General features: G+C 48.7%; 2 protein-coding genes across 2 annotated transcripts; one reads left to right on the top strand and one right to left on the bottom strand.

Annotated features, from left to right (window-relative positions):
• The first annotated feature begins 32,366 nt into the window (after positions 1-32,366).
• On the top strand, positions 32,367-60,791 carry LOC142302019 (vascular cell adhesion protein 1-like). The gene is made up of 5 exons (XM_075343092.1): positions 32,367-32,443; positions 43,207-43,473; positions 48,817-49,125; positions 52,779-53,048; positions 59,990-60,791. The coding sequence occupies exons 1-5, from the start codon at positions 32,377-32,379 to the stop codon at positions 60,100-60,102; spliced, it is 1,026 nt and encodes a 341-aa protein (XP_075199207.1). The 5' UTR covers positions 32,367-32,376; the 3' UTR covers positions 60,103-60,791.
• A 3,443-nt stretch (positions 60,792-64,234) lies between these two features.
• On the bottom strand, positions 64,235-86,753 carry MRPL4 (mitochondrial ribosomal protein L4). The gene is made up of 9 exons (XM_075343090.1): positions 86,636-86,753; positions 85,174-85,255; positions 84,774-84,942; positions 84,425-84,476; positions 83,039-83,156; positions 82,833-82,939; positions 82,394-82,503; positions 67,591-67,664; positions 64,235-64,440 (listed from the first exon to the last, which is right to left on the bottom strand). The coding sequence occupies exons 1-9, from the start codon at positions 86,687-86,689 to the stop codon at positions 64,295-64,297; spliced, it is 912 nt and encodes a 303-aa protein (XP_075199205.1). The 5' UTR covers positions 86,690-86,753; the 3' UTR covers positions 64,235-64,294.
• Positions 86,754-144,179: the final 57,426 nt, after the last annotated feature.

The following is a 144,179-nucleotide window of genomic DNA, read 5'->3' as shown; positions in this document are numbered from 1 at the left end:
GGGGAAAACGGATGAAAGGTGTTAATAAACGGTATACGGTCACTGGTATCACTTGGTCTAGTTGTTCTGGGCTGAGTGGCTGAAGCCACCCCAGGGGGATAACCCCTTTCAAGGAATTTATTACTCATTTCCTGGTGGCGTTTCGTCCTGGTGTCACTGTTCGAGACTAATCTATCGACACGTATGTGCTGTGAACGTGGTAACGATCTCTTCATATGCTTTGGATGATTACTGGTATACATCAACAGACTATTCCTATCCGTTGGTTTGGAATAAATATCCGTGGCCAGTGTCCCATCTTCTTGTTTGATGATCATACAATCAAGGAAATTGATCTGGATTGGGTCTTGATGTATTGTGAACGTGAGCCCTGCCATACACGAATTAATATGATTAAAGAACTCCATCAAAGAGTCCAGATCCCCATCCCAGATAAGAAAAATGTCGTCAATATATCTACGCCAAACTAAGGCGTGTTTGATGACTAAGGGGTGGGGGTGGACGAATTTTTCCTCAAAAAAAGCCATAAAAACATTCGCGTAGGGGGGTGCCATGTTAGAACCCATGGCAGTCCCCCTGCGTTGGAGATAGAACTTATCTTGAAATAGGAAGTAGTTCCTATCCAAGATGATTCTGAGTAAATCAATACAAAATTTCCTATTGTTTTCAGGTAGTGAGGTGTAATTTTCAAGGAACCAATTAGTAGCTTGTATACCGTCCTCATGATTAATACTAGTATAGAGGCTATTGACATCTAGACTCGCTAGAATGGATGTCGACGGAATATGATGCAATTCAGAAATAATCTCAAGGAAATGAGACGTGTCCTTGATGTATGACTGTGTTAATGGTACAAACGGGGACAGGATCCTCTCGACTGTTTTTGCCAGTGGGGACAATATAGAGTCGGTCGAGGCCACAATAGGCCTCCCCGGTGGATGGGAGGGATTCTTGTGTATCTGGGGCAAAGTGTAGAATACAGGAATAACGGGATGTGCGTTATTGAGAAAACCATGCAATTTCTGATCTATAATGCCCAAATCCAGATATCTTCTAGTCAAATCTCTGATTATCTTGGCAACTTGTGAAGTGGGATCTTGCACCAGTAATTCATATGTGTCACGATCTGATAATTGACCCAATATCTCGGAAACATAGTACTGCTTATCCATGATGACTACCGCCCCACCTTTATCTGCTGGCTTAATGACAATAGAAGAGTTATTTCTAAGGCTGGCTATAGCTCTGCTCTCTTCCACAGATAAATTATTTCTGACATGAAAATCACCTGCCGTGATTCTTCTGTTTAATTCCCTGACTTCATTGGAAACCAGTTCAACATACGTCTCTATAGGATGGTAGGACCTTGGGGGTACATAGGAACTGGGGACCTGTAAATTGAGTTTTTTCAAAGAGAAACACAACTCTTCTGTAATAGGCATAATATTAATGCCTTGTGCACCCGACAGCTCATTCTGTGCAAAATGATCAGCCTCATCAGTTGCACTCCGTAGACTGTTATCTTCACCATACGGGCACTTGCTAATTTGAATCAGGGTGTTGGTGTCATGGTTAATATATACCTCCTATGTACTACCAACAGTGATCACAATTCCTAATGGATCTCTCCTTTCCCTACCCCACTCTAATCTGAACTCTTATATTGATAGTATGTGATTTTTTTGTTCATCTGCTGTTTGTTTATTTATGTATTCATTTGTATCCACATTTGTATTTAGATGGTCCTTTTGATGAAGACCATAATATGGTTGAAACGTTAAATTTTGGACATCATATGCATGAATTCCTTTTTTCAAAAATAAAAATAAATATAAAAAGAAACCTTTTGTGTCTGACTACATTGAGGTAGTGTGCCGGAGCTCTCCTTTTATTATTGCTCCCCTGCATACACTATTGGATGGAGTATGCTGAGCCTTGTAGTTCTGCAGCTGTCTGCTCTCCTGCATACACTATTGGATGGAGGATGCTGAGCCTCGTAGGTCTGCTCCCCCTGACTTTCCCTCCAGCATACAGTCCTGGATGGAGCATGCTGAGCCTTGTAGTTCTGCAGCTGCTGTCTGCTCCCCTGCATACACTATTGGATGGAGTATGCTGAGCCTTGTAGTTCTGCAGCTGTCTGCTCTCCTGCATACACTAGTGGAGAATGAAGAACATATTGAAGAAGGAAATGACATCAGACCTTTTTTTTTTTTTGTTCACTGATAAAAAACGCATAAAGACGCAGTGACCGGTGTGCGTTTTTGTGCGGTTTTTGCCGCAAAAAAACGCACAAAAACGCAGTGTGTGAACCTAGCCTAAAGGCCCCGTCACACTAAGCAACATCGCTAGCAACATCGCTGCTAACGAATAACTTTTGTGACGTTGCTAGCGATGTTGCTGTGTGTGACATCCAGCAACAACCTGGCCCCTGCTGTGAGGTCGTTGGTTGTTGCTGAATGTCCTGGGCCATTTTTTAGTTGTTGCTGTCCCGCTGTGAAGCACAGATCGCTGTGTGTGACAGCGAGACAGCAACAACTAAATGTGCAGGCAGCAGGAGCCGGCTTCTGCGGAGGCTGGTAACCAATGTAAACATCGGGTAACCAAGAAGCCCTGTCCTTGGTTACCCGATATTTACCTTTGATACCAGCCTCCCCCGCTCTCACTGCCTGTGCTGCCGGCTCCTGCTCTGTGCACATGTAGCTAGCTGCAGGACACATCGGGTTAATTAACCTGATGTGTGCTGTAAGTAGGAGAGCAGGGAGCCAGCGCTAAGCAGTGTGCGCTGCTCCCTGCTCTGTGCACATGTAGCTGCAGCACACATCGGGTAATTAACCCGATGTGTGCTGTAGCTAGGAGAGCAGGGAGCCAGCGCTAAGCATTGTGCGCTGCTCCCTGCTCTGTGCACATGTAGCTGCAGCACACATCGGGTAATTAACCCGATGTGTGCTGTACTAGGAGAGCAGGGAGCCAGCGCTCAGTGTGCGCTGCTCCCTGCTCTCTGCACGTGTAGCTCCGTGCAGTGGTAACCAAGGTAAATATCGGGTTGGTTACCGATATTTACCTTAGTTACCAAGCGCAGCATCTTCCACGCGGCGCTGGGGGCTGGTCACTGGTTGCTGGTGAGCTCACCAGCAACTCGTGTAGCCACGCTCCAGCGATCCCTGCCAGGTCAGGTTGCTGGTGGGATCGCTGGAGCGTCGCAGTGTGACAGCTCACCAGCAACCTCCTAGCAACTTACCAGCGATCCCTATCGTTGTTGGAATCGCTGGTAAGTTGCTTAGTGTGACTGGACCTTTATACAGTTGAGTGTCACAATCTTTCTCTGCTTTGTTAGTGCTATAATCCTGTTTATCTAGTCTCCAGCAGCATAATCAGCAGCATGCCTGTTTCTTCTATGCCATATAATACAGCTGAGTGTCCATCTACTCTCTTCCTCTGCTTTGTCAGTGATATAATCCTGCCTATCAGGTCTCCAGCAGCATAATCACCAACATGCCCCTTATTTTTGCTATGCCATATAATGCCTAGAGGTCATGGGTATAATTTGAATAAAATTCAGTCGGTACAGCATAGCTGGAAAGAAAAATGTTTATAAATCATATTTATTGTTCACATTTTTTAAGGCTTTTTTTTAATTTTAAATACATAGGAAAAAATTGCTCTAAATAATAATCTTTTCTCTCATTTAATTATTGAAATATAAAGACTCATGTGAAAGTCTCATGAGCTGATATGTGGTATACAGCCTGAATGTGACACTTTATACTTACTAAGCTTTTATGTGGTTTCCTGTAGCTTTCACATTAGATTAAATTTAGATATTCACTCTCTGCTCTAGATAAAATTCTCAGGCGGGTGACATTGATAAAGGTAATGCCCTGTCTGGTGAGATGGAGGCTCTGAGTCACCACAGTGTATATATACTGTCCTGGTATATTTATCACCATCCTGGGCCCCTCCTGGTATGCATGTCCCCCTCCTGGTATTTATGTCCTCCTCCTGGGCCCACCCTAATATATATGTCCCCATCCTTGTTTATTTGTCCCTTTCCTGGTATATATGTTCTCCTCCTGATATATATGTCCCGTTCCTGGGCCCATCATGGTATATATGTCCCCATCCTTGTTTGTGTGTCTCTTTACTGGTATTTATGTCTTCTCCTGGTATATATGTCCCCTTCTTGGGCCACACCTGATATATATATATCTACATCCTGGTATATTTGTCCCCATACTGGTATATATGTCCCATCCTTGGAGCCTCCTGGTATATACAGTGCCTACAAGTAGTATTCAACCCCCTGCAGATTTAGCAGGTTTACACATTCGGAATTAACTTGGCATTGTGACATTTGGACTGTAGATCAGCCTGGAAGTGTGAAATGCACTGCAGCAAAAAAGAATGTTATTTTTTTTTTAATTTTTTTTTTTAATGGTGAAAAGTTTATTCAGAGGGTCATTTATTATTCAACCACTCAAACCACAAGAATTCTGTTTGGTTCCCCTAAAGTATTAAGAAGTATTTCAGGCACAAAGAACAATGAGCTTCATATGTTTGGATTAATTATCTCTTTTTCCAGCCTTTTCTGACTAATTAAGACCCTCCCCAAACTTGTGAACAGCACTCATACTTGCTCAACATGGGAAAGACAAAGGAGCATTCCAAGGCCATCAGAGACAAGATCGTGGAGGGTCACAAGGCTGGCAAGGGGTACAAAACCCTTTCCAAGGAGTTGGGCCTACCTGTCTCCACTGTTGGGAGCATCATCCGAAAGTGGAAGGCTTATGGAACTACTGTTAGCCTTCCACGGCCTGGACAGCCTTTGAAAGTTTCCACCCGTGCCGAGGCCAGGCTTGTCCGAAGAGGCAAGGCTAACCCAAGGACAACAAGGAAGGAGCTCCGGGAAGATCTCATGGCAGTGGGGACATTGGTTTCAGTCAATACCATAAGTAACGTACTCCACCGCAATGGTCTCCGTTCCAGACGAGCCCGTAAGGTACCTTTACTTTCAAAGCGTCATGTCAAGGCTCGTCTACAGTTTGCTCATGATCACTTGGAGGACTCTGAGACAGACTGGTTCAAGGTTCTCTGGTCTGATGAGACCAAGATCGAGATTTTTAGTGCCAACCACACACGTGACGTTTGGAGACTGGATGGCACTGCATACGACCCCAAGAATACCATCCCTACAGTCAAGCATGGTGGTGGCAGCATCATGCTGTGGGGCTGTTTCTCAGCGAAGGGGCCTGGCCATCTGGTCCGCATCCATGGGAAGATGGATAGCACGGCCTACCTGGAGATTTTGGCCAAGAACCTCCGCTCCTCCATCAAGGATCTTAAGATGGGTCGTCATTTCATCTTCCAACAAGACAACGACCCAAAGCACACAGCCAAGAAAACCAAGGCCTGGTTCAAGAGGGAAAAAATCAAGGTGTTGCAGTGGCCTAGTCAGTCTCCTGACCTTAACCCAATTGAAAACTTGTGGAAGTAGCTCAAGATTAAAGTCCACATGAGACACCCAAAGAACCTAGATAACTTGGAGAAGATCTGCATGGAGGAGTGGGCCAAGATAACTCCAGAGACCTGTGCCGGCCTGATCAGGTCTTATAAAAGACGATTATTAGCCGTAATTGCAAACAAGGGTTATTCCACAAAATATTAAACCTAGGGGTTGAATAATAATTGACCCACACTTTTGTTTAAAATTTATTAAAATTTAACTGAGCAACATAACTTGTTGGTTTGTAAGATTTATGCATCTGTTAATAAATCCTGCTCTTGTTTGAAGTTTGCAGGCTCTAACTTATTTGCATCTTATCAAACCTGCTAAATCTGCAGGGGGTTGAATACTACTTGTAGGCACTGTATATTCCTGTCTTGGGAACATTCTGCTACATATGTTCCCATCCTGGTTTCTTTCCGCTTCTTGATATATATATGCCCTCCTCCTGGTATATATGCCCCTTTCTTGGACCCTAATTGGCATATTTGTGTGCTGCAAAAAATAAAAAAAAAACATTTTACTCACCCTCCCTGGTTCCCACGTCGTGCGGCATCTTCTCTGAGCTGTGATGCATTTCAGCTGGATGTGTGCCCTCCGATGCACATCCAGCTGAAGAAAGGCAGGGACTGGACTCAGCCCCACCCCAGAGATCGTCCGGTCCGTCTTCAGTTCACCGAGCGCTTACCTGTCCCCATTGGCTGCTGCGTCCTTGCCACCTCCGTGGCTCTGTTACCTGCAGCAGTGTGATGAGGTCGCAGGGTGATGAATTTATCACGCTGCTGCACGCAGGGCCATGGGATTACGTGTCGGCGCTCTGCTCCACTGACCTTCCCTCCAGCAAATGGCTAATTTGCATGCGATGGCCCTTGGCATGCAAATTAGTCATGTATAGTGGCCGAACCGACACGGCTGGATCCCTCTGCTGCAGCTGTGACTGGGGTCCGGTAAAGAGGGAGGGCCGGCCCAAGACCGGGGTTTAAAAAAGCGAAGTAATTACCCCAAGCCCCCCCTCTTCACTGGGCCCCATACACCAGTTATGATTGTCATGCCTTCATGGCGACCCTGTGTAGCGGCCATTGTTGTGGTGGTTTTGTATCAGTGCGGCGGTGTGGTCTGGAGTCATGGGGACTCAGCTTTGCAGCATGGTTGATGTGAGGGGCCAGGTCACCTGTCCTGCTTGTGCACTGTCGCTATGGTAGTGGTTGGCTTGCAGCGCCACACCTTTAAAACTTCAGGTAAGTTAGAGACCCACTCAGAGGTTCGACGTGACATGGCAGTGGGCATCAGTCAGTCTGATCAGAATGTTAAACCAAGACCCTCATGTTCAGGTATATACATTCTTGCCTAGCAACATTAGATCAACTTATGATTTTTGGATGTGCTTTTCATGTCTTTTTTCCTCAGCTATGTTGCATTGCAGGTAAAGTAGAAGGCTGTGGGCTTCAGCCTCCAGCTGTGTGCTTTATCTTGGCTGGTTATAAAAAAAAAAAATTAATTAAATTCATTATTTAAATAAAGAATAAACAAACAACATGGCCCATTTTTGATAATCAGCGCAGATAAAGCAGACAGCTGGGGATTGTTAATCTGAGGCTGGGGAGACCCCTGGTTATTGGACTCGCATGCCTAAAATTAGCAGCCCGCAGCCAGTTCATAATTGGCGCATCCATTAGATGAGCCAATTTTGGTGCTTTACCCAGCTCATCCCAATTTCCCTGAAGCGGTGGCTATACACGTAATATATGGTGTTGATGTCAAGTGTGATTTGTCAAAAAGCACAGCTGTCATCAATCCTGAGTTAATGATTAAAAGTGTTATGAGACCCCACCAACTCTAAGTAAAAAGAAAAAAAACTACAAACACAAAAATAATTTATTTTAAATAATGATTTAAAAAAACACCCTCTTTCACCAATTTATTAACCCCCAAAACACCCCCACAGGTCTGATGTAATACTTACTAGGTCCCATGATGATCCTGGCTCTGCTGCATCCAGAAGCTTCAGTGATGGAAAAGGCGACCGATAACTGCAGCACCTGGGACACAGTGAGGGCAGTGAGCTGTGAAAAGTGATGATGTCAGTCAGGTCACCGGCATTCAAATCCGGGTTCACATGGTACCAAGTGTGACCACCAGTGAACCCGCTGTTGGATTGTGGGATATGGCAAAGCAGTTCAACAATCCGGCAGTCAGGTCACCGGAGTTCACACTCAGGGCCTCCCCACCTCCTCTCAGTGAACTCAGTTGAATCCGCTGCCGCATTACCAGACTGCTGTGCGGCCATGTCCTGAAATCCCACAGTCCGGCAATCCGGCAGCAGGTTTATCTGAGTTCACTGAGAGCAACGAGTGTGAACTCTGGTGACCTGACTGCCGGCTTCCTGGACTGTAGGATTGCGGGACACGACGGCACATCAGTCTGATACTAGAGTAGCTGTGAGGCCCGAAAACCTTAAAGAAGTCTTTAAGGGAGACTTTAAGGTTCTTAAGGTTCTTAAGGTTTTTCTTCAAGGTTCTTAAGGTTTCTTCAGGTTCTTTAATGTTCTTGAAGTTCCCAGATGCTGGTTCATCTGGAGGCTGGGAACTCTAGTAAGAGTTCACAGCCTCCAGATGTCCCATTAGCTGGAAACTCCAGGAACCTTAAAGACTCCCTGAAAGTTACTGGGTTGACAGCTGTCTCGACATCTGGTGGCTGTAGGCTCTTGTAACCTAAAATGTTACATCCTTATAATCCTGATGATAAGGAGCCTGCTGTAAACTCTGCCCGAAAAAGCAGTAAGTATGAGTTTAAAAAGAAGCCCTTAGTGGCCAGCATGAAGGTTACAAGATTGCTAGTTTTTATTTTTTTTTTTTAATAATGATTGTAATGTGTAAAAAATAACATTGCCAAAATATTTTTTAAAAAATCCATATAACCCAAAACCAAAAGAAGAGCAGATCCCTTTCTGATGATGTTTGCCCTTTAAGGACAGTCTGAGTTTGGTGATAATGTTTTCCACTTCCCTACCATGTGAGGCACACGTGGGGAGCGCGTTACGATTTCTCAGAGCGTTTCGTGATCACGTAGCTTGGAAACTGCTGACACACTTGGGCTGCCACCTTCTCATTTTCTCCTGGCCCTCAGCCCTACGACACCATCACCTCTGCTTTCTGGATGTTGCAAAACACATTTGTCACTTTCACAAGTAAAAAAAAGATGATGACTCAGAGTCGTGTAGCCACAAGTGGTTCCATGATTGACTTTTTCCTCATCACAGCCACCCATTAGATTTCTGCACTCCTCATTTTAGGCGGATACCCAGGAGTCACTGAGAGGACAGAAACCCGTGATCTGTGATCTCCAGATCATCTAGATACATTCATAGCACTTTGTAAAAAACTACTAAGCAAAATTATGTTTTTTAAGGTGATTTACAGTTTTATGTTGACTGCCCCTAGTGGTTTAAAGTGACCTGGTGTTAAAGCGTGACCATTGTTTTCAATTTTAATTCATAAATCAATAGTACACATGAAAATATGGAACTTTTTATCCTCCTGGACTGATCGTTCACACTCAAAATACTCAATTCATCGATAAAATCATCTGTCTACGGGGAATACAGATTTTCCCTGAGATAGATGACACTAGGTGCTCATAAAGTTTTATGTAGAACTTGCAGCAGAATGCCAATTTCAGGAGAACTTGCAGTAGAATGTCTGTGTCTGCCTCTAGCTCCTCCCTCTTCTATGTCTGTGTTGGCTTCTATCTCCTTCATCCTCCTCCCCTCTTTGTTTGTGTCTGCCTCTAGCTCCTCCCCTCTCTAGCTGTGACTGCCTCTAGCTCCTCCCTCCTCTGTCTGTGTCTGATTCTAGCTCCTCCCTCCTGTTTGTGTCTGCCTCTAGCTCCTCCCCTCTCTGTCTGTGTCTGCCTGTAGCTCCTCCCTCCTCTGTTTGCGTCTGCCTCTAGCTCCTCTCCTCTCTGCCTGTGTCTGCCTCTAGCTCCTCCCTCCTCTGTCTGCCTCTAGTTCCTCCCCTCTGTTTGTGTCTGCTTCTAGCTCTTACGCTGTTTGTGTCTGCCTCTAGCTCCTCCCCTCTGTTTGTGTCTGTCTCTAGCACCTTCCCTCTCTGTTTGTGTCTGCCTCTAGCTCCTCCCCTCTCTGTCTGTGTCTGCCTCTAGTGCCTCCTCTATTCCCTCCTCTATGTCTGTGCGCGGTCATTAAAGCAGGAGAGTTATACTTACTGAGTTTCCCTCTGCTGTCACACTGCTTCCTGGTCCGATCCTTAAAGTTCATGAATATGCACTGCTTCCCCTGCCCACCCTCTGTGCTGGTAGCTGTGATTAGTTGCCCTCACACTAGCTGTCTGGGTCCCTGGAGTGGAGTGGAAAAAAATGGTGCAAGGTCCTCTGTATTTTGATACCCAGTGCAGATTAATAAATATCCGGAGGAAAAAGTTATTGCTTGAAAAAATGTATTTCATATACACAAAAAAAACTTGAAAGTGCCAAGTGCTTACATCCCTGTCTCCCGTGCATCAGCGGTTGCACCCTGGTGGCTGAGGTTACGCCTGGGGACGGCAGGCGCATGCACCACATACACCCAACGGGTGTACAAAGATTGCGGCCGCACTTCTGGGCCAGGGGTCCATTTAAGGACACACACAGGATCTGTGCATCATACTCTCTACTCCCCCTGAAGAAGCAGGTAACTAGACCGTAAAACCCTCGAAACGTACGTTGGGAACCCATCCTGTGTGGAGGGTTTACCCTGTGGAGACTCCTGGGATGTCCTTCCATTCATTTGGTATGTGATTTCATTGTTTATACTCTCTCTCCTGCAGCCTTTATAGTAATTATACAGATATATTGCCACTTTTGGCTTCATGCTATTATTGAGTGCTGGAGTGTGTGTAATTTCACATAGGACTGTTAGCACACTTACTCCCAGGTGTCTTCCAGGGAATTTACATCTTTACTCTGTTCTTCTTTTTGTCTTTTTGTATGTGATTTTTTTTGCACTTGGCACTTTCCTCATGTATGTGTATATCAAATAACTTTATTCAAGCAATAGCTCTTTTTCCTCTGGATATTTATGCATTCTTTGAGATGCATGTTGTCAGAGATGGGCGTTACTTACACTATCCTTGACCTTTATTAACATGGATAAGCTAGATTTACCAGTGCAGATAAAGCAAAAATCTACAGGCTGCAGCCACCAGCTGTGTGCTCATCTTGGCTGTGTATCAAAATACAAGGGACCACATGCTTTTTTTCTATTTAAATAAATAATTAAAAAAAAACCATTGTGCAGTTCCCACCCCCTCCACCTAATTTTGATACCTAGCCAAAATAAAGTGGACAGCTGGGGGCTAGTATTCTCAGGCTGGGAAGGCCAATGGTTATTGGCTCCCCCAGCCTAAAAATAGCAGCCTGCAGCTACCCCAAAATTGCTGCATCCATTAGTTGCGCCAATTCCGGTTCTTTAGCCTGCTCATCCCGATTGCCCTGGTGCGGTAGCAATCAGAGTAATTAAAATAAGGGGTTAATGACAGCTGTTAATTGTCAAAAAGTTACAGTGGACATCAAGCCAGAGGTTAGTAATGGGAAGGGATCTATGAGGACCCCGTTAATAACCCTGTAAGTCAAAAGAAATAAACACAGAAATCCTTTATTTAAACAAAGAAACATCCTCTTTCTCCAATTTATTAACCTCCAAAACACCCCTGCAGGTCCGATGTATTCCACAGATACGGCGTCCTACCATGGTCCCAGCACTGCTTCATCTGAGGTCGCAGTGTGCTGTCACATTAGAAAACATGACCACGCACTACGGCGTCAGGAATACACTGACAGAGCCGCAGCTGTGAGCAATGATGTCAATGAGTTCACCTGAGGTCACAGCTGGTGGTTCCCACAGGACCCCAGCTGTGACCTTAGGTCAAGTCATTGAACTTAATGCTGGATTACCAGATTAAGCAATGTGTGCACATTCAGTATTTGGCTGCAGAAATTTCTGCACCAAAACTGCAGCTCCTGGCAAAAAAAATGCACCGAAAAAGCATCAAAACCCATGTAGTATCGGTGTGTTTTTTTTGGCCAGGAGAAGCAGTTTGGGTGAAGAAATGTCTGCAACCAAATGAACATGAGAACATAGCCTAATGCGGTAATCCTGCATTGAGTTCAATGAATTCACCTGAGGTGAGGTCACTGAGTTTACCTCAGGTCAGTTCACCTGAGGTCACAGCTGAGGTACACTGGGAACCCCAGCTGTGACCTCAGGTGAAGTCATTGAGCTCAATGCCGGATTACCGGATTAGGGTATGTGCAGACATTCAGTGTTTAGTTGCAGACATTTCTGCACCAAATCTGCATCTCCTGGCAACAATAATGCACGGATACCGCATGCATTTTGATGCACTTTCAGTCCGACATTCAAAATATCAATTTCTCTTTTTTACAGCCAAGCACTCTATATAATTATTTTTATTAAAACTTTATTGCAAAAATGAACATCTATTTGTCCAAATAAATGTCTGCATCGCTTAACTCTTTTATTGCCCACAGTCCTCTGCTCTGTATTTCCGCCATGATGATTTGAGATATAAATGTGTAGCTGTCAGATAACAGATGCACAAGCCGACTCCCCGGGTTCAGAGATGATTATTTTATAAGGATCCCTTTAAAATTTGACTTTATGTAAGCACATCAAATTTAAGGAAAACAATTCCAGGAAGGGCTGTGTACGAGGGGGTGAAGTTGTGTAGTGTGAGGCCAGTGGCGTAGTGCCAATGGTGGCAAACCACGCCACTGCTATGGGGCCCGTGAGTCAATAAGAGGCAGATGTGCAGTACCCCGCCGCAGCCACAATCAGAAGATAGAGCAGCTCCGGAACTGAGCGTTTCCGGTCACTTGCTGCCGCCGCTGGCACAGAAAACAGCTGTTCGGCGGGGGGGAGGGTACGAGGAGTCAGACCCGGTCGATCAGACGTTGATGACCTATACTGTTTGCAACCAATATACATTATCGGTACTATACTGGCAAAATGCAGTAATAGTGGATGAGCAGGAACTGTGGAGAGTGGACGTTGTTTGGTGCCAAACAGTATTCTCCATCATGTGTCTCTCCATCTGTTGAAACATTACAACGCTCTATAAAGCCTCTTTCACATATCCATTTTTCAGGCCTCCTTAACACATCTGTGTTTTCGGTACGTGTCACGTCCGTTTTCACAAGTATTGGAGACACGGACACATGGAGACCCATTAAAATCAATGGGCTTGCTGAAACGTCCATGCTTCCACACAGTGACATGTCCATTTTTTGCCCGCAGCACGGGTGTCACACGGGCTGCATACTGATGTGATCTGTGTGACATCAGAGTGACACGTACTAGAGGACATCTCACTTCAATTAAAAGGATTTTTATACTTACCTCTCTCTGGCGCTGCTGTTGCTTCCAGGCCCGCTCATTATGCTGATGAATATTCACTGCACTGACTGTGGACCCGGAAGTAACAGCAGCGAAGGGAGACAGGTAAGTATACAAGTTCATGCTGTATGTGTGCTATATCTGGATATCACACAGATAGCACAGGGGCAACATACTGATGACACACACATTGAGACATAAATGGCCCAGGGAACTCCACAATGGACCTTACAAAGCATTTGTTTTTTGCACGGACATGTGAAGGGGCCTCATGTCGTTTTTTGGGGGGGGGGGGTTGGCAGCACGGATGACAAGGGAAAATAGAGGTCTATGGGTAAGTGAAAAACACATACAGCACATAGATAGTTTCCATCTGCCGTCTGTGTGCCATCCATGTACTGTCCGTGTGCCGTTTGTGTGGCATCTATGTGCCATCCGTGTGCTGTCTGTGTGGTATCCATGTGGCATCCTTGTGCCGTCCATGTGGCGTCTGTGTTACATCCATGTACCATCTGTGTGCCGTCTGTGTGACATCCATGTATCATTTGTGTGCCATCCATGTCCCGTCCGTGTGCCGTCTGTGTGGCATCCATGTGGCATCTGTGAGGTAAATCCGGAGATATGACGATAAATCATGACATTCAAGTCATGTCAGGAAGCCCTCTCCTGGTGTCACTACCCCCTTCCCTTCACACAACTGGTTTAGCAACAAATCCATGGCCATGTCCTGTGATATGGAAATTAGGTGGCTTTAGGACAATGGACACAGGATGACTCCCTGCCGTCACCCTGTAGTAGGAGCTGCTAGCTAGTTAGCAAGGCTATGGAAATAGCCAGACAGAACGACTCCAGTAAAAAATGGTTCATATCTCGCAAGCCATATTTCCGATAAATATGGCAACCATAAAAATGGTGTCTCCGCATGTGGACGATGCCGGCACCCCCTTTTTATGGGAACAGGACATTGGGAAATGCCCCAGGCGTGATATCAGCCAATGGGGAACTGGCAGACAGGTCATGAGTCCCCTCGTTCTGTAGCTAAATTCATAACTGTCACAATGAGAGCATTGGCGTCTGCCTACGACGCTCCCAGGCAAAGTTATAGCCAAAATCCCCTTTGCTGGATAATTCTGATCCATGCAGGGGGAGTGGCAGTGCTCCCTGTGAGGTCACTAAGGTAGGAGGGGACCTGGATCTGCCCAGGTTGATAACCCTACTTCGGCCATTTTCCAGCGTTCTTCTGCTCGGGGGCCTGGTTGGGACAGACCTGTGAGAGAGTTCCTGGAAACCTGGTCTACAGCGCCCCCCTGTGGCCAGACGCACAAGGTAACTGATTGAATTGCATACCTGTTTGTAAAACATGCTTTATCTGTAACTGTACTCTGACATAACTGTATATTCTGTAGATTCCCTATTGTATATATTGTAGTTTCTAGTGTGCTTTAGGCGATTAAATTATATAATTAATCTTGGGCTGTTCTGTTATCTCGATCTTGAATCCCACGTCTGTGTGTTCGGCTAATAGTTACCGTGAAGCGGTTGGTGGCAGCGAGTTGTGCCAAGGATTATTGTGGGGAGGCCAGTGAGATTCGGGAAGATATTATATATTCCGCCCGCGGAGGTCGGGGGAATATATACCTGACTCTCACCGGGGACCCTTCAATAATCGGCATAAGTAGTATAGCGGCCTCCTTGCTTATTGTCGGGCAATTCCATAATTGGCCTGACTATAAGAGGGGCGCTAGAGAGCGCGTCACGTGCTCTGTCTGTCGGTCGGGAGGTATAAAGTAGGGGTGACCCCCACTTGTTACCCCCCGATTGTGACGTACTGGTAGCCAGCGCGGGGGATTTCTGAGTGACCCCCCCGGTGGTTTGTGACATATTGGTGGCAAGCGGTGGGATCGAGATAATAGTGTGTGTGAGTGTGAGACCCATACTCCCAGACACTAAAGACTGCCTGCAGCAGCTGTGGCTGCTGGAGTCTTCAGACTAGCTCAACACTAGAGTGTCAGAGTGCAGATACTGTAAGGTGTGTGGAGGCATCAGGTGTCAGTTCTGTGTCAGTGACCAAAAGTCTGCAAGAATGGCTGAGAGCACCAGGAGCAAAGCCAAAGGAATGGCCGATGCTCAGGCCAGAGACGATGAGGAGGTTGTCCACGAGTACTCCAGGAGCTCGACGCCAGAAAACAGCTCTGCAGAGGACATTGCACAACCGGGCACTGCTGGACAAGATGAGGAGCAGCTCGCCCAAGGGTCCTCAACGAGCCAGACGCCAGCCCTCCGCTCTGCAATGGACAGTGAAGCACCAGGCTCCGCAGCGGGCCGCAGATCACCACGTGCCATTCCACCGAGCCTGGGAGGCTCGGATAGCCTTCTTCAAATGGCTATGGCCCTACGCCAGGCTGGAGACCGGGAGGGCTACAAGGAACTCATGGCCGAGCGTGAGCGGCAAGCAGCGCGTGAAGAGCGCCAGGCAGAGCGTAACTACCAGCTGCAGCTAGCTCAGCTCCGGCCCTCATCAGCCACCCGTGACCTTCCAGACACCAAACTTCCAAAGGTCCGTGTTGAGGACTTCCCAGTGCTGGAGAAGGATGGAGACTTGGACTCTTTCTTGACTGCTTTTGAACGGACTTGCTTGCAGCATCATCTGAACAAGGACCAGTGGGCCAAATACCTGACCCCCCGTTTAAGGGGTAAGGCCCTGGATATCCTTGGGGACTTGCCTGCTGAGGCGGATCAGGGCTACGACACCATCAAGCGGGCCCTGATCCAACAGTACAACCTCACCCCGGAGTCCTACCGCAAGAAGTTCCGGACGCTACAGAAGGGACCAAAGGACTCCTGGGCTGACCACCGGCGGGCACTTGCCCGAGCTGCCGACCACTGGACCCAAGGCCTGCAGCTTTCCACCGGACCGGAGATCCTGGACTTGTTCATCACGGAGCAACTCTTGTGGAACTGCCCTGAGGATCTCCGCCAGTTCATCCGAGACCAGAAGCCAAAGGGATCCACGGCTACAGCTGCCCTGGCAGATGACTACACCAACAATCGGGCTCCTGAAGCCAGGAGAGCAGCCACCAGCAGCACCTGGAGAGGGGGTAAGATGAACTCTGCGACTGCCCCACCTGCCCCTAGACTGCAGGGGGTGTCCCCCTCAACTCCCCTCTCCAGGCCCGTGGCAGAACCAAGACGGTGCCACCAGTGCAACCTACCTGGACACTTCAAGGCCATGTGCCCTCAGCGTCCCAAGGCCCCGGCTCCGTCCCCGTCCCAAGGGCCGCCCAAGGTGTATTGTGTGGGTGGGGGTGGTGGTAGGTCCCTGGACAGCTTCCAACCTGTCACCGTCGGCCAGTCTGCGACCATAGGACTGCGAGACAGCGCCTCGGAGGTGACTCTGGTGCGGCCTGAGATGGTGTCCCCCCAAGACTTGATCCCTGGAAAAACCCTCGCTGTCTCCGGGATTGGAGGCATTGACCCGGCGCTGCCTGTTGCTGACATTTATGTGGACTGGGGCGCAGGGCGAGGGGTGAGGGAGGTGGGGGTAACTGATCGGATCCCTGCAAACGTGCTACTTGGGACAGATTTGGGGCAAATAACCTCCCAGTTTGGCCCCGCCCCAAAGGCTGAACCTTCAGCCAGTGCTGACATGACTCCTGACAATGTTAATGTGTTATCTATGAATGATGTAAGGGAGGAGGGAGTGAACTCTGATATTTCTGCTTGCACAGACACCATAGACACACACGCAGCTGCAGCTGTGACAGGAGGGGAGGGGGTCAGAGAAAGGTGTGACAATGCCTCTACAAGTAATCAGCCTGTGAGCTGGGATCTGTTGCCCTCTGCAGGGATAAGCAGAGAGCAGGGTGCTGCAGGGGGAGGACCAGTGTGTGGGGTGGGGGCTACCACAGCAAATGTGGGGTCCCCAGAGATTTCACAGCGGGGTTCTGTTGCTGCAGGAGGGGAACAGGCAGGTGAGATTGGGGCCGGTCCAGGAGCGGAAGTGCTCCCAGGTAAGATCTCGGTGCATGGTTCCCCCACAACCGGGGTGTCAGGAAGCCAGGTAGGTCTGCCTGAACCGGCGACTTGGTCAGGAACGGAGGAGGAGCAGGCACGACCCACGGTCGCAGCGGCTGTGGCCGCTGTCACCCGCAGTGGGAGTGCTGGAAGCCAAGGGGCCTCCCGGAGGTCCGATAGCTCTTCCCCTTCTGACCAAGTGGCAGCCGAGTCAGGTGGAGGCCAGGACACAGGTCCCGGGGTACTGACTGAAGATGTGACAGTCTCGTCGATTCTGGCCACATCTAGTCAGGAGTTTCAGGCAGCGTTAGAAGCTGACGACAGCCTGAAAGCTCTAAAGGAGCAGGCGGCACAGCCTCCCTCGGACTCGGACCCGGAGCGAGTGGTCTGGGACCAAGGACGGCTGTACCGGGCCACGGTCCAGCAGGGTTCACCGGAGGCGTGGCCCAGGGACCGACAGTTGGTGGTACCCTATCCGTTCCGGACGGAGTTGTTGCGGATCGCACATGAGATTCCGATGGCCGGACACCTAGGGATCGCTAAGACCAAGGCCAGGTTAAACCAGCATTTCTACTGGCCAAAAATGGGGGCCGATGTGGCTGCCTACTGCCGTTCGTGTGAAACCTGTCAGAGAGTGGGGAAGGCGGGGCCACGCCCCAAAGCCCCACTGGTATCTCTGCCAATCATCGATGAGCCTTTCAGGAGGGTGGCTGTGGATCTGGTCGGCCCGCTGGCCATCCCCAGCAGCTCCGGGAAACGCTTCATACTGACGGTAGTGGACTATGCCACCCGGTACCCAGAAGCAGTGGCCTTGTCGTCCATTCGGGCTGACAAGGTGGCCACCGCATTGCTGGAGATTTTCTCCCGAGTGGGTTTTCCCCAGGAAATGCTCACCGACCGGGGGACCCAATTCATGTCCCAGCTGATGGAGACCCTCTGTAAGCAAGTCCAGGTGCGACATCTGGTGGCCAGCCCGTACCATCCACAGACTAATGGCCTGTGCGAGCGGTTCAATGGCACCTTAAAGCAGATGCTTAAGATGTTGGTCGACTCCCACGGGCGTGACTGGGAGCGGTATCTCCCACACCTGTTATTTGCTTACCGGGAGGTTCCACAGGCCTCAACAGGATTCTCACCGTTTGAGCTCCTGTACGGGCGACGTGTGCGGGGCCCCCTGGCTCTGGTGAAAGAGGCTTGGGAAGGGGATTTGGCCACCCCTGGAGTGTCGGTTATCGAGTATGTCATGCGCTTCCGGGACAAAATGCAGGCCTTGACGCAACTGGTACACGACAATATGGCTCAAGCCCAGGCCGATCAGAAGCGTTGGTACGACCAGAACGCTTGTGAGAGGACCTACCAAGTGGGTCAAGAGGTGTGGGTACTGGTCCCCGTACCACAGGACAAGCTTCAGGCAGCCTGGGAAGGCCCATACCTCGTGTACCAGCAGCTCAACCCTGTGACGTACCTGGTCACCCTGGACCCTGCCCGTGGAAGGCGGAAGCCCTTCCATGTGAACATGATGAAGGCACATCATGAGCGGGAGGCATGTGCGCTCCCCGTGTGCAACCTGCCCGAGGAGGGAGAAGCGGAAACCCTCTTGGATATGCTAGCCCAGGTTAGGGCAGGCGGATCCATTGAGGATGTGGGGGTTGGCCACCAGCTCTTGGAGGACCAACGGTCCCAGCTGTGGGGCACCCTACACCCCTTCCGGGGGTTGTTTACCAACCAGCCCGGAAGGACTGACTTGGCTGTCCATCACGTGGACACTGGGGATCATCCCCCGATCCGGCGTTCAGCATATCGGGTCTCCCTGGAGGTGCAGCAACACATGCGCCAGGAGATTGACGAGATGCTGAACCTGGGGGTGATCCAGGCATCCAACAGCGTTTGGGCCTCGCCTGTAGTCCTCGTCCCTAAGAAGGACCGAACCACTCGGTTCTGCGTGGACTACAGGGGGCTCAATGCTGTCACGGTCGCCGATGCGTACCCAATGCCACGCATCGATGACCTGCTCGATCAGTTGGCCGGGGCTCAGTACCTGACCATCATGGACCTGAGCCGGGGATATTGGCAGATCCCCCTGACTCGCAAGGCCAGGGAACGCTCTGCCTTTATTACCCCATTTGGACTGTACGAGTCCACGGTGATGCCATTCGGGATGAGGAATGCCCCTGCCACTTTCCAGCGGATGGTCAACACCCTGCTCAAGGGACTTGAAGGGTACGCGGCCGCGTACCTAGATGACATTGCCGTCTTCAGTCCCACCTGGGAGGACCACCTAGAGCATCTAGCACAGGTGCTCAGGCGGATCCACCGGGCAGGTTTGACCATCAAGCCGGGAAAGTGTCAGCTGGCCATGAGCGAGGTCCAGTACCTCGGTCACCGGGTAGGTGGGGGAACGCTGAAGCCCGAGCCTGAGAAAGTGGAGGCCATCGCATCCTGGCCCACCCCCAGGACCAAGAAGCAGGTGATGTCCTTCTTGGGGACCGCTGGGTACTATAGGAGGTTTGTTCCATGCTATAGTAGCCTGGCAAAGCCCCTGACGGACCTCACCAAGAAGAAGCTGCCCTCTGCAGTCGATTGGACAATGGACTGCGAGACAGCCTTCCGGGCCCTAAAGGACGCCCTGTCCAGCCCGCCCGTGCTACAGGCAGCCGACTTCACGCGGCCGTTTGTAGTACAGACCGACGCCAGTGACTTCGGCCTCGGTGCGGTGCTCAGCCAGGTGGACTCTGCGAGCCAAGAGCACCCAGTCTTGTACCTGAGCAGGAAGCTGTTACCAAGGGAAGTTGCCTATTCCACGATGGAGAAGGAGTGCCTGGCCATAGTGTGGGCCCTGCAGCGTCTGCAACCCTATCTATACGGGCGCCACTTCATCGTGGAGACGGACCACAATCCCCTCAGCTGGTTGCACACCGTCTCTGGGACGAATGGGCGATTGTTGCGATGGAGCCTTGCGCTCCAGCAATACAACTTCACCATTCGCCACAAAAGGGGCCGTGACCACGGTAACGCAGACGGGCTGTCCCGACAAGGAGAGGTCGCGGACGGGCGCACGGGGGAACACCGGAGTGTGCTGCCCCCTAGCGCCCTCAAAAGGGGGGAGGTGTGAGGTAAATCCGGAGATATGACGATAAATCATGACATTCAAGTCATGTCAGGAAGCCCTCTCCTGGTGTCACCCCCCCTTTCCTTCACACAACTGGTTTAGCAACAAATCCATGGCCATGTCCTGTGATATGGAAATTAGGTGGCTTTAGGACAATGGACACAGGATGACTCCCTGCCGTCACCCTGTAGTAGGAGCTGCTAGCTAGTTAGCAAGGCTATGGAAATAGCCAGACAGAACGACTCCAGTAAAAAATGGTTCATATCTCGCAAGCCATATTTCCGATAAATATGGCAACCATAAAAATGGTGTCTCCGCATGTGGACGATGCCGGCACCCCCTTTTTATGGGAACAGGACATTGGGAAATGCCCCAGGCGTGATATCAGCCAATGGGGAACTGGCAGACAGGTCATGAGTCCCCTCGTTCTGTAGCTAAATTCATAACTGTCACAATGAGAGCATTGGCGTCTGCCTACGACGCTCCCAGGCAAAGTTATAGCCAAAATCCCCTTTGCTGGATAATTCTGATCCATGCAGGGGGAGTGGCAGTGCTTCCCTGTGAGGTCACTAAGGTAGGAGGGGACCTGGATCTGCCCAGGTTGATAACCCTACTTCGGCCATTTTCCAGCGTTCTTCTGCTCGGGGGCCTGGTTGGGACAGACCTGTGAGAGAGTTCCTGGAAACCTGGTCTACAGCGCCCCCCTGTGGCCAGACGCACAAGGTAACTGATTGAATTGCATACCTGTTTGTAAAACATGCTTTATCTGTAACTGTACTCTGACATAACTGTATATTCTGTAGATTCCCTATTGTATATATTGTAGTTTCTAGTGTGCTTTAGGCGATTAAATTATATAATTAATCTTGGGCTGTTCTGTTATCTCGATCTTGAATCCCACGTCTGTGTGTTCGGCTAATAGTTACCGTGAAGCGGTTGGTGGCAGCGAGTTGTGCCAAGGATTATTGTGGGGAGGCCAGTGAGATTCGGGAAGATATTATATATTCCGCCCGCGGAGGTCGGGGGAATATATACCTGACTCTCACCGGGGACCCTTCAATAATCGGCATAAGTAGTATAGCGGCCTCCTTGCTTATTGTCGGGCAATTCCATAATTGGCCTGACTATAAGAGGGGCGCTAGAGAGCGCGTCACGTGCTCTGTCTGTCGGTCGGGAGGTATAAAGTAGGGGTGACCCCCACTTGTTACCCCCCGATTGTGACGTACTGGTAGCCAGCGCGGGGGATTTCTGAGTGACCCCCCCGGTGGTTTGTGACAGCATCCATGGACCATTCATGTGCCGTCTGTGTGGCATCCATGTACCATCCGTGTAGCATCCATGTACCATCCGTGTGCCGTCTTTGTGGCATCCATGTATCATTTGTGTGCCGTCTGTGTGCCATCCATGTACAATCCGTGTGCCGTCTTTGTGGTATCCATGTGCCGTCTGTGTGCCGTCTTTGTGGCATCCATGTGCCATCTGTGTGGCATCCATGCACCATTCATGTGCCGTCTGTGTGGCATCCACGTACCATCCGTGTAGCATCCACGTACCATCCGTGTGTTGTCTGTGGGATATCCATGTGCCGTCTGTGTGGCATCCATGTACAGTACCATCTGTGTGCTGTCTGTGTGGCATTTATGTACAATTCGTATAGCATCCATGTACCATTCGTGTGGCATTCATGTGCGGTACATGTTTAGCATTGAATGTGGAGAAGTTTTGTAATATCTTTGGCTCTTTAGCCATACTGGAAAAACACGGATGGCTCACAGATTACACATGGATGGCACACTGATGGGAAACACTAATGGAAAACACTGACACCAGCACTGATGTTTCTTGTACGTATTTCATTCATACGCACATGTGAAGAGGGCCTAACCCTGGCAGCTAATAGCAAATCTTACATTTCATTGGAAATGAGAGGTTATGGCGCCACCTATTGGCATGGAGGTTAATTACCGGCATTGAATAATAGACAATCAGCCCTCCACACTGTAACTTTATCCGTAATTGAAACTCCATAAAAATATATTGAGAGCGTAAGACGCATAATAATTGTAGCCCCCGCGGGATCTTGATGGCAGCTTTTGGCAGTACCGCAACACACAATATTTTTAATACACTGGACCTCTCCCAATTCTAGAAACTCTCTAGAAACTCTCCCAGTCTCTGTCTCTCTGTGTCTGTCTATTTCTGTATGTCTCTGTGTGTCTGTCTCTTTCCCTGCCAGTCTCTGTCTGTGCCATGGTGTCTATGGCTTATCTGAGACCCTGGTTAGCCTCAAAGCGAGATGCTGCAACGGAGTAACGAGTTCACCTGGCCCCTGTAAATAGTTAAATTATATTTCTTAGTATTTGATAAGTGTTGTGGTTGGAAATGGACATCTGGGCCACTGGACTAGGTGTAGCCAGGACTGCCTTGTAAATAATTAGCACCCTTTGTGCTCCCTACCAGAATTAATATCACCACAGGACCCCAAAACCTGTCGCGCGTGCAGAAGTAATGAAGAGTGGTCTGGAACGCTCTGAAGCACGCCCCGAGCCTACGTTGGGGGTTTGAGGCAGGTCCCCCATATTGCTGCTGTTTTCTTCCACAATTGTGCACCTGATTGACAAAATGTAAGGTGAAAAAGTGAATGTTTTATCGAATTTTATGATACCAAAGGTTTTATATGTCTTAATGTAGAAAAGTATAAGAGTTTGTAAAGTTCAAGAAAACCATTCCTCCCATAAAGGGAAGAAATGTTAATGTTTGCAGCATCACAAAACTTTACAGTTGTACCATTGTATTGTTTTTTTTTTTTCCAGCCCGCGGACGTGTTGGGATTCACTGTGGGGGAGTGTGGTGTCGCGGGCAGAGGGGCCGCGCTCGCTACGCTCGGGTCCGGGGCTGCTGCTGCTCGGTGGCTCAAGCGGTGGGCCGGACCCGGGGACTCGAGCAGTGCTCCTCGCCCACGAGTGAAAAGGGGGTGGTTTGTTTGGGGAGATAGTTCGTGACGCCACCCACGGGTCGTGGTGATGATGGGCACCACCGCTGCTGGTGACGGGGATCCCGGGAGCGATGGCAGGGAGCAGCTAGGATGTTGGTTCCCCCTCCGTGGGTAGGGGTTGGTGATCCCGGGGCCCGGTTGCAATACGGGGAGGCAGGGTAGCTGGGGTGCAGGGTTGCGGAGGCAGCGCGGCGCAGTGCCGGATGGCACTGTTGTACTCACTCAGGCACAGATTCACAGAGTCTCTGGTAAACCAAACGGCCGGATGGACGGGTCCCGCAGCCGGCTGCAGTGTCTTTGCTCTCCCCGGACAGGTTGATGGTGGCTGTCTTTCCCTGCACCTTTGTAGAATGTATTGACTCCGATGGTTTCCCAACAGTAGTCCGCTCCCTGGCGTGTATGTACCGAAGGAGCCCGTTTTGCCCGCAGGCACTGGCCCTTGGATCTCTAGCCTATGGCGGTGGCTTTTTATCCTCACTGTGTGGACGGTTGCCTTCTGTCGGGTCTTGGGTGTTAGGGAACCCCTGGGGTTCCGGTCACTCTCGGATTTGACCATTGTCGGCGGCTCCTAGCCTGGTCGGGGTTCGATGGCCCTGCCTTTGTGCTTGGTACAGATCTGCTCCCCGGCTCGGTACCGGCGGGCCACCGCCCATCCCCGGTCCTACGGTTCCGCTGACCTGCACCCACTCCTGCAGACGGCCACCACCGTCTGCCGACCTTGCTGACAGTGCCTGGGCCCCTACCCTGACACTAACAGTTTCTGTCCTCTCACTTTCAACTCCAACTTGAATCTGCCTACTTTTCCCGCCTCCAAGCCTGTGAACTCCTCAGTGGGTGGGGCCAACCGCCTGGCTCCGCCCCACCTGGTGTGGACATCAGACCCTGGAGGGTGGCAACAAGGATTTTGTTTGACTGTTGTTGACTATCCAGGGGAGGAGGTGTGTGTGATGTTGTGCTTGTGACTACCTGGCTAGTCCAGGGCGTCACAGTGGCACCCGAGGCTTCAGTCGCCACAGGGTACTGCACCTCACCAGAGGTGCAGTATTCATTCTGGGTAAGGAGGAGGTCATTGCCGGTACCACAACCCACCAAAACACACAGTTAGTTGCCCTCTCACCGGGACTGGGTTAGGGTAGGGTCATTTAGGACGGTCACCACAAGTCTTCTGGCCCACACACAGATCCCGGGGCACAATAGCATATGGAGCCAGGAATCGTAACCAAAAGGGCAGCACCATTAACACTAGAAGTCCCAGAGAGGGGTCATTTAACATTTCTACCTTTGGAACCCAGAGACGGGTCGAATGACCTGAAGGATTTTAGCTAACATCCTATAATCACCGTCCTTTGTTCTGTAATTAAGGCCATTACTGTCGCACCATAGGAGGTTGTTGTTTTCCATTGAGTTTAGCCATTTAGTTTCTAGTTAGTTCTATTCAGTTTCGACTAAGGGTCATTTGACCCTCTTTCGGGACTTCAGGGGGGAGCTCGAAATTTCTGGGACTTCTAGTGTTATCGGACTCACGCTGCCTACTATACGAGATGGGAACAGAACCAATCCTATATATATATATATATATAATATATATATATATATATATACATATATATATCTATATATATATATATATTTATATACTCAGCTGAACAACTCTTTGCGTATAATATCTGGTGCTATTAGACCTGTACCTGGTCACTGGTTACCTGTGCTGAGTCATATCGCACCCGCAAATCTAAGAAGACAAAAGCTCCTACTTAAAGAATACACTAAAGTAGTGAATAATGGAAAAACTTCCAATACACCAAAATATCAGAGATGTTACAATACAACGATTGAAATCAAGACACCCGCCCATCCGAACTGCAATCAGCTTGCATGAACAAGACCTCAATTTAGAGGAGAAATGGCGAGAACTTTGGGTCAGTGTAGTAGACGGTGATCCCCAAATGTTCCCTAATTTACAAAACCCTCCACCAGGCTTCAATCTACCAAGGGAAACATGGGTTACTCTAAATCGTATCAGAACAAACTTTGGCGTCTGTGCAGATTTTATGTATAAGTGGGGAAAATCTAACTCTCCGACCTGTGACAGTGGAGCAGATCGTCAAACTATCCAGCACATTGTTGAGGAGCCCCCTGAGATCCTACCATGGTGACAAGAAGGATTTCTATACTGTAAATGATAACGCTATTGCATATATAGAAAATCTTGATATTCAAATTTGATTTTTATCCTTTTGATATTTTTCAATCACTGTCTATTGTCTGGTGTTTATTTTTATATGATGGTAAGGTATACATTCATACGATTAAATTAATAAATATATATATATATATATATACAATATAATATATCACCGGTTGGTTACACCAGGATGAGGACTATATCACTGGTAGGTTACTCTAGGCTGAGTACTATATCACTGGTAGGTTACATGAGGATGAGCACTATATCACCGGTAGAGTACATCAGGATGAGGACTATATCACCGGTTTGTTACACCAAGATGAGCACTATACCACCGGTAGGTTACACCAGGATAATGACTATATCACTGGTAGGTTACATCAGGATGAGGACTATGTGTCGCCCTGGACAAGCCAGGGGCCACAGGTAACAACACACACACACCCCACCCCCAGCAGTTCACAGCAGACACCCCCAGTGAAACCTGATTCCTTCCCTCGGGTTCAGACAGACACACTAGGTGGGCAGAGTCAAGCAGATAGGCACGCCCACCGAAGAGTCTAGCTGGCCTGAGGCAGGAAGCAGGTCCATACAAGTCCAGGAGAGGAGGAGAGAGGAGGTCTGCAGGGAGACAGAAGAAGCCAGGGGCCTAGGTTGGAGCCTAGGGTCCTCGAGTAGAGAGTCAGGCAGACGGTAGTGGCCGTCTGCAGGGAGCCGGGCAGACAGTTGGTGGAACCGTAGGTAGCCGGGGCTGGGCGGTGGCCCACCGGTACCGAACCGGGGAGCCAGCTGGAAACCGGAGCGCAGGAGGAGTGTACGGAAGGTGCCGGAAAGGACTTACACTACCAACCTGGGGTCAGGGGAAAACAACAGCAGCTGTCTGTGGGACCCGTCCATCCAGCCGTTTGTTTGACCAGAGAATCTGTGTGAATTACTGGCTGAGTGAGTACCACCGTGCCGTGCGGCACAGCGCTGCCCCCGCGACCCTGCACCTCCCCAGGCCCCGTAACCTACCTGCCATCCATCCCTACCCCATCACCGGGCCCCGGGGCAACCAACCCCCTACCCACGGAGGGGAGAACTAACAACAAAGCTGCTCCCTGTCACCGCTCCCGGGATCCCCGTCCAGAGCAGCGGTGGTGTCACCAAAATCACCACAACCGTGGGTGGCGTCACGGACAATATCCATAATCAAAACCCCCACAACCAATCACCCCCCTTTTCACTCACGGGCGAGGAGCGCCGCTCGAGTCCCCGGGATCCGTCCCCACCGCTCGAGCCACCACCGAGCAGCAGCAGCAGCCGCAGCAGCAGCGGCAGCCGGACCCGAGCAGTGGGAGAGCGCAGCGTCCCCTCCTCCGCCCGCGACAACTATATAACCAGTAGTTTACACCAGGATGAGGATTATATCACTAATAGTTTAAACCAAAATGAGCACTTTATCACTAGTAGGTAACCGCAGGATGAGGACTATATCGCCAGTACAGTACACCAAGATGAGGACTATACCACTGGTAGAGTACACCAGAATGAGGATTATATCACTGGTAGAGTACAACAGGATAAGATTATATCACCAGTAGAGTACACCAGGATGAGGACTATATCATTGGTAGGTTACACCAGGATGAAAACTATATCATTGGTAGGTTACACCAGGATGAGGACTACTGTATATCACTGGTAGAGTACACCAGGGTGAGGATTATATCACTGGTAGAGTACAACAGGATGAGGATTATATCACTGGTAGAGTACAACAGGATGAGGATTATATCACTGGTAGTTTACACCAGAATGAGCACTTTATCAATGGTAGGTTACACTAGGATGAGGACTATATCACCAGTAGAGTACACCAGGATAAGATTATATCACCAGTAGAGTACACCAGGATGAGGACTATATCATTGGTAGGTTACACCAGGATGAAAACTATATCATTGGTAGGTTACACCAGGATGAGGACTACTGTATATCACTGGTAGAGTACACCAGGGTGAGGATTATATCACTGGTAGAGACAGTGATCTCCCATCGTGGTAAGTGTTAGTGGGGCCCAAGAAAACCTGGAGCCAGCACTGCTTGATCATTTATAATGAAGGGAGTGGATGCATGTGTACCGCCCCGCGGGCTCGGCTGCGACCGCCGAGCCGCTCGGATCCGTGCTCGTACTGTGGGTGGTGGCTCGAGCCTCTCACGGACCCGGGGGTTACATCGCTCTGCAAGGGAGTTGGCGCTACACGCAGGGATTTGAGTGTTTGGTTTGGGATGATCGTTCGTGACGCCACCCACGGGTTGTGGTGATTATGGACACCACCGCTACAGTGAAGGTATGGGGCTCCCGGGAGCGATGTAATGGCGCAGCTAGGTGTTGACCCCTCCGTGGGCAGGGGGGTTGGTCCCGGGGCCCGGTAGGCGAGGGCCCGGGTGCAGGGTGAAGTGTTGCGGTGCAGTGCGGTGCGGTGCCTGATGGCACTGGTGTACTCACTCTGACACAAGACACTGGAGTCTCTGGTAAACCAAACGGAGTGATGAACGAGGCCCGCAGCCGGCTGCAGCGTCTTCCAGAGTAGGTTGGTGATTTCCACCTTTCTCCTGCACCTCTGTGTGTAAAATGTTTTGACTCATATGCCTCGACACCGGTAGTCCACTCCCCGACTTGTATATGCCGGAGGAGCCCGTTTGCCCGCAGACGATGGCCCTTTGGGTATCTATGCCTTGGCGGTGGCTTTACCCTGTATGGTTGGGCTGTTGTCTTCTAAAGGGACTTGTGTGGGGTAGGTCCTTAAATCCAGTCTGCAATCAGTTGATTCGACTCGGCCCTGTTGGTTCAGGGCTTTGTACGGGGTCTGAGTACCCTGCCTGGTGCTCTGGTGTCCAGTTGGCTCCCCGGTTCGGTTCCGGCGGGCCACTACCCTGTCCCGGTCCCTTACGGTTCCACTGGTCATATTCCCGGTCTCCTGCAGGCGGCCACCACCATCTGCCTCCTTGCCAATGGACTGGGCTCCGACCCAGCCACCGGGTAGTCTCTTATCAGGGCACGGACACAGGACTGCCCATGACCTTGACTGCTCTCGACTTGCACTTGAACTAGTGTCTCTCAGACTAACTGTTTTCCCGCCTCCAGGCCTGTGAACTCCTCGTTGGGTGGAGCCAACCGCCTGGCTCCGCCCCCCTGGTGTGGACATCAAACCTGGAGGGTGGTGACAAGGTTTTTAGGTTCTATATGAAGTGAAAGCTGCACACCAAATTCAGAGTAATATGAACAAGCATAACTGCTTTATGATACATAAAGAATGAAAAATACAACTAGCCATATGAAAAATGAAAAAAAAAAATTGGGTGATATTGCATAACTGCTGAGGATTATTTTGAAAAAAAGAGATATTTAGCTAATGTATTGATCAATTCATTACTGCCCCATAACCACTTCACGGTAATCAAAGCAGTTATGCTTGTTCATATTACTCTGAATTTGGTGTGCAGCTTTCACTTCATATAGATTATGTATTTTTTGGCTAGCACCCTGTTCACATTTACTATGGTGTTCTAGCAGTCATTTTGATTGTTATGAAGGTTGTTAGGTTGACTGGTGTTACCTAATCGGGAGGGGGGTGTGGTGTTGTGTGTGACTACCTGGGATGACCTGGATAGTCCAGGGCGTCACATTCCCCATTGGTTTAATGCAGACCGTCCGCGGGCTGCCCGTCCATCACCGGTTTATTTTTGCTTCTGAAAAATAGAAAACTAGACAAACAATACAAGCATAATAACATTTCAACATTTTTATCTTTTTGGATCTTCCCATGCGGGAGGCACATACTTTAACGTTAAGGTAACATTTTTAATAATACGGGAACCGGGTCCTCAGTCACCCACCCAAACAACCTAGACCTTGATGCTGCCCCTAAGAAGTGGGCAGCACCCCTTTTCCCCAGTCCAGGAACGGGCCCAGGTGTTTCAACGGGACGAGTGCGGGTTTCACCGTCTTTTCAGAGGCCCCACGTCCAGGGGACCCCTGACTCGGAGGATGGCCACCGGTTGTAGTGGTGGCGGGCCTCGGCCATCAGCTTCCCGCAGGCCCATCCTCCAGTCTGCCTCTCCGGAGGCGGTGAAACCGGACGGCCAGTTAAGGGAGGGGATTATTTACATGTCCAAAAGTTTTTGGGTTGACCTGCAAGTTCTCGGACTTGTCTTTTTGTAAAACGTGGCAACAAAAGTCCCAACAGGGACGGGCAGTCAGGGTCCCAACAGGGACTTTAACATGGTAGCCGGGAACCGCTACCGAACTTAAACTTTCTTCTGGGGAGCTGTATGGCGGGGGAGGGGACTGGGGCCGCCTAGGAACACTGTGGCTCGCCCTCCTCTTTATATCCAGGGCGAACCAGCCCCTCTACCCGCAGTGCCGGGTGTAGGTGACAAGCTCCCCGGGCTTCAGGTCATGATCCGGGTGACCCAGGGGGAGATGAGGGTTGATGTCCCACTGGGAAAAGAAAACTTAGGCCTCCAGGCCCGGTTCAAAGATGAACCCCCATCCACGCCGGGGATCATATTGCCGGACCTGGCCCTCGTAGGTTGGGCCACGTATCCTGTAGGTTGCTCTCCGGAGATGCTCCTTCTCTCGGATGGTACGGGCCAACACCTCGGCCTTCTGCCTTTTCCCGGGCCTCGATCTCCCGGCCCAGTGGGTTCTGCTGCCGCTCCCAATATGGAGCGTCTGCCTGCTCCTCTTTCGTGGGGGTCGGGCCCAGCCGGAGCTCCCCCACGGCAGCTACGACCGGCATTATCTGAGCTGGGGAACCCCGCTGTGTCGCGGCCTGCCGTGCTGCCTTACAGCGACAACCCTCTGCTGCCTTAGCCGAGGCCTGGGGCCTGGGATCGGCCAGCTTTACCCTCCGGGCCTCCTTCCGGTCAGCATCCTTCATTTTCCTTGCCGGGCGGACTGCCAGGGCCGGGACTTCTCCGAGCGCGGTCACTTCCTGGGCCGGCTGCTCTCCTTGAGGAACGGGCACCTTCCATGGAAGCGGGATCGGTGCCGACCGGACAAGCGGTCGTCCGCGGGCTGCCTCCCCAGGTGAGTCCTCACAGGCGGGCGGGACGGGCTCTGCTGCCGATGGCGGGGGCAGCGGACCGAGTGGGGGAGCAGCGGCAACCGGCACGAGCGATGAGGGAAGCAGCATGGAGAGTGGCAGCAGACCGGGTCCCTCAACCGCGATGACCGGTCCCTCAAGGACACAGGGGCGTGGGTTGCTTACCCGCTCTCCAAACTCTGCCTCCACTTCATGTGCTCGCACGGCCGCCGCGATCTCCCTCATCTCGGCCACCCAGCGCTCCATGAGGCATCGCACCTGGGCCGGCAAGCGGCAACACATTAAGGTGGTCCGGGCTTCCACCCACGCCGCTGTTCCAGGCGCGGGCTCCGGGGTTGCGGGCTTGCCAGACGGGGCGGATATGTTGCTTGCCAGATGTCCAGGAACCAGACGGGTAGCAGAGTCCTGGCGTTCCTGCCTTTTATCTCCTCAGTCACATGAGGCCAAATCTTCACCCGCCCCCCCTTGGTGTTTTCCGAGCACTTCACTTGTTTTTTGCTCCGCTCCGCTCTAGGGGGGCGGGGCTTCGCCTTCGCGCCCTTTCTGTTCATGGAAGACGGCTTGGGCGGGAACTTTTTGCGGCCAAGATGGCGGATTCTCCAATTTTTCAGCGGGATGCCGCTGGCGTTGATCTCAAGGCACACTTCCACAGGTAAGTGGACAGATCTATCCTGTGCGCAGATGCCAGAAGAGTCGATGTGTACCGCCCCGCGGGCTCGGCTGTGACCGCCGAGCCGCTCGGATCCGTGCTTGTACTGCGGGTGGTGGCTCGAGCTTCTCACGGACCCGGGGGTCACGTCGCTCTGCAAGGGAGCTGGCGCTACACGCGGGGATTTGAGTGTTTGGTTTGGGATTATTGTTCGTGACGCCACCCACAGGTTGTGGTGATTATGGACACCACCGCTGCGGTGAAGTTATGGGGCTCCCGGGAGTGATGTAATGGCGCAGCTAGGTGTTGACCCCTCCGTGGGCAGGGGGTGTTGGTCCCGGGGCCCGGTAGGCGAGGGCCGGGGTGCAGGGTGAAGTGTTGCAGTGCAGTGCGGTGCGGTGCCTGATGGCACTGGTGTACTCACTCTGACACAAGACATTGGAGTCTCTGGTAAACCAAACGGAGTGATGAACGGGACCCGCAGCCGGCTGCAGCTTCTTCCAGACTAGGTTGGTGATTTCCGCCTTTCTCCTGCACCTCTGTGTGTAAAATGTTTTGACTCCTGTGCCTCGACACTGGTAGTCCGCTCCCCGACTTGTATATGCCGTAGGAGCCCGTGTGCCCGCAGACGCTGGCCCTTTGGGTCTCTATGCCTTGGCGGTGGCTTTACCCTGTGTGGTTGGGCTGTTGTCTTCTAAAGGGACTTGTGTGGGATAGGTCCTTAAGTCCAGCCCGCAATCAGTTGATTATACTCGGCCCTGTCGGTTCAGGGCTTTGTACGGGGTCTGAGTACCCTGCCTGGTGCTCCGGTATCCAGTTGGCTCCCCAGTTCGGTTCCGGCGGGCCACTACCCTGTCCCAATCCCTTATGGTTCCACCGGTCGTATTCCCGGTCTCCTGCAGGTGGCCACTACCGTCTGTCTCCTTGCCAATGGTGACTGGGCTCCGACCCAGCCACTGGGCAGTCTCTTATCAGGGCATGGACACAGGACTGCCCGTGACCTTGACTGCTCTCGATTTGCACTTGAACTAGTGTCTCTCAGACTAACTGTTTTTCCGCCTCCAGGCCTGTGAACTCCTCGGTTTGGTGGAGCCAACCACCTGGCTCCGCCCCCTGGTGTGGACATCAAACCTGGAGGGTGGTGACAAGGTTTTTAGGTTGACTGGCGTTACCTAATCGGGAGGGGGGTGTGGTGTTGTGTGTGACTACCTGGGACGACCTGGATAGTCCAGGGCGTCACACATCTTGCTGAGCTTCTGGTGATACTGTCACATATAAGCAGCAGAGGAGTTTCGGGGTGGGCTGGCTCAGGGCTGGAAATATTTAGGATTTTTTCTTTGGTTATTCAGGAAGGAAGCATGAAAACTACTGCAAAGCCCTGCAGCTTGTGTAACCACCCCATCCGATATCACCACTAGAAATGGGACAGGCGATGTCGTGCCTTTACCTGATAGTGCTGCCCGTCTTTGGGGTCTTTATCCTTTCAGGTAAGCAGGGATGGCAGTAATACTTCCTGGGGTACTAATGTTCGTTCCCACTAGCCTGCCCGGGAATTTCCTTTATAAAAGATTACTAATACTTAAGCGAGGCAATATCTTATCCAGACTTCTCATAGATACAGGTGGGGCTTATGATTTCTGAAATTTTGGACCACCACTGAGAGATGAGACCCCTTAAGTAGATAATTATGATTTTTGAAGGGGTAGTAGTGAGCGTATTGTGGTGAGGACCAATTTTACACTTCTGCTATACAAGGACCAATAATACCGCCATGTCATCAGTTCTGCCAAAATAGTGCCGTATTCAGTTCCGCTGATATTTCCGCACACCAGGCCCCCAAAATCAAAGTGTCACACACCTATCGCCCCTAAAATAATAACAGCACCCTTACTGAATTCCTCTTAAAATGATAGTGCCGTATTTAGAGCTGAAGAAAAAGACATTGCCAAACCCAATCTGCCCACGATAGGGCTATAAAAGTAAGGTTAAAAAAAACCATGTCACACATAAAGCGCCCCACAAAATAATAGTGCCGTACTGAGAGGATGTCCCCACTCAGTGTGCCTGGGATGCTGCCAGGGCCGGACTGAGACTAAAATTCAGCCCTGGCATTTGGGGGTACACAGGCCCACTTTTCGCGTGGTGAATGTGTAATATATTTCTGCACTTGTATATGTGAGCACTGTATGGCACTATGTGACACTGTATGGCACTATGTGACACTGTATGGCACTATGTGACACTGTATGGCACTATGTGAGTACTATATGGCATTATGTTAGTACTGCATGGCACTATGTGAGTACTGTATGGCATTATGTGACGCTGTATGGCATTATGTTAGTACTGTATTTCACTATGTGAGTACTGTATGGCACTATGTGAGTACTGTATGGCATTATGTGAGTACTGTATGGCATTATGTGACGCTGTATGGCATTATGTTAGTACTGTATTTCACTATGTGAGTACTGTATGGCACTATGTGAGTACTGTATGGCATTATGTGACGCTGTATGCCATACAGCGTCACATAATGCCATACAGTACTCACATAGTGCCATACAGTACTAACATAATGCCATACAGTGTATGGCATTATGTTAGTACTGTATGGCACTATGTGAGTACTGTATGGCATTATGAGTACTGTATGGAACTATGTGAGTACTGTATGGCACTATGTGAGTACTGTATGGCATTATCTGACGCTGTATGGCATTATGTTAGTACTGTATGGCACTATGTGAGTACTGTATGGCATTATGAGTACTGTATGGCACTATGTGAGTACTGTAGGGCACTATGTGAGTACTGTAGGGCACTATGTGAGTACTGAATGGCACTATGTGAGTACTGTATGGCACTATGTGAGTACTGTATGGCACTATGTGAGTACTGTATGGCACTATGTGAGTACTGTATGGCACTATGTGAGTACTGTATGGAACTATGTGAGTACTGTATGGCACTATGTGAGTACTGTATGGCATTATCTGACGCTGTATGGCATTATGTTAGTACTGTATGGCACTATGTGAGTACTGTATGGCATTATGAGTACTGTATGGCACTATGTGAGTACTGTAGGGCACTATGTGAGTACTGTAGGGCACTATGTGAGTACTGAACGGCACTATGTGAGTACTGTATGGCACTATGTGAGTACTGTATGGCACTATGTGAGTACTGTATGGCACTATGTGAGTACTGTATGGCACTATGTGAGTACTGAATGGCACTATGTGAGTACTGTATGGCACTATGTGAGTACTGTATGGCACTATGTGAGTACTGTATGGCACTATGTGAGTACTGTATGGCACTATGTGAGTACTGTATGGCACTATGTGAGTACTGTATGGCACTATGTGAGTACTGAATGGCACTATGTGAGTACTGTATGGCACTATGTGAGTACTGTATGGCACTATGTGAGTACTGTATGGCACTATGTGAGTACTGTATGGCACTATGTGAGTATTTTATGGCACTATGTGAGTACTGTATGGCACTATGTGAGTACTGTATGGCACTATGTGAGTACTGTATGGCACTATGTGAGTATTTTATGGCATTATGTGACACTGTATGGCACTATGTGACACTGTATGGCACTATGTGAGTACTGTATGGCACTATGTGAGTATTTTATGGCATTATGTGACACTGTATGGCACTATGTGAGTACTGTATGGCACTATGTGAGTACTGTATGGCACTATGTGAGTATTTTATGGCATTATGTGACACTGTATGGCACTATGTGAGTACTGTATGGCACTATGTGAGTACTGTATGGCACTATGTGACACATTTTTGCAGTGTGTAGCAGACCTTGATGTATTTTCTGCTCTTTGCTTCCCTGATTTGTGGATTGTTCCGCCACATACCTGTGTCCGAATCACTTTACAAGCGCTGCAGTCACTACAGGGGATTGTACCTGTGCGGACAGGTCCAGGACTAATATCACTGATATCACACTAATCAGTCCTCGATTAATGACTCCGCGCCCCTCCCCCCACACACACACAATACAATGCACCCCCATTACCCCTCCCCCCCCCACACACACACACACAATAAAATGCACCCCCATTACTCCTCTCCACACACACACAGAATACAATGCACCCCCATTATCCCTCCCAACACACACACACACACACACACACACACACACAATACAATGCACCCCCATTACCCCTCTCCACACACACACACACACACACACACACACACAATACAATGCACCCTCATTACACACACACACACACAATACAATGCACCCCCATTACGTACACACACACACACACACACAATGCACCCCCATTACCTACACACACACAAACACACACACACAATGCACCCCCATTACCTACACACACACACACACACACTCACACACAATACAATGCACCCCCCATCACCTCTCCTCCCACACACAATACAATGCACCCTCCATTACCCCCTCCTCAGACATAATACAATGCACCCCCCCATCACCCCCTACCCACACAAATTGCACTACCCCATCCCTACACACTCCTGCCTCCCCCCTCCCTCGGAATACAGTGCTCCCCCTCTGCCTGTCACAAAGCTGTTTTCCTTCACAAATGTTCCCCGTTATGTGTCCTCAGCCCCTCCCACACATCTCCATTAATTAAACCTGCCATCTTCGGCTCCTTCATGGAGCGCTTACCACTGCCTGATGCATCCCGTGTGGCACCCGCAGCACTGTGATGACGTCAGCAAGGTGCTGATCTCATCACGTTGGTGCACGTCAGAGGCGGGGCCCAGTCCCGGCGCATTGTTCAAATGTATTTACGTCTGAAAGACGCAAATACATTTGCATAGGAAGGAGGAAGCTGCGGTCACTGGCATTGCCACCACCGCGCTCCTCAGCAGTGTGTGCATGCTGGGAACACTATCACACAGCAGGGCCGGCACAACACAGCGCTGCCTCCTGGTCCTGCTGCAGCTAGTGTGCCCACCATGCACTCACTGCTGAGGAGCACAGCGGTGACTGCAGATACAGCGGCCCAATACAGGCACGGCCCACTACAGGCACCGACCCACTACAGGGACCGGCCCATCTGGCATTTGCCATAATTGCCCTATGGTCAGTCCAGGCCTGGATGTCAGGGGCGTGATGGGCGGTCAGTATGGGGAGTGACAGCCCAACTGCCCAGTCTGCCCAGGTCTGCTGGGTTCCTCCAGGTGTCGCCTGTTTAGGAAAATTATCTATTTATCTGCTGACTACGCTCAGCCTTTTGCAGTCTTAGCTACTGTTACGCCCTGGCAAAACCAGGTTGTCACAGAGCCTGCACAAATCCACCAAAGTGCAGGCCATTCTTCTCCTTGGCACCAACACAGTCCCCACACTGGTATACACCAGCCAATCAGGCCCTAGTCACCCCCCCAGGACAATGGGAGGGATCGAGAAGAGCTTAGGCAGGGACAGAGAAGAGTTTAGTTCCAGTTTGAGCTGTAGTCATTAGAGAGCTGACAGGAGGGAGTTGGAACTCTCTGGAGAGGGTGGTAGTCGGGGTTGGAGCCCCGGACCACCGGACGACTGGACTAGCTAATACTGACTGTGTGGCAGTGAGGGCCACAGGCGACGGAGATCCGGTCTTGGGGAACCTGAGGTAGACTGGGGCAGGGCTGTAGCCCGCCGTTGCCGAGAGAGGGGATCCGGTCCGGAGGCCGTTTCAAGCGGACTAGCCCAAACAAGAGAGAGACAGACAGAAAGTGCAGAAGAAAGGGCCCCTGGCTGTGCGATCCGAATGCAACCGCCGGAGGCTACCGGTCACTGACAACTTGGTTTACAATACAAACTATGTGTGTTTACTGACAGGGCAAAACAGCACCAGCTCATCCAGCACCACGACAACAAACTGTAAGTTGCCTGCTCCCTGCAATCCCTCACTATCCTCTGGGCCCCGGGACTACACTTCCCATACCCGTGGAGGGGATCCCACCTTGCTGCCCCGCTCCATCAGCCCCGGGCACCCACATACAAGGCAGCGGCGGTGTCACCATCCCTCACCGCAACCCACGGGTGACGTCATTGACAAAGACTTGTCCCCTGTAAATAACCCCTTTTCACTCGTGGGCGATGGACAGCTGCACAAGCCCCAGATCCGGCTGCCACTTGAGCCACAGTCACCACTCGGATCCGAGCGTCTCGAGCGGCCCCCCCGGTTGTGGTCTGTCCCCCGCCCACGACACTACAACTCTGAAGTGTGAACTCAGGACTGCTGTTCTGATCCTTTGCTGACCTGACCTTGGAACTGTCTTCTGCCTAATCTCTTGTATTGTCTCTTTTGTCTGTTACGCACTCTGACCTGGAATCTTGACCCTAGACTGTTACCTGACTGTGTCTCAGTTTACTCCCTGTATCCACGACATGCCCTCCTAGTATCCTGACCCCGGACGATTATCTGCCTACGTCTCAGTTTACTCCCTGCATCCATAACGCCCCAGCAGCGGTCAAACCGCTCAGATCCGGATGTCACTGCTCGTGGCTCGAGGTTCTCCGGACCCGGGGGCTAAGGGTCACACCTGAATGAAGAAGGGGGGGTATTTACAGGAGAGATATAGTTCGTGACACCACCCGTAGTGTGCGGTAAGGTAATAGAGAGTACCGCCGCTGCCATTGGGAGTAGCCGGGATGATGAAGTGGGGCAGCTAGATGACGTTACCCTCCACGGGTAGGGAAGGCCCCGGATGGTGGGAGGGGATGCAGGGGGAGCGCAGGGTCGCTGGTTGCAGGGGTTAATCAGCTACTCAGCAAGAAAGCAGACGCTGACATCGTAGTAAACCAAGTCTCTGGGTGCCACTGCCCTCTTGGGGAGCTCGTCCGGGGCCCGTCCCCTGCAGCACTGCCTGGTGGTCCGTGGCCTGCCTCCGTGCACAGAATTTAGAAGTGTCCAAGTGGCCCGTAAGCTTGGAGCTGTCCGGGTCCCGCTCCCTACTATGGGTAGTAGAGAAGCTTACTCTCAGGAGCTCACGCTTGGGATTTCAGTGGGCTGCTTTTCTTGGAAAGCCCTATCCCCCTCGTTGCACTAGTGCCCCCGATCTCTGAGCTTCGTGGGAACAGTCCATATAGGCCCTGCTCTCCGCAGGTTAATTGTCGGGTTGCTTGAAGCTTCTCCCCGACCTAGGGTCCATGTACCCCGGCGTGCCTTCGGTCCCAGCCCGGCTATTGAACTGCGACTGCTGGCTATCCTTCAAGACTAGCCAAGCACCAAGTCCCAATCTCCCGCGACCGAGTCTCCGACTCCTCCTGGTCCAGACCACCGTCTGCGACCTAGTCTGCTTTTCCCTGGGAGCTCCAACTCCCAGCTTCCTCGAGCTCCTCACTGCTCGAGGGCTACCAATGAACTCTTTGCTCCCCTGGAGCCGCCTGTTCTCAGCTCCTCACTGCTTGAGAGCTACTCCTGTTCTCTGGGGAGCTGCTACTCCCAGCTCCTCACTCACTGGGAGGTACTTCTGTTCTGCCTGTCAGCTCTGCTCTGCTCTCCACTTCCTCCCTCGCTGACTTCCCCCCCCTCCCACCAATCTGTCTGACCCCTAGGCGGACTGCCCTATTCCAGCTTAGCAGCCCACTGGTGTGCCTGACAGGGTGAGATGCAAGGTGTAACTAGGATTTGTGGATGCTGGTGGAGGCAGTACCGCAAGATGGGGACCGAGAACCATGGGGGGTTGAGCCCTGCATGGGGAGAGAAAGATTCTGCAGAACCCTGTGATGACCTGACTAGTCCAGGGCGTCACATATCCATGACATGATGACATGCCCTCCTAGTATATTGACACCGGACCATTACCTGACTACGTCCCAGTTTACTCATTGTATTCATGATGACCTCTCCTGGTGTATGACCTCGGAACATCTGACTATCCTGCCTCTAATCTTGTCCCAATCCCTAATTATGCCGGCGTACCAGTGCTTGGCTGTACAGATACTCTAGTGCTCCCCTCTTCCCCCACCCGGCAGGGCCACAAACGGCACTACTTCTTTGGTGCCCTCTTATCCTTGTGCTCGTGCTACAGGGTCCCGTTTTCCTGAACGGCCGCCCATGGGCGTCTCGGTCTCCTGATCTTCTGCATGGCTGACCATGGGCGTCTCGGTTGCCTGCTCTTCTGCGTGGCCGCCCATGGGCGTCTCGGTCCCCTGCATGGCCACCCATTGGCGTCTCGGTCCCCTGCTCTACTGCATGGCCACCCATGAGCATCTCAGTCCCCAGCTCTCCTGCATTGCCGCCCATGGGCTTCTCACTCGCCTGCTATTTTGTGTTGCCACTCATGTATAGTGCGGTGCCCGACTCTGCTCCATGGCAGCTCAAGTATGTTTCGGACCCCAGCTCCCGCTGAGGTCCCCAAACCCCAGGGCTTGTGGGACATGTAACTCTGTGACTCTTCTGATCTTTGTCCCCGCTGTTGTACCTCTGCAGCTCGATGCACACTTCTGCAGTCACGTAATTGCATAGAGCCAGCATCTGCCATGGACCAAGATCTCAGGGTCATGGTAAGAGTAAGGAGAAAAAAACGGCTTGTTGTTACAGCTCTTGCCAAGGCTTTCAATTTGTTAGGTTGTGGGAGAAGATTGAGCGTCACATTCTGGACCCTGTTGGAAAATGTCTATGGGCACTGGCAGACTTTTCACCAAGGTATAGAGAAAACTAGGTGCTAACAGTATGTGTACCGCCCCGCGGGCTCGGTTGCGACCGCCGAGCCGCTCAAATCCGTGCTCGTACGGTGGGTGATGGCTCGAGCTTCTCACGGACCCGGGGGTCACGTCGCTCTGCAAGGGGGTTGGCGCTACACGCAGTCTGTAGGGGTGTAAGTTCGTGACGCCACCCACGGGTTGTGGTGAATAGATGGACACCACCGCTGCCGTTAACTAGGCCTCCCAGGGACGGTGTTGCGCAGCTCGGTTTTGACCCCTCCGTGGGTAGGGGAGTGATGGTCCCGGGGGCCCGAGGGAGGAGCGGAGGCGTGGGAGCGGGCGCAGGCTGGTGCGGTGCGGCGCGGTGCGCGGCCTGAAGGCACTGGTGTACTCACTATGACACAATACACTGGAGTCTCTGGTAAACCAAACAGGATGATGAACGGGGCCCGCAGCCGGCTGCAGTTTCTCCCTGAATGGGTTGGTGGTTTCTGCCTTTCTCCTGCACCTTTTTATATGATGTCCACTCCCCGGCTTCCTGGTTGTCGGAAGAGCCCTGTTTGCCCACAGACGCTGGCCCTTTGGGTCTATATGCCTTGGCGGTGGCTTTACCCTGTATGGTTGGGCTGTTGTCTTTTAACGGGTCTTGTGTGGGATAGGTCCGATAGGTCCTTAAGTCCAGTCCTCAATCAGTTGATTTGACTCAGCCCTGTCGGTTCGGGGCTTTGTACTGGGTCTCAGTACCCCTCCTGGTGCTCCGGTTTCTAATCGGCTCCCCGGTTCGGTACCGGCCCTATGGTTCCACCGGCTGTAATCCCAGCTCCTGCAGGCGGCCACCACCGTCTGCCAGAGTTGACTGGGCTCCGACCCAGCCACCTAAGTAGACTATTGGCAGGCCTGGTCACAGGTCTGCCCTTGAACTCGACCTCTCTCCTTCACTGTCAAGACAAAAACTTCTGTGTCTTTCTCGCCTCCAGGCCTGTGAACTCCTCGGTGGGCGCAGCCAACTGCCTGGCTCCGCCCCTCTGGTGTGGACATCAAACCTAGAGAGTGGTGACAAGGGTTTCTTGGTTGGCTGCTGTCACCTTTTCAGGGTGGGGGGTGTGTGCATGGGACTACCTGGGACGACCTGACTAGTCCAGGGCATCACATATGGACTTGTCCTAGTTGATCCATTATGGTCCCCCTAGTGATAAAGACCACCACAAGTGTAGGATCATTAGTGGGAGTGAATGTTGACATTTCCTCCATGAAGTCTGATCTCATCCTTTCAATTCTCACCCAAGGAAGTTTTTGTCTATCTCTATTTTTTTTTAAACAATAAATTTTTATTAGTTTTCAAATTATCAATATACAAAATGGAAAGTAATAGGAGGAATATATTATTGGTTCACAAACAAAATAATGTCTATCATAGTATTTCAGGGTAAATTTGATTCAATTAGCAATAATACTAGCAATCAAGCAAAATGCATGACAAGGGTTTCCTGGTAGTGATAATTCCTATATTAAACGAATCAACAACCTAGACTCCCAAGCTAGGGAGACTCTTAACTATGAGAAAAGAAATACGAACAATAAGGATGGAGAGAGAAAAAGAATAGAATATAAAGTTAGAGAAGAGAAGAAAGACAAGCGAAGCAGCACACTGCACATTATTTCAGGATATGGCGATAGCGGGCAGAAGAGAAGAACGCCTCCCAATGAAACCACGCCTTAGCGACAATGTCCCTTTCCCGCTGGGAACCTGCGATCAGAGACTCTATACGGTGTGTCAAGGACACCTCTGTAAACAACTCCTCTAGGGACGGGGGATCCATGTGTGACGCCCTGGGCAAGCCAGGGGTCACAGGTCACAACAACACATGCACCCCACATTCCCTGCAGGAACATCAAAGTCAGAACACAAACCCTTGTTGCCTTCCTCCAGGGGCTGATGATCACACCAGGGGGTGGAGCCAGGCGGTTGGTCTCCACCCACCGAGGAGTTCACAGTCCTGGAGGCGGGAAAAGTAAGGAGTTGAGTTTGAGTAGTGAAAGTGGAAGGAGTGGAGTAGTAGTAGAGCAAGGAAAACTGACAGAGCGTCCGGGTGTGTGCCCTGGACAGAGACAGCAAGGTTGGCAGACGGCGGTGACCGTCTGCAGGAGTGGTCAATTGGAGTTACCGAAAGGACCATGGATGGGTGGTGGCCCGGCGGTACCGGACCGGTACACGAAGAGAGGCCAGCACCAGTGGCAGGGGCCTTTCGGATCCCGGCAAGGCTTGGAGTCGCCGTACATTTGCCAAATCTGTTAGTGAGGGGGACCTCCTGGGTCTCTAAACAGCAAAGTCCCGATAGAAGGCAAAGGTCCAACCGTGAGAGGGACACCGCCACCGCCAAGGCACCAGTACCTCAGGGCCAGCGCCTGCGGGCAAAGTGGGGCTCCTCCGGCCCATATCCAAGCCGGGGAGTGGGTTACCGGTGGGAACCCATCGATACCAACAACCGTACATAGGTGCAGGGAAGAGACCGTCACCGTTAACTGCAGGGAACATCAGCACTGCAGCCGTCCGAGGGACCCGTCCAACCAGCCGCTTGTTTACCGTGAACTGTGTCATCATCTGTGGGCTGAGTGAGTACCTCCGTGCCGTGCGGCACAGCGCTGCCCCTGCGTCCCTGCACCTCAACAGGCCCCATAACCCGCCTGTCCAGCATCCCCAACCCCATCACCGGGGCCCCGGGACAATCAACCCCCTGCCCACGGAGGGGAGAATCACCAACTCAGCTGCTCCCTGTCACCGCTCCCGGGATCCCCGTTCAGAGCAGCGGTGGTATCACTAAGATCACCACAACCGTGGGTGGCGTCACGGACATTAACCAAATTCCCCCCACCAACAATCTACCCCCTTTCACTCACGGGCGAGGAGCACCGCTCGAGTCCCCGGGACCCGGCCCATCGCTTGAGCCACCGAGCAGCAGCAGCCACAGAGCAGCAGCGGCCGGGCCCGAGCTGTGGGAGAGCGCAGCGTTGTCACCCTCCTCCCCGCCCGCGACACATGGATCTCCAGTGTCTGGGGATCACTGTTTTTGCGGCCTGCAATAGGTGTCTGAGAAGAGATTTTTTGTATTTAGATGTGGACATGGGAAACATATAAAGCAAGATTGCTTCAGAGGATGGGGGGACTGCGATCCCTGTCACCTCCAGAACTACCCTGAGGACCCCCTTCCAAAAAGCATTCAAGGTCGGGCAGGACCACCATATGTGTGACGTCGTTCCTGATTCCGTTCCACATCGCCAGCACATGTCCGAAACCCCTGGAAAGCATTTATTAAGTGTGACAGGAACCCTATACCACCTCGATATTATCTTATAGCTTGTCTCTTGTAATTTAGACGCTATAACTGATCTATCTGAGAGGGAGAAACATTTGTCCCATTGGGTTTTCGTGAAGGTTTTGTGTAGTTCTGTTTGTCTATCTCTTTTGACCTGTGGGCCATGTGGACACTGTGGATTGGAAATGATCCATAACATTTAAGTCATATCTATCTTGAAAGTTGTCATGGATCTTACCGACTAATGGCTCTTCTATGATTTCAGGACAAGCTGAGGAGCCGTGTGAACTGAGAACTCATCGATCTGAGTTGTTTGTCCCACTAGGAGAACGGGTTGTCCTTAACTGCACCTTCACCTGCTCTAATAAGCCCCAATGGGAAAGCCGGTTACAGAAGAGAAATCCTCAGTGGGGGCCAAACTGGGCTTCGGTTGAAGTTCTTGTTGACGACTGGGAGAAATCTGAACTGTTTTGCTTCCAGATATTAAGTGACGGAAGGGAAAAAAAGGACGTGACGGTCGTCATGGCGTATGGTAAGTGGTGCCAGTAGTCAACATTATGAAGAGACCGAATATTATGGCTATTTGCTTTCCGAAATTGACAGTCCTGCAGCCACACTTCAGTGCCCCTGTGATGCAATTGCGGTGTGCCGATGGGTAGCCTTGATGGCACGGTGTCTGCTTAAGATCCTTATACCTGTCTTGACAGTTCTCCAGTAAATGCCAGCTTCTGTCCAGCATTCATAGGAGACCGTGATTTGTGTTATATACACCAGTACTATAGTAGTGTCATGATGTGACTGCAGGATATCAAGGGACATGGGGCAATGCTGTCCTTCACGCTAGGGGACCCTAGGCTATTCTTAAACTCAGAGTTACCCCTAAAAGGGGGAGATGCCTGAGTCCCGTACCTGGCTTTTTTCCTGATCAGAACTAATCTGTCCCCCCTCTCTCCCCAGTGTGATGGAAAAAGAGATAAAGACAGACAGTGGAAAACCAAAACTCCGACACACTGCAAACTGACAGGAACAAACAGTAAGAGACTAAGGAGAAAAGCAAGGGCAGGAAGGTAGCAACAAAAAGACAACAAGGGTTAACACCCCAAGAGCTTACAGCAGTGATGCACAACAACCACCTGTATGTCTGGATCACAACACCTCACCACACCAGTATAGAGAAGCTATGGTAGGCATTAATGGAATAGTACAGCCTACATTTATAGGAGTGGAGCGAACGTGACTGGCTCCCCCACAGCATGTGATCAAAGAGACTAACAAGCATCCCAACATAGATTAACTCTTGCTAGCCTGCCTAAGCCTGTGGGTCAACGCACCATCTCCCTGCCCTTGATGACTTACCTTGGAGAAGTCAGCAGGCAGAGTCCAAGAATTTGTAGTCTCCATAGATCCTGCTTCTGCCATGACAGTTAGCGATGCCTATAAAAATCTCCTTGTGACTGGTATTGCTGTACAAGCAATGGGACGATTGAAGGTTCAAGTCCTCTGAGGGGATTAACAAGCACAGTGAAAAACAAAAATGTTTTCAAAAATTAAAAAACGTAGAAAATGTAATAAGAGGCAAGGCAATCAAAACATTGGATCTACCCCAAAATGATATTAATTAAAGGGAACCTGTCAGCAGAAATTTCGCAATAAACCTAAAAGATTCCCCTTCTGCAGCTCCTGTGCTGCATTGTACAAAGGTTGCTGTTGCTATTGTGCCCCCCTTGAGACCTAAATAAATACTTTATAAAGTCTTACCTTTTTGTATGCAAATTTTTTTTATGGTCATGGGGGCGTCCGTTATTCGCCTCCTGGCGCTTTACGCCGTCCCCCAATGCTCATTTACATACCATGAGGACGCCGCCCAGTGCTCCCGAGGTCTCGCGCATGCCCAATGGCACTATCGCGGGACAGCACTGTGTAAAGCGTGACCGCTGGTGAGGTGATTGCGCAGGCGCGAGATTATGGGCGACGCTGTGATTGTGCCCATAATCTCGTGCCCGCGCTTTTCCCTCTGCCTCCACCGTTATGCGCAGGCACTGGCCATATGAACCCACGTCACCTATTAACGCAGACGCGAGATTATGGGCGATGCTGTGATTGTCATCAGCAGCATCATCCAAGTACCCGCCCATAATCTCGTGCCCGCGCTTTTCCCTCCGCCTCCACCGTTATGCGCAAGCGCTGGCCATATGAACCCACGTCACCTATTAACGCAGGCGCGAGATAATGGGCGGGTACTTGGATGACGCTGCTGATGACAATCACAGCGCCGCCCATAATCTCGCGCCTGCGTTAATAGGTGACGTGGGTTCATATGGCCAGCGCTTGCGCATAATGGTGGAGGCAGAGGGAAAAGCGCGGGCACGAGATTATGGGCACAATCACAGTGTCGCCCATAATCTCACGCCTGCGCAATCGCCTCACCAGCAGTCACGCTTTACACAGTGCTGTCACTGCCACTATCGCGGGGATAGTGCCACTGGGCATGCGCGAGACCTCGGGAGCACTGGGAGGCGTCCTCATGGTATGGAAAAGAGCAATGGGTAACGGCGTAAAAAGGCAGGAGGCGAATAACGGACGCAAGACAGCCCGCCTCTGTGACCATAAAAAAACATTTGCATACAAAAAGGTAAGACTTTATAAAGTATTTATTTAGGTCTCAAAGGGGGCACAATAACAGGAACCTTTCTAGAATGCAGCCCAGGAGCTGCAGAGGGGAATCTTTTAGGTTTATTGCGAAATTTCTGCTGACAGGTTCCCTTTAAAATGTAGGGTCAGGGCGCAAACAACAAGCCCTGGACACAGCTCCATTGACTGAAAATGTAAAACGTTCTGAGTCTCTTCAGTATCCACGTGTTATAAAAATATCTATATGGGGTAAGTGATCACACCTGTGATGTAAATATAAAAACTTATTGAGTTCACAGATAGGGGACAAATCTGAGACACCAAATACCGGTCACTAGTGAAACCAGAGTAGAATAAAGGTTTAGGTTTTCTGTAGCTCATTTGTCAGCTTTGCTGTATAGACTAGGACAGAATGAGCAGAGTCATATAAACACTCTAATGTAATTCTATATAGTACACACAGAAATAAGACTCTGTGGGCAGCTCCTCTGTCCTCCAGAGTCCCCGAGGAAGAGAGTACACTCTGACAACTGACTCCCATTCATTTCAGTGGTTTTCGGACTTAAAATAACAATTAAAAAATAACTAATAACAATAATAGTAATAATACAAATACTGTGCATACCCCTGATCTAACTCTAACACCTGCGGCTCCAGGGCAAGCTCCTTTGGGGATTGGGGGGCTCCATTGTGAAAGGAAGCAATAGCTGTTACATAGTTTTGCACAAAACTTGCCAATTGTCAAAGCAGCATCAGACACTGTTCACACTACAGATTCTGACACTCCACTCTATGGTTTCCCTAGTGTTTCAGAGCTATACAGGCAGGCTCGCACATTGACCAGCTGTGGGCTCATTAATGATCAGGCTAGCAAGAGTTTTCCTCTGCAAGCCTGCTTGTTACCTCTGAGATAATGTTGTTGGAAATCTATCACATTTGCTCCACGCCTTTTTAAGATAGTGAAATATGTCTTTTCACGCCGACTATAGTTAATTGCTGTGTTGATCTGTGTGCGGTTGTGTCCCAGTCCTGCTGGTGAGTGTTTTGTTTTGTGCTTGGGTTGTTGTGGAGTTCACCAGTCGTCTTGTTGTTTCCTCCCTGCTCTTATTTTCCTCCTTATCACTTTTTGTCTTATACCTCTGTGTGTGCATGTAGTGAGATGGAGTTTTGTTTTCTCCTGTTTGTTTATTTTTGTGGGTTTAATCACACTCCTGTCCCACCCCTGGGGTAAGTAGGGAGGGGTTATAAGGTCAGGGCTGGTCAGGAGCAGGGCCAGGAAGGTGGCACAGACATCCTCACCTTCAGAGGTATCTCTAAGATCAGGGATAGCTAGGGCCCTCCTAGCCTGAAGGCCAGTCTAGGAGCCCCTGTCCCTTGCTTTCTCCATAACCACTGTGACAATAGCCTGCATTTTTTTTGCTCACCTGATTACTGATTGCAATAATCAGGTGAGTGGAATTGGACATAATCAGAGGGAGCTGCCATCACCAGTGGTAAGAGCAGTTATATTTAGGCAAGTATTGTCTCAATGGCAACTATCATACTGGTCATTTAACCCCTAAGAATCAGCATTTAAACAGTGACCAAGGCATCTACAGTGCAGGAGCCATCCAAGCACTATGATCGCAGAGCCTGATTTCACAAGATGCATTTTTTACCGCGATTTTCCAAAAAATGTGGTAAAAATACGCCAATTTTGCATTATTTTTCGAAAATCATGGCAAATAAAAACAGATCAGAAATTCATTGTGGGAACATAGCTTTATAGTTACAGCTCAGGGCCTAGAAAATCAACCTCAGAGCTGTCCTGAAAGAATACCAGAAATGGATATTAATTTTTAAAGGATGAAGCAATGACTGTCATGGATGTATCACGGCTGGCTCACAGTCCAGTGGCATCGAGTGCTAGAAGATCACAGAGATTGCCAGTACGTGTTGTTATCTTATAGTTCCCTGTTTCTGCAGCAGGCCGGCTCTGTGACCCATGAGAACTGTCCTCCTGCCTCTCAGTTGCTATCCTCTGACTTCCTTTATTAACCTCACCCTGGGGTGGGTTGGGTGCTGTTTATATAAACATAAAAGGGCCACATAAAAATGTGTTAAGGCAACAACTCAAAATAGCAATAAACCAAGGCAGAAGAGTCTTTATATTTGCCCAGTGACAGCGACACCCATACACGTCACAATTATAAATGTATAAAACATTTTATTTATAATGCTGTAGGGTATATCAAAAAATGTAACAAAGACATAAGAAAGGACCAAGGGGAAAAGGTGCTAGAGGGGAGACACCCCACGTGTCCCGGAGACAAATAAGGGAGAACAAGTCTCCAAGGAATCTGATAGACTTTCCCAGGTCAACATAATCACCAAGTGGATAGTGGCCCCGAGATGTAAAGTATAGCCTAGTAAACCAGAGTGGTTTCAAGTATGGCCCAGGGGGGAAAAATTCACTTACCAGGGAAAGAGATCAACCAGAAGGCCGGGGTAACACGTGGGGACCGGCGTCCCAACACGTGTTTCGCTAGATGTGCTTCGTCGGGGGACAGATGGATAATTTATAGTTTGTTCCTTGCTGAGGTCTGGACAGATCATTTCCTGTTGCTCCAGAGACTACCATGGTGGCTATATACCTCAGATAACTGTTATAACTGTTTGTCTTTTGCCATATACCAGGACTCTGGTCTTTGCAGTCGTGTTTCCCCTGTATTGTTTCCTTGTGTCTTCCTATTAAATTGGTGATGTTGACTAGCGCTCATGCTTGCCATCCCTACTTAGGGCCCATTTTCCAGGGAAAAAACAGGCCTCAGGTATCCAGCTCGGTGACAGGTGCAGAACTTTTAGAGGGTCGGTCATAGCAGTGAGGGTGAGCTGCAGGTTATTGTGAGGGGTCACCACTTCCCCTAGCTATAAGGCATTCCTTCCCCCTTCCTGTGTGCTGTCCTCTATGGCTGGTATAGCCTCTCTCCCCTGCCATGACAATGATAGAATTTTCTTTGCCAAAGATTATAATTCGGTCTTGTGTACATGTGTTTAATATCAGCACAGATATTCCAGTTTCCTGACTTTGAACATGAGTGATCTCATTCTTCGGATTGTGGACGTCCCTTCAAATGACTTAACTAGAACCTATAACAATTTATGATGCCTCCTAAATATGTGTTTCAACCATAAATGGTGACTTTACAGGTCACTGGCACACGCATATTTTATCCACAAGTCATTTTTGTTTTTATCTATCCAGCCTTGCCCAGCAATGTGACAATAGACTTGGATCAGGAGATGGAGGAAGGAAAATCCCACAGTGTCATCTGTACTGTCTATGATGTGGCTCCTGTGAAGATTCTCCAAATCCAACTTCTCAGAGCCAACACGGTCATCCAAAGTAAAAGCTTCAAAGACAAAGGACAAAAAGGCAAACAGACAGTGAACGTCACGTATGACATTACAGCAAGTCGCATGGACAATCTCCAGAACTTCTCTTGCCAGGCCACCTTAGATGTGGCCACAAACATTTCTATCACTTCTTCCAGTGTGACTGTAACGACTTATGGTAAGGTCCACCACAATCTGGAATAAGGCTGGGTTCACAATACGTTTTGTTGCCGTTCATGACTATCAGGGCTTCCATCTAGATTACCAAATAATGGGAATAGGTCATGCATCCAACTGAGCTTTTGACTTTGGTCAATGCTTTTTTGTTGGAACCATTGAAAAAAATGTCAAATTGTCAAATTTTTCACACGTTGGACTCGTTTCATTCATAGAGGCCAATCGCTGCTCCTCAATGGCACATCTGAATCCCATTATTCAGGTATTCTAATTCAAGCCTTCGATAGAGTCATTCACTGGCAGCCAACCATGGTGTGAACCTGTCCTTCATGACCAACTCCTCAGTAACCCTTGGTGGTGAAAAGCAACTTTATTAATTCTGCAGTTAAATCCACAGATTATTACATTAGTCCCCCGTCCCTTGGTCCTATCTTGGCCAAGGAGAACATGGAAACTCCAAGTAAACATTCGGTAAAACTCACATATGTACCGTACATTACATACAATAGACACAGACCATATGACTTCTACTGGGCCCATAGAACAAGACAATCAGTCTTGGCTTGTCCTATCAGCTTTGCTACTAGGTCTGAGAACTTGTCCAGGACACACTTTCTAGAAGAATGTATTGATACTAGGCACAATTATGGCTTGGCCAAGGAGAACATGGAAACTCTATGCAAACATTCAGTAGAATTTATGGATGTACATACAATAAACACAGACCATATGACTTCTTCCAAGCCCATCAAACAAGACAATCCAGTCTTGGTTCGTCCCATCGGATTTGCTACTAGGTTTGAGAACATGCCGAGGACATCCTTTCCAGAAGAATGTATTGATACTAGACAAAGGTATGGCTGAAGGGTCCATGGAAAAGCCATTGGGACCTCTCTATCCATGCATTATATTGGGGTCCAAATTGATCTTTGATATTCCGCCCTCTCTTTTTTTGTACATCATTACAAATCATGAGCCAATGAACACGTTCCTTTTTTTCCTACTAATCATTTATAGATTTATAAATTCACAAAGCTGATTTGTTTAACCTCCTTTAAAAGCACCAGGTTGATTGACTTAAGGCATAGTTCCATATACTAAGACAAAAAGAGGGCCACTTAGCAATTATAATGGCAACAACTCAGATAATCATGAAACCAAAAGAAGAGAGTCTTTAAACTTGCCAATTGGCAAATATACCCAAGCAAGCCATAATTATGAATATACAAAATTTTATTTATGCTGCAGGGAAATCAGATTAAGGCAATACATAACATAGGACCAAGGGAATTAGTGCTAGAGGGGAAAACCCCACGTGTCCCAGGCATTTATTCAGGAGACCAAGTCTCTATTGAATTACGGCAGACTTATCAGGATTATAATAGCCTACAGGTAGGAAAGAGCTCAAAGGTATAAGTGTGGCCAAAAAGACCAAAGTAATATAAAATATAGCCAGAGAGGCAGAGCACCTACCAGGAAGATGAGTCGCCGGGGGCCGGGATAGCACGTGGGGACCAGCGTCCCAACACGTGTTTCGCTCCGTGTGCTTCGTCGGGGGACTGATAAAATAGTGGAGAGTGTGGATCGTATAAAGGGGGTCCAACCCCAATGAAAACCGCCCCCTCATTGATGCGTCCGGATGGGTAGAATACACGACCGCGCCGCAGTGGAGCCTCAGCAGCGGAAGCGAGGGGGAAGAAAACTTCCTGTGACGTCACAGCACTTCCGGTATTCCGCTGCTAAGGACGCCTGCCGCGGCCGCGCCAGAGAGGCGGGGATCTCCCTCTAGTACGTCATCGAGCGGACCCGCCCAGGTAAGAGACAGGAACCCGTCCATTAATAAACTGGGCGGCAATGCCCACACTTATAACAAGAACGGAAGACGTATTACAGGGACGTGCCGCAAAATACCCATGTACAACCATTAAGGATGTTTACAAACAGGGCATAAGGAGAAGAAGGAAGAAGAAATAATGAAGAGAGAGGAGAAAATAATATCGAACCACATATTCATAATAAAAATGCATATAGTACGGTATATAACATACACATATGTACATAAATACAGGTCCATCAATTACATAGTTATAGCAAAAATGCATATGATTAGTAGATCCGACATCAAGAACTCCATATTCCAAGTGGCTTGTGAAAAGAAAAATAGCCGTCTTCCATGATATATACCCCAGTGGTGTGAGGGTTAAAGCATGATAGGGGTAGGACCCAAACTAAAAAGAACAAAAAGGACACTGTTAAAATTGAGAACCAGAACCACTCATTGAAGACAAAACAACCTACTAAAAGTTAATAATGAATAGTCAAAGCTTAATAAACCAAACTGCCAGATGGACAGTAGGTACTTCATGTTAAAAATTAAAAGTAACTCGTTTAAGCCCGAAAAAAACGGGCATACAATGGACAAGGAATTGTCATGGTCACAACTAGCCTAAGTAACCATGAGGACTACAGAAAAGGAGCAAAGGTAAGTCGTTCATTAAGTCCCCGTGGGGACATAGTACCGAGGGTGAAAATCCACCGGCACTCCACCTGTGCCAGGCGTTTTTTTAAAACCCCCCCACGGATACCAAGATGCACTCGGTCGAGCCCACGGACCCTCAGGGAGGTTGGATCACAATTGTGAACCTCCCTAAAGTGACGGGGAATCGTCTTAAGAGCATCTGGATTGGTGGCTTCCTTAGCGGCCAGAATGTAACGTACATGTTCCCTTGTACGGATGCGGAGTTCCCGAGAGGTCAATCCGATATATATTTTGTCACACCCACATGTGGCGTAATAACAGATGTGTTGCAAGAAACATATACCCGGATCGAAAATTCTCTCAGGCCATCAGCAGAGCAGAATGTGGTAGCCCTGATGATATTTTTACATCCCCGACAACTGCCGCATGGATAGCAACCAACTCGCTGTGGGCCACAGCCAAAGAGAGGAGGTGTCTTCACAACATGGTGGCTATGCACCAACATGTCTTTGAGACTCCTGCTACTAGGTTTGAGAACATGCCGAGGACATCCTTTCCAGAAGAATGTATTAATACTAGACAAAGGTATGGCTGAAGGGTCCATGGAAAAGCCATTGGGACCTCTCTATCCATGCATTATATTGGGGTCCAAATTGATCTTTGATATTCCGCCCTCTCTTTTTTTGTACATCATTGCAAATCATGAGCCAATGAACACGTTCCTTTTTTTCCTACTAATCATTTATAGATTTCTAAATTCACAAAGCTGATTTGTTTAACCTCCTTTAAAAGCACCAGGTTGATTGACTTAAGGCATAGTTCCATATACGTAAGGCTCAAGTGATCGGCTCATCAACAGCAGGGTGAGACAAAAGGGAGAGGAGGGGGATGCAGCTGCAGCTTCCATATCTGAGTGCCTGGCAGCTCATGTGCAGTGAGAGAAATGGGGAGAAAAGGAAATAAGACATTTCTGCTAACAATGCGGAAATGTCTACCCACATACCCCAGTGGATGAGATTTGGAAGCCAATAACAAATTTCCTATCAAGAAAAGTAGGTATAATCAGAATACAAAAAAGGTAATAAAAAAAATAAGCAGATCAGATACAAAACATTTTTCTTCGCAAAAAGAATATGCTTAAAATTTCACAGTTTTCTTTTACATATAATCCTTAGGTCAACCAGATGTTCCTGTCGTCACCGTTACACCTGGACCAAATATCCAAGAAGGAGATTCCTTCAATGTAACCTGCAGTTCGAATGGGTCTCCTAAGCCCGAGTATGAGTGGAAAGTCCCTACTGGTGCTGATGTGACCTACACACCGAATAAGTCAGCAGTATTGGTTACGAGGGCTGGTCAAGTTCATAATGGAGTCTACACTTGTGAGGCCAAGAATGTACATGGACTGGTCAACGGTTCCAGGACTGTACAGGTTACAACAAAAGGTATCTGCCTTTATCAATCTATTTGGATTACCAAGGACACAACCTTCTAGCTCAGAAGGCCCACTACCCTTGGGTGGCACAAAAGTATTTATGGTGACCCAACTGAACATTAATATGTGCCATCCTCATCAAGCCTTGGGTAATGTTGCAATATTTGTAGGATCTGTTTTTTAGGGTTGGTGGATGCCTCCAATGTAGGACCCCCCCAGTGATCTGCCTGATGTCATGTTAGACAAATCAGGAAGAGCCATTGTTCCCTTCGCTTTAGTTTATAGGCACAGAATGCTTGCCCATCCCCCACAAAGCCCACGCAGCTGTACCCTTAAAACAGTAATCACAGAGATATCCGTCCTTTTCCTCATTGTACGACCCCCTATAGCAGTCCATGCAGGCACTCCGACTTTCAGAAGTCACGGAGGTTCTCGCAAAATCAGGCAATATGGTTACTGCATTGTCTTCCATGTCCCTGCAGTAATATCAGCAATGTGCCTCCTACCTCAGAATTGTCCTATTACCTTCTAAGTGGATCCATAACAGCTTTTCTTTTCCTAGTAGTCACAGCAGTGCTCTTCCTTTCCCCTGTAGTCACAGCAGTGCTCCTCTTCCTTTCCCCTGTAGTCACAGCAGTGCTCCTCTTCCTTTCCCCTGTAGACACAGCAGTGCTCCTCTTCCTTTCCCCTGTAGACACAGCAGTGCTCCTATTCCCTTCCCCTGTAGTCACAGCAGTGCTCCTCTTCCTTTCCTTGTAGTCACAGCAGTGCTCCTCTTCCTTTCCCTGTAGTCACAGCAGTGCGCCTCTTCCTTTCCTTGTAGTCACAGCAGTGCTCCTCTTCCTTTCCCCTGTAGACACAGCAGTGCTCCTCTTCCTTTCCTTGTAATCACAGCAGTGCTCCTCTTCCTTTCCCTGTAGTCACAGCAGTGCGCCTCTTCCTTTCCTTGTAGTCACAGCAGTGCTCCTCTTCCTTTCCCCTGTAGACACAGCAGTGCTCCTCTTCCTTTCCCTGTAGTCACAGCAGCGCTCCTCTTCCTTTCCTTGTAGTCACAGCAGTGCTCCTCTTCCTTCCCCTGTAGTCACAACAGTGCTCCCCCTTTTCCTTTCCCCTGTAGTCACAGCAGTGCTCCTCTTCCTTTCCCCTGTAGTCACAGCAGTGCTCCCCCTTTTCCTTTCCCTGTAGTCACAGCAGTGCTCCTCTTCCTTTCCTTGTAGTCACAGCAGTGCTCCTCTTCCTTTCCCCTGTAGTCACAACAGTGCTCCCCCTTTTCCCTTCCCCTGTAGTCACAGCAGTGCTCCTCTTCCTTTCCTTGTAGTCACAGCAGTGCTCCTCTTCCTTTCCCCTGTAGACACAGCAGTGCTCCTCTTCCTTTCCCTGTAGTCACAGCAGCGCTCCTCTTCCTTTCCTTGTAGTCACAGCAGTGCTCCTCTTCCTTCCCCTGTAGTCACAACAGTGCTCCCCCTTTTCCTTTCCCCTGTAGTCACAGCAGTGCTCCTCTTCCTTTCCCCTGTAGTCACAGCAGTGCTCCCCCTTTTCCTTTCCCTGTAATCACAGCAGTGCTCCTCTTCCTTTCCTTGTAGTCACAGCAGTGCTCCTCTTCCTTTCCCCTGTAGTCACAACAGTGCTCCCCCTTTTCCTTTCCCCTGTAGTCACAGCAGTGCTCCTCTTCCTTTCCCCTGTAGTCACAGCAGTGCTCCCCCTTTTCCTTTCCCTTGTAGTCACAGCAGTGCTCCTCTTCCTTTCCTTGTAGTTACAGCAGTGCTCCTCTTCCCTTCCCCTGTAGTCACAGCAGTGCTCCTCTTCCCTTCCCCTGTAGTCACAGCAGTGCTCCTCTTCCCTTCCCCTGTAGTCACAGCAGTGCTCCTCTTCCTTTCCCCTGTAGTCACAGCAGTGCTGCTCTTCCTTTCTCCTGTAGTCACAGCAGTGCTCCTCTTCCTTTCCCCTGTAGTCACAGCAGTGCTCCCCCTTTTCCTTTCCCTTGTAGTCACAGCAGTGCTCCTCTTCCTTTCCTTGTAGTTACAGCAGTGCTCCTCTTCCCTTCCCCTGTAGTCACAGCAGTGCTCCTCTTCCTTTCCCCTGTAGTCACAGCAGTGCTCTTCTTCCTTTCCCCTGAAGTCACAGCAGTGCTCTTTCTTTCCCCTGTAGTCACAGCAGTGCTCCTCTTCCTTTCCCCTGTAGTCACAGCAGTGCTCCTCTTCCTTTCCCCTGTAGTCACAGCAGTGCTCCTCTTACTTTCCTTGTAGTCACAGCAGTGCTCCTCTTCCTTTCCCCTGTAGTCACAGCAGTGCTCTTCCTTTCCCCTGTAGTCACAGCAGTGCTCCTCTTCCTTTCCCTGTAGTCACAGCAGCGCTCCTCTTCCTTTCCTTGTAGTCACAGCAGTGCTCCTCTTCCTTTCCTTGTAGTCACAGCAGTGCTCCTCTTCCTTTCCTTGTAGTCACAGCAGTGCTCCTCTTCCTTTCCTTGTAGTCACAGCAGTGCTCCTCTTCCTTTCCTTGCAGTCACAGCAGTGCTCCTCTTCCTTTCCTTGCAGTCACAGCACTGCTCCTCTTCCTTTCCTTGTAGTCACAGCAGTGCTCCTCTTCCTTTCCTTGCAGTCACAGCAGTGCTCCTCTTCCTTTCCTTGTAGTCACAGCAGTGCTCCGCTTCCTTTCTCCTGTAATCACAGCAGTGCTCCTCTTCCTTTCCTTGTAGTCACAGCAGTGCTCCTCTTCCTTTCCTTGTAGTCACAGCAGTGCGCCTCTTCCTTTCCTTGTAGTCACAGCAGTGCGCCTCTTCCTTTCCTTGTAGTCACAGCAGTGCTCCTCTTCCCTTCCCCTGTAGTCACAGCAGTGCTCCTCTTCCCTTCCCCTGTAGTCACAGCAGTGCTCCTCTTCCTTTCCCCTGTAGTCACAGCAGTGCTCCTCTTCCTTTCCCCTGAAGTCACAGCAGTGCTCTTTCTTTCCCCTGTAGTCACAGCAGTGCTCCTCTTCCTTTCCCCTGTAGTCACAGCAGTGCTCCTCTTCCTTTCCCCTGTAGTCACAGCAGTGCTCCTCTTCCTTTCCTTGTAGTCACAGCAGTGCTCCTCTTCCTTTCCCCTGTAGTCACAGCAGTGCTCTTCCTTTCCCCTGTAGTCACAGCAGTGCTCCTCTTCCTTTCCCCTGTAGTCACAGCAGTGCTCCTCTTCCTTTCCCTGTAGTCACAGCAGCGCTCCTCTTCCTTTCCTTGTAGTCACAGCAGTGCTCCTCTTCCTTTCCTTGTAGTCACAGCAGTGCTCCTCTTCCTTTCCTTGTAGTCACAGCAGTGCTCCTCTTCCTTTCCTTGTAGTCACAGCAGTGCTCCTCTTCCTTTCCTTGCAGTCACAGCAGTGCTCCTCTTCCTTTCCTTGCAGTCACAGCACTGCTCCTCTTCCTTTCCTTGTAGTCACAGCAGTGCTCCTCTTCCTTTCCTTGCAGTCACAGCAGTGCTCCTCTTCCTTTCCTTGTAGTCACAGCAGTGCTCCGCTTCCTTTCTCCTGTAATCACAGCAGTGCTCCTCTTCCTTTCCTTGTAGTCACAGCAGTGCTCCTCTTCCTTTCCTTGTAGTCACAGCAGTGCGCCTCTTCCTTTCCTTGTAGTCACAGCAGTGCTCCTCTTCCTTTCCTTGTAATCACAGCTCTTCCTTTCCTTGTAGTCACAGCAGTGCTCCTCTTCCTTTCCCCTGTAGTCACAGCAGTGCTCCTCTTCCTTTCCCCTGTAGTCACAGCAGTGCTCCTCTTCCTTTCCTTGTAGTCACAGCAGTGCTCCTCTTCCTTTCCCCTGTAGTCACAGCAGTGCTCCTCTTCCTTTCCTTGTAATCACAGCTCTTCCTTTCCTTGTAGTCACAGCAGTGCGCCTCTTCCTTTCCTTGTAGTCACAGCAGTGCTCCTCTTCCTTTCCTTGTAATCACAGCTCTTCCTTTCCTTGTAGTCACAGCAGTGCTCCTCTTCCTTTCCCCTGTAGTCACAGCAGTGCTCCTCTTCCTTTCTCCTGTAGTCACAGCAGTGCTCCTCTTCCTTTCCTTGTAGTCACAGCAGTGCTCCTCTTCCTTTCCTTGTAGTCACAGCAGTGCTCCTCTTCCTTTCCTCTGTAGTCACAGCAGTGCTCCTCTTCTGTAGTCACAGCAGTGCTCCTCTTCCTTTTCTTGTAGTCACAGCAGTGCTCCTCTTCCTTTCCTTGTAGTCACAGCAGTGCTCCTCTTCCTTTCCTTGTAGTCACAGCAGTGCTCCTCTTCCTTTTCTTGTAGTCACAGCAGTGCTTCTCTTCCTTTCCTCTGTAGTCACAGCAGTGCTCCTCTTCCTTTCCTTGTAGTCACAGCAGTGCTCCTCTTCCTTTCCTTGTAGTCACAGCAGTGCTCCTCTTCCTCTCCTTGTAGTCACAGCAGTGCTCCTCTTCCTTTCCTCTGTAGTCACAGCAGTGCTCCTCTTCCTTTCCTTGTAGTCACAGCAGTGCTCCTCTTCCTTTCCTTGTAATCACAGCAGTGCTCCTCTTCCTTTCCTTGTAGTCACAGCAGTGCTCCTCTTCCTTTCCTTGTAGTCACAGCAGTGCTCCTCTTCCTTTCTCCTGTAGTCACAGCAGTGCTCCTCTTCCTTTCCTTGTAGTCACAGCAGTGCTCCTCTTCCTTTCTCCTGTAATCACAGCAGTGCTCCTCTTCCTTTCCTTGTAGTCACAGCAGTGCTCCTCTTCCTTTCCTTGTAGTCACAGCAGTGCTCCTCTTCCTTTCCTTGTAGTCACAGCAGTGCTCCTCTTCCTTTCCTTGTAGTCACAGCAGTGCTCCTCTTCCTTTCCCCTGTAGTCACAGCAGTGCTCCTCTTCCTTTCCCCTGTAATCACAGCAGTGCTCCTCTTCCTTTCCCCTGTAGTCACAGCAGTGCTCCTCTTCCTTTCCCCTGTAATCACAGCAGTGCTCCTCTTCCTTTCTCCTGTAGTCACAGCAGTGCTCCTCTTCCTTTCCCCTGTAGTCACAGCAGTGCTCCTCTTCCTTTCCCCTGTAGTCACAGCAGTGCTCCTCTTCCTTTCTCCTGTAGTCACAGCAGTGCTCCTCTTCCTTTCCTTGTAGTCACAGCAGTGCTCCTCTTCCTTTCTCCTGTAGTCACAGCAGTGCTCCTCTTCCTTTCCCCTGTAGTCACAGCAGTGCTCCTCTTCCTTTCCCCTGTAATCACAGCAGTGCTCCTCTTCCTTCCCCCTGTAGTCACAGCAGTGCTCCTCTTCCTTTCCCCTGTAGTCACAGCAGTGCTCCTCTTCCTTTCCCCTGTAATCACAGCAGTGCTCCTCTTCCTTTCCCTTGTAATCACAGCAGTGCTCCTCTTCCTTTCCCCTGTAGTCACAGCAGTGCTCCTCTTCCTTTCCTTGTAGTCACAGCAGTGCTTCTCTTCCTTTCCTCTGTAGTCACAGCAGTGCTCCTCTTCCTTTCCCCTGTAGTCACAGCAGTGCTCCTCTTCCTTTCCCCTGTAGTCACAGCAGTGCTCCTCTTCCTTTCCCCTGTAGTCACAGCAGTGCTCCTCTTCCTTTCCCCTGTAGTCACAGCAGTGCTCCTCTTCCTTTCCTTGTAGTCACAGCAGTGCTTTTCTTCCTTTCCTCTGTAGTCACAGCAGTGCTCCTCTTCCTTTCCCCTGTAGTCACAGCAGTGCTCCTCTTCCTTTCCCCTGTAGTCACAGCAGTGCTCCTCTTCCTTTCCCCTGTAGTCACAGCAGTGCTCCTCTTCCTTTCTCCTGTAGTCACAGCAGTGCTCCTCTTCCTTTCTCCTGTAGTCACAGCAGTGCTCCTCTTCCTTTCCCCTGTAGTCACAGCAGTGCTCCTCTTCCTTTCCCCTGTAATCACAGCAGTGCTCCTCTTCCTTTCCCCTGTAGTCACAGCAGTGCTCCTCTTCCTTTCCTTGTAGTCACAGCAGTGCTCCTCTTCCTTTCTCCTGTAGTCACAGCAGTGCTCCTCTTCCTTTCCCCTGTAGTCACAGCAGTGCTCCTCTTCCTTTCCCCTGTAATCACAGCAGTGCTCCTCTTCCTTCCCCCTGTAGTCACAGCAGTGCTCCTCTTCCTTTCCCCTGTAGTCACAGCAGTGCTCCTCTTCCTTTCCCCTGTAATCACAGCAGTGCTCCTCTTCCTTTCCCTTGTAATCACAGCAGTGCTCCTCTTCCTTTCCCCTGTAGTCACAGCAGTGCTCCTCTTCCTTTCCTTGTAGTCACAGCAGTGCTTCTCTTCCTTTCCCCTGTAGTCACAGCAGTGCTCCTCTTCCTTTCCTTGTAGTCACAGCAGTGCTTCTCTTCCTTTCCTCTGTAGTCACAGCAGTGCTCCTCTTCCTTTCCCCTGTAGTCACAGCAGTGCTTCTCTTCCTTTCCTCTGTAGTCACAGCAGTGCTCCTCTTCCTTTCCTTGTAGTCACAGCAGTGCTCCTCTTCCTTTCCCCTGTAGTCACAGCAGTGCTCCTCTTCCTTTCCCCTGTAGTCACAGCAGTGCTCCTCTTCCTTTCTCCTGTAGTCACAGCAGTGCTCCTCTTCCTTTCTCCTGTAGTCACAGCAGTGCTCCTCTTCCTTTCTCCTGTAGTCACAGCAGTGCTCCTCTTCCTTTCCCCTGTAGTCACAGCAGTGCTCCTCTTCCTTTCCCCTGTAGTCACAGCAGTGCTCCTCTTCCTTTCCCCTGTAGTCACAGCAGTGCTCCTCTTCCTTTCTCTATTGGCTATAGCAGGCTCCTTTCCGTCATCCTTGAGCACAGTACCACGTTTCCATATTTCTTCACAGATTATAACAAAGTTGTTCATTTTGTGCTTTGTCACAATGAGGCTCCCCCTTTCTCTTATCATTTCTTTGTTTTCCCACTCTTTCCTCGATAGTCTCTTCAGTACTCTCCACTTTTCCCCAGTGGTCACAGCAAAGCAATAATTATTTGATATGACCTTTATGTGTATTTTTTCCCCACTTGATGTCTAATTATTGTCTTTGTGTCCATATTTCGTGTTTTGCAGGACAACCCCACAATCATATAGGAGCGATAGTATCCCCATCACTTGTCTTCTTCATCATTACTCCGCTCATCTTATGGAAGACAAGAAGTCAGACGTCAGCCCCGAGAGACTGAGAATAGCAGTTTACGTCTTGTACAACCTAGAAAGTGGGGTGTGTAACTAAGGGGGTACATTCCAAACCCCAATATTTCACCGGTGAGAGTTTGTTACATACATATCCAGGATAGACAACACTTTGGACCTGATTCTTGCCTTTGTTCCTTTTTTTTTTTGTCTAATTGCAATTTTTTTTGCACAATTGTGCTCTATTACTCTCCAGAGGGATTTGTCAGCTAGAAATTTTTGTGCAAATTTTTGCAACATTTTGTGAAATTAACTCTAAAAAGTTGCTCAAAGGGTTAAAGAAAAAGTACTTCCAGTTTTTGACCTTGTTGAATATTCATGAACGGGGTGTGCCATTGTGAAGAATTAGGGGCAAAAAACAGCAACAAATACTGCAAGAAAAAATAAATAAAAAAAGAACAAAAAAGCAACTTAAAAACCCCTGCAAATGATGAAATGGGGCCTTTGTGTTCTGAATACAACAGCAGTGTAATGGCAGTTTCATCATTTTAGCTTTGTTTTGTTTTTTTATCCCTAGCGGCATCAGATCCATGTATGATTTTTGGATGTCCCTTTTTCTACAGTTCTAGCATATTACAATTACTAACACACTAAATTACTGAATCAGATCATAAAATGTACTGACATCATTGTTTGATTTCTTTGCCTGTGTGGATTGGATGGGTTGTTACCGACATCTGGTGAGAAATTCATGTCAATAGCACCTTTAGAAATATATTTACTTAGAAAATTGGTGGTGTTCAATACTTATTTCACCTGCTGTATGTGTCGGCTGGTAAGATGCACAGGAGCGAAATCTATGGTTCATGCATGCTTCATTCTCACTCAGTAGATATAGGCAATGTTATAAATGAGTGTGCATACTGTGAGATAGTGACCACAAATGATGTAAATGGTCGCTATGTGTTGCAGTGGAGAAGGTTCCCTTCAAAAGGAACCTGAAAATGTTACTATGGGACCTGTAGTTCCACAAGTCTTGGTATTGTATTTAAGGGTCAGGTTCCCTTTAAGAATAGCCAGTGTGCTGGACAGGTCTGGATAATCACATACCCCCGCCCATGGGTGTGTTTTACATGTGTCTGACAGGCCACATGGTTCTTGAATGGAGTCTGTTGTTTGGCACATGGCAGACAGTGTGGAGTCTGTGAGCAGTGTGAGGAGCAACACTGCAAGAGAAGCAGCCGGAGAGAGGTTGCTAATCTCTGAGAGGCAGGAGCCAGTGTATGGAACACAGCTGAGGGATGTCAGCCTGTGTTGAGAGGTGTGTGGGTGTGTGTGTATGTGTGGGTGTGTGTGTGTGTGTGTATGTGTGTGTGTGCGCTGGCTGCCGGGCTTCCTTGAAGAAACCTCATGGAGAGGTGTGTGGACTCACTTTAGAGAATGTGTGCAGAAACTGCTAAATCTCCTGAGAGGAACGGACCGAGAATCTGTGCATTAATCTTGACCGGGGTCAGTGTGATCACTGGGTGAGTCCACAGTTAAACACAAAAGCCTCTTCCAGCTTAAAGGAATATACACTGTATTACAGTCAGTTTAAGTTGCAAGTGTGGTTTATGCGGTTTTAAATAAACCAACTGGACTTTTAAATGGAAAAGTGTTCCTGTGGGCCTCAGTTATAGCAGCCAAGTGAGTGTCCCCCAATACATTCAGTCAGCGCAGCCTCACAATACATATACCCAGATTTAATGTATATTTACGGTTGCTGCAGGGAGATCAATGGGCCAGAGTTGATGCATGCGCAGAGAGCACAGAGATCTTGAGCGGAGAGCTCTATCTGCGCACGCACAGGCTCTGGGTGCCATTATTTGAAGCCCACACTGCCGACATTTTCAGAATGGCAGCCTCTGCCTCACCGCCCACAGCATCTCCTGTGACCCCGCTCCACGTCCCCCGGTAAGCTACATTCGGATTATAAGACGCACCCTCATTTTCCTCCCAAATTTTGGGAAGAAAAAGTGCTTCTTATAATCAAAAAAAAAATATACGGTAAATAGATGACATGCCTGGCAGGAAAAGGGGAGCTAAGCCCCTATTTACACAAGAAACTACAGAAAACAAAGAAAATAATGAGCCGATGCATAAGATGGAATATATACAGCGCATAGGATCATGTTCACACTGTGACCATTCAACAGACAAAACATAATATAAAAACAAAATGAACATAAACCCTGCAGGAAGTAAATAGTAATAGTACATGGAAATAACGGGGTAATTAACAACACTGATTATGATAAAAGAAGCGTAAGGGCCATCCCACCGCAAACAGGTGTACACTAAGGTGGTCTGCGTGAGGCAGTTCGGGGGTCTGAACCGTCGGCCCCTGCTCTGCCCCCACATACACTGAGGTCGTCTGACACAAGGTGAGGTTTTAATACTAGAGGTAAGGACTATTGTGATTTGGGTACACCTCGTCTCGGTGGGACGGGTTTTACACTTTATTACATACTGTAGGCTTTATGCTCATTTTGTTCCTTAGGAGGTTTTATTTTTGGCCACAGTGTGAACATGCTCCTACATATACCAACTTTTATCCGGCTCCTTTGATTTTACTTGAATGGAGGGTTATGCAGCAATTCTGAGGGATGGGAGCTAGCTATAGAGCCCGCTCCATTCACCTGTACTTTCCCTGGGATATATTATTACATCCGAGGATCTAAGCGGGTAAAAACATTGTCCAGGTATGAGAAGCCATTTTCATATCCCCTATAAGTTAATAGAATTGGCTTTCTGGAGGACCCGTCCTGTCCTCTATTATTATTATTATACAACCACTGGTTTGAATGGACATGGTGTAATACTTCATTTATCCTGTGGGGGTGCTGTGGGAAAACTGAACAGTTTCTGACAGGTTTTCCCCACAGATCACAATTGATCGCCGAAAGTTCAGACAAGAGGATTTTTCTTGATTTCAATCGTAAAAAATAGAGAACCCACAAACAAATCAGCAGTCGGCACAGTACCTTCCAATTCATAGGTAGAGAGATCCAAGGACCATCCATCCATGACTAACAAGAACACCTTCCCTTGTATCCAGCAGTCAGCACAGTACCCTCCCATACATAGGTATAGAGATCTAGGGACCACCCCTCCTTGCATCCAGCACAGTACCCTTGGAAGAGATTCAGGGACCACCCTAGAGTAACAAGACCACCCCCTCCTTGTGTCCAGCAGTCAGCCCAGTACCCTCTCATACATAGGTATAGAGATGCAGGCACACCCCTGACTAACAAGACCACCTCCCCTTGTACCCAGCAGTCGGCACAGTACCCTCCCATACATACCGTGTTTTTCCAAAAATAAGAGACAGTCAAACTTTTTTTTGTGCCCCAAAAAACGCTAGGGCTGAGGTCTTGTTCTTGGAGAAACACGGTTGGGGGCGCCCCCCCCTTCACAGGAGACTCATACTTACCAGACCCCGGATGTCTGAGTAACTCCGAAGTCCTCCCTCTGATCTCCGGCAGCCGCTGCCAGCAAGTATGCTTCACGGACACACACACACACACACACACCATCCAGCGGTACAGAGTGCGTACGTTAGGTTATACCTGTCAGGAGCCCGTACAGTCTAACATCTACCCCGGCCGCAGGGATGGGAGGAAGTCACGTGTCCCAGGTCCTTGCGCTCCACCGCACGGCCTCTCAGGATCGGTATCGCTGGATGCGGTGAATGTGTGTGGGTGTGCGATTGCTACAGGTCCTGCCGATCAGGGTGCAGGGTGTCCCGCTCTCTATAATGAAGTGTCTTGCAGTATCTTTAACTTTTTATCTGCACGGACATTTCATTATTGAACCGAGACGAGGGCTTATTTTCGTGGGAGGGCTTATAGTTAAGCCTTGCTCCAAAAATGCTTAAAATCCCTGCTAGGGCTTATTTTCGGAAAAACACGGTAGGTATAGAGATCCAGAGACCACCCCTGTAACAAGACCACCGCCCCTTGCATCCAACAGTCGACACAATATCCTCCCATACATAGCATTAGAGATGCAGGGACCACCATTGAGTAACAAGACCACCTGCCCTTGTATCCATCAGGCGGCACAGTACCCACCCATGAGGGCCTGTCCTCAGACAAGCGGTGCTGATTAGCCGGTATGTGGATGATAAACTAATGGAAAATGTGGTTTTCTTTACTTTTATTGAAATGTAATAATATATACAAAAGAAGGAGTCGGCGGAGTTCAGGGGAAGTCGCTGTAGGGTAAACTGAACGGGTACAGAGCCGAGTAGCGGACGTCTTGCCACAGTAATTTTTCTTCTAGGAAATCCACGGCTGCGATTGTCAGCAGGATGGTGTCGTGCTTCAGCATGCTGTAGACGTTCATACCTGGTGCAGGCGAAGAGAAGAAAGGGTTAACAGGCAAAGACGAGCCAGGCTGGGTGTGTGGGAAACAGGCGGTTCATTATAAAAGTATGGATCGTCCCTACTGGAAATTACTACCGATTCGTATGGCGGTAATACCAGCATCGCAGGCTCCGGCACAAGAGTTATATATTCTCCATCGCTAGATTATTTATACTCCACAATGTCATTTGTTCTGAGAAAAGCCTCCAATCGGCCATTACTACCTCTTGTGGTCGGCATTCCACAGTCTGACTGCTCTAACTGTAAAGAACCCTTTCCTATTTAGCTGTCGGAATCGCTTTTCTTCCACTCGCAGTGAGTGCCCCCTGGTCCTTAGTACTGTCTTTGGAAGAAATAAGTCATGTGCCAGTCCTTTATATTGACCACACATGTATTTATACATATAAATGAGATCTCCTCCGAGACGTCTTTTTATCTAAGCTAAACAACTTTTTCAACATCTCCACAGAATCTAGTTGCCGCCTTTGAACTGACTCCAAGGGTGGCTTTACACGCTTCGATATTTGTCCCGATATCGCTAGCATGCGACCCGTAGCGTGTAAAGCCCGCCTAACTTAACGTGGAGCCCAAACCTGGATCCCATATTCCAGATGTGGCCTTACAAGTGATTTATAGAGGGGTAACAATACGTTGGGATCACGGGATCTAATCTCTCTTTTTATACACCCTAGAATCTTGTTTGCTTTAGCAGCTGCTGTCTGACATTGAGTGCTGCTGCTCAGCTTATTTGTAATGAGGATACCCAAGTCCTTCTCCTGTTCTGTAGTCCCGAGTTTCCTTCCATTTAATGTATACGCAGCTATAGGATTACTCCGTCCTAGGTGCATTACTTTACATTTATCAACATTAAATCTCATTTGCAGAGTATCTGCCCATTCTGACATCTTATCCAGATCATTCTGTAATAATAGACCATCAAGCTCAGCTTTTATTTTCCTACGTTTTTCTTTGCCGAGGACATAAAACTGACACTTTACTCACAATCCCATCCACAAAGTAATCAATAAAGAGATCAAAAAGAATTGGACCTAATACAGATCATTCTTATCCCCACTAAGGATCCTTGTGGTCCACACTGTTCCCTATACAGATCATTGTTGATCCAATGGATCATTATGGTCTCCATCGCTTCCTATAAAGATCCTTGCGGTCTCCATCGCTCTTTATACAGATCCTTGTGGTCCCCACTGCTCCCTATACAGATCCTTGTGGTCCCCACTCCTCCCTATACAGATCCTTGTCGTCCCCACTCCTCCCTATACAGATCCTTGTGGTCCCCACTCCTCCCTATACAGATCCTTGTGGTCTCCACTCCTCCCTATACAGATCCTTGTGGTCTCCACTTCTCCCTATACAGATTCTTGTGGTCCCCACTCCTCCCTATACAGATCCTTGTGGTCCCCACTGCTCCCTATACAGATTCTTGTGGTCCCCACTCCTCCCTATACAGATCCTTGTGGTCCCCACTGCTCCCTATACAGATCCTTGTGGTCCCCACTGCTCCCTATAGAGATTCTTGTGGTCTCCACTCCTCCCTATACAGATCCTTGCGGTCCCCACTGCTCCCTATACAGATCCTTGTGGTCTCCACTGCTCCCTATAGAGATTCTTGTGGTCTCCACTGCTCCCTATACAGATCCTTGTGGTCTCCACTGCTCCCTATACAGATCCTTGTGGTCTCCACTGCTCCCTATACAGATTCTTGCGGTCCACACTGCTCCGTATACAGATCCATGTGGTCCACACTGCTGCCTATACAGATTCTTGCAGTCCCCACTGCTCCCTATACAGATGCTTGCGGTTCGCACTGCTCCCTATACAGATGCTTGCGGTCCCCACTCCTCCCTATACAGATCCTTGCGGTCCCCACTCCTCCCTATACAGATCCTTGCGGTCCCCACTCCTCCCTATACAGATCCTTGCGGTCCCCACTCCTCCCTATACAGATCCTTGCGGTCCCCACTCCTCCCTATACAGATCCCTGTGGTCCCCACTTCTCCCTATACAGATCCTTGTGGTCCCCACTTCTCCCTATACAGATCCTTGTGGTCCACACTGCTCCCTATACAGATCCATGTGGTCCACACTGCTGCCTATACAGATTCTTGTGGTCCCCACTCCTCCCTATACAGATGCTTGCGGTTCGCACTGCTCCCTATACAGATGCTTGCGGTCCCCACTTCTCCCTATACAGATCCTTGTCCCCACTGCTTCCTGTATAGCTCATTTGTGGTCCCCACTATGAATCCTTGTGGTCACCACTATGAATCCTTGTGGTCCACACTGCTCCCTACACAGATCCTTGCAGTCCCCACTGCTCCCTACACAGATCCTTGCAGTCCCCACTGCTCCCTACACAGATCCTTGCAGTCCCCACTGTTCCCTACACAGATCCTTGCAGTCCACACTGCTCCATATACAGATCCTTGCGGTCCACACTGCTCCCTACACAGATCCTTGCAGTCCACACTGCTCCATATACAGATCCTTGCGGTTCCCATTGCACCCTATATTGATCCTTTTGATCCCCACCGCTCCCTATACAGATCCTTGCGGTCCACACTGCTCCCTACACAGATCCTTGCAGTCCCCACTGCTCCCTACACAGATCCTTGCAGTCCCCACTGCTCCCTACACAGATCCTTGCGGTCCACACTGCTCCATATACAGATCCTTGCGGTCCACACTGCTCCCTACACAGATCCTTGCAGTCCACACTGCTCCATATACAGATCCTTGCGGTTCCCATCGCACCCTATATTGATCCTTTTGATCCCCACCGCTCCCTATACAGATCCTTGCGGTCCACACTGCTCCCTACACAGATCCTTGCAGTCCCCACTGCTCCCTACACAGATCCTTGCGGTCCACACTGCTCCATATACAGATCCTTGCGGTTCCCATTGCACCCTATATTGATCCTTTTGATCCCCACCGCTCCCTATACAGATCCTTGCGGTCCACACTGCTGACTTTATAGAATATACTAATGTATGAATTAAATAACCACAAATTGTGAAGAGGTTTTAGCCTCTACGTCTGATAAAATAAATAAAAAGAAAAAAAGTTAAAAAGTAGAAAATGATAATAAACAACGCATTAAATTGTTACCTATGGCTGGAATTAGATTTATCTTCTTGGAATTGACGGTCGCACTGAGGATGTTTTCGGGCATGTCTTCATTGCTGTGACAAAGACAACAAATAAGTAAAAAAAAAATTTATTACCAAATTGTTGGAGACACGTCCAGTGCTTAGGATGAAATGCTAAAAACAAAAAAAAAAAAAAAACCAAAACACTAAACTAAATAACATTTTCTATAATAATTTTGCCTTAAACACTGAAATGGTCATCGTCGTTTCAACAAATTCTGAATTAATGGATCGTACAAGCAAATATAAGACGCTTTCTACCATATCTTATCAGAGAAATCTGCTTCTTTCTCCACTTATGAGCCACTTCTTTTCTGAACGCTTTATTCTCTCAAAAAGAAACCTACTAAAATCTATCTTGGTCAAAAGAAAATGAAGTGTAAGATCGCTGAGGGGTCAGATTATAGCTATTAAAGTCTATGGAGAAAGAAGGAGGGAGAGCAGAGGACAGACAGAGCATGCTGCTCCTTTCTAGTAAGTGTTTTATCTCACCTGTGCTGGATTTGTTTCTACGCTGCCTATTACTGCTGTATAATGTCCTATGTACAGCTGGCTGTGAGCATACGCATACATACAGGGGAGCAGGAATCCCTCATATCTGTTTGTACTGTCTATGGGGGACATCACAGCTGCTAGTCCCGCAAAAAGTGGTTAGGATGCAAAGTTATGGGGGGGAGGGGAATCTGCTGCTTACACTGTTATGGGGCAAATGTCCCCAATTCTCCATGATCCTGCTATGTGTGTGTCCCCCATCCTTGCACATATGTCCCCTATCTTGAGCACATCATGTTATATAATGGATGTCCCGCATCCTTTTATATATGTGGCCCTTCCTGGTATATACATTTGAAACCCTTAGTTTCCCTCCGCTCTCTATACAGACGCATCTGCAGGTTTTCCCCTCCGCTCTCTATACAGACGCATCTGCAGGTTTTTCCCTCCGCTCTCTATACAGACACATGTGCAGGTTTTCCCCTCCGCTCTCTATACAGACGCATCTGCAGGTTTGTCCCTCCGCTCTCTATACAGACACATCTGCAGGTTTTTCCCTCCTCTCTCTATACAGACACATCTGCAGGTTTTCCCCTCCGCTCTCTATACAGACGCATCTGCAGGTGTTTCCCTCCGCTCTCTATACAAACATCTGCAGGTTTTTCCTCCTCTCTCTATACAGACACACCTGCAGGTTTTTTCCTCCTCTCTCTATACAGACATCTGCAGGTTTTTCCCTCCACTCTATACAGACACATCTGCAGGTTTTTCCCTCTGCTCTATACAGACACATCTGCAGGTTTTTCCCTCGGCTCTCTATACAGACACATCTGCAGGTTTTTCCCTCTGCTCTATACAGACACATCTGCAGGTTTTTCCCTCTGCTCTATACAGACACATCTGCAGGTTTTTCCCTCGGCTCTCTATACAGACACATCTGCAGGTTTTTCCCTCTGCTCTCTATACAGACACATCTGCAGGTTTTTCTCTCCGTTCTCTATACAGACACATCTGCAGGTTTTTCCCTCCACTCTCTATACAGACACATCTGCAGGTTTTTCCTCCGCTCCCTATACAGACACATCTGCAGGTTTTTCCCTCCACTCTATACAGACATCTGCAGGTTTTTCCCTCCACTCTATACAGACACATCTGCAGGTTTTTCCCTCCGCTCTATACAGACACATCTGCAGGTTTTTTCCTCCTCTCTCTATACAGACACATCTGCAGGTTTTTTCCTCCTCTCTCTATACAGACACATCTGCAGGTTTTTTCCTCTTCTCTCTATACAGACACATCTGCAGGTTTTTTCCTCCTCTCTCTATACAGACACATCTGCAGGTTTTTTCCCTCGGCTCTCTATACAGACACATCTGCAGGTTTTTTCCTCCTCTCTCTATACAGACACATCTGCAGGTTTTTCCCTCCCCTCTCTATACAGACGCATCTGCAGGTGTTTCCCTCCGCTCTCTATACAGACACATGTGCAGGTGTTTCCCTCCGCTCTCTATACAGACACATCTGCAGGTTTTTCCCTCCGCTCTATACAGACACATCTGCAGGTTTTTCCCTCCCCTCTCTATACAGACGCATCTGCAGGTTTTCCCCTCCCCTCTCTATACAGACACATCTGCAGGTTTTCCCCTCCCCTCTCTATACAGACACATCTGCAGGTTTTCCCCTCCGCTCTCTATACAGACACATCTGCAGGTTTTTCCTCCTCTCTCTATACAGACACATCTGCAGGTTTTTCCCTCCGCTCTCTATACAGACACATCTGCAGGTTTTTTCCTCCTCTCTATACAGACACATCTGCAGGTTTTTCCCTCCGCTGTATACAGACACATCTGCAGGTTTTTCCCTCTGCTCTATACAGACACATCTACAGGTTTTTCTCTCCGTTCTCTATACAGACACATCTGTAGGTTTTTCCCTCCGCTCTCTATACAGACACATCTGCAGGTTTTTCCCTCCCCTCTCTATACAGACACATCTGCAGGTTTTCCCCTCCGCTCTCTATACAGACGCATCTGCAGGTGTTTCCCTCCGCTCTCTATACAGACACATGTGCAGGTGTTTCCCTCCGCTCTCTATACAGACGCATCTGCAGGTGTTTCCCTCCGCTCTCTATACAGATACATCTGCAGGTTTTTCCCTCCGCTCTATACAGACACATGTGCAGGTTTTTCCCTCCGCTCTATACAGACACATCTGCAGGTTTTTCCCTCGGCTCTCTATACAGACACATCTGCAGGTTTTTTCCTCCTCTCTATACAGACACATCTGCAGGTTTTTCCCTCCACTCTCTATACAGACACATCTGCAGGTTTTTCCCTCTGCTCTCTATACAGACACATCTACAGGTTTTTCTCTCCGTTCTCTATACAGACACATCTGTAGGTTTTTCCCTCCGCTCTCTATACAGACACATCTGCAGGTTTTTCCCTCCCCTCTCTATACAGACACATCTGCAGGATTTCCCCTCCGCTCTCTATACAGACGCATCTGCAGGTGTTTCCCTCCGCTCTCTATACAGACACATGTGCAGGTGTTTCCCTCCGCTCTCTATACAGACACATCTGCAGGATTTCCCCTCCGCTCTCTATACAGACGCATCTGCAGGTGTTTCCCTCCGCTCTCTATACAGACACATGTGCAGGTGTTTCCCTCCGCTCTCTATACAGACACATCTGCAGGTTTTTTCCTCCTCTCTCTATACAGACACATGTGCAGGTTTTTCCCTCCGCTCTATACAGACACATCTGCAGGTTTTTCCCTCCACTCTCTATACAGACACATCTGCAGGTTTTTCCCTCTGCTCTCTATACAGACACATCTACAGGTTGTTCTCTCCGTTCTCTATACAGACACATCTGTAGGTTTTTCCCTCCGCTCTCTATACAGACACATCTGCAGGTTTTTCCCTCCCCTCTCTATACAGACACATCTGCAGGTTTTCCCCTCCGCTCTCTATACAGACGCATCTGCAGGTTTTTCCCTCCGCTCTATACAGACACATCTGCAGGTTTTTCCCTCGGCTCTCTATACAGACACATCTGCAGGTTTTTTCCTCCTCTCTCTATACAGACACATCTGCAGGTTTTTCCCTCCACTCTCTATACAGACATCTGCAGGTTTTTCCCTCCACTCTATACAGACACATCTGCAGGTTTTTCCCTCCACTCTCTATACAGACACATCTGCAGGTTTTTCCCTCCACTCTCTATACAGACACATCTGCAGGTTTCTCCCTCCACTCCCTATACAGACACATCTGCAGGTTTTTCCTCCGCTCCCTATATAGACACATCTGCAGGTTTTTCCCTCCACTCTCTATACAGACATCTGCAGGTTTTTCCTCCGCTCCCTATATAGACACATCTGCAGGTTTTTCCCTCCACTCTCAATACAGACATCTGCAGGTTTTTCCCTCCACTCTATACAGACATCTGCAGGTTTTTCCCTCCACTCTATACAGACACATCTGCAGGTTTTTCCCTCCGCTCTATACAGACACATCTGCAGGTTTTTCCCTCCGCTCTATACAGACACATCTGCAGGTTTTTCCCTCCGCTCTATACAGACACATCTGCAGGTTTTTCTCACTATCTGACATGAAATCAGAATAAATCTTTCCCGTTTTTGGTCAATTAGGAACCAAAATTTCTATTTGCCAAATGTCAGAATGAGGGAGAGAATATTTTAAGGCATTTTTATTACTTTCTGCAAAGTCAGAAGTTTCATACATGGCATTAGTATTTGGTGGCATTGCCCTTGCACTGTATGACTTGGGTGAAACGTTTTGGATCTCCTTCCACAGCTTCTCACCATAGTTGGTAGGAATTTGGGCCCATTCCTCCCGACAGAACTGGTGTAACTGAGCCATGTTTGTAGGTCGCCGCTCGCACCGGCCTTTTCAGCTTTGCCCATACATTTTCAATAGGATTGAGATCAGGGCTTTGTGATGGCCACTCCAAAACATTGACTTTGTTATCCTTATGCCACTTTGTATCCAGTTTGGCAGTAGCTTCAGGTCATTGTCCATTTGGAAGACCTATTTCCGCCCAAGCTTTAAGTTCCTGGCTCAGGTCTTCAGATATTGCTTCAGTATTGCCTCATAATCTTCTTTCCTCATGATGCCATCTATTTTGTACAGTGCACCAGTCCCTCCTGCAGCCAAACAACCCCACAACATGATGCTGCCACCCCCATGTTTCACAGTTGGGATGATGTTCTTAGGCTTCAGAGCTTCTCCTTTTTTCCTCCAAACATAACGGTTGTCATTATGGCCAAACAGTTCAATTTTAGTTTTGTCAGACCACAGGACATGTCTCCAAAAATTAAGGTCTTTGTTCCTGTGTGCATTTGCAAACATTAATCTGGCTTTTTTATGTTTCTTTTGGAGTAATGGCTTCTTCCTGGCAGAGTGATCTTTCAGCCCATGTTGATACAGTACTCGTTTCACTGTGGATAATGACACAATCTTACCAGCTTCCACCAGCATCTTCACAAGGTCTTCTGCTTTTGTTCTTGGGATGATATGCACATGTCTGACCAAGGCATGTTCATCTCTGGTACACAGAACCCGTCTCCTTCCTGAGCGGTATGATGACTGGATATTCCCATCTTGTTAGCACTTGTGTAGAATTGTTTGTACAGATGAACGAGGCACCTTCAAATATGTGGAAATTGCACCCAAAGATGAACCAGACTTCTGCAAGTCCACAATTCTCTTCCTGAGATCATGTTTTGACTTTCCCATGTTGCTACACAAAGAAGCCGTGTGTTTCAGGTGTGCATTAAAATAAATCCACAGGTGTGTCTCTAATTAACTCAGATGTTGCCAATAAACCTATGAGAAGCTTCCAAAAACATGACCTCATATGGTCTGTGCCATATTGTTTAAAGGTATAGTACTCTTAGTGTATGGAAACTTTTAATGCCTTAAAACATTCTCTCTCTCATTCTGACATTTGGTAAATATAAATAATTTTGGTTCCTAATTTACCTAAAACAGGAAAGGTTTATTCTGATTTCATGCCAAAAAGTGAGAAAAACCTGCAGATGTGTCTGTATAGATCAGGGGTGGGCAATTAATTTTCCCATGGGGCCGCATGAGAAATTGGGATTGGTTTAGAGGGCCGGACTAATATAATTACCTCAGTTCTACCCAATATACTACATCACTACACCCCCTCCATATACTACACCTGTAATAAACTACACCCCTATATACTACACCTGTATTATACTACACTCCCTCCATATACCTGTAATATACTACACCCCCATATACACCTGTATTCTACTACACCACTATATAATACACCTCCGATATACTAAATCATTACACCCCATATACTACACCTGTAATATACTACATCACTACACCCCCATATACTACACGTGTAATATACTACATCACTACACCCCCATATACTACACGTGTAATATACTACATCACTACACCCCCATATACTACACGTGTAATATACTACATCACTACACCCCCATATACTACACGTGTAATATACTACATCACTACACCCCCATATACTACACGTGTAATATACTACATCACTACACCCCCATATACTACACGTGTAATATACTACATCACTACACCCCCATATACTACACGTGTAATATACTACATCACTACACCCCCATATACTACACGTGTAATATACTACATCACTACACCCCCATATACTACACGTGTAATATACTACATCACTACACCCCCATATACTACACGTGTAATATACTACATCACTACACCCCCTCCATATACTACACCTGTAATATACTACATCACTACACCCCCATATACTACACCTGTAATATACTACATCACTACACCCCCATATACTACACGTGTAATATACTACATCACTACACCCCCATATACTACACGTGTAATATACTACATCACTACACCCCCATATACTACACGTGTAATATACTACATCACTACACCCCCTCCATATACTACACCTGTAATATACTACATCACTACACCCCCATATACTACACCTGTAATATACTACATCACTACACCCCCATATACTACACGTGTAATATACTACATCACTACACCCCCATATACTACACGTGTAATATACTACATCACTACACCCCCATATACTACACGTGTAATATACTACATCACTACACCCCCTCCATATACTACACCTGTAATATACTACATCACTACACCCCCCATATACTACACCTGTATTATACTACACTCCCTCCATATACCTGTAATATACTACACCCCCATATACACCTGTATTATACTGCACCACTATATAATACACCTCCGATATACTACATCATTACACCCCTATATACTACACCTGTAATATAGTACACCTGAAATATACTACACCTCCATATAGCACACCTGTAATATACTACATCACTACACCCCATATACTACACCTGTAATATACTACACCTCCATACAGCACACCTGTAATATACTACACCTCCATATACTACACCTGTAATATACTACACCTCCATACAGCACACCTGTAATATACTACACCTCCATATACTACACCTGTAATATACTACACCTCCATAGAGCACACCTGTAATATAGTACACCTCCATATAGCACACGTGTAATATAATACACCCCCATATAGCACACCTGTAATATAGTACACCTCCATATAGCACACCTGTAATATAGTACACCTCCATATAGTACACCTGTAATATACTACACCTCCATATAGCACACCTGTAATATACACCTCCATATAGCACACCTGTAATATACTACATCACTACACCCCATATACACCTGTAATATACTACACCTCCATATAGCACACCTGTAATATAATACACCTCCATATAGCACACCTGTAATATACTACACCTCCATATAGCACACCTGTAATATACTACACCTCCATATAGCACACCTGTAATATACTACAACTCCATATAGCACACCTGTAGTATACTACACCCCTATATAGCACACCTGTAATATACTACACCTCCATATAGCACACCTGTATTATACTACACCTCCATATAGCACACCTGTAATATACACCTCCATATAGCACACCTGTAATATACTACGCCTCCATATAGCACACCTGTAATATACTACATCACTATACCCCCATATACTACACCACTATATACACCTCCATATAGCACACCTGTAATATACTACACCCCCATATGTCACACACCCTGCTCCCCATACAGCCTGCACCCCCATATCACACACACTACACCCCCATATGTCACACACCATGCCCACATATCTCACCCTGCCTGTACCCCAACTTACCCCTCTCAAACACTCTGCACCCCTTCACATCCTTCTGTCAGTCTGCAGCCCTCATATGCCACTCACCCTGCAACTCCATCTTCCCTCATATGCCACTCACCCTGCAGCTCCATCTTCCCTCATATGCCACTCACCCTGCAGCTCCATCTTCCCACATATGCCACTCACCCTGCAACTCCATCTTCCCTCATATGCCACTCACCCTGCAACTCCATCTTCCCACATATGCCACTCACCCTGCAACTCCATCTTCCCACATATGCCACTCACCCTGCAGCTCCATCTTTCCTCATATGCCACTCCCCCTGCAGCTCCATCTTCCCTCATATGCCACTCACCCTGCAGCTCCATCTTCCCTCATATGCCACTCACCCTCCAGCTCCATCTTCCCTCATATGCCACTCACCCTGCAGCTCCATCTTCCCTCATATGCCACTCACCCTGCAGCTCCATCTTCCCTCATATGCCACTCACCCTGCAGCTCCATCTTCCCTCATATGCCACTCACCCTGCAGCTCCATCTTCCCTCATATACCACTCACCCTGCAGCTCCATCTTCCCTCATATGCCACTCACCCTGCAGCTCCATCTTCCCTCATATGCCACTCACCCTGCAGCTCCATCTTCCCTCATATACCACTCACCCTGCAGCTCCATCTTCCCTCATATGCCACTCACCCTGCAACTCCATCTTCCCTCATATGCCACTCACCCTGCAGCTCCATCTTCCCTCATATACCACTCACCCTGCAGCTCCATCTTCCCTCATATGCCACTCACCCTGCAACTCCATCTTCCCTCATATGCCACTCACCCTGCAACTCCATCTTCCCACATATGCCACTCACCCTGCAGCTCCATCTTCCCTCATATGCCACTCACCCTGCAACTCCATCTTCCCTCATATGCCACTCACCCTGCAGCTCCATCTTCCCTCATATGCACTCACCCTGCAGCTCCATCTTCCCTCATATGCCACTCACCCTGCAACTCCATCTTTCCTCATATGCCACTCACCCTGCAGCTCCATCTTCCCTCATATGCCACTCACCCTGCAACTCCATCTTCCCACATATGCACTCACCCTGCAGCTCCATCTTCCCTCATATGCCACTCACCCTGCAACTCCATCTTCCCTCATATGCCACTCACCCTGCAACTCCATCTTCCCACATATGCCACTCACCCTGCAACTCCATCTTCCCTCATATGCACTCACCCTGCAACTCCATCTTCCCTCATATGCCACTCACCCTGCAGCTTCATCTTCCCTCATATGCCACTCACCCTGCAACTCCATCTTCCCTCATATGCCACTCACCCTGCAACTCCATCTTCCCTCATATGCCACTCACCCTGAAGCTCCATCTTCCCTCATATGCCACTCACCCTGCAACTCCATCTTCCCTCATATGCCACTCACCCTGCAGCTCCATCTTCCCTCATATGCCACTCACCCTGCAGCTCCATCTTCCCTCATATGCCACTCACCCTGCAATTCCATCTTCCCTCATATGCCACTCACCCTGCAACTCCCATCTTCCCACATATGCCACTCACCCTGCAACTCCATCTTCCCTCATATGCACTCACCCTGCAGCTCCATCTTCCCACATATGCCACTCACCCTGCAACTCCATCTTCCCTCATATGCACTCACCCTGCAGCTCCATCTTCCCTCATATGCCACTCACCCTGCAACTCCCATCTTCCCTCATATGCACTCACCCTGCAGCTCCATCTTCCCTCATATGCCACTCACCCTGCAACTCCATCTTCCCACATATGCACTCACCCTGCAGCTCCATCTTCCCACATATGCACTCACCCTGCAGCTCCATCTTCCCTCATATGCCACTTACCCTGCAACTCCATCTTCCCACATATGCACTCACCCTGCAGCTCCATCTTCCCACATATGCCACTCACCCTGCAGATCCATCTTCCCACATATGCCACTCACCCTGCAACTCCATCTTCCCTCATATGCCACTCACCCTGCAACTCCATCTTCCCTCATATGCCACTCACCCTGCAACTCCATCTTCCCACATATGCCACTCACCCTGCAACTCCATCTTCCCTCATATGCCACTCACCCTGCAGCTCCATCTTCCCTCATATGCCACTCACCCTGCAGCTCCATCTTCCCTCATATGCCACTCACCCTGCAACTCCATCTTCCCTCATATGCCACTCACCCTGCAACTCCATCTTTCCTCATATGCCACTCACCCTGCAACTCCCATCTTCCCTCATATGCACTCACCCTGCAGCTCCATCTTCCCTCATATGCACTCACCCTGCAGCTCCATCTTCCCTCATATGCCACTTACCCTGCAACTCCATCTTCCCACATATGCACTCACCCTGCAGCTCCATCTTCCCACATATGCCACTCACCCTGCAGATCCATCTTCCCACATATGCCACTCACCCTGCAACTCCATCTTCCCTCATATGCCACTCACCCTGCAACTCCATCTTCCCTCATATGCCACTCACCCTGCAACTCCATCTTCCCACATATGCCACTCACCCTGCAACTCCATCTTCCCTCATATGCCACTCACCCTGCAGCTCCATCTTCCCACATATGCCACTCACCCTGCAACTCCATCTTCCCTCATATGCCACTCACCCTGCAACTCCATCTTCCCTCATATGCCACTCACCCTGCAACTCCATCTTCCCTCATATGCCACTCACCCTGCAACTCCATCTTCCCTCATATGCCACTCACCCTGCAGCTCCATCTTCCCTCATATGCCACTCACCCTGCAACTCCATCTTCCCTCATATGCCACTCACCCTGCAACTCCATCTTCCCACATATGCACTCACCCTGCAGCTCCATCTTCCCTCATATGCCGCCACTCACCCTGCAACTCCATCTTCCCTCATATGCCACTCACCCTGCAACTCCATCTTCCCTCATATGCCACTCACCCTGCAGCTCCATCTTCCCACATATGCCACTCACCCTGCAACTCCATCTTCCCTCATATGCCACTCACCCTACAACTCCATCTTCCCTCATATGCCACTCACCCTGCAACTCCATCTTCCCTCATATGCCACTCACCCTGCAACTCCATCTTCCCACATATGCACTCACCCTGCAGCTCCATCTTCCCTCATATGCCACTCACCCTGCAACTCCATCTTCCCACATATGCACTCACCCTGCAACTCCATCTTCCCTCATATGCCACTCACCCTGCAACTCCATCTTCCCTCATATGCCACTCACCCTGCAACTCCATCTTCCCTCATATACCACTCACCCTGCAGCTCCATCTTCCCTCATATGCCACTCACCCTGCAACTCCATCTTCCCACATATGCCACTCACCCTGCAACTCCATCTTCCCACATATGCACTCACCCTGCAGCTCCATCTTCCCTCATATGCACTCACCCTGCAGCTCCATCTTCCCTCATATGCCACTCACCCTGCAGCTCCATCTTCCCTCATATGCCACTCACCCTGCAGCTCCATCTACCCTCATATGCCACTCACCCTGCAGCTCCATCTTCCCTCATATGCCACTCACCCTGCAACTCCATCTTCCCTCATATGCCACTCACCCTGCAACTCCATCTTCCCTCATATGCCACTCACCCTGCAGCTCCATCTTCCCTCATATGCCACTCACCCTGCAGCTCCATCTTCCCTCATATGCCACTCACCCTGCAACTCCATCTTCCCTCATATGCCACTCACCCTGCAACTCCATCTTTCCTCATATGCACTCACCCTGCAGCCCCCCTCCCCCTCATGTCCCCTCTTTTCTCATTACCAGTCATCATGTGTCCACATCTCCTTCAGCATTCAGCATGTCTTGCTTTCTGCCCGGCATCCTGTGTCTCCTCCCACACAGTCACATGGGCGTGACATCATCGCAGGTCCTGTAAGATGAATTATTCCGTCTGCTGTGCTGCTTCTTCTCCTGCCGGGCGGGAACTTTTGAAATGACACACGCAGCGCAGTACTGACAACGTCAGAGCGCGCGCGTGTCACTGACAATTAGTGCCGGCAGGGAACAGAGGAAAGACTCCTGCGTTCCGCTGCCTGCACTGACTGTGCGGCGGACCTGCACAGGATCTCTCCCTGCTCGGCACGCTGCAGCCTGGCTCCACTACACCGGCTGAAGACGGGCGGGCCGGTCACAGAGCAGGCGGGCCGGATGTGGTCCGCGGGCCGCCCCTTGCTCAGGTCTGGTATAGATAGTGTATGTACACTTCAGGTTTCAACTGTATCTGATGCCCATCCTGGTAAATACGTCCTCACCATGGCCCCATCCTGGTATATATATCCCTAGACCCATCCTGGTATATATATATAATATATATATATCTATCCCTCACCATGGCCCCATCCTGGTATATATATCTATCCCTCACCATGGCCCCATCCTGGTATATTTATATATCCCTCACCATGGCCCCATCCTGGTATATTTATATATCCCTCACCATGGCCCCATCCTGGTATATATATATATATCCCTCACCATGGCCCCATCCTGGTATATATATATATCCCTCACCATGGCCCCATCCTGGTATATATATATATATATCCCTCACCATGGCCCCATCCTGGTATATATATATATATCCCTCACCATGGCCCCATCCTGGTATATATATATATCCCTCACCATGGCCCCATCCTGGTATATATATATATCCCTCACCATGGCCCCATCCTGGTATATATATATATCCCTCACCATGGCACCATCCTGGTATGTATATATATATATCCCACACCATGGCCCCATCCTGGTATATATGCTTCCCGTTATTTATGCCGCTTTTTTAACCACAAAAAAAACATACAAACAATTCTACTCCCCTTCCCTCCATTCGGGCAAGCTCATGATGTCACTACCATGTGCCCCAGTCACATGCCGACGTCAGCTGCCGGCTAATCCAAAATTAATATTCACTGCTCTCCACGCCCATAATCCTGTCCACCTCTTGGTGCCGGCTTCAGTGCTGAGTGGTGGGCAAGGTTATGGGCGTAGGGAGCAGTGAATATTCGTTTTCTTTAATAGCGAGCACACGTGTTTGCCCCAGTCACTGGCTTCCTGCAATGGCCACCCCGCTCCTGCCTCCTGTGACCCCCCCACTCCACCATGGCCGCCGCTCCGTCCCACCAACCCACAGCGAATGCAACACATCCAGACTTTAAAAACGCACCCTCCACTTTCCTCTCAAATTTGGAGGAAAAAAAGTGCATTTTATAGTCCTAAAAATACAGTATGTGGCAAATATTGAATACTTATTAACTGCAATGCGCAAGGCTGATGAAAATGAGCGTATCACAATATTGACCAAGGAATGGCGGCTGCTCAGTGTTCTAAAATGTGCGCTTTTACACACCGGAAACAATTATGGATCAGGGAGAACTCAGGTAGTCGGAGAAAAGAATGGCATTTCAGAACCATTTGTTGACAGGAATAAGATCACTTTACCACCACTGCACATCAAATCAGGGTTAATGAAGCAGTTTGTAAAAGCTCTAAACAAAGAGGGAAGATGCTTTGACTACATCTGCAGAAAATTTCCAGCGCTGACCATGGAGAAACTAAAGGCGGGTATGTATGATGGTCCTCAAATTAGAGAACTCTAAAACAGATCCACACTTCAAAGATTAATTGATCAATGCTGAGGCCAGACATGGTCTACTTTCACTACAGTTCTACATGAGGCAGACGCACGGTCTACTGTCACTATGGTTATACATGAGGCAGACGCATGGTCTATTTTCACTATGGTTCTATATGAGGCTGACGCATGGTCTACTTTCACTATGGTTCTACATGAGGCAGACGCAAGGTCTACATTCACTATGGTTCTACATGAGTAAGACGCACGGTCTATTTTCACTATGGTTCTACATGAGGCAGACGCACAGTCTACTTTCACTATGGTTCTACATGAGTCACTATGGTTCTACATGAGGCAGACGCATGGTCTACTTTCACTATGGTTGTAAATGAGGCAGATGCATGGTCTACTTTCACTATGGTTGTAAATGAGGCAGACACATGGTTTACTTTCACTATGGTTCTACATGAGGCAGACGCACAGTCTACTTGGTTCTACATGAAGCAGACTCATGGTCTACTGTCACTATGGTTCTACATGAGGCAGACACACGGTCTACTTTCACTATGGTTCTACATGAGGCAGACGCATGGTCTACTTTCACTATGGTTCTACATGAGGCAGACGCATGGTCTACTTTCACTATGGTTGTAAATGAGGTAGATGCATGGTCTACTTTCACTATGGTTGTAAATGAGGCAGATGCATGGTCTACTTTCACTATGGTTGTAAATGAGGCAGACACATGGTTTACTTTCACTATGGTTCTACATGAGGCAGACGCACAGTCTACTTGGTTCTACATGAAGCAGACTCATGGTCTACTTTCACTATGGTTCTACATGAGGCAGACGCACAGTCTACTGTCACTATGGTTCTACATGAGGCAGACGCATGGTCTACTTTCACTATGGTTCTACATGAGGCAGACGCATGGTCTACTTTCACTATGGTTCTACATGAGGCAGATACATGGTGTACTTTCACTATGGTTCTACATAAGGCAGACGCACGGTCTATTTTCACTATGGTTCTACATGAGGCAGACGCATGGTCTACTTTGACTATGGTTCTACATGAGGCAAATACATGGTCTACTTTCACTATGGTTGTAAATGAGGCAGACGCATGGTTTACTTTCACTATGGTTCTACATGAGGCAGACGCATGGTCTACTTTCACTATGGCTGTACAGAATTTTCTTGGGAACTATAAAAGGAGATTACACTGAACTAGTAGAAAGAATGCTATCTTCTGTCACTTTGATATAAAGCTCTCAGCCTGAGTATTAAAAGCAGGAATGGCGACGTCTGCTACTTACGCATCAACGATCAGCACGGACTCTCCCCAATGCCGCCGCTTAAAAAGATCTAAGAGGTATTGAGGGTCCGATGACGGGATCTCGATGGACTCAATTATGTGAAGATCGTTCTGTGGGGTGAATAGGTAAGATAATGAATAAACTGCAGGAATAGATAAAAACACTTCATTAAAAAAACATGGAGGCTGCTCAGTAATCAGAGCACTATTAAGATCTGGTGCAACCATATGGTAAAGTCCATCAATATTTTTAACCCCCAACACCCCCCCACGACAGAATCCCTTTATCTGTAAATTAAAACGGTTTTTCAATGTTATGTCAATGCTGAGAAATGACCACTTGAAGATACAGGCCCAAAGCCTGAGACTGCACTACTAAGACCACCCGACATCCCCGCCAAAATAAAGAGTGAAGTGCGCTGCCAACTAGTGTACTGCACCTGAGTGAGCTTTGTGGTTAATGCAGTCTTCAGTCCCAGAACTCGGAGCTTCATGGGTAGCATGTAATAATAGCTGGTGGGGCCCCGGGGACCGTGCGCTACCCCACCTATAGGGGACAGACAGAAAAAGAGAAGCCTTGTAAATCAGCTCTGTCACTGACAGGAGAGGTCAGAGGAGCACAGGATATTACTGTCCAAGCACCGACCTCCTCTCCACAGCGGGGACCTGATGCTTCCTTGCCGGGCTCGCCCAGTTCCTTTCTGCCGCCAGGGTTTCCTTCCTCCTCCTCTGACCTCGGCCCGAGTCTTCGTCTTGGCATAACTCTGCAGAAATCATCAGTGTAAAATGTGGGCCCAGGGCAGTGGTGATGCCCACCCCGGGGGCCACCGTGCAGTTCTGCAGCTTAGCAAGCTAGAACAAGTATTTTTGGCAAGATCCTCCTGCTTGTTTCAGGGAGCAGAGGAGACTGGAGCTAAGAATTGTACATGGGTGCAGGAGGCCGGCAGGTTCCAGGGGGCTTTGGTCAGAATGTTCTGGGGGAGTGGGGGAACATGTTCTGGGGGGAGCTCTTGTTTTGGGGTTAGAGAAGGTAGGGGGGGGGGGGGGGGGGTCGTCATGTACTGAAGAAGATGAGAGTGGGGGGGGGGTCATGTACTGAAGGAGACTGTGGGGGTCATGTACTGAAGGAGAGTAGGGGGGTCGTCATGTACTGAAGGAGAGTAGTGGGGGGGTCATGTACTGAAGGAGAGTAGTGGGGGGGTCATGTACTGAAGGAGAGTAGGGGGGGGGTCATGTACTGAAGGAGAGTAGGGGGGGTCCTGTACTGAAGCAAAGTAGGGAGGGGTCATGTACTGAAGGAGAGTGGGGGGGGCGATCATGTACTGAAGGAGAGTGGGGGGGGGGGGGTCATGTACTGAAGGAGAGTAGGGGGGGTCATGTACTGAAGGAGAGTGGGGGGGGTCATGTACTGAAGGAGAGTGGGGGGGGGCATGTACTGAAGGAGAGTGGGGGGGGGGGCATGTACTGAAGGAGAGTGGGGGGGGGTCATGTACTGAAGGAGAGTGGGGGGGGGGTCATGTACTGAAGGAGAGTGGGGGGTGTCATGTACTGAAGGAGAGTGGGGGGGGGTCATGTACTGAAGGAGAGTGGGGGGGGGGGTCATGTACTGAAGGAGAGTGGGGGGGGGGGATCATGTACTGAAGGAGTAGGGGGGTGTCATGTACTGAAGGAGAGTGGGGGGGGGTCATGCACTGAAGGAGAGTGGGGGGGTGTCATGTTCTGGGGCGAGGGGGGCTATGCTCTCTCACTGTGCATGATAGAGGGCAGTGGAGCATATATGGCTGCACTGACCATGTGAGGAGACTGTGTGGGTGCACTGTATATAGGGAAGGCAGAGGCTACATGACTGCACTGTATATGAGGGAATCGAGGCCAAGTTTCCACCCTGAATATTGGGGGAGGGTGGCCATGTGGGTGTACTGTATATGGGGACAGGTAAAACTTTATATAGGGGCCAGTAACCTCACTAATCGCTGGGGGGGCCACATCTAGGTAAGGGTGCATGTTGGGTGGTTCGGGCTGGGATACTCACAATTCTTTTGAAGTTTCGCTGCCATGTTACCACCTGGTGAATGACATCGATCCTGAAAAGCAAAGACAGATGTCAGATACACATTCCCCTCCGGTGGCAGCAGCACGGCCACACACGACGGCCTGGAGGACGCGAGCGATGTGATAGACGTCATTATGCACCAGGCTGGGATTGTGGACGTCGTGCTGCCGCTGCAGAGAGCACAAGACCCTATAGTCCCTCCCAGATATTCATAAGGCTCATAAATGAGCCACCAGCAGGGGGCGCTCCTCTTCACATCAATGTCGATGTCTCCTGATCCTGGTGGAGTCCAGATACACGGAGGTGACGAACCGGACACAGACCTCACCTGGGGGGGACGTCAAACACATCGGGGTGCAGCTGCACCAGGCTCGTCGGTTCATCCTCCTCTTCATCCAGGTTTTCCAGCCAGACGGTCCGCGCAGATAAGTGCGGGGGCACCGGGATCCTACATACTCGCTGCACAGGCCGGGAGAGGTCCACCGGGGGGCGCTGGACTGGAAGATGGAGAAAAACAAAAATGGGAGAAATAAAATGCTGGATCTCTGCCTGTAAATGGATAAGTGATAAATTTATCGCGACCGTCCAGTAATCCGGAACATCTGAATGATGATGGAATAATGGAATTTCCAATCACAACTTCTAGAAGGGACTGATCACGCGCTCCCCCATTATATCTACATACCAGCCCCGACCGATACAGGACCCCCCAGACTCATCTCACGTACATTTCACAGGTCCGTCCTTTAATCCTGGAGGCAGAATGAGGTTGGGAGGAACAATGGGATCAGAGGAGAAAGACGAGAGAAGCTGCGGAGAAGAGATCAGTATGAGAAGTCGTTCATGTTCTGGAGTCTATGGAGCCTGGGTGACTACGCGACTATGGAGCCTGGGTGACTACGCGACTACGGAGCCTGGGTGACTACGCGACTACGGAGCCCGGGTGACTACGCGACTACGGAGCCCGGGTGACTACGCGACTACGGAGCCCGGGTGACTACGCGACTACGGAGCCCGGGTGACTACGCGACTACGGAGCCCGGGTGACTACGCGACTACGGAGCCCGGGTGACTACGCGACTACGGAGCCCGGGTGACTACGCGACTACGGAGCCCGGGTGACTACGCGACTACGGAGCCCGGGTGACTACGCGACTACGGAGCCCGGGTGACTACGCGACTACGGAGCCCGGGTGACTACGCGACTACGGAGCCCGGGTGACTACGCGACTACGGAGCCCGGGTGACTACGCGACTACGGAGCCCGGGTGACTACGCGACTACGGAGCCTGGGCGACTACGCGACTACGGAGCCTGGGCGACTACGCGACTACGGAGCCTGGGCGACTACGCGACTACGGAGCCTGGGCGACTACGCGACTACGGAGCCTGGGCGACTACGGAGCCTGGGCGACTACGCGACAACGGAGCCTGGGCGACTACGGAGCCTGGGTGACTACGCGACTACGGAGCCTGGGTGACTACGCGACTACGGAGCCTGGGTGACTACGCGACTACGGAGCCTGGGCGACTACGCGACTACGGAGCCTGGGCGACTACGCGACTACGGAGCCTGGGCGACTACGCGACTACGGAGCCTGGGCGACTACGTGACTACGGAGCCTGGGCGACTACGTGACTACGGAGCCTGGGCGACTACGGAGCCTGGGTGACTACGTGACTATGGAGCCTGGGCGACTACGTGACTATGGAGCCTGGGTGACTACATGACTATGGAGCCTGGGCGACTACGTGACTATGGATTCCGGGTGACTACGTGACTATGGAGCCTGGGCGACTATGTGACTATGGATTCCGGGTGACTATGGAGCCCGGGTGACTATGGAACTAATGTATGCTCTGTAGCTACTAAAAATGGCTCCTAAAAACTACAACTCCCAGCTTGCCTTTGGCTGTCAGCTCATGCTGGGGGGGTTGTACTTTTATAACAGCTGCACAGACACAGGATGGAGACCATTAACTCAGATCAATAGTCTGCAACTAGCATCAAACTGAGGCAAAACTACACCTCCCAGCATGTCCTGACAGCCTCATGCTTCCAGGGCATGCTGGGAGTTGTAGTCTCGCACTAGGTTGCATACATTCTCTGTGGCATGACGATACCATTCTATAAAACAGGACTGTACCATTACAGAATAACGTGTAAAGTCCCGGGTCACTATATCTCACCCTTATCCCGGGCCCCTTCCTCCCACAGGTCAGGAGGAGACCCCGCAGCATCATCCCGAGCTCAGCTCCTCTCTCACATGAAAGCAGGAAGGTCAATGCGCGGCATGACAGACTGACTTCCGGCGCACACTGCGTGACGCTGAAGCCGCTATTGCCAGTACTGTGGGCGACGGCGCCCACAGCATGACGTCAACGCGTTCTTGCGTATGCGCCGGGCAAAAAGATGCAGGGTGTACACAAGAGGGCGCTCTTATAAAACAGGTGACCTGTGCAGAGATGTTCTATGTGTGGAGACAAGAGAGTATACAGAGGTTATAACAGCTGCCAACACATTATCTAAGGAGCAGGTCAGAAACATCACACGTGCCAGGAATGTAGAATGCCCCTCACTGGACTGCCCCTGGAACGCTGAGAGTTTTTTCTTTTTATGTTTTTTTTATTTGCATATTGATTGCTTTTATTTTATTTAGCATTTTTTTAAAAAAATGTCTAATTTTCGTTGCGGTCACTATAGCAACATTTTCTATTTTTATATATATATACTAGCTGTAGCACCCGGCATTGCCCGGGATAGTAACTGTCTCTCTGTCTCTCTCCCAGTCTCTGTCTGTGTCGCTGTCTGTCTCTTTCCTTGTCTGTCTGTTTCTATCTCTCTGTCTGTATTTGCATCAGTCTATCTGTCTCAATCTCTGTATCTGTCTGTCTCTTTCCCCGTCTGTCTCTTTCCCCGTCTGTCTCTTTCCCCATCTGTCTCCCCGTCTGTCTCTTTCCCCGTCTGTCTCTTTCCCCGTCTGTCTCTTTCCCCGTCTGTCTCTTTCCCCGTCTGTCTCTTTGGGCATTTGTCTTTTTGCCCAGCTGCCTCTTTTCAGGGCTGTCTCTTTGCCCGGTCTGTCCCTTTCCCCGTCTGTCTCTTTCCCCGTCTGTCTCCCCGTCTGTCTCTTTCCCCGTCTGTCTCTTTCCCCGTCTGTCTCCCCGTCTGTCTCTTTCCCCGTCTGTCTCTTTCCCCGTCTGTCTCTTTCCCCGTCTGTCTCTTTCCCCGTCTGTCTCTTTGGGCATTTGTCTTTTTGCCCAGCTGCCTCTTTTCAGGGCTGTCTCTTTGCCCGGTCTGTCCCTTTCCCCGTCTGTCTCTTTCCCCGTCTGTCTCCCCGTCTGTCTCTTTCCCCGTCTGTCTCTTTCCCCGTCTGTCTCTTTCCCCGTCTGTCTCCCCGTCTGTCTCTTTCCCCGTCTGTCTCTTTCCCCGTCTGTCTCTTTCCCCGTCTGTCTCTTTCCCCGTCTGTCTCTTTCCCCGTCTGTCTCTTTGGGCATTTGTCTTTTTGCCCAGCTGCCTCTTTTCAGGGCTGTCTCTTTGCCCGGCCTGTCTCTTTGCCCGGTCTGTCCCTTTCCCCGTCTGTCTCTTTCCCGCTCTGTCTCTTTCCCGCTCTGTCTCTTTCCCAGCTCTGTCTCTTTGCCCGGCTCTGTCTCTTTGCCCGGCTCTGTCTCTTTGCCCGGCTCTGTCTCTTTTCCCGGGCTGTCTCTTTGCCACTCTGTCTCTTTCCAGGTCTGTCTCTTTCCAGGTCTGTCTCTTTCCAGGTCTGTCTCTTTCCAGGTCTGTCTCTTTCCCCGTCTGTCTCTTTCTGTCTCTAACCGTCTCACTACCGACATCTTTTTACCTCACACATAAGCTTCTTATACTAACAGTTTATTTTGTTCCTATAGCAACCACTGACAGTTGCTATTTATAGCCTGCAGCTCCCACTTCCATTCAGTGTAATGACTGCATGATTTTTGTAGAGTAAGGCTGCTTTCACACCTCCGGTTTCTGCAATGCGGCACACTCCGGCACTTTGCAGGAAAATCGCAACCGTTTTTTTTTGCTGCCGGTTGCGATTTTCCTGCATAGACTTTAATTACTGCCGCATTGTGCCGCATGGCCTTGCGTTCCATCCGGTTTTTGCCGCATGCGGCAGATTTAGCCGATGCGGCGGCCGGATGGAACGTTGCCTGGCACGTTTTTTCGTGCGGCAAAAAAAACCGCATCGCGCCGCATTCGGCCGATGCGGCGCATTTTTCAATGCATGCCTATGGCGGCCGGATGCGGCGCGATGCGGCAATAACCGCATCCGGCCGCCGCATGCGTTTTTTGCCACTGCGCATGCTCAGTAGCATGCCGCAAGCGGCAAAAACCGGACGGAGCTCAAGCCGGATGTGTGAAAGCAGCCTTACTGGAAAGCGTGGGATTAAATTTTCCTGCCCAAACATAGTCTATGACGTTCCCTGAGTCACATGAGGCGTCTGTGCAAAATTTCGTGATTGCAAATGCGACGGTGCGGATTCCTTTAGCGGACACACACACACACACACACACACACACACACACACACACACACACACACACACTGAGCTTTATATATTACTAGCTGTAGCACCCGGCATTGCCCAGGATAGTAATGGATAGTAATTGTCTCTCTGTCTCTCTCCCAGTCTCTGTCTGTGTCTCGCTGTCTGTCTCTTTCCTTGTCTGTCTGTTTCTATCTCTCTGTATTTGCATCAGTCTATCTGTCTCAATCCCTGTATCTGTCTCTCTGTCTCTTTGCCGGGCTGTCTCTTTGCCGGGCTGTCTCTTTGCCGGGCTGTCTCTTTTCCCGGGCTGTCTTTTTTCCCGGGCTGTCTCTTTTCCCGGGCTGTCTCTTTTCCAGGGCTGTCTCTTTCTAGGGCTGTCTATTTCCAGGGCTGTCTCTTTGCCCATCTGTCTCTTTGGGCATCTGTCTCTTTGCCCGGCTGCCTCTTTCCAGGGCTGTCTCTTTGCCCGGCTGTCTCTTTCCTAGTCTGTCTCTCTGTCTGTCTGTCTTTTTCTGTCTCTCTCTATCCGTCTATCCTATCTTATACTAACAGTTTATTTTGTTCCTATAGCAACCACTGACAGTTGCTATTTATGGCCTATAGCTCCCAAGTCCATTCAGTTTAATGGCTGTAGGATTTTGTAGCCTAACTGGAAACCACGGGGTTAAATATTCCCGCCCAAACATAGTCTATGACGTTCCCTGAGTCACATGGAGTGTCTGTGCAAAATTTCGTGATTGTACATGCGACGGTGCGGATTCCTTTAGCGGACATACACACTCACATATACTCAGCTTTATATATTAGATATATATTGTTTTAAATATACACTTCTGTTGCACGATAAGAAAAATATTCCAGCAAGCAAGTCCACGGAAAAAATCTTCATTAAAACTTCATTTTTATTTATAAATCCTTATAAAACAGTCCATGTTAAATCACAACTGCCCCACTAGAGGACGCGTTTCGAACGACCATGTTCTTAATCCGTCTCTAATTCTTTTGAGAAAAAAATGGACTCATTAAAAAGGGGCTGAAACCCCAACATGAACATCATTAACCAGTGAAAATTTAGAAGGTGCAGCAAAAAAGTTCTCCTATTAACCCTACATGTCCAATACCCTAGAGAAGACTAGCAACAGTCTTCTATAGCGCTAACTCATATGTGTCCAACATTTAATTTATTCTATTATTTTCTATTTTTTATTTCATTTTATTTTATTTCTCTATTATTTTATCATTTTATCATTCTATCACTCTATCACTTAATCTCCCTATACAAGAAAATCAGAAGAAAAATCAGAGGAAAAAATCCCCTTCTAATAAAATTTACTTTTCTAGGAATTTTTCTTATAAATTTTTAATGAAGTCCTCCTTTTTTCTCAATAAGAAAAAGGACCTAGGAACCAATCCACACCATATTTCTATCCAATCCTGTATCCACTGTGATATGAAAATACTACAGAGACATCACTCACTTCGAACACAATACCCCCACCTAATATGCATATAACACATCATTCCTCCTATTCAAACCCATCGGGGATCTAGTTCCCATCAAAAAAATCCACTTGATCTCTCTGTGTAACAATAGCCTCTTCAAATCACCTCCTCTTTTAGGCAACTTTACTTTTTCTATCGCGTTTACCTTCATATCTGTCAAATCTCCTGAATGTACATCCCGAAAATGCTGGGACACTCCAGACAGGCTCCTGGTTGTCACATTATTCGCGTCATACACATGTTCTGAAATTCTCCTCCTTATAGGACGCGAAGTGCTACCAATATATTGCAACCGGCAAGTTACACAGGAGATCAAGTAGACTACGTAATCCGTACCACAGTTTATCATAGAATTTATGTCATAATTTTTACCTTGACTAAAGGAAGAAAAACTTTTAGTACCTTGCATAAAGACACACGAGCCACACGATTTGTGTCCGCACTTATAAGATCCCTTTGTTGGAAGCCAGTTCCCTGTGGCTTTCTCCACCCTATCCACACTAGATCTATTCGTGTGATCACTGGGTGACAATAACGCATTCAAAGCCGTGTTTCGTTTAGACACAAACTTGACTCCTTCCTTCAAGATTTTAAACAGTGTCTCATCGGTTGATAATATCGGCAAATACTTTTTGACCACATGTACCACTTCATGATAGTCTTTACTGAATTTTGTGGAGAAAACCACAGGCAACCTCGACCTCCCCACTACTTCCTTTGCTTCCAAATACTGCGCCCTTCTTTTCAAATTAGTTTTTTCTTTAGCTCTTTCCAAATTGTCTCGACGGTAACCTCTGGCTACAAATCTTTCATCAATAATTTTACATTCTAATTTATAATCCTCCTCGCTCGTGCAACATCTTTTTGCTCTTATGTACTCACCTGTTGGGATGTTCTCAATAATATGCCTCGGGTGGCAACTCCCTGCATGAAGCAGGGAATTCCCCGCTGCAGGTTTTCGATATAATTTGCATTCTATCATCCCCATACTAGGATTACCATTCATGTTCATGTCCAAAAAATGTATTTCTTGTTCCTCATGCTGGTGGGTAAAAAATAAATTATGAGCATTATTACTGATGTAAAACAAAAAATCTTCTACTCTGTCTTTTTCCCCTTTCCATATAATCAGTATATCATCTATATACCTAAGGTATATAGCCATATCTTGTGAAAAAGGATTAGAATGATTAAAAATATACTGTTCTTCCCACCAGAACATGAATATCCCTGCCAAAGAAGGTGAAAATTTGGAACCTATGGAACATCCCTGCAGCTGGACATAACAATTACCCAAAAATGAAAAATAATTATTCTTTAACAAGAAATTAGTTACTTCCAATATAAATTCTTGTAAATCAGATATGGCCTATAGCTCCCAAGTCCATTCAGTTTAATGGCTGTAGGATTTTGTAGCCTAACTGGAAACCACGGGGTTAAATTTAGTCTATGACGTTCCCTGAGTCACATGGAGTGTCTGTGCAAAATTTCGTGATTGTACATGCGACGGTGCGGATTCCTTTAGCGGACATACACACTCACATACACTGAGCTTTATATATTAGATATATATTGTTTTAAATATACACTTCTGTTGCACGGTAGCAGCAACAAAAAAAAAATATATATATATATATATATATTTGCTGCCACCGTGCAACAGAAGTGTATATTTAACCCCTTAACGACCGCCGATACGCCTTTTAACAGCGACAAATTAGGGTACTTCTTCCGATCCGCCACTTTTTAACGGCGGTCGGAAAAAAGGGTCTAGCGCCCCCCAGAGTCAGAAAAATTCCAGGGTCTCAGCTGCCGGGGGTAGCTGAGACCCTGGAGATCATGATTCTGGCCGGTTTTTCCGGTCCCCGCTCACCTGATGACCGGTATACACCGTATACCGATGATCAGGTTACAGTAAATGACCGCGCCGGTAAAAAAATCATTTATCTCCCATCTGGCATAAACAAACATGTCAGATGGGAGATAAATCTCATTCCCCGGTCCTCTCCGGTCCCCCGGTGTCGCCAAAGTGTCCCCCCACCCCCTTCCTCCCGATAATCTAACATGGCGCCGCACATACCGGCGCGCACAGCAGCGCGCCGGCCGCATTTCCCCCTTTCCTATGGTTTCTGTCGCATGTGCTATGACACATATGACAGAAACCTGCTCCCCCCTCCTCCTTCACAGTGCACGCCGGTCACACTGCAGAACGCGGCTGACAGCTTCCTGTGTCTGACTCAGAGAGCTGGCTGCTGCTGCTGCTCGGCAGTCTGCAGCTGTGACCCGGGGAGGGTGGGTGCAAATTCTTTGCACCCACTCTCCTCAAATGGAGGGTCTGCACTCCTAGAAAATGGGGGATACGTTCCCTGAACGTGCCCCCCATATTCTAGAAGGTCCAGAATTGCCGCGGGACTTTCATAATGGATTACAGGGACCCGATTTTTTTTTTTTCTTTTCAATAAATTGGCCAAAAGAGGGAATGTTTTTGGGGAGTGTTTTTTCAAATAAAATTTTTTTTTATTGTCAATTTTTTTTTTTTCATTACTGTCAATTAGTTATGTCTGGTATCAAATAGACACCGTGACATAACTAATTGCTGGGCTTGATGCCAAGTGACATTACACATCTGGTATCAACCCCATTTATTACCCCGTTTGCCACCGCACCAGGGCGCGGGATGAGTTGGGGCGAAGCGCCAGGATTGGCGCATCTAATGGATGCGCCACTTCTGAGGCGGCTGCGGCCTGCTATTTTTAGGCTGGGAAGAGTCCAATAACCATGGCTCTTCCCACCCTGAGAATACCAGACCCCAGCTGTCAGCTTCACCTTGGCTGGTGATCTAATTTGGGGGGACCCTACGTTTGTTTTTTTTTTTAATTCTTTATTCATAAATAATTAAAAAAAAACACAAAACAGCTTGGGGAGCCCTCCAAATTGATCACCAGCCAAGGTGAAGCTGTCAGCTGTGGTTTGCAGGCTACAGCTGTCTGCTTTACCCTAGCTGACTATCAAAAATAGGGGGGACCCCACGTCATTTATTTTAATTATTTTTTTTGGGCTAAATACAAGGCTAGGCACCCTTTAGTGCCACATGAAAGGCACTAAAGGGTGCCAGCTTAGAATATGCAGGGGGTGGGACGTTATATATGTTTGACATCTATCCATTGTAGCATTTTAGGCTGTGCGCCCACAATCGGGGTTTGCAGCGTTTTGGGCGCAGTGTTTTCCCTGTGTCCATAATGCTGCGTTGTGCAGTAGAAGCACAGTGGAAGGATTTTTAGAAATCCCATGCCCACTGTGGTTCTTTTCTCCGCAGCATAAACCGACCTGTGGTGCAGCTTCCCGAGCCTCAGCATGTCAATTTATGCTGCGGAGATGAGTGTTCTGTGCAGGTAGAATAGAGCTAAAGTCACAGCAGCCTGAACCCAAATCGTGGGCATGGGCAGCTGCGTTCTCCCGTGGACAACACTCACATCTCTGCAGGAAGGCTGACACTGGGTACTAGATGCCGTGTCGCTGGATCATGGCCACATAGCCTAACAGTGAGAAATTTGTTGCTACAGCAACATTTTTGTGAAGTACCTGTGGATTAAAAATGCTTACTATACTGCTGAATAAAATCCTTGAGGGGTCCAGTTTCCAAAATGGAGTCACTTGTGGGGGGTTTCTGCTGTATAGGTACCCAAGAGGCCCTGCTAATGTGACATGGTGAGTGCAATTTATTTCAACTTTTCCAAAATTCAAATGGTGCTCCTTCCATTCCAAGCCTTTCCATTAATCCAAACAGAGGTTTTTGGCCACATGTGGGGTATCCCTGCGCTCACAAGAAATTGGATAACAACCTGTGGGGTCCACGTTTTGTTGTTGCCTCTTGAAAAAGTGAGAAATGTGATGCTAAAGAAACCTTTTTGTGAAAAAAATGAAAATTTTCAATATGGCAACCTAAGCTTATCAAATTCTGTGAAGTATTCGTGGATTCAAAATGCTCAATATACACCTAGATAAAAGCCTTGAGGTATCTTGGGGTCACTTGTGGGGGACCTCCACTATTTAGGCACTTTAGGGGCTTTCCAAATGTGACATAGCGTCCACTAATTATTCCAGCCAAATGTTCAGTCAAATGGCACTTTTTCCCTTCCGAGCCCTGCTGTGCACCCAAACAGTTGATTTCCACCACACATAAGGTATCAGCATACTCAGGAGAAATTGCACAATACATTTTATGCTGCTTTTTTTCCTTTTACTCTTGTTAAAAAAAAAGCTATGTGGTTGAAGTAACAATTTTGTGGTAAAAATGTATTTTTTTTATTTTCACAGCTCAACGTTATAAACTTCTGTGAAGCACCTGGGGGTTCAGGGTACTCACCAAACATCTAGATAAATTCCTTGAGAGGTCTATTTTCCAGAATGGGGTCACTTGTGGGGGACCTCCACTGCTAAGGCACCTCAGGGGCTCTCCTAATGCAACATGACGTCCGCAATTGATTCCAGCCAATTTTGCAGTCAAATGGCACTCCTTCCCTTCCAAGACCTGCCGTGTGCCCAAACAGTTGATTTCCACCACATATAAGATATCACCAAACTCAGGAGAAATTGCACAATAAATTTCATGGTGATTTTTTTCCTGTTACCCTTGTGAAAAAAAAAGCTACCTGGTTGAAGTAACAATTTTGTGGTAAAATTTTATTTTTTTATTTCCATGGCTCAACGTTATAAACTTCTGTGAAGCACCTGGGGGTTCAGGGTACTCACCAAACATCTAGATAAATTCCTTGAGAGGCCCAATATGGGGTCACTTGTGGTGGTTTTTTGCTGTTTACGTACCTTAGGGGTCCTCCAAATGCGACATGGTGCCCGCAATCTTTTTCAGCCAAATTTCCTTTACAAAATTCAAATATTGCTCTTTCGTTCCAAACCCTCCCATTTGTCCATACAAAGGTTTCAGACCACAAGTGAGGTATCACCGCGCTCATAAAAAAGTGGGTAACAAAGATTTGGGTCAAATTTTTGGAAGTACCTCTTGAAAAAGTGAGAGAATTGATGCTAAAGCAACATTTTTGAGAAAAAAATGACAATTTTCAATATGACAACGTAACGTTATCAAAATCTGTGAAGTACCTGTGGATCCAAAATGCTCAGAATACCCCTCGATAGAAGCCTTAAGGGGTCTAGTTTCCAAAATAGGGTCACTTGAGGGGGGTTCCTGCTGTTTAGGTACCTTAGGGGATCTGTAAATGCAACATGGTGCCGCAATCTGTTTCAGCCAACTTTGCTTTCCAAAATTCAAATATTGCTCCTTTCGTTCCAAGCTCTCCCATTTACCCAAACAAAGGTTTCTGACCACATGTGGGGTATCAGCGCGCTCATAAGAAAGTGGGTAACAAAGTGTGAGGTCCAATTTTTGGTGTTACCTCTTGAAAAAGTAAGAAAATTAGTGCTAAAGCAACATTTTTAGGTAAAATGTTAAATTTTATTTGTTTTCATTCCACATTACTTTAGTTCCTGTGAAGCACCTGAAGGGTTAATAAACTTCTTGAATGTGGTTTTGAGTACCTTGAGGGGTGCAGTTTTTAGAATTGTGTCACTTTTGGGTATTTTCTGTCACCTAGGCCTCTCAAAGTCACTTCAAATGGGATGTGGTCCCTAAAAAATGGTTTTGTAAATTTTGTTGAAAAAATCGGAAATTGCTGATGAACTTTGAACCCTTCTAACTTCCTAACCTCAAAAAATGTTGTTTCAAAAATTGCGCTGATCTAAAGTAGACAAGTGGGAAATGTTATTTATTAACTATTTTGTGTGACATAACTCTCTGGTTTATGGGCATAAAAATTAAAAGTTTGAAAATTGCAAAATTTTTATTTTTTTTTTGTTAAACTTCAGATTTTTTCACAAATGAAATAAAAAAATATCATCCTAAATTTATCTCTAACATGAAGCCCAATATGTCACGAAAAAACAGTCTCAGAATCACCGGGATCCATTGAAGCGTTCCAGAGTTATAACCTTATAAAGTGACACTGGTCAAAATTGCAAAAAATGGCCTGGGCATTAAGTACAAAACTGGCTTCGTCCTTAAGGGGTTAAAATAAATAAATAAAAAATAAATCATATATAAATATATATAGATCATATATATATTTGTGTATCACGATTTTCTTGTGAGGGCTTGGTTTTTTTTTGAGGAAAGAGTTGACCTTTTCATTGATACCAACTTGACGAACATACGATTTTGTAAGTAAAAGTGTGAGAGATGGGATCTGATGAAAACATAGGTTACATATGAAAACAGATGTGGTGATACCAGTTTTGTGTACCCGAGCGTGACCATTTCATAGAGATGTATGAGGCTGTCTTGCTCGGGTTGGGAGAGCCGCGGCCGGTCTCTGTGTTGCAGTCCATGCTTGGACCTCGAACACCTGAATGCACTTGATTTGATGTGTTCTTATGCCTGATGGTCCTGAGGAAGGGAGCTGAGACTCCAGAAACGCGTAGACCTGTGCAAAATAAAAGATCCATTAATCTGAATACCTGAGAAGTGATCATTGGCGCGGCTGATAAAAACCCGATTTTCTTCTATTGTTCTCTGTTAACCTCCCTAAACCTGACATCTCCCTCTCTGTGTGCGGCACCATGATAACCCCTAGGCCGCAGGCTCGCTGTCTGGGTGTTATTCTCAACACCGATTTTTCCTTCACCTCCTGTATACAATCTCTCGCCCCTCTTGTCGCTTGCACCTCTAGATCATCTCTAGAATCTGCCCCTTTCCCACCATGGAAAACAGAAAAACCCTCACTGTGGCCCTGATCTATTCCCGCCTTGATTATTGTAATTCTCTATTAATTGTACTCCTCCTCCCTAGACTCTCCCATCTCCATTCCATCCTTAGTGCAGCAGCTATCTGGCTAATTGTTACTCAGACGTTTCCACTCTGCCATTGGACTGGCTGCCGATACTTTATAGGATCCAATTGAAATTGTTTGTTCTCATTCACAAAGCTCTTTACAACGTGGCACCCCCCCTACATCTCCACCCTCCTCTCTGTCTATCACCTTACCTGTTCTCTACGCTTTGCAAATGTTTTTCAACCAACATCCACACTAATCCAAACCTCCCATTCCCGGATCCAAGACTTCTCCCGAGCTGCACCAATCCTCTGGAATGCTCTACCCCAAGAAACTAGGACGATCCACAACTTACTCAGCTTCAGACATTCCCTTACAACACATTTTTTTAGGGTTGCCTATCACACTCCCTAATCAAAGTCAATTCATATCTATTCCCTCCACTACTTCTAAGAACATAACTCTCCATCACACTCCATCAAGCCCAAAAGCACTACGAAGATTGGCTGGTGACCGACTCATGCAGCCTTTATCCATCACCCATTTCTTCTAGGTGGCTGTACCGTCATTGTAAATAAGTACTTGTACCTTGTCACCCCCCCACCTCACCCCATTGTGGATTGTAAGCTCTTACGAACAGGGTTGTCTATATTTTTGCTTTAATTATTGTATTTTCTATAACTGTTACTTATGAATGTTTTATTTGAACCTCTGACTTGTAAAGCGCTGCGGAATATGTTGGTGTGGCGCCCCTGAGGCTTCCGTCGCCACAGAGATATTGCACCTCAGCCAGAGGTGTGATATCCCATCCTGGGTAAGAATGGGGTCACCTACCGGTCCACAGACTAAACTTGCACACACCCATTGGTAGGCAAAGCACCGGGTCAGGGATAGTGGCAGCAACCCCCAGAGATGCATGGGGCTGTAAGTCCCATCGCCTGTTCCCAATGGTGTGGGTAGGGCCTAGCCAGAGGAAGTGTGGGTGGAGTCAGAAAGGGAGAGCAGCTATAGGAACCAGTCAGTTCCAGTTTACCTCAGACAGGCAGACAGAGGGAGAAGGAGAGGGAGGTAGTTACCTCAGGAGAGTGAAGGAGTAAAGTCTGAAGAGAAAGTGACAGAAGTAAGTTCCTGGTGGAGATCCTGAGGTCTAGTTAGGCCCAGGTGACACCGAGAAGGAAAGGATCCCAGGGCCACGGAAGGGCATACTGGCTCGTGGCCTGTTCCACTGGAAGATCGGGTGGAGGAATCTGGCTGCATTCGGGGACGGTCCCCAGACTGAGGGAAGAAAGACAATTCCTCAAAAGTAACACCGAAGGCCTGGGGTGGTTGCAAGTGCCCAGGGCCACAACCTGCCACAGATCCCCTGTGAAGAGGGCAGGATACAACTGCGGTTAGCCCCCTTTGTTCAGGCCCTGTGGTGGAGGCCGAGACCAGCACAGCTACAACGGTCCAGGCTAGGAAGACAATCAGGAAAGAGACACAGGAGGGGTGCACCGGTATTGACCTCTGAACTACCCGGGATCGGCGGAGGCACCTAACAGTGGATCCCAGCATACTGTGGGCAACCGGACAGCTGCCAAACTGAGACTAACAGTGAGTAAAGACCTTAACTGCAAGCTCTGTGTCGTCTGTTTTATCCTGCACTGCATCTACAACACCATAGACTTTACCAAGCACCAATGGTTGCCCCGGGGTACCCGCGCTACCTGTGGAGAGCAAGAAACACCTCAGCTGCCATAACATCAGCCCCGGAGGTCCCTTCCAGCAGCTGCGGCTCCATAGCTGCAAATTACTACAGGTGGCGTCACGAATCTTATATAAACTTTAACACTATCATCACCCCCAATCTCGCCACATCATTAATTGACTCCACCAGGGCCATGGAGTCGGGCCCCGCCACCGCTGACTACCCTGGACTAGTCCGGCCCGATACCGAGTCACCTAAGGCCCTGGGGTGGGTGAGTCATTGACGCTATAGAAATAAAGATATTACTATTATTAACTGATCACAGCTGATGCCAAAAATCATCAGTTTCCATCAGCTGGATGGAGAAACATGAAACTTTTTCAAAGCCTGGACCTGTCTGGATGTGCCAGACAGCTGGGAATGATCCCATAGAAAACAATAAGATCAGTTTTTCCATAAAACGCTAGATGATAAAGACAACAAAATTCCAGAGCTGTATCTGCCGCAGGATCAGAGTGTTATCAGTAATGTAAGATGAAGGGTAGCGTGGGTGCAAATCACTATCCATTGGCCACTGGATGGGACCCCTGAGAACGGCCTCTTACCTGATGGCATCTGAGACTCCTCTTTTGATTATCCGGGCCTGGCACGACATCCCATGTGCATCACGCCACAATGATGATGTCCCCACAAGGCCCGGCTTATTAAAAGAAGAGCCATAGATGCTCTCTGGTAAGAGGCCGTTCTTGGGTGTCCTGTCCAGAGGCCACCGATTACTGATGTGGCCAATGGACCGGGCCGTGTGAAGCGACTGTGAGTATACCATTCTATTTGTTTTTTGTTTTCTTGGAATGTAAAATGGTGAGTAACCAGGGGGCATTGACTGGTTGGCGCGGTCACGGAACATAGGGCAAGTAACCTGTAGAGTAGATTAGCACTAAATGATGCATAAAATAAAATAATTATTATATTTGTATTTTAGCCAATCGAAGATTTATTTATGATATCCAGTGACCCATTAGTCCTGTCATATCCTTAAATGCCCACTTTGGTGCCCTCCTTAGTGCCACTTGCTACGTCTCAGAGTCAGACATTTGTCTGCCAGTAACTGGATCGATATCACAATTTTCTAAGCTGGCACAATACTTGCAGTCATCTCTTTTCTGCTCTTTTGTCTGTTCCTGTGCAGGTTGTAGGCTGGTTTAACACTAAAAATCTTTCACAATCTGAATTTTAGTCTCCTGACTGGTCCAACTGCCTACTATATGTTTACAAGGCTGGCGAGTTCGGGTTAGGAGACCCGCAGTCGTTCTATTCAATGTAGTCTGTACTTGGACCGTGAAAGTCAGGTTGTCCAACCAGGACCTTTGTATGTTACCATGGGACCTTTCTGCTGTGGATTTAGCCAATGTGAGAGGCTATTCCGGGTCAGGGCGAGCTGGCCCTTTAGGAATAGAGGCGTGTCCTCGCATGCACACTACAGGCATTCCCAGGATGCCTGTGGTGTGCGCTGGCCCTGGGAGACAGCAGGATGGACCGTGGACAGGACAGCCACCACTGGGTGGCCGGGAAGATGAGAGAGTCAGCATCCCCACCAGAGGAGGGGGTCAGGACAGTGCCGGGACGCCAGTATGGGCGTTACAAGAGTTTTGTGGGTGAGAGTGATAACTTTATATTGGATTTTGTAGCAGATGGGTAACCAGTGTAATGACTTGCACAGAATAGAGGCATCAGTGTAACTTTTGGATAGAAATATGATTCTTGCTACTGCAGTCAGTGGGGACAGGGCAGCCACCGTTAGATGGCTGGGAAGGTGAAAGAACCGGTGTCCCCAATGGGGAGGGGAACAGGACAGCTTGGGGACACCAGTATGGGTGTTACAGTACCCCCCTTACGCCTCACCTTTTCCAGGAACCTCTTAAGGAGAAGAGGGGCATTAATATTCTCCCTTAGGTCCCATAACCTTTTCTCAGGACCAAACCCCTTCCAGTCCTCTAAAAAGTAGGTTTTACAATGGATCCTTTTCACAGCGAGAATGGCTTTTACCTCAAAGGTGTTTTCACCACCGACCTGAGCACACAAGGTACCTGGATCACTGTAATAATGGCTGAGGATGTCAGGATTGAGGAGGGGCATATGGAAAGAGTTGGGGATGCGTAGGGAGCCCGGAGGAGCTTCAACTTCTAGGATACCTCGTAAATCCCTGGAGCACCTCAAAGGGACCGATAAAGTGGAGATCCAACTTGTAGGAAGGTGCCTTGAGGCAGACATATCTGAAAGAGAGCCATACCTTTTCTCTGGGCCGGAACGAAGCTTCGTTTAGGTGTCTATTGTGCCTTTTCATACGGATTGAGGACTTGGTCTCTGCCCAGATGTCAGAGAATGTCTTGATGAGGGAATTTGCCGCAGGAATGCCGGAGGTGAGCGCCACTGGGAACAGGATTTTGGGTCGCTGTCCATACACTATGTGAATTAGAGACTTGGCGGAGGATTCACTCACATGATTGCTATATGAAAATTCCGCACAATGAAAAAACTTGACCCAGTTGCTATGGTGCTGGTTGACTATGTGCCTCGAGAAGTTTGTCAGGATCTGATTCACCCATTCTACTTCGCCGTTGGACTGCAAATGGTAGGCCAATGAGAAGTCCAAGGTGACATCCAGGAGCTTGCAGGTGGCCCTCCAGAACCGAGACATACACTGGACACCTGTGTCGGACACAATGTGGAGCAGTAGACCGTGCAGCTGGAAGATGTGCTGGGTAAAGTGCTCAGCGATCACTGTCATAGAGGGCAATCCAGTCATCGGCATGAAATGGGCCATTTTTGAAAACCTCAAACAAACGAAGAAAGGCGATCAGACATCCAATGCAATTAAATATATATTTTTATTGGTGCAAGTGCATGGCATAGGGATAGGCATATAGAGAGGGCATACAACGGTGGTGTCAATTCATCATAATAATGCTGACAGTGCTAATAGTACCACTGGTGGCGGAGAGTGTCCGGGAAATGCATCAGACAATGGTAATAACCTCCATATTAAATCCCCTACCATGGGGTATAACACACATATCAATGTCTATGGATTTCACAGAAACACCCCACCAATCGGCGGCAAAAACAGGTCAAAATACCCATACCAATGTATGTAAATGATCCACCATGAACATCATAATACACTCACCGGAGCCCCCCACCCGACGGACGTCAGTTTCGGCGGATGCCTGCGTCAGGGGTGGTGCCATACAAGGGAAATGTCGTGATATAAAAAGAAACCCGGAGCCAATCATCAGACGGTGACCAGGGATGACGTATGAGCCAATCATCAGACGGTGACCAGGGATGACGTATGAGCCAATCATCAGACGGTGACCAGGGATGACGTATGAGCGTCCATAGCGACAGAACACCCCACTCCCGGCCACGTCAGGAGATAGCACCGCCCACCCGATCATGCGATAATCACATGACCGGAAGGACGGCGCCGACCCCAAGACACAACCAGGGAGCCGGGGGACGCCACTACCAACGCGCACACGCACATCGCCGCCACCAATATTTAAAACTATTCTGATACGCATATCCTCCGATTGTCCAGCAGTACCACCGGTACCGGTAATCAACGATCATGCGCGGGCGTTCACAGTAACAGAACCACCCACCCCCAGCCGCGTCAGGAGACCAGCACCGCCCCCCAGTCACGTGAACGTCACATGACCGGGAGGACGCCGCCGCCCCCAAGACACAGCCGGGAAGCCAGGAGAACGTCACTGCAACCACGCACGCGCACACGCCGATACCGGTACTTAGAAAGATTCAAACACCAATGTCAAACATGTGTGTATATCTAGTGGTGTTACTGCAATAAATTATCACATAAATATGTATTATTATATTGTCCTGCACTGTAACAGTAGAGAAAAGATAATCAACTTAGTTTCCGCATATAATACATCAATTTCCCTGGCAGCAAAAAAACCCCCCACCACCAACCCAAGGGGAGCAAAAAGGGGTTATTGCCCCAGAAATACACATATGTGACATTCACATAAATCTCCAGTGCATAACACAGTGCAGGATTTTAACAATATCAATATAAGCCCAATGTGCACATAACATATGAGCCTACCCATAATCAATTATTGGCCTAATTATTCCATCACATAAAATATAATGGACCGGCCTCAACCTATACCCATAATCAAAGACGGTGACAATTTGCGACGCATGCGCGCCCACAGCAACCAAGCCCCCCATCCCCCACCGCGTCAAGAGTTGGATATCGCCCCCCCGAACATGCATCACATGATCGGGAGGACGACACCACCCCCGAAGATACGAAGATACGGCGAAAGATGCGGGGGCTAGTGCAGTGATTTATTATGCTGTATGCCCCTGTCCCAAAATATATGTGGGGTTAACTACACGCCCTCTAAAACTTCGGGTCAGGGAACATGTCAATGGAATCAATGCCGCCATTGATGAAGCAGATGTCTCGTGTTTAAAAACACTACCGAGACATTTCAAGCTGTGTCATCAATGCAATGGGGCATTGCTGAAATTTCGCGGCATTGATTCCATTGAAACTAATATTCGGGGTCGGAGAGTTGGCACCGATTTGGCACGCCTTGAAGCCAGATGGATCTGGACATTAAAAACCTTACATCCTCTTGGTTTAAATGAGAATATTGGTTTTGCTGCGTTTTTATGATCACCTGCTATGCAATACTAATGTTGCTGATTTTAATCACTCTTATTTTTATCTTTTGTATAGTTGTCTGTCCCGATGAAGCCACACCATGATTGGTGACTGATGGAAACTACTTCACATGCCTTAGGATTAAGCTCATGATTTAGCTATGTGTACATACTGTGCCTATCTATTTTGATTAAAATTGTTAATATAGTGATTACCCCATGTTATATATGGGTAAATTCTGTCATTATTCTTCAACATTTTTGATTGTGTATAGTGATAGGATTTTCTATCTATGTTGTCAATATTGAAAAATATGGATATAAGTTATTTTGTGTTGTGTATATATGACTTGAATTAGGGATAGAATATAAACATCAGGGTGGTGACATGTACGCATGCGCGTCTGGTGGTGGCGTGGCCCCCGCATCTTTCGCCGTATCTTCGGGGGTGGTGTCGTCCTCCCGATCATGTGATGCATGTTCGGGGGGGCGATATCCAACTCTTGACGCGGTGGGGGATGGGGGGCTTGGTTGCTGTGGGCGCGCATGCGTCGCAAATTGTCACCATCTTTGATTATGGGTATAGGTTGAGGCCGGTCCATTATATTTTATGTGATGGAATAATTAGGCCAATAATTGATTATGGGTAGGCTCATATGTTATGTGCACATTGGGCTTATATTGATATTGTTAAAATCCTGCACTGTGTTATGCACTGGAGATTTATGTGAATGTCACATTCCATATGTGTATTTCTGGGGCAATAACCCCTTTTTGCTCCCCTTGGGTTGGTGGTGGGGGGGTTTTTTGCTGCCAGGGAAATTGATGTATTATATGCGGAAACTAAGTTGATTATCTTTTCTCTACTGTTACAGTGCAGGATAATATAATAATACATATTTATGTGATAATTTATTGCAGTAACACCACTAGATATACACACATGTTTGACATTGGTGTTTGAATCTTTCTAAGTACCGGTATCGGCGTGTGCGCGTGCGTGGTTGCAGTGACGTTCTCCTGGCTTCCCGGCTGTGTCTTGGGGGCGGCGGCGTCCTCCCGGTCATGTGACGTTCACGTGACTGGGGGGCGGTGCTGGTCTCCTGACGCGGCTGGGGGTGGGTGGTTCTGTTACTGTGAACGCCCGCGCATGATCGTTGATTACCGGTACCGGTGGTACTGCTGGACAATCGGAGGATATGCGTATCAGAATAGTTTTAAATATTGGTGGCGGCGATGTGCGTGTGCGCGTTGGTAGTGGCGTCCCCCGGCTCCCTGGTTGTGTCTTGGGGTCGGCGCCGTCCTTCCGTCATGTGATTATCGCATGATCGGGTGGGCGGTGCTATCTCCTGACGTGGCCGGGAGTGGGGTGTTCTGTCGCTATGGACGCTCATACGTCATCCCTGGTCACCGTCTGATGATTGGCTCATACGTCATCCCTGGTCACCGTCTGATGATTGGCTCATACGTCATCCCTGGTCACCGTCTGATGATTGGCTCCGGGTTTCTTTTTATATCACGACATTTCCCTTGTATGGCACCACCCCTGACGCAGGCATCCGCCGAAACTGACGTCCGTAGGGTGGGGGGCTCCGGTGAGTGTATTATGATGTTCATGGTGGATCATTTACATACATTGGTATGGGTATTTTGACCTGTTTTTGCCGCCGATTAGTGGGGTGTTTCTGTGAAATCCATAGACATTGATATGTGTGTTATACCCCATGGTAGGGGATTTAATATGGAGGTTATTACCATTGTCTGATGCATTTCCCGGACACTCTCCGCCACCAGTGGTACTATTAGCACTGTCAGCATTATTATGATGAATTGACACCACCGTTGTATGCCCTCTCTATATGCCTATCCCTATGCCATGCACTTGCACCAATAAAAATATATATTTAATTGCATTGGATGTCTGATCGCCTTTCTTCGTTTGTTTGTTGTTGTATGCTATGCGATCTATCCAAGGTCCTTATATACGCAGGCACCATTAACACAATATACATTGAGTATAAATTGGTAATATCATGATGGTGGAGTGTATGTTAAAAAGTTTATTTATTATTTTTGAAAACCTGTCTACCACCACCCAGATTGCGGTGCAACCGGAGGACTTAGGCAGGTCTGTGATAAAGTCTAGCACAAAACGAGAGCTCAGAACATGTGAATGTTGTCCAGGTATACCACCACACATGTGTAGATTAGAACTCGTAATATATTGTTGATGAATTCCTGGTAGACCATCATTACCCGATACTCTTAATGCCCCTTTACACACTGCAACATCGCAAACGACATCGCTGTAACGTCACTGGTCATCACTACACATCTCTCAGGACCATTCTTTGGTTCTTTGTTTCCCGCTGTGCAGCATGATCGCTAGAAAGTCTCAGTGTGTAAAGGGGCCTTTACAGCGACTTCGTTAGCGACTTCCCTTTCAAAAAGCTGCTTTACAACGTCCCCAATGACTAGCTAGGTCGTTCTGCAGGTCCATATCGCTGTTGCGTCGTTTTCCAGGTATGCCTGTTTGACAGCTCACCAGAGACTTTGTAGCGATCCCGGCCAGGTTAGGATCACTGGTGGGATCGCTAGAAAGTCTGTGTGTAAAGGGGCCTATAGTGGCCGTCGCAGGTGTATCTGGACCATATTATACTTACCACAGAGGTCAAAATTGGAGAGGATCATGGAACTTTGGAATCGGTCAAATAATTCTAGTATAAGCGGCAGCGGATATTTGTTCTTAACCGTGATTGGATTTAGACCTCTATAGTCTATACATGGCCGAAGAAACTCGTCCTTTTTTTGACAAAGTTGAATTCAGCTCTGGCCGGTGAGGAAGACTTCTGGATGAAACCTCTTGCCAGCTTTTTCTTTATGTACTTGGACATAGCTTGGGTCTCAGCCTGAGACAAGGGGGTAAATGCGACCACGGAGAGGAGTAGACCCAGGGAAAAGGTCAATAGAGCAGTTGCACTGTCTTTGTGGTTGCAGAGTATCGGCTTCTTTCTTGTCGAAGATGTCCGCATTGGTCCAGTTGGCGAACAGCAGGCCCAGGATATTGGAGGGTCTCCCAGGTGAAAGTGTAACTTGCACGGAAACAAGACAGCTTTCGTGGCAGGAGTGACCCCACCTGAGCACGTCCCCAGATCTGCAATCCAGATCAGGTTTATGCTTACGGAGCCATGGCAGATATCGTAGGAAGTGGCCAGCGTGGATAGTTGCAGAAACAGCGGACTTGTAATGCACTGAAACACAGATACGAATCAGTAACAGTATACAGCACAATGACAGCAACAGCAGCACTGACGACCTGAGAACTAGCAATGTATAGCACTCGTTGCCCAGGAACCTTAATGGGAAGGTGCCTTAAATACCTAATGACTTTCAGCCGAGTTGAGAGGCACTTCCGGGTCAGGGCGTAATGGCCCTTTAAGAAAAGGGGTGTGTCTGTGCACTCCGCACAGGCCTGATGGGAATGCCCATAGGGTGCGTGTGCAGACACACCCCTTTTTTAAAGGGCCGTGGGAGACAGCAGCATGGACCGGGGACGAGTCAGCCACTGCTGGACGGACGGGAAGTTGATAGAGCCAGCGTCCCCACTGGGGAGGGGAGCAGGACAGCATGGATGCCAGTATGGGTGTGACAAGAGCTTTGTTGGTGAGAGTGATAGGTTTGTAATGGATTTTGTAGTGGATGGGTAACTAGTGCAATGACTGGCACAGGGTAGAGGCATCAGTGTAGCGGTTGGATAGAAATATGATTTTGGCTGCCACATTTATGATATATTGGAGAGGGGAGAGTTTAATGAGAGGGAGACCGATTAGTAAAGTGTTGCAGTCGTCCAGGCATGTTACTTGAGTATCACCCCATGAAAAATGGAAACGGGCAACAATACTCTCTTTCTCTAGACAGGGTCAGATACATCTGTTCAGTACATGGACAGCCTGCTGATGTCAGGGAGAGCCTGGGAACATATTCAGGATATAATTCTCTGATTCCTGCTGATCCATATCTAGTTTCTTCACTTTTTTCTGCCTATTGACGGATACAAAACTTGGGTCCACGTTTTAGGAAAAAAATATTTCATGTGACCACCAGAGGTCACTGTACCCTTGTATGTAGAACATGGGCATTGAGACTTTCGGATAGTTTTTTTTTTTTTTCTTTTAAGTTTTCTGTTACTCAACAGCTTGTAATTATATCATATCAAAATATCTCCACAATAAAGGAAATTATTCCAGTGGAAAACACTATTCACAGTTGAAATAAGGACAGATGATATTGTAAGGAATGAAGTTTCAACTTTTTGAATTCCCCAAAAAATTGGTATGAGACATGCGCCAATTTTTTTTTTCTGTGACATGCTTTAGCGCAACTATTTTAGAGTTGACATTTGCTTGTAAGAAAATAAGACGGTCATATATTATTTTTTTGCTCTGAAAGATGCGCTGGGGCTTATTTTCAGGGGATGTCTTATATTTTCCAATGAACAATCCACATTTATGCTTAACAAAACAAAAAAAAAAATCAACATTTATTCAAATCTAATCCTGTCTTCACATTCTGGAACATCAGCATTTTGTGTTATTCCTATTAATGGCTCAGATGCACATTTTCTTATCTGATCTGCTATTCTTGTGGTGCAGAACGTGTCCTACAGTGGGGGTACATACTGTATTTTCAAAGATTAAATTACCTGCTTAAATGTATTATTCCCTATGCACTGCTAAGTTATCCTCCAAAAGAAAGCACAGACCCCCTAAAAGAATCGCACTTACCAGACCCCAAACAATTAGAGTTTGCAAGTGAATGGGCTCTCACATACAAACCTGTGTTATTATCAGGTCCCCCTGCGTTTTACAGAGGATGGCTCCCCCTGGTGACTGGAAGCAGTATCACTCACACGGAGTGACGTTTGTGAGAGCTGAGGTGCAATGCATCTGGAATAGCGAGGAACTTGACAGCGACGCAGATCTCTGCGTGAGAGCCCACTCACTTGCCAACTGTGATTATTTGGGGTCTAGTGAGTGCAATTTTTTTTTTTGGGGGGGGGGTGGGTCTGCTTTCTTTGATGAAGAGTCCTGCTGTACTCTTTAACTTTTTAGCTGCTTGGACACTTCCTTATGGAGCCGCAACTAGGGCTTATGTGACGCCCTGGCAAAACCAGGTAGTCACAAAAGAGTTAATCCTCCTTGTTAACACCAAAAACCCATACTCAGACATAACACACAGCCATTAAACCCTAGCCACCCCCCTCATGATAATAAGGGCACACCAGTGGGCGGGATCAGTCGGTTGTGAATGCCCACCTAGGGGTCCTGAGGTGTCAGAGGTGGGAACAAGTCAGTTTTGAGTTGGAGTTGAAGTCGAGGGTTCAGTTTTTGAGTTGAAGTGTGAGGAGCAAGGTGTGCAGAGTAGCCAGGGGTAGGAGCCCTTGGACTACCCGGCTAGGTGGCAGACGGTGAACAGGTCCACAGGCGACGGAGATCGGGTCGCAGGAGACCTAAAGTGGACCGGGGCAGGGTCATAGCCCGCCGGTGCCAACAGCGGGAATCCGGTCCGGAGGCCGTGCACAGTCTGGGTGCCTGGACTCTAGGATGAGGACAGTTGCAAGCCCCCTTGTTAATTAACCAGCCGGGGACAAGGTTCCAGACTTTGTCCCATTAACTGCCCAGATAGAGTGAAACGGAAGCCCAACACGGGGGTTAGGGTGTCCGCCAGAACCCACTGAGATCCCAAGGGTCAGCTTTCGCAGGCCACAGCTCCCAACACACATAGAACTGGGAGTGGACTTCTCCGTTCTAAACACAAAGTGCAGGAGGAAGGGACACCTGTTCATCAATCTGGGTGCGGGACCCGAATGCACCCTCCTAAGGCAGCCGGCCACTGGCAACTTGGTTTACTACCGGAGTTGTGTGAAATTACTGAACTGTGAGTACACCATCGTCCCCCGGTCCAGCCTGGCGTGCCACCTCCGGCAACCATCACTCCCGTGTTCGATCATCAGGCCCCGGGACTACACCTCCCCTAACCGTGGAGGGGATTCCATCCGGCTTCCCCGCTCCATCAGCTCCGGGCGCCCCATCACCAGGCAGCGGCGGTGCCACCATCCCTCACCACAACCCACGGGTGGCGTCAAAGACACAACACCTCCCTTGTAAATACCATCCCTTTCCGACAGTTATGAGGACGGGCGGCCGTGCGTGCCCGGGTCCGGTCACCACTCGAGCCGCAGCAGCGAACCCAGATCCGAGCAGGCCCCTGAGAGAGAGAAGCGGCAGCGGCCCCTGCCTGCAACACTTACTTTTTGAGTAGGGCTTATATTTTAACCCCTTCACACCCAGGTGATTTTCCATTTCTCGTTTTCATTTATTCCTCCTCTTCTTCCAAGAGCCATAACTTTTTTATTTTTCCGTCAATAGAGCCATAGAAGGGCTTGTTTTTTGAGGGATGAGTTGTACGTTTGAACAACGTCTTTCATTCTGCCCATATTGTACTGGAAAACAAGGAAAAAAAATCCAAGTGCAGTGAAATTGCAACAAAAGTTCAATTGCACGTTTTGGTTCTGGTTTTTATATTTACCATCTTCACTATTTGGTAAAACTGAGCTGGGAGTATTGATTTTGTCGCGGGCAGAGGGGCCACGCTCGCTACGCTCGGGTCCGCGGCTGCTGCTCGGTGGCTCGAGCGGTGGGCCGGACTCGGGGACTCGAGCAGCGCTCCTCGCCCACGAGTGAAAAGTGGGTGGTTTGTTTTGGGAGATAGTTCGTGACGCCACCCACGGGTCATGGTGATAAAGGGCACCACCGCTGCTGGTGACGGGGATCCCGGGAGCGATGGTAGGGAGCAGCTAGGATGTTGTCCCCTCCGTGGGTAGGGGTTGGTGATCTCGGGGCCCGGTGGCGGTACGGGGAGGCAGGATAGCTGGGGTGCAGGGGCAGCGCGGCGCGGTGCCGGATGGCACTGTGGTACTCACTCAGGCACAAATTCATAGAGTCTCTGGTAAACCAAATGGCTGGATGGACAGGTCCGTAGCCGGCTGCAGTGTCTTCGCTCTCCCCGGACAGGTTGATGGCGACTGTCTTTCCCTGCACCTGTGTAGAATGTATTGACTCCGATGGCTTCCCAACGGTAGTCCACTCCCCGGCGTGTATGTACCAAAGGAGCCCGTTTTGCCCACAGGCGCTGGCCCTTGGAACTCTAGCTTATGGCGGTGGCTGTTTATCCTCATGGTGTGGACTGTTGCCTTCTGTCGGGTCTTGGGTGTTAGGAAACTCCTGGGGTTCCGGTTACTCTCGGATTTGACCGTTGTCGGCGGCTCCTAGCCTAGTCGGGGTCCAATGGCCCTGCCTTTGTGCTTGATGCAGATCTGCTCCCTGGCTCGGTACTGGCGGGCCACCACCCGTCCCCGGTCCTACGGTTCCGCTGACCCGCACCACCTCCTGCAGACGGCCACCACCGTCTGCCGACCTTGCTGACAGTGCCTGGGCTTCTACCCAGACACTAGCAGTTCCTCCACTCCAAACTCAACTCCTCACTCCACTTCCACTGAACTCCAAAACTAAACTCTCACTGTCTGCTTTTTCCCGCCTCCAGGCCTGTGAACTTGGTGGGTGGGGCCAACCGCCTGGCTCCGCCCCACCTGGTGTGGACATCAGACCCTGGAGGGAGGCAACAAGGATTTTGTTTGACTGATGTAGGCTATCCAGGGGAGGGGGGGTGTGTGATGTTATGTCTGTGACTACCTGGCTAGTCCAGGGCGTCACATTCCCCCTTGGTGAAATGCAGACCGTCCGCGGGCTGTCCGTCCATCACCGGTTTTATTTCTAAAAAGAAAAAGAAATTTAACATGGAAAACATAAGCAGATTTTTCATTCCTCCCTTACGGGAGGCTTTTCTCTTAAACGTTACTTAACGGCATAAAAACATTTTTATTAATAACGGACGGGTTCATGTTCTTCCGCTCCCCCACCCAAGCAACCTACACCTTGATGCTGCCCCTAAGAAACGGGCAGCACCCCTTTACCCCAGTCCTGGTCCAGGTTGCCCGAGCGGGAACGGGTACGGTATCTCGCACCCGGCTGTCATTTCAGGGGACCCCACATCCAGGGGGACCCCTGACCCCCGGAGGATGGCCACCGGTCCTGGTGGTGGCCGGACCCCAGCCTGCTCTGTTGCGGGTCCTTCCTCCAATCTGCCTCTCCGGAGGCGGCAACGGAATACAGCCCACAAATTATTTACAAGACCACAAGTTCGTGGTTGGCCTGCAAGTTCTCGGCCTTGTTCATCAGTAGTTTCTCATGTGGGCTGTTTGGAGGTAGTTGTACGGCAGACAAAGAATAAATATACTGATGGTCCCAATGGGGACAACTTTCTCCTTTTACGGACGGTATAAATCAGGTAAGTCATTCAGATCATTGGTGCTCATTCATTCAAACAAAACAAGGTGCTAAGGGTCCCAACGGGGACAACTGGGTTGCAACGGTGGACCGCTGCCATTATTGCTCATTTCCATACTCCTCGCCCTGCTCTAGGCGAAGAACTACAGGCTCTAGCCCCTCCAGCACGCGGCAGGCGCGCCGGGGAAGGGCCGCCCGGCATCCATTGTTTCCACTCCGAGGGATGTAGGTAGCCTCCATATTATACAAGCCGAAGATTCCTTCTTCCTCTGAGACAGGCTCTGTGTCAGCCCCTGAGCCGCTGTCATCTGACTCCAGGGGACTGTGGGCGGGATCCGGCAGGACAGATACGGTTTCTAACTGAGCCCAGACCTGTGGCTCCTCAGTGGCAGGCGATTCGTCATCGGTCGGTGCATGGATGACCGCCATCGGTTCTTCTGAGTCAACCGCTCCAGGATTTGGTTGGCCGGCATCCTCTCGGGCCTCCGGGCCCTGGCGAGGCGTCAGTGCGGACTCCGCCATCCATCCCCATCGGGAGCAGCAGGCTGAGCGGGGCAGTAAGGGCGGCCAGCATGGGCGATGGAGCGGGCCCTGCATGGGCCAGGGGTAGACCGGGTCCTTCAGCCGCAGCGGCCGGTCCCTCAGGGACATAAGGGCGTGGGTCACTCACCAGCTGCTCTAGCATAGCCTCTATTTCATGTGCCCGCACAACCGCAGCCAGCTCCTCCAGTTCATCAGTCCAGCGATCCAGCAGGTCACGCACCTGGGCCCAATTGCGACAGCACAGCAACATCACTTGGGCATTCAGCCACGCCGCTGTCTCGGGCGCAGGCTATATGGACTCGGGGTTCCAGATGGGGTGGACATACTGGCGCGTGTGCTTCCAGGAACCGGATGTGTAGCAGAGTCCTGGCATCCCTGCCCTTTATACCTTCGGTTACATCAGGTACACCTGCACCCGCCCCCCCTTGGTTCTTTCCAGCACTTCCCTCTTCTGGGGGCGGGGCTTCACTTTCGCGCCTTCCCTGCTCGGGGAAGACGCTTGAGCGGGAAAGCTTCACGCCAAAGATGGCGGAACTTCAAATTTTTCGTCCGGACACCGCCGGCGGGGACTGCAAGGCACACTTCTACCGGTAGGTAGATTGGTTCTATCCTGTTCGTGACGCCAAGTTGTCGCGGGCGGAGGGTCCGTGCTCGCTATGCTCGGGTCCGCGGCTGCTGCTGCTCGGTGGCTTGAGCGGTGGGCCGGACCCGGGGACTCGAGTAGCGCTCCTCGCCCACGAGTGAGGGTAAGCACGGAATTGGCACGCTGCTCCGCAGGATATGGGGGAGTTATAGGGATTTGAATGGTCACATGGTTAGGGTCGTATATGGGATGGAAGGGAAGTTTGTAGGAAGGGGTGTGGAGAAGGGAGACGGAGTACTTTTATAACAAGAACAAGAACCGTTGGGACATCCTGCCTTGTGGATCCAGGACCGGTGAACTACCCACCCACCCTCCCTTATTTAATGTAGTTAAAAAGAATTTCTTTATCGATCCAATGGGAGACCCAGACATTGGGGTGTATAGCTTCTGCTTCCGGAGGACACACAAAGTACTACACTCAAAAGTGTAGCTCCTCCCTCTGAGCTTATACACCCCCTGGAGAACCAGATCTAGCCAGTTTATCGCTTTGTGTTCAGGAGGCATACATCCACACATGCATTCTCATCTGATTATTGATTTTTGGAAAGAGTTTGAAGAAAAGCGGGTCCAAGCCTGGACCCCCGGCATGTCCCTTCTCACCCCACTGTGCTGTTAAGGTTGATTCCAAGGCTGGAGCCTTACATGCCGTGCTCCTTCACCATCCCTCCTGGGCTCTGGCTTGAAGTGGGAGCCAGCATGGTTCTCCATGCTTGGCAGGAGACCGGTCTCCATCCGCAGCCCTTCAGGATCCTGCTCGACCGGAGCACTCATCCCCAGGGACTTGGAACCCTGCGTCTCAGCAAGCTAAGTACCTGAGATGTTTATATATTGGGGGTCCCTGTACTTTATTGTTGTGGGAGAGTGTGCTGAGTGAGTTTTGTGACATTTCCGGCGGGTTCTCTGGCTGTCGCCTGAGAACCGCGCCGATGGTGCCTGCGCGCCGGCCGCACCGCTCAAATTTAGGCCCCGGCTTCGCTGGAGGCCAACTTTCGGTTTCACTGCCCTCGCATGTCATTCATGCAGAGGGACAGCGCGGCTCCGCCCAGCGGCCGTTCTGCACAGGGGAGGGACACTCCTCACTGGGTACATGTCTCCTCCCCTGTAAGTCTCTATGGCCCTCCAGATCCCGCTCCCAGAGTAAGTCCCGCCCCCTATCTTCGCTCCAGCGGCCATTTTCTCAGCGTTTTTCCCTGCGATCAGCACTGGTCTGCAGCATCCCTGCTGAGGTGCTTGGGGGTTCGGGCTTCGGGATCTGGAGGGCACACAACACCGCTCCAGCGGTCTGGTAAGCCACAACCTCTGGTTGTGGACCTCTGTATATACTCTCTGGGGGTCATTCTGGCAGAGCCCCCACTCCAGCAACATGTCTCACACGAGGAGCAAGGCTCCAAAGCTGTATTCAGTATGCACTGCATGTAAGCTCCTACTGCCTGAACCGAGCACCTATCCACATTGTGATGCCTGCTCTAACCTGACGATGCCTCAGCCTGGAATCGCACCCCCAGTGGTCTCTCCGGCTGCTCCGGCTCCTGTGGCTGAACCCCCGGCTTGCGTAGAATCCTTATCTAGGTCTATCTCCCAGTCTTTTGCCGACTCCATGGGACAGCTATTCAGGACTTTGCTGAACATGCATCAGCCCCCTTCACAGGGTGCCTCTGCTGCTAGGGCTCTCTCAGGACCGGAGCTCACAGAGGATTCATCATCTGGTCCCAGACCCCGTCCTCCTAAGAGGAGAGGCAGGGCTCCCTCTCCTTCCTCGTCCCGCGGCTCTGTTTCAGAAGCTGACTCGCAGGACGAGGAGGATGCCTTTACAGGGGGCTCGGAGGCTAACTCCATGTGCCCCATTGATCTGTCCGAAAGTGACTCAGATGTTAGTGATTTGATTGCGTCCATTAATTCTGTACTGGATCTCAATCCGCCAGTATCAGAGGAACAACCCTCTCTGGCAGAAAAGCACCAGTTTACCTCGCCTAAGAGGACAAAGAGTGTGTTCTTTAACCACTTCAGTTTTCAGGCCGCTGTGACCAAGCCTAGGGCCTGTCCTGACAAACGCTTCCCAAAGCGTGGTTCTGATGACCGTTTTCCCTTTCCACCTGAGGTGGTCAAGGAGTGGGCTCATTCACCAAAGGTAGACCCCCCAGTGTCTAGACTCTCAGCCCGGACCGTTGTATCAGTGGCTGATGGCACCTCTCTTAAGGATTCCACTGACCGCCAGGTTGACCTTCTGGCCAAATCTGTATATGAGGCGGCAGGGGCCTCGTTCTCCCCAACTTTTGCAGCAGTGTGGGCTCTCAAAGCCATCTCTGCTTCTCTAGAGGAGATGCATTCCCTCGCCAGGGAATCTATGCCCGAAATGGTTACCTTAACTTCCCAAGCTTCAGCTTTTTCATCCTATGCCATGTCTGCCATGCTGGAGGCTTCTCACCGCACTGCGGTGGCTTCGGCTAATTCCCTCGCTATCCGCAGGATCTTGTGGCTTCGAGAGTGGAAGGCAGATGCTTCTTCAAAGAAGTACCTTGCTGGACTCCCTTTTGCTGGGTCCAGGCTGTTCGATGAACAGCTGGATGAAATTATTAAGGAAGCTACTGGCGGGAAGAGTACTTCCATGCCACAAACCAAAACCAGGAAACCTGTCCAGGGTAGGAATCAGTCGAGGTTTCGTTCCTTTCGTTCCTGCAACTGGTCGTCCTCTAAGCCCTCGGCCTCATCCACTAACTCAGCCAAGGACCAAAAATCCAACTGGCGCACAAAAGCGCGTCCACAGAAGACCGCAGGAGCTGCTGCCACTAAGGCAGCCTCCTCTTGACTATCTGTCCGCGCCAGCAACGTCCTTAGTCGGTGGCAGGCTCTCCCACTTTGGCGACGCGTGGTTTCAACACGTCTCCGATCAGTGGGTGCGGGATATCATCTCCCACGGCTACAGGATAGAATTCTCTTCCAACCCGCCAGACAGATTTTTTCTGTCAACTCCCCCCTGCTCCAAGGCCGCCGCCTTCTCTCAGGCCGTGGCATCCTTGCAGGCCAACGGAGTAATTGTACCGGTTCCCGCCCAGGAACGGTTCAGAGGTTTCTACTCAAATCTCTTCCTAGTCCCCAAAAAGGACGGTTCCTTCCGACCAATCCTGGATCTCAAGCTTCTCAACAAGCATGTTCAGGTGCGGCATTTTCGCATGGAGTCTCTGCGGTCAGTCATTGCCTCAATGACCCAAGGGGATTTCCTGGCATCCATCGACATCAGAGATGCCTATCTCCATGTGCCAATTGCAGTTTCACACCAGCGTTGGCTACGTTTTGCAATCGGAGAGGAACATTTCCAATTCGTGGCTCTTCCCTTCGGGTTAGCCACGGCACCTCGGGTATTCACCAAGGTCATGGCAGCAGTGGTTGCGGTTCTGCACCTCCAGGGGTTGGCAGTGATTCCTTACCTGGACGACCTTCTAGTCAAGGCTTCATCCAGCGCAGACTGTCAGCGGAGTGTCTCGCTCACTCTCGCCACTCTAGCCCAATTCGGGTGGCTTGTCAATCTGCCCAAATCCACTCTGACTCCGACCCAGAGGCTCACGTACCTAGGGATGCAGTTCGAGACTCTGCCGGCACTTGTGAAGTTGCCCTTAATCAAACAGCAGTCCCTCCAACTGGCGGTGCGCTCTCTGCTGAGGCCCCGCCGTTATTCCATCAGGCACCTGATGCAGGTGCTGGGTCAGATGGTGGCGTCAATGGAGGCTGTTCCCTTTGCCCAGTTCCATCTGCGTCCACTGCAGCTGGACATTCTCCGCTGTTGGGACAAGCGGCCTTCCTCCTTGCACAGGTTAGTGGCTCTGTCACCACAGACCAGGAGCTCTCTTCAGTGGTGGCTTCGGCCCCTCTCTCTGTCTCAGGGACGCTCCTTCCTGGCCCCGTCCTGGGTGATCCTCACCACGGATGCCAGTCTATCCGGCTGGGGAGCGGTATGTCTCCACCACCGAGCACAGGGCACTTGGACTCCGTCCGAGTCAGCCCTCTCGATCAATGTGCTGGAAACCAGAGCCGTGCTTCTGGCTCTCCTAGCTTTTCACCACCTATTGGCGGGCAAGCACATCCGAGTCCAGTCAGACAACGCGACAGCGGTTGCCTACATCAATCACCAAGGCGGGACACGCAGCCGCCTGGCAATGTTGGAGGTACAACGCATCCTTCAATGGACGGAGGACTCCAAGTCCACCATATCCGCAGTCCACATCCCAGGCGTGGAAAACTGGGAGGCAGATTATCTCAGCCGTCAAACCGTGGACAGTGGCGAGTGGTCCCTGCATCCGGCAGTGTTTCAGTCAATCTGCCGCAAGTGGGGCACTCCGGACATGGACCTAATGGCATCCCGTCACAACAACAAGGTTCCGGTTTACGTGGCTCGCTCCCACGATCCTCAGGCATTCGCCGCGGACGCTTTGGTTCAAGACTGGTCCTACGTGTTTCCCCCTCTAGCTCTCTTGCCCAGAGTTCTGCGCAAGATCAGAATGGAGGGCCGTCGAGTCATCCTCATTGCTCCGGACTGGCCCAGGCGAGCTTGGTACCCAGACCTGCTCCATCTGTCCGTAGAGGTGCCGTGGCATCTTCCGGACCGTCCAGACCTTCTCTCACAAGGTCCGTTTTTCCGCCAGAATTCTGCGGCTCTCAGATTGACGGCGTGGCTCTTGAGTCCTGGATCTTGACGGCTTCTGGTATCCCCCCTGAAGTCATCTCCACTATGACTCGGGCCCGTAAGTCTTCCTCTGCCAAGATCTATCACAGGACTTGGAAAATTTTCCTGTCCTGGTGTCGCTCTTCCGGCCATCCTCCTTGGCCTTTTTCCTTGCCGACCCTTCTGTCCTTTCTACAGTCCGGTCTGCAGCTGGGACTGTCCCTCAACTCTCTCAAGGGACAAGTCTCGGCGCTGTCAGTGCTGTTCCAGCGGCGTATCGCCCGGCTGGCTCAGGTCCGCACCTTCATGCAGGGCGCGTCTCACATCATTCCACCTTACCGGCGGCCCTTGGATCCCTGGGACCTCAATTTGGTTCTCACGGTTTTGCAGAAACCCCCCTTTGAGCCTCTTAGGGAGGTTTCTTTGTTTCGTCTTTCACAGAAAGTGGTCTTTCCCTCAGGAAAGTCTCTGATTTGGCTGCGCTCTCTTCGGAGTCACCTTTTTTGGTTTTTTATCAAGACAAGGTGGTTCTCCGTCCGACTCCGGACTTTCTCCCTAAGGTGGTTTCTCCTTTCCACCTTAACCAGGACATTACCCTACCTTCCTTTTGTCCGGCTCCTGTTCATCGCTTTGAAAAAGCGTTGCATACTCTGGGATCTGATGCGTGCTCTCCGGATCTATGTGTCTCGCACCGCTGCTCTTAGGCGGTGCACCTCTCTTTTTGTGCTAACCACAGGTCGGCGTAAGGGCCTCTCTGCTTCTAAGCCGACCTTAGCCCGTTGGATTAGGTCGACCATTTCGGATGCCTACCAGTGTTCTCAGGTGCCTCCCCCGCCGGGGATCAAGGCACACTCGACCAGAGCTGTCGGTGCCTCTTGGGCTTTCAGGCACCAGGCTACGGCTCAGCAAGTCTGTCAGGCTGCCACTTGGACTAGCCTGCATACCTTTTCAAAGCACTACCAAGTGCATGCTCATGCTTCGGCAGATGCGAGCTTGGGCAGACGCATCCTTCAGGCGGCTGTCGCCCATTTGTGAAGTTAGGCTCCGCCTACTTCTTAGTTTTTCTGTTTATTCCCACCCATGGACTGCTTTGAGACGTCCCAATGTCTGGGTCTCCCATAGGAATGATAAAGAAAAAGAGAATTTTGTTTACTTACCGTAAATTCTTTTTCTTATAGTTCCGTATTGGGAGACCCAGCACCCTCCTGTTGCCTGTTGGCAGTTTCTTGTTCCGCGTGTTATCACCGGCTGTTGTCGTGGACAGAGTCTCCGGTTGTTCCGGTTCTTGCTCTGTTTTTACTTGTGGGTGGCTATTCTCCTTCAGCTTTTGCACTAAACTGGCTAGATCTGGTTCTCCAGGGGGTGTATAAGCTCAGAGGGAGGAGCTACACTTTTGAGTGTAGTACTTTGTGTGTCCTCCGGAGGCAGAAGCTAAACACCCATTGTCTGGGTCTCCCCAATACGGAACTATAAGAAAAAGAATTTACGGTAAGTAAACAAAATTCTCTTCTTTTTATATATATATATATATATATAAAATTATACTTCATTGATGGCTGGAAGGTGGTGGACTTGATTTCTTTGTATTTATGTCATGGCAGCTGAGGTGAGGAGGTCAGGGATGGCCTTAGTTAATGGAGTAAGGGGTCACACCTGAGGTATGCTGACCCTGCATACTTGGTTATGGTTAAGTTCCGGCGAGGACGGTTCCCAGGGAACAGGTTAAAATTTGGAAGAGACGGCACTGTGACACTTGTCAGCCCCGAGTCAGAGTGGTGCGACTGGGGATGGTTTCTGATGCTGTTCAGTGGTTCAGGCCGTCCAGGATCTCCTCAGGCTAAAATCAAGGAGTAAGGCCAGGCTCAACTGCAAATGAGGGGGTGCTACAAAAGACTACAATTTTTAGATAAATCTCTAGCACTCAATGGAATAAGAGATTGCAGTAATGCAAAAGATGTGTTTTATTCATAGAATATCTGCAAAAAGAAAAAAACAACACCTCAACCAGAATTTAAGCAAAGCCAACATTTCGGCCAGACTTGGCCTCTGTCAAGTTTTTGCATATCATAGAGTTGAGGGAAAAAGACGAACTGGACGTCAAAAGAGACCGTATCTCAGAGGAGGCGCTAGTTCTCGTGGTCACTTTGCAGTACCCTAGGAGGCAAAGGGAGAAAGGGAGATGGAGGAAGTGCCTATATGCTAGGAGGAGTGTGGACCGGGTCCCAGAGATCAGAGGTGGCAGCAGTGGAAAGCAGCGGGTAGTCTCTTTTGACGTCCATTTCGTCTTTTTCCCCCAACTCTATGAAATGCAACCTTGACAAAGCCAAGTCTGGCCGAAACGTTGGCTTTGCTCAAATTCTGGTTGAGGTGTTGTTTTTTCCTTTTGCAGATATTCTATGAATAAAACACATTTTTTGCATTACTGTAGTCTCTTCCATTGAGTGCTAAGGATTTATCTAAAAATTCTCCTCAGGGTAAAGGTTACGGTTATGACGGTTATCATTTTGAGTATGTTCTTAATTGTAATTAATAAAGGCTATTGTGGCCGTATACTTCTATCATCACTTAGCGTTTGTGTGGTTATTGTTGTGCGTGGAACACTTTATCATACCCTAGTTATGTGCAAGGAAAAATGCTGCTTAGTGACGCCACTGTGACGCCGCACGAACCGCCCCCTTAGAAAGGAGGTGGTTCGCCGGCCACAGCGACGTCGCTTGGCAGGTAAGTCCGTATGACGGCTCCTAATGATTTTGTGCGCCACGGGCAGCGATTTGCCCGTGATACACAAACGACAGGAGATTATACGCTTGCTAGCGATATCGCTGCGTGTAACACCCCCTTAAGTAGAGGTAATCCACTGGATTCCTCACAGAAAAGAGATTGCAGATCATCCCTATTAAATGGGGCAAATCTTTGTACCGTTACTCGGATTTCTGATTCAGATTTTGTGATAAAATACATGTTGGATTTGCAAAATATCCTCACGTTATGTTTGTACCGACCTCGCGTAAAAGTGTTCCTTGAGATTCTTAGAATTGCATATAGGCACAATAAGATGATGATCGCTTGGGGATAAGTGCGGATAAGGCTGCTTTCACACATCTTTTTTTGGCATTAGGCACAATCCGGCAAAAAACGGATAAAACGGATCCGGCGCCGGATCCGTTTTATTCCCCATAGACTTGTATTAGCGTCACATTGTGCCGGATGGCCTTGCATTGCATACGGTGTCCGCCGGATCTGGCAATTTTTTTTGTCCTGCTGCTAGAAAGGACGCAGCATGCAGCGTTTTTTGTCTCCAGCAAAAAACCGGACCACGCTGGATCCGGCGCCAATCGGCATGCTGTATAATGGAAGCCTATGGGCGCCGGATGCGTCGTCATCCAGCATATAACGGAATCCAACGACGGATCCGTTTTTTTTGAACTGAGCATGCTCAGTATCACAACGGATCCGTCAAAAAATGGAAAGACTGCATGGAAAAAACTGATGTGATGGATCCGTTTTTTCGCCGGATCCGTCGCATCAGTTTTTTTGCCGGACTGTGCCTGACGGCAAAAAACAGATGTGTGAAACCAGCCTAAGTGAGAAGCCACATTAGATTGTCCAGGTCAGTCACCTTCTCAAAAGTTTCATCTCTAAAAGAGTTCAGTATGTATACTGATTTGTTCAGTGCGGTGCTAATTTTAACTGTGTTTACAATCCGAAATACTGTTTTCCTCATTTTCAGGATGGATGCAACCACTGTACCCTCTCTGTATACAGTGCATAGGGGAAGAAAGGCTGTTATATCAGCACACGAGCCCTCAGCTATTTCAGTGATCACAGCCTTGTGCTGACGTTATCAGATGGTACACTAGATATTTGTCACGTATCACATGCCTATTTACATGAGACCCTCATAAACTCTTATAGACACAAGGTTTCTGATAACTATGTCATGTCTACGGATCTTGATTGAGGCTGCTAATCCACCATCCGGACTATCCTGCGTTGCGACTTTTCATCAGTTTTTACCTGCCGTCCAAGTCCAGGGATATAAGCTACAATGCCATGGTTGTAAACTTGATTATGTTGCACACTGTGGACAAAGTAACATCAAGATATCTGATATTTTTCAACAATTTTGGGTATCAAGTCCTCAGACAGTTTTCTTCTCTTTCTGTTCTCCATGCTTATTGTGACACAAACAGACACACAATGTAAAGATTGAACAAACGTCTCCCCTTTTTATCACATTTCAGGTGTGATTTTCGTATTGCCCACATCTGTTACTTGCCATAGGTGAGTATGAATGAACATCACATTCTTGAAACAATGTTGTTTACTCACTATTTTGGAAAGTTGCCAATAATTATGTCCAGCCCATTTTTGGAGTTCTGAGTGAAATTATGTCCGATTTGTAGGAAGCTATGTTGGGGCTCATAATGTATATAAGAATGTATATAAAACTCTATATGTGAGCTCATAAAGTATATACGAGGCTATGGGAGGTTCATACTGTGTATAGGAGATTATGCAGGGGCTCATACTGTACATAAGATACTATGTGGGGCTTATAATGTATATAAAAGGCTATGTGGGGCTTATAATATATATAAAAGGCTATGTGGGACTCAATGTATATAAGAGGCTGTGTGGGGCTGATAATGTATGTAGGAGGCTATGTGGGGGCTCATAAAATATATTCGAGGCTATATGGGGGCTCATATTGTATATAGGAGGCTTTGTGAAGCTCATAATGTATATAGGGGCTATGTGAGGCTTATAATGTATATAAGGGGCTATGTGGGGGGCTCAATCTGTATGTAGGAGGTTATGTGGGGCTCATGCTGTATATAGTAAGCAGTGTGGGGGGCTCATAATGTATATAGAATGTATATAGGACTCTATATGTGAGCTCATAAAGTATATGCGAGGCTATGGGAGGTTCATACTGTGTATAGGAGACTATGCAGGGGCTCATACTGTATATAAGATACTATGTGGGGCTTATAATGTAAATAAGAGGCTATGTGGGGGGGCTCATAAAATATATTGAAGGCTATGTGGGGGCTCATACTGTGCATAGGAGGCTATATGGGGGCTCATACTGTATATAGGAGGCTATATGGGGGCTCATACTGTATATATGAGGCTATATGGGGCTCATAATGTATATAGAAGGCTATGTGGGGCTTATAATATATATAAGGGGCTTTGTGGGGAGCTCAATCTGTATGTAGGCGGTTATGTGGGGCTCATGCTGTATATAGGAGGCCCTGTGGGACTCATAATGTATATAGGAGGTATGTGGCGATCATAATGAATATAGAAGACTATGTGGAGCTTATAATGTATATAAGGGGCTATGTGGGTGGCTCATTCTGTATGTAGGAGTCTATGTGGGGCTCATGCTGTATATAGGAGGCCATGTGGGGCTTATAACATATATAGGAGGCTATGCGTGGGCCTTATAATATATATACTGTAGGCGTCTAAGTGATTCCCCAGGTCAGTACAAGTTCTTACATATCAAACATGTATAGTTTTACTTTTATCTAAGTGGTAAAAAAAATAAATTGCGCTTTTGTCACTTTTTTCCGAGACCCGTAGCGTTCTCATTTATTGAGATCTGAGGCTCAGTGATAGTTTATTTTCTGTATCTTGAGCTGACATTTTTAATTATATTATTTCTAGGTAGCTGTGATGTTTTGATCGCCTGTTATTGCATTTTAATGGCGACCATAAAAACGTATTATTATTATTGTTTTATTTTCAATGGGGGTGATAAGAAATACCAGCAGTATAGAAACAGGTGATGAGAAGCCGTTCCCAAATTACCTCTCAAGATTAAGATAAGTATCAGCAGTGAGAAAGGGAATAATACATAACTTTTATTAGAATTATTAAAAAAATTGCGTAGTGCTGCAATTTATAAATTAATTTTTTGTGCAAAAAAATGAAACAATACTCATGTCCAAGAGGACCAACAAAGATAGCGTTGGAGCCCCCCCGGTGGTGTCCGTCAATGATAGACCATAATCACCAGATGGACATTGAGGGGCTTCGACGCCAAATCAGTGTCCAAGATTCATAGACACTGTGAATTGATGACTACTATGAGCCGGATAAATGGGGCAACAACCTATAATCCTATTAGTCAGGTTAGGGTCATGGGAGGATATATTCCAGTGGGAACCAAGCCCCCCAATAGGACTCACCAATGTAATATACAGTATGGGGTTACTAAATCCCCCAAAAAACAAGCTTTTCATACATGTAAACACCAATTACCAACCATAACCTAACAGAAATCTAACAAAAATCCATCCAAGATCACAGTGGTGTTTCTTGGATTTAATTCAGAGTATAATCACGGCAGTAAACATATAGGTATAATTATTGCCTCTTGCTTATAATGACCGGCTCATTTATACATCATGCAATTATAAATAGAGAAATGGAATGGTCTCACCCAGTTGTAGGTGCAGGTCAGTAGTTAGAAGGGGGTCATCAGGATAGATGAATCGGGTGGCTGTCCATGGCCGGGCAGGAGCTCTCTCCCTGGCAGGAACTAGCTGAACCCTCAAGCCCCATTAGCTCCAGCCCTTACAAGGACCGTCCCAAACTGACCCTGATTAAATTAGCCCTAAAGATTCATCACCATGGAACCTCCCGACGCGTTTCCTCCACCAGGATTCATCAGGGGAGATACTGTAGGTGAAGGGCTCAAGATGCAGGTATAGAGACCCCAACATACAAGTGGTCAGACTCTAGGGGGTGATAAGAACTTTTAGGTTTTTGGTGTTTTTTTTCAAATTATTTTCCATTTTTTAAACATATTGTTTATTGATTTTTCTAGTCACCTTAGGGGACTTTATGGCTGTACCGTCTGATCGCTTCTGCTGATTGGAGCGATGCTTTAGCACCAATCTGATCAGTAGAAATGCACTGTTCCTGTGAGTGTTGCGCTCTGCCGGCATTTGTGACTCTCTGGACTAGTCAGGCCATCCCAGGTAGTCACATACAACACCACACCCCCTCCCAATTAGGTGACATCAATCAAACTAAAAACCTTGTCACCACCCTCCAGGTTTGATGTCCACACCAGGGGGGGCGGAGCCAGGTGGTTGGCTACGCCCACCGAGGAGTTCACAGGCCTGAGTGCGGGAAAACACAGACGCAAGTTCAAGTTGACAGTGCAGAGTAGTTTGGACAGTGAAGGAGGGAGGACGAGTTCAAGGGCAGTCCTGTGCCCAGGCCTGCCATAGACTACTCCGGTGGCTGGGTCGGAGCCCAGTCACCTTTGGCAAGGAGGCAGACGGTGGTGGCCGCCTGCAGGAGCTGGGATTACAGCCGGTGGAACCGTAGGGACCGAGGTTGGGCGGGGAACCGATTGGAAACCGGAGCACCAGGAGGGGTACTCAGACCCAGACGAAGCCCCGAACCGACAGGGCCGAGTCAAATCAACTGATTGCGGACTGGACTTAAGTACCTATCCCACACAAGACCCGTTAGAAGACAACAGCCCAACCATACAGGGTAAAGCCACCGCCAAAGCATAGAGACCCAAAGGGCCAGCGTCTGCGGGCAAACGGGCTCCTACGGCATATACAAGTCTGGGAGCGGACTACCGGTGTCTGGGCATAGGAGTCAAACACTTACACACAGAGGTGCAGGAGAAAGGCGGAAACCACCAACCTATACCGGGAGAAGCTGCAGCCGGCTGCGGGCCCCGTTCATTACTCCGTTTGGTTTACCAGAGACTCCAGCGTGTTGTGTCAGAGTGAGTACACCAGTGCCTTCGGGCCGCACACCATGCTGCACCGCACCAGCGTCCAACCCGCTCCCCTGCCTCAGCACCTCCCTCGGGCCCCCGGGACCATCGCTCCCCTACCAACGGAGGGGTCAACACCAAGCTCCGCAACACCGTCCCCAGGAGGCCTAGTTAACGGCAGCGGTGGTGTCTATCCATTCACCACAACTCGTGGGTGGCGCCACGAACTTACAAACCAAACAACTTCGGCCTCGGCCGTGGAACTCCTAACCCAAGTCCCTGCGTGTAGCGCCAACTCCCTTGCAGAGCGACGTGACCCCCGGGTCCGTGAGAGGCTCGTGCCACCACCCTCAGTACGAGCACGGATCCGAGTGGCTCGGCGGTCGCAGCCGAGCCCGCAGGGCGGTACACATTCACAGGAAACACGTCATTGTAGCAACAGGGAGTCATCATCTGTCACCACGCCGCCATGCCAACCCATTTTCTCCCCTTGATCGCGTCATGGGGCCTCCAATGGCAGCATGGTACAGCACAATCCCAGCCGTAGCGCCTTAGGTCACACTGTCAGAGTTTGACAGCGCGATCTAAGGGGTTAACAGGTGCGGGAGGATTGCAGATCCACCCGCATCTGTTACCTGCCCATACCTGCTGATCGGATCAGCAGACGTGTGCGGAATTATACGAGCTCGCAGAAGAATAAATAAGCCTATACTCACCTCCAGTGCGGCCGCGGTTCCAGTGATGTCTGAATCCACATTTCCGGACCCATGTGACATTGTTATGGCACGTGGGCCCCGCGACCAACCTGCGCCAGCTTTCTTCACCTCGCCTTCAGACATTTGAGCAGGAAGTCAATGTGGCACTCACATCCTGCTCAAATGTCCAAAGGTGGGGTGACAGACTGCGGGCACTGATTGGTAACGGGGCTTGCGTGTCATAACAATATCACGAGGGCCCCAGGAACGTGACTTCAGACCGCTGGAACCACGGCCGCACCAGCAAGATAGAATTAAACATTTGTTATATACATTCAATATGTACATGTAAAAATAAATTGCTAGCCAAGCTGATAGCCCTCGTTGTGCTTAGTGCAGGACCCTCGGGGGCGGTTCTTGATACAGAAATGTTATGTTTGATCAATTAACTTGTCAGGTTAGAAAACATTCTACAATCAGACATTGTGCTGACCACACTTTAGGAGAATCCCAGGAACTTGATGTTTTTTGCTCTCCCTTACTGTATATACACTTGGGTCCAGAAATATTTGGACAGTGACACAAGTTTTGCCATTTTAGCTATTTACCAAAACAAATTCAAGATACAGTTATATAAACCAGAGGTTCCCAACTCCAGTCCTCAAGGCACACCAACAGTGCATGTTTTCAGGATTTCTTTAGCATTGCATGGGTGTTGGATTCAGCACCTTTGCAGGTGATTAAATTATCACCTGTGCAATACTAAGAAAATCCTGAAAACATGTACTGTTGGTGTGCCTTGAGGACTGGAGTTGGGAACCTCTGATATAAACAATATGGGCTTAAAGTGCAGACTCTCAGCTTTAATTTGAGGATATTCACTTCTTTATTGGAGTATGTGTTGTGGGATTACAGCACTTTAAGATGTAGTTGCCTCTTTTTCAAGGGATGAGAAGTAATTGGACAATTATCTCAAAAGCTCTTGGGATATTTACTTATTAATCCATCATCATTTAAACAGGTAAAAGGTCTGGAGCTGATTCCAGGTGTGTAATGCGTCTTTTGCATTTGGAAGCTGTTGTTGTGAACCCACAACATATGGTCAAAGGATCTCTCAATGGAAGAGGAACAGACCATCATTAGCCTGAAAGAAAGAAGAAATCCATCAGAATGATTGCAGAAATATTAGGAGTGGCCAAATTAATAGTTTGGTACATTCTGCAAAAAAAGTGTGAACTGGTGAGCTTGTGAATTATATATGCCCTGGACGTCCATGGAAGACAACAGTGGAAAATGATCACAGAATCCTTTCTATGGAGAAGAAAAAACCCTTCACCGCATCCACCCAAGTGAAGAACACTCTCCAGGAGGTCCACCATAAAGAGAAGACTTCATGAGAGCAAATACAGAGGTTTTACCACGAGATACAATCCATTAATCAGCCTTAAAAATAGAAAGGCCAGATTAGACTTTGCCTAAAAACATCTAAAGAAGCCACCCATATCTGGAAAAGCAGCAGAGGACGGATTAGACTAAGATGAACCTGTGCCAGAATGATGGGAAGAAGAAAATATGCAGAAGGGTTGAAATGGCTCATGCTACAGTGCTCAGCACCTACCCTGTAAAATGGTGGAGGCAGCGTGATGCATGAGCATGCATGGCTTCCAATGGCCCTAGGCTACTAGTGTTTTTGATGATGTGACTAAAGACAGAAGCAGCTGGACGAATTATGAAGTGTACAGGGCAAAACTTTCTGCTCAGATTCAACAAATGCAGTAAGGTTGATTGGGCGGTATTTAAAAGTACAGCTGGGCAATCCCAAAACATATAGTGAAAGCAACAATGGAGTTTAATGCAAAGAAGTGGAATATTCTATAATGGTCGAGTCAATCACCAGCTCTCCACCCCATCACGCTGCATTTCATACTTAGGACAAAACTTAAGGCAGAAAGACCAACAACAAGCAACAACTGAAGTCAGCTACAGTAAAGGCCCGCAAAGCATCACAAAGAAGGAAACTCAAAATTTGGTGACTCTCATGGCTTCCAGACTTTAGGCTGTCATTGCCTGCAAAGAATTCTCTGCAAAGTATTAAAAATTAACATTTTTTTGGCGTGGCATGGCCGGTCATGTGAGTATCGCACGGCAGAAGAGCTCCATGTATACTAACCTACTTGCTGCTCAACTGGGTCCTCATGGCAGCAATCCATGGCTCTACTGACACCTAAAGTCCCTCTGCACGCGTTAGTGATGAGAAAATGGCTGGGGGAGCGGCCAGAATGCAGCGGGAAGGTGCGGCAGAAGCAGACAGGGAAATCCAAGATGGTACCGACACGACGACGGCAGGAAGGTCGGCCACAGCCAGTGCAGTGGTGAGACTGGCTAGTTTAGCCAGAACACCGCCTAAAAGACCCCTGCCTGAGATAAGCAACAAGTACAAAGTGAACACGATGCATTTCAGTGCTTTGAGGCGGTGGGGGAGCCAGGGGGACTCTCATATCCTGCAGCTTCAGTCAGAAGCAACTCTCCCTTCTACAAATTAGGTCAGTTGGTTAATGAACCCGGGCTGAAGGATATGTTTGTAGCTGTGACACAATGCAGTTCAACCTTTCATCTGCATACTATTGAGGACTCCCCTAAGTGCTGATGACCATGGCAAGACCGTATCTTATATGCTGTAGGTGGCCAGGACATTAATTACTGGATATTGGATCAGATGCTCACAATTCAGTTCCTTTATAAAGTCAACTGGTTCGTGAAAATGGAAAGGGGCATCTATATGAAAAGGAACCGTATTACCTAATTTGATCATTTTTGGGTCTCTTAGATTTACAGATCGGGTTTGGCTTTGAGAGAATTACGGAGATATTGTTTGGGTCTCATTTAGCCGTTAGGATTGTTTGCTTGTAAGTTACCTTAGGAAATGAGGAGATATGGTGGGCTATTTACGGAAATTGCCGGCCTTGACTGCAGTATTGTAGAGGCTTCACCTAGTACCTCAATTTACCTCCCCTTCGGGTCCACAACCACCCCATACCTGGATGCCCTTCCACAAGTGACAGACAACCATTTTGGATTAATTATGGCCAAATCGGCCTTTGTTATAACAAACATACAATAAATCAACATGAAAAGTGAGGAGGTTTTTGGAGCTCCAAAGCCTGGTGGAAGCCATAAATACTTGAACCACCCAGCATTACCACCAGCCTCAACCACAAGCTCGGGGGCACCACTATTGCCGGAAAATTACCAACATCACCGACTCCCATGGACTCCACCCTGAAGAGCCCCCCAATCCGCCAGGCAATAAACCAAGATCTGATCCAAAATGGGAGGTTACATCCACCAGATGTACCACCGCCCACCACCATTTATCCACCAGATCCAAAATGGGAGGTTACATCCACCAGATGTACCACCCCCCAACCACAATTTTTGCCACCAACTCCAAGAACCCCCGCCTCCTCCACAACGTCGAAATGACCCGTTAAACATGACCTTAAAATTATTTTTTTTCTTATATTTTATAAAAAAAAATTATATATACTTATATACATACACACCTATATACAGTGTATATATACACACAAACATACAGATATGCATAAACCCACACACATACATAAATATACGGTCATATGAAAAAGTTTGGGCATCCCTATTAATGTTAACCTTTTTTCTTTATAACAATTTGGATTTTTGCAGCAGCTATTTCAGTTTCATATATCTAATAACTGATGGACTGAGTAATATTTCTAGATTGAAATGAGGTTTATTGTACTAACAGAAAATGTGCAATCCGCATTTAAACAAAATTTGACCGATGCAAAAGTATGGGCACCTCAACATAAAAGTGACATTAATATTTTGTAGATCCTCCTTTTGCAAAAATCACAGCCTTTAGTTGCTTCCTGTAGCTTTTAATGAGTTCCTGGATCCTGTATGAAGGTAGATTTGACCATTCCTGTTTACAAAACAATCCCAGTTCAGTTAAGTTTGATGGTCGCCGAGCATGGACCGCCGCTTCAAATCATCCCACAGATTTTCAATGATATTCAGGTCTGGGGACTGGGATGGCTATTCCAGAACATTGTAATTGTTCCTCTGCATGAATTCCTGAGTAGAATTGGAGCGGTGTTTTGGATCATTGGCTTGCTGAAATATCCATCCCCTGCGTAACTTCAACTTTGTCACTGATTCTTGCACATTATTGTCAAGAATCTGCTGATACTGAGTTGAATCCATGCGACCCTCAACTTTAACAAGATTCCCGGTGCCGGCATTGGCCACACAGCCCCAAAGCATGATGGAACCTCCACCAAATTTTACTGTGGGTAGCAAGTGCTTTTCTTGGAATGCCGTGTTTTTTTGCCTCCATGCATGACGCCTTTTTGTATGACCAAACAACTCCATCTTTGTTTCATCAGTCCACGGGATCTTCTTCCAAAATGTAACTGGCTTGTCCAAATGTGCTTTTGCATACCTCAGGCGACTCTGTTTGTGGCGTGCTTGCAGAAACGGCTTCTTTCGCATCACTCTCCCATACAGCTTCTTCTTGTGCAATGTGTGCTGTATTGTTGACCGATGCACATTGACACCATCTGCAGCAAGATGATGCTGCAGGTCTTTGGAGGGGTCTGTGGATTGTCCTTGACTGTTCTCACCATTCTTCTTCTCTGCCTTTCTGATATTTTTCTTGGCCTGACACTTCTGGGCTTAACAAGAACTGTGCCTGTGTTCTTCCATTTCCTTACTATGTTCCTCACAGAGGAACTGACAGTTTAAATCTCTGAGACAACTTTTTGTATCCTTCCCCTGAACAACTATGTTGAATAATCTTTGTTTTCAGATCATTTGAGAGTTGTTTTGAGGAGCCCATGATGCCACTCTTCATAGGAGATTCAAATAGGAGAACAACTTGCAAGTGGCCACCTTAAATACCTTTTCTCATGATTGGATACACCTGCCTATGAAGTTCAAAGCTCAATGAGGTTACAAAACCAATTTAGTGCTTTAGTAAGTCAGTAAAAAGTAGTTAGGAGTGTTCAAATCAAGAAATTGATAAGGGTGCCCATACTTTTACACCGGTCAAATTTTGTTTAAATGCGGATTTCACATTTTCTGTTAGTACAATGAACCTCATTTCAATCCAAAAATATTACTCCATCAGTTATTAGATATATGAAACTGAAATAGCAAAAACCCAAATTGTTATAAAGAAAAAAGGTTAGCATTAATAGGGGTGCCCAAACTTTTTCATATGACTGTATATATATATATATATATATATATATATATATATATATATATATATACATATATCCCCACATACACAACACATATACAGTACATACACATTCTGTATATATATATATATATATATATATATATAAACAAACTATATTTGCCCACCCCTTTCATTAGGAAGGGAGGGCGGGACCTTCAGCAGTGGTGCCTACATGCCAATTGCAGGCCACCCCTTTTACCTCATCCTATATACGTTCCTACAAATCTCCTGACCACACCTCCTTAAACTACCTCCCCTTAAAGTATCAAACCACAGCACAGCCCAGCTTGCTCTGCTTTTCACCTTTTGCTTGCCCTCCAAAGCTGAGTCATGAGTCACTCCGCCCATGGCTCTGCTTACGGCTCCGTTCTTCCTTTAAGTATACTCAATAAATGAGCCAATAATAGGAAAGTTAGGCTGCTTTCACACATCCGGCTTGAGCTGTGCGGCTCAATCCGGCTGTGAAGCCTATGCAACGGATGCGGTGAAAACACTGCATCCTTTGCATAAGTTTTTTACATGCGGCCGGTCCGGTTTTTGCCGCTTGCGGCATGCTACTGAGCATGCACAGTGGCAAAAACCGCATGCGGCGGCCGGATGCGGTTTTTGCCGCATCGCGCCGCATCCGGCATCCATAGGGATGCATTGGGAAAAGCGCCGCATCGGCCGGATGCGGCGCGATGTGGTTTTTTTTGCCGGAGCAAAAAACGTGCCAGGGAACGTTCCATCCGGCCAAAGCATCGGCTAAATCTGCCGCATGCGGCAAAAACCGGACCGAACGCAAGCCCATGCGGCACAATGCGGCACTAATTAAAGTCTAAGCAAAAAAACGCAACCGGCAGCAAAAAAAAAACGGTTGCGGTTTTCCTGCAAAGTGCCGGATTGTGCCGCATTGCAAAAGCCGGATGTGTGAAAGCAGCCTTACCAGCTCACCCTGACACTTTTTACTTTCGGTACCGTGACAGAATAATATGTTATTGATATATGTGTGGAGCCCCGCAAACGCTGTGTCGGTGCATTACCTTCAGGGACTCCACGTAGATGGATCTGTCTGGTCACAGGTAGGAAACCTTCTTTGTAGTTTGTCGTGACGCCACTCTCAGATTTGCGGTCAGTGGGGGATCGCCACTGCAGGTTAAGGGATGCCTGGGGCTGATGGTGGGTGCAGCCAGTTGTAGTAGCCTCCTGAGAGTGAGGCAAGCCCCAGGGCCCTGTGTAGATGCGTAGAACTACAAGGCGCAGAATGACTCAACACAGGCAGGATGTCTTTCAGGGTTTTTACTCACAGTTGATGGCAGGGTGAGTGACCCGGGCGTAGCTGGGATGAACCAAGTGGGAACCAGGTGTCCTTCAGGCTGACTTGTGAGGGTGACTACTAACTCGCCTTCCTTAGCCCTTGGTGGTTTGGGGTAACCCCGACTTTGAGTCCCTATGGGGGTCACCCAGGGAAGATGCTGCAGCCTCTCTCCCCTTCGTTTGCCGTTTGCTTGTCGCCTGGACCAGGCCACTCCAGCTGCTTGCCTCCTGTGACCTATGGGCCCTAACTGTGGCTACGTGGCTGCGGCTTTTGTGGTGTTGTGGCGTGGGCTTTGAGAGCCCCACACCGGCAGGTTTAGCAAAAGAAAGCTGGATCTATCTCCGCTTCGGGATCTGCCGCCCGTTTGGGCCTGGTACTCTCTAGCAGTCTCCTTACTTCCCACTCCGTTGCCCTCTCTCTAGCTGAAGATGGATTTCGGGTAGCACTCCTAGTTGACCGTTCTCCCCCGTCGGTAGCCACTGCGCGGACGCTGTCAGACTACAGCAGCCCACGGGATCTGCTCCTCACTCGAGCTCCCTGGACTCTGCACTGCCTGGCTCACTGCCCCTCCTCTCCTGTTCTTGCCTACGCCACCTAGCAACCAGACTCTCTTACCACACCCCTTGAGAGGAGATGGAGGCTTTTGGCCCCCTCCACTATTCCAGTGAAGGTGAAGGCTTTTCCCCCTCCTGGGATCCCCAGGGGTCCTCTCAAAGGTACATGTGTGAGACCTGATCACTATGCGCCTGTGTACCACACCCCGGTCAGCCTTCTGGATTACCTGTGTTGTACTGTCCCCAGCATGGGTGCAGTACTCAGTGGTGCCTGACCAGGTCAGGGGCGCCACATTCCCCCTTAGTTATCACCAGCACGTCCTCGGGCTGCAAGACAACATTTTAAAATGCATAAAACATTAAAACATGGTAAAACATTTTAAGACCACCAGCTATCATACATCACCACCCTCCACCCACAAGTCCGTTAACCCACCCAAAACCCTCTCACGTTGGCCGCGCCTTCAGCCACTTCTGGCAGGATGTAGAGGCGGCTTCCATGGGCTGGTGGTTTCAGGGTATACCTGGCCTGGTGGATCCGCGCCTTCAGCCTCTTCTGGCAGGATGTAGAGGCGGCCCCCACAGTTGGTGCTGACCAGGTACCCTCTTTGTGGTGGAGAGCCAGGCCCCATAAACAGGCATGCTCTCTGGTCGCAGGTGAGCCAAGGCCCTATATACGGACGGGCTCCTCCTGGTTGCAGACGAGCCAAGCCCCTAAACAGGCTGACTCTGGTAGTGGTGCCTCTGGTGTAACTATTTACACTGCGAGAGTTTGTGGCTATAGCCAGTTCATAGCCTTAAGGTTTATGGTTTTCTCACACAAGTTTATGTGGGCACATACTTAAACGTAAACGTTGCAAAACTTCAAACTTTTCAAAACTTTAACTTGCTGCATGCTTTCTTCTTGCTTTATGTGAACTTTGCTCCTGTTTCCTCCTTACCAGGGCTTGGGCCTGTAGGGCTGGGGCATCTGTTACTTCCTGTGCTTTTATCGTCTGTTTCTTGATCCTTTCTTTCCTCTTCTTCAGTGTCTCTGTCTTCATCTTCTGTTGTGACTGCAGGGCTTCTGCAAGGACTTCTAGGACATGGTGCAACATCTAGGGCATACCAGCCTCTTTCTCCCTGATGCATAGTGAACTCCACTGAGTCTCCTATCTTCAAATTTCTTCCAGGGTGTCCTCTGGGCAAATGGGCTCTCACATCCCTTCGATTGACGAAAATCCCTTCCTTCACACCAGGTGATACTATAAAGCCGTATCCTGATTTGAGGCTGAAATCCTCGACAATTCCTCGACGCAGGGGTCCTCTGATCTGGGGTTTGAACCTTCTCAGGAACCGTTTCTCCTCTAGGTCTCTGGCGGTGACTTCGTCTTTCTGCTCAGGAGATTGTGATGTTGGAGGATACTTTGTACTACCGCCTCGGCGCCGCGTCTTGCGGGCTGAATTCTGCGAAGTACAGCTTACAAGCTCCCAGGTGGGGCGGTTGGGCAGGTCTTCAGCAGGAGGTGTCAGGTCTTCCTCGTCCCAGCGGGAATATGGCAGCATCTCCGGCTCTGGGACTAGCACTGCTGCTGGCTCCGGGGGCAACTCCTCAGCTTCTTGCCCTCCTCTCCCCCTTAGTTCTTCGCTGCACTCTGGTCGTGGCAGCGCTGGGGATGAGTGTTCCTCAGCTGGCCCAGGCGGTGGACTCTTCGGCGTGGTTGCCGCAGGGGTTGCCTTAGGGGTGTGCGGAGGGAGCATGTACTGGTCCACCATCTCCTGTGGGAACTTGGCCTCCAGGTCAGCCTTCAGCTGCCAGTATGCGGGGTCCTCACCCACCAGGGATTTCCTAGTAGGGACTTCCTTAGACTGGGGAGCGGTGTCTGCTCTGGCCCTGCAGGCCGGGATAAATGGTGATGTAGTCTTTTCTTGGCGGGCCGCGCAGGGCATCGCTGCGGCGGCCTGGTCTTGGCGGGCCGCGCCTGGCATGGCGGCGGCCTGGTCTGTGCGGGCCGAGCCTGGCGTGGCGGCGGCCTGGATCTGCGTCGCTGTTGCGGCCAGTTCTTGGCGGGCCGGACTGGGCATTGCAGCCGCGGTCTGAATTGGCGTCGCATCCTCAATGGGGTCCGTGCAGGTGGAGCTGGGCGTCGCTGCAGTGATCGGGGCTTGACGGGCCGCACCTGGCGGGGCTGCGGCCTGGTTCAGCATCTCACTTGCGGCTCGGACGAGCGTCGCTGCTGCGGTGGGGTCTTGGCGGACTGGGCTCAGCAGGGTGGCAGCCTGGGTCAGCGTCACACCTGCGGCACGGATGAGTATCGCCGTGGCAGTCGGACCTTTGCGGGCCAGGCGGGGTGTCGCTGCGGCGGCCTGGATTTGGCGGGCCGCACCTAGCGTGGCTGCGGCCTCGCTCAGCGTCGCCGCGCCAGGCGCCTCTTCTGGGACCGCGGTCGTAGCAGCAGGGGTCGGAGCACTTGCGCTGGCCGGGGCAACTCTGGACTCACCCATCGGTGGCACCATCGGGATCTGAGTCGTCGCCGCTCGATCTGGCATGCGTCGCGCGGCTCCCTCCTCGTAGGTCCGAACCGCCTCAGCCATCTCCAGAAGCTCCGTGCGTCCCTCACTGAGCTGTCGTATAATCCTGGCCTCCAGCTGATCGCAGAAGATAGCAAGCTCCCGGCACCACCAGGCAGCAGAGCCTGGTTCTGGGTATCCACGTCTGGACTCCATTTCTTCTCTCTGCAGCAGCAGGCTTGTGGCTCCCTTTCCTTCCCGCCGTCTCTGGACGCTTCCGCTCTCTTCACAAGCGAGGTCAGAACTCTGCAGGGGATCTCTGGGTAGCCACACCTCTTCGTGGGCGGTAACTTCTTCCAGCGCGGGCTGCTGTTGTTTTTCAGCGCGCTTTTCATGGTGGCAATATGGCGGCGCTTCCAATTTTTCAAGCGGACCGCCCAGGCACATGGTCACCTGTCTCAACAGGTCTAGTCCTTATCCTGTTCGTGACGCCAGATGTGGAGCCCCGCAAACGCTGTGTCGGTGCATTACCTTCAGGGACTCCACGTAGATGGATCTGTCTGGTCACAGGTAGGAAACCTTCTTTGTAGTTTGTCGTGACGCCACTCTCAGATTTGCGGTCAGTGGGGGACCGCCACTGCAGGTTAAGGGATGCCTGGGGCTGATGGTGGGTGCAGCCAGTTGTAGTAGCCTCCTGAGAGTGAGGCAAGCCCCAGGGCCCTGTGTAGATGCGTAGAACTACAAGGCGCAGAATGACTCAACACAGGCAGGATGTCTTTCAGGGTTTTTACTCACAGTTGATGGCAGGGTGAGTGACCCGGGCGTAGCTGGGATGAACCAAGTGGGAACCAGGTGTCCTTCAGGCTGACTTGTGAGGGTGACTACTAACTCGCCTTCCTTAGCCCTTGGTGGTTTGGGGTAACCCCGACTTTGAGTCCCTATGGGGGTCACCCAGGGAAGATGCTGCAGCCTCTCTCCCCTTCGTTTGCCGTTTGCTTGTCGCCTGGACCAGGCCACTCCAGCTGCTTGCCTCCTGTGACCTATGGGCCCTAACTGTGGCTACGTGGCTGTGGCTTTTGTGGTGTTGTGGCGTGGGCTTTGAGAGCCCCACACCGGCAGGTTTAGCAAAAGAAAGCTGGATCTATCTCCGCTTCGGGATCTGCCGCCCGTTTGGGCCTGGTACTCTCTAGCAGTCTCCTTACTTCCCACTCCGTTGCCCTCTCTCTAGCTGAAGATGGATTTCGGGTAGCACTCCTAGTTGACCGTTCTCCCCCGTCGGTAGCCACTGCGCGGACGCTGTCAGACTACAGCAGCCCACGGGATCTGCTCCTCACTCGAGCTCCCTGGACTCTGCACTGCCTGGCTCACTGCCCCTCCTCTCCTGTTCTTGCCTACGCCACCTAGCAACCAGACTCTCTTACCACACCCCTTGAGAGGAGATGGAGGCTTTTGGCCCCCTCCACTATTCCAGTGAAGGTGAAGGCTTTTCCCCCTCCTGGGATCCCCAGGGGTCCTCTCAAAGGTACATGTGTGAGACCTGATCACTATGCGCCTGTGTACCACACCCCGGTCAGCCTTCTGGATTACCTGTGTTGTACTGTCCCCAGCATGGGTGCAGTACTCAGTGGTGCCTGACCAGGTCAGGGGCGCCACATATGCGGATGTATTCTGTAGGCGGGAGGATGTTGTTCTGGGAATGTGAATGTACTACTATAATTTTTTTAAAAATTCAATAAAAAATAATTTTTAAAAGTTAAATAAATACGAAAAAATATATTTTTTGTTATTGTAAAGTTACTGTCATGCTAGGTAGAGGGAAGTACCAAGCGAGCTGTAAAAGGGAAGGGAAACCCTGTGTTTAGGGAAGGGGGAGATGGTGACCCTTGACCAAGCCTACCGCTGGGCCCTCACCGCCCTAGATAGGTTCTGCACCTATGCACCGAGCCGCATACCTGACCCGAGGCTGACCCTGATCTGGGCCCTTGGGAAGGAGCTGATGGGATAAGCTCTTTGTCAACCCCACTAGGCACTCAAGGACACACAGGGATAAAAAATAAGGGAAAACAGCAAACAACTTATTATCTCTGTTGACTCAGGGAGAGGAACTGCAACATCCACCAAGATTCTCCTGATGTATGCAAGCCACCTGCTTGCACTGAAGACTTGTAAAAGGTAAATTAACTATCACCAGCACCAAGTAATAGGAAGTGAAGGTATATATAGACACAAGGGAAATACTGATGAAAAGCAGCTGACAGGCTGAGGAACTGTGCAGGGTCCTAAAGGGAAAGGGATAAAAACAAAGCTGAAACAATAGAAGGTCAGGGAGCAGTGTGCGCAGGAAAACGCTATAGCCGTACACCACAGTACTGTCTGTCACCCGTGATACACCGTGACTGTTGCTTTTTCCAATTATTTTTGAGCCCCTGAAATGAGGTTTTGTAGAAAAATGGTTGTAATTCATAAACGTCTTGCAGGATTTTTTTTCATCTCCTTTAATTAACCCCGATAGTCTACACTTCAATTGCATCTCAGTTGTTTTATATTAAATAAAAAATACTGACATAAAAAGCCCAAATTATGAAGATTCATTTATTGTCTAAATATTTCTGGACCTAACGTTATATAACTGGACATTGTTGCAGGTTGTGTCTACAGAATAGTCACTAACTGAATGACTGTTGCAAGTAACTAAAAAAAAAAAAAATTAAAAAAGGAAGAGAATCATCAATGAGTGAAACAGATCTAAAAAAGAAAGTTAAGGATAGCCAGATAAGAAGCATTGGACCAGAGCCGTAATCCAGGAGGTAATCCAGAAGAGTAGTCAACGCTGGAATATTGCACATGTTGGTATGAAATAGAATACAATAGCGGGCACACAGGAAAAAGTAAACAAAAAACTTAAATAGGGCACTGAAACCCTGATTATAATTGGCCCATTGTCAGATCCCCCTGTTTGGCTAGTCGTCTGGCTCTTGCAACCTGAATGGGTGCTTTCAACGCAATGAACGCTCACTGACCAGCATATCTGCCAACACCAGTAAAGAATTCAAGGCAGTGGTGAATGGAAGAGAAGAATGATGCAGGGATGCAGGGGCATGGTGATGTGCTATTTGGGATGTGCCTTTAATTTGGCTCTCAGAAGTTCTGCTTTCAAGAGTTGATGGAAAATGGTGCAATATTAACCAGACATGGTCTGAATCCAGCAAAAAAGTGGCCATGACTATGGAGAAATCATGTTGGAAAATACTAGAAATGAGCGATCCCCTGGAAGTTCAGGTTCTCTGGGTCCAGCCGGACTTGACCTGAACTTGAACCCAGAGCCTGAATCTCATTGGAAGTCACTGATTGGGCAATTTGACTCTCTGGCCACTTCAGCCAGCCATACACAGAGCATTGATGGGGAGAGAGAATGGGGGGTTTCTTTGTGGGATTTTTTTTGCATCTCTTGGAAAAAATCCCCAAGCTTTTCTGCCAGGGGATGCAGGTCTGTTAATTACCTGAGGATAGGTCACTGACTTTACTGAGGTTAGGTTTCCTGCAATCACAGGTGGAGGATCGTGGAAACCTCCAGCTGTGACTGCAAATAATCTGAGTGACGTTACTGTTCGGCTCAGTCTCTGAAGCGCACAGCGGGCAGTCACGTTCTATGGCTGCACGCTGTGCCTTCAAATGTAGCAGAGCTGGAATCATCGTGGGACCTCATGTGGATTAGGGCGAACCTATAGCTGAGTAAAGTGCTGGGATTGTCAGATCTTGGAAAAAATCCCCAAGCTTTTCTGCCAGGAGATGCAGGTCTGTTAATTACCTGAGGTTAGGTCACTGACTGTACTGAGGTCAGGTTTCCTGCAATCACAGGTGGAGGATCGTGGGAACCTCCAGCTGTGACTGCAAATAATCTGACTGATGTCACTGTTCGGCTCAGTATCTGTCTGAAGTGCACAGTGGGCAGTCACGTTCTATGGCTGCGCGCTGTGCCTTGAAATGTAGCAGAGCTGGAATCATCGTGGGACCTCATGTGGATTAGGGTGGACCTATAGCTGAGTAAAGTGCTGGGATTGTCACATCTAATGGATACAACAAGCCTAAGCAGCTGTAAGCTTCTATTTTTAGGCTGGGGGGCCCAATTAGCATGGGTATCCCCAACTTGAGAATGCCAGCCCCAACCTGTCAGGCTTTATCATGGCTGATTATCAAAATTGAAGGGGACCGCATACTGGATTTATAAATGATTTAGTTAGATACGTTTAAACAAAGCTGCATGTGGTTCCTCTTATTTTGATATACAGCCAAGATAAGCACATGGCTGGGGGCTGCAGCCTGTAGCCGTATGCTTTATTTGTGCTGGGTCTCATAATAAAAGGGGGACCATATGCCTATTTATTTATTTATTTTTATACCACGATAGTGACCCGCAGACAGGGTCTGTGATTGTTTGCAGTCAGACGCTATCACACAGGCTGAGGGCACGTCTGACTGCAACCAATCACAGACGCCAGTATTGTTTGTGGGAGGGGGATGCTGTAAATATGCATGAAGGTATATGAGTGGCCCCGGAAGCAGATTGAGCCACCTGGAAGCAGTAACAGCTGCGTCAGAGACTCGTTAAGTATAGCACACTTGTTCTAATCCCTTCTACAACTATTTTTAAGCTCCTGATTCTGGTCCCCACAGACTTGTATGGGGACCGGCATCCGGCCAGATATTCTGAATCAATTCCGGGCCTGTTTTTTTTCTTTTTAAGTCTAGTTAGTCCCGCGAATCCTGGATATCTGCGAGTTCGACCATCACTAGTTATCATGCGTACAGCACCCGAACTCCGAACTCGGACAGTGAGATTTTTTTACAGTTGGGGTTCTCTCATCTCTAGAAAAAACTCATTAAGAAATTTTCCAAAAAAGAGGTCTTTACAAATGTCTTTGAAAAAGTAGAAAAAGTGGTCATGAAACAAAGGAAAACACTTAGCTCTACTTCTTCTAAATCTCCACGGGAGAAATAAACATGGTTTCTACATAGGCGCCAATGAAACACAGAGAGCACATATAGCATATACTACGTAGTGTTAATAACCCTGGCGCCATATGTTTAGGCAGCTGCCACACTAAACAACGGCCGAATAAATTTTGGCAGCGTATTGAACAGCTGCCTGTCTGAGATCAAGGTGTTATATGAGAACTTTGGATGAAGACAAAAAAATATTGTCTCTACGTAAACAGGCGATTTAGAGAGAAGTTGAATATATGCAGATCTAGTGTTTTCTTGTGCTGGGGGAGCAGATCTTATGATCGACGATTCCCACCCAAATGTCACGTTTCAGAGTCCAGTTCAGTTGATGCCACGTCTGATAAGACCACGCAGACGACATTCCACATGTTGCGTAACATCCAACCAGCTGTTGTCACACAATCCTTACAACCGGTCTGTACATTTTTCTAGTGGTATGAATGTATCTCACATAGCATCTATTGTGAGGACGCCAAGACTGATTTATCTAATCTTTAATTGCCATCTAATTGCTCAAAGATATTTTCTGCAAACAAAATGGCCTCTGTGGTCGGCATCTGAGAAAATCATACATCTGGTTTGCTAATTACGGAGGGAACGGGAGTAAAGTTGATAGCTTCAAAGTCCTTGACGCGTCTGCAACCGTTTAGAATGAAATATTGTTCCCTACTCAGGAAGCATCTGCTCAACACATGAAGAGATGGGGGTTGTGGGGGTAAGGTAAGGGACACATATGCACTGCGTGACCCGATTCCCCATATATTCAGCCTGCGTTTTATATAATATGATTTACGGTGCAATATTGCACATATTGTCCACGTTAAATCTGGACACGCTCTTCCTCATCTTTGGAGATGCAAGCTTTCCTCATGACAGATTTTGAAAAACAAGTTATCAGATAAACAATGTGCCGTGGTCCCTTCCAAATGCTATAATTAAAGAATTAAAAAGTAATTTCCAGAGATGGTTTTTTTTGCCGAGCTTCCGAGTTGGCAAGAGGTAAAATGAGGCCACATGTTGCCTGTGAGGGGGGTTATATAAGGTCTTCATGATCACGGAGACTTTTCCTGTTTGTTCACCTATTTATATAAATAGATTACAACTTAAGGGACACTAATGGTCCGTCTACACGGAACGACTAAACTACTGCCAATCGTTAAATCTTTATTGATTGGTAGCCTATTTACACAGGCAGTTCAAAGTAAATTATGTGCTCTGAGCGATCAATAGTAGATCTGTAATGGTTTGCTATGGTTCTTGGCGGTGCAAGTTGTGTTTACACCATGAAGAACGATTTTTTTGGGGGCTGCAGAAAAGATGAAGTCATTCAACATTTTGCTCCTTCATCAGGTAAACAGCAACCCACTTGCATGACAAGATTTTCTTGAAATAAGCATTTTTAAGATAGCTCGTTCACGAATATATTTCAGCGTGAATGCTGCTTAAAGGTATCATGCACTTTAGATACATTTTGTCCAACCCTCAGCTTCTCGGACTCCGTAGACAGAAGGAAGTAGCTGTCAAACTCCTCTGGTGACAGCTTATCTCTCCTGAGAACTTAAGTATTAGACTGATTAACCCCATCAGCCTGATACTTGTTTTACCCAACATCTTTGCCCCCAGCGAGAAAGTTTGGACACCTTCATGAACACTAGATGGTCACCCAGTCTGGTCAATATCAGCAAGTTTGGCTGATATTAATGTACATGTCCAGCTTAACTTTGAAACCGTTCACATGACCGTATTTTCGGTCCAAGTGCTTTCTGTGAAAGAACTGACCTCATTCAGATACCAAGATTAATAAATTGGGCTTTTCTGGTGACAGTTTTTTGACATGGACCGACTGTCCACGTGAACAAAATCATAATATAGACTAGTCTTTTCCGTATTTCAGATGTGACTCACCTATCCAAGTCTATGGGTGCACAAAAAAGTCAGATACTATATGGAATAACCATAAAGCATCAGATTTTTACAGATATATTGCAATTCTTAACATAGGAAATTGTAAACTTTATTAACTGCTGATGTTTACAAGGTTCTCAAATCGAGGAACATTTCACTGGTGACGAAGACAAGGCTCGTACATAGTCTTTTCTGTAGTAACATATGGAGGTGAAATCTGTATGATAAAGAAACAAGACAGAGGAAGTATCAACACCTTCAAAATGTAGAAGGAGGAGAAGGAGGTTATCCAAACCATGGATGGCAAGAACACAAATCAATTTTTGGAACAAATCAAGCCAGACATATCACTCGAAGCAAGTAGCATCAAGCTACAACTTACATACTTTGGACACATCATACAAAGAGACAAATTACTGGAGAAGGACATCATGGTCGGAAGAATAGAAGGAACAAGGCAAAGAAGAAGACCAGCAATCCGATGGCCTGATACTATCAAGATAACTGTGGAGAAGACCCTGGTGGAGCTATGTAGGCGGAGAAGACCCTGGTGGACCAATCTAGGTGGCGAAGATCCTGGTGGACCTATCTGGGCTGTACAAGAACGAACTTCCTACAAAACGTTCATCCATTAGGTCGCCATGACTCGAGATCGAGCTGAAGGCCATTAGAAGAGAAAGGTGTCTAAATATGAATGCCATATGGATTGGGAATGGATCACAATACAGATGAAAAATCAGAATCGCATGTGGGAAAGGAATAACAGAAGGATGACACCTATTAAGTCAGTAAGCTCCTTATACGATCTGAAAAGGGCTCTTTTCCCAACTATTTGGGTGTTTATTAGCTGATCTTTCCTGTGGGAAGGTCATGGTGGAAGCTTTCAGCCTCAATAACACTGGGGAACAATTTGAAAAAAAAAATTCTGTTGAGTTAGGTTTTTGAGCTGATTTATACTAAAATTGGCATGCTGATTCCAAAAATGTAGTCAGTTTTTTTCTATTATAATTATAATTCGTCCCCAGGCACACAAGAAACAGTCTAAGCTCCTGAACTGTTTCTACTAACAAATTGCCGAACAAGTGCTGGAGTAGGAGAAGGTGAGAATGGTAATGGATTATTGTGTGCTCGATTGAATAATAATAATAATAATTAATAATAATAATAATAAAAAAAAAATAGCATGAAGCCATACAGCTACTTTGATACCTTTTGGAGTTGATGACCAAATCCACAATTATTAAACCTTAAAG

Source organism: Anomaloglossus baeobatrachus, chromosome 4 (genome assembly GCF_048569485.1).
Source record: "Anomaloglossus baeobatrachus isolate aAnoBae1 chromosome 4, aAnoBae1.hap1, whole genome shotgun sequence".
NCBI classification, from domain to species: Eukaryota; Metazoa; Chordata; class Amphibia; order Anura; family Aromobatidae; genus Anomaloglossus; species Anomaloglossus baeobatrachus.
Note: the sequence above shows the minus strand (reverse complement) of the source record. Positions and strands in the feature narration are given on the sequence as shown.

Coding starts and splice junctions, on each gene's coding strand:
- LOC142302019 (XM_075343092.1), top strand. CDS start 32,377: ATGGGACAGGCGATGTCGTGCCTTTACCTGATAGTGCTGCCCGTCTTT. Junction 32,444..43,206: donor TGGGGTCTTTATCCTTTCAG/GTAAGCAGGGAT, acceptor CTATGATTTCAG/GACAAGCTGAGGAGCCGTGT. Junction 49,126..52,778: donor TGTGACTGTAACGACTTATG/GTAAGGTCCACC, acceptor TATAATCCTTAG/GTCAACCAGATGTTCCTGTC.
- MRPL4 (XM_075343090.1), bottom strand. CDS start 86,689: ATGATGCTGCGGGGTCTCCTCCTGACCTGTGGGAGGAAGGGGCCCGGG. Junction 85,256..86,635: donor GGAAGGGGCCCGGGATAAGG/GTGAGATATAGT, acceptor TCTTCTCCGCAG/CTTCTCTCGTCTTTCTCCTC. Junction 67,665..82,393: donor TCCGTGCTGATCGTTGATGC/GTAAGTAGCAGA, acceptor TCTTTGTCACAG/CAATGAAGACATGCCCGAAA.